Consider the following 122,113-nt stretch of genomic DNA (forward strand, 5'->3'; position numbering starts at 1 on the left):
TCAAGTATTTCAATAGGCTACTTTTCAATTTAATGATGACTGTATTTTTAAACCATTTTTCTGGAGAAAATAGTATAAACATTTTTTCAGAAATCCAACGTAAATACAAAGATTACATTAAAAAACATGGTGCCTGTGTTTTAAGGTAGATTGTTATGAGCTCGAACATTTTTATTTGTCATTGACCCAGTAAAGCAAACGCGAAACCAATATCGACGCGAGTCTGAAGCGAGACAGGTGTTCGCGGCGCATTTCTCTATTGCGTTACACACTCGCGTTGTGACTGCAGATGTCGCCCTACAGCAGCCTCAGGACAGGACGGCAATGGCACATTCGTTCTCTCGCGACGCATTTACGCATGATGTAACCCTAATGTTCAAGTTAAAAAGCCAGTACAAAACCGTGCACAAAACAATCCTCTAGACTGTGGCGAATCATTCCGCTCATTTAGTGTGACTTGTCATGACGGCGCAATGACCGGTCCCCTCCTCTCATTATAGAGCCCTGGGTAGATGGCAAATACCCGCAGGACCTGTTGCCGGGGTAAATATGGCTGATAGGATGGTCGGTGGTTCGCTGTGTATCTGTCTTCTTGGCGTGTGGCGGATCGCTTTTTGGGGCAAAATGGTGAATGTGACCTGAATGCGGATTGTTCTCGAGTAGAAAATCACGGCAAACGCACTTTTCACCAGGCATCGATTGCATTTCCAGCTGCTTTTCGCAGCGTTAGTCATCGCGTCAGCGGTCTGCCGCGGTGGCCCGACTGCCGTTTCTCTATTAGTTGATGTGGCGCGGCGTATTAACACAATTTACGCACATTAACGCCGACAGGCTGCCTGCTTTCGAGGGATTTCTTTCAACGGCTGGTTGGTCGCTCGGACGCTTCCGTGTCATTAGTGCATTTGCGCCAGAACTTCCAGCAGACGGCTGAGATCTGCTCACGTAAAAGCCGCTGAGCGGAGGGTGCGCGCTTGTTGCATCGCCCAGCCGAACGGCACAGCGCGTCGTTTGCACGGCGGAGCGCGTTTTTGGACCTTTTTCGCATCTCCGCCGCTTTTGCGTGCACCAGCGAGGCGTCTTTCTGCCCGTCCGCGCGATGTCGATGATGGTGATGATGATGACATTGGCTGGATAGATAGATAGCTAGCTAGAGAAAGAGAGAGAGAGACCGAGAGAAAGAGAGAGAGAGAGGGAGTGTGTGCGAGAGGAGCGTCTTGCAGCAAAGGAGCGTCATTTATGCATGCATGCTTATTGAGTTTGGGGATTGTGCTTTGAAGGAGAATGCAGCAGCCCAGCAGTGACCGGGGCTGATTCCGGTTCCTCAGCGGCTGGTGTTTCCCCGTCACCAAGTGCATGGGGAAAGCGGCACACGCAGATGGCATGGACACTTGCGCAAGCCCATTCGCACTCAGTCCCCCAGCACCTTCTGCCCCGAGAGCACTGCAGCAGCGCCGCCGGCCGCCCCTGAGCCACAGCAGACGGCATGAGGAGGCTTGATCCGGTGCATTTCTCCATGCTCGTCATCGGGGTCTCCTTCGCCTGCTACGCCCCGAGTTTGGATTCGCTGCAGGACCAGGCTTACCGATCGGCCGTGGTGATCGAAGGCGAGGTGAGCTCGCTTCCCGAGAACGTCTCCGTGGAGCCCTACAGTGTGAATGTCAAAGTGCTGGACGTGTGGCCGGTGAACAGCGGCGGGCTGGAGCGCGAGCAGCTCGTCACCGTCGGGGAATTCGGCTCCGAGGCTCCGTGCGTGGCGGTCGAGAAGCACCACAGATATATCTTTTTCATGGACCCTACCGAGGAGCCTTTAGTATTCAAAGCGTCGTTTGCTCCTCTGGACAGCACCGAGAAGACCCTCAAGAAAGATGTGGAGAGCGTATTGTGTGAAGACTGCGGTAAGTTTATTCACTGTGACTGACTGTGACTGTGGCTGTGGCTCTTCATTGTTAACGGGTAACGGCTCGTTCTCGGAGAGCATCACTACGTTGCGTTTTGCTCGAGAGGAGAACGGGAAGATGGGTCGCTTGTGTTTGGGCGTCTCTGCAGTTATTGTTCTAATCACCGTTATAAACATTTAGGTGTACACCAGTACACACACACACAAGCATACAAGCAGAGAGAGAGAGAGAGGCATTGACCACATCTGTGGCAAGCCGCTTAAACATTTATTCCGACAAACCAGCGAGAACTAATTACTAATAGTGACTAATGCCTTCTTCACTTGCACCAGTTTAGCAGATGTCAGAAATAGAAATGTGTACTGATACACTGTAAATACTATTTTTGGGGGGGGGTCAGTCTTTCTACTTCAAAATTCCATGTTTAATTTAATGTTTTACTTGCCGTTTATTTGTAATTATTTGTTTTAAAGTAAATCCTACACCATTTCTTTCAGTGTAGTGACCAGTATGTATTCAATTCCAGCTTTGGCTGTGTTTTGCACTGTCCCATTGGTCACAAATATTGTACAATTGTTACTGGTAATAATTTTACTAGTATTTTATATGAGGATCTGTGGTTTAGATATCAAATGTTTGCTTCCAGTTAGTATGTGTTCCAATTGTCGCTATACAGCTTTGCTAGTAACTATTAGTCTTTTATATCCAAATAGTAACTAATAAATGTTTTCATCTCATTAGTTGGAATTGCATGTTTTACTTCAATTAGTCACTTATTAATAAGATTAAAAATGTTTCCTTAAAAAATTCTAATATAGGGCCTAACAAATCAGACTACACTATAAAAAATTGTAAATAAAGCTAATTATAGTCTTTCTGTTTAAAAATGTCACATTTTTACATGTGTTCCTTGCTTTCTGAGAGAAAATTGGTTTTACAGTAAATCTTACACCAGCACTTTTCCCCAATGTGGTGTCTACACTACTAAGACTAATTACTGGAATAGTTAACTAGACCAAATGAATAGTTACTGGTAACACTGGACCAGGTACCAGCAACAAATGAATACATATTAGATTAAAGTTGATATCTGAACCTTAGATCGCCACAGAAAACATTTGTTGCCAATAGTAATGTGTCACTATTGCGATTAGTGGAATAGGAATAAATTGTAAGTGAATTGTTTCTAATCACTATTGATATAAGTAGGATGCTACAAACGTTAGACATAACACTAGTAACAATAAAAATACTAGTCAGAAATAAATGTTAAAATAGTTTGCCACAACCATCAGCTTGACATGCATTAAATTACCAATTATTCTGTACTCTCAGGCAATGGAGTTTAATCAATATGAAGCAATGTACATGAATCTTCAGGCTAAGAATCGCCCGTGTTCATCTGAAACATGTGATTTCACATAATGCAGCATGATGTGCCATGATTCATGCAGGTTTCTAACCTTCTCATGATGTTGTAAGCATATATATGGTGAGAAGCATCAGCTATCTCTTGGCTATTGGGGTATGTGTTAGTGCCTCGGAAATGTGTGTAAAAGAATGCGGACGGCAGCATATCACTTAGCTTTGGGCTGGCATCAGGAAACCACGTGATGGGAAACTGAAAATCTGCTGCCTGTGGTTGGTTCAGGATCAGGTGGCAGCGGCAAGGCCCCTACAGAAAGGGATTCCCATTCAAATGCAGATAAGCCGTGGCTTTACAGTCCTTCTCTATTATAATCTGACACATTGCTGAATGTTTTATAGTCTGCGATGACATGCACGTGATGTAATTTAACATGACTTTTAATTAAATGATGTTTTCACTGTATCATATTTACATTTTATGAATTAGAAATGAGCTCAGTGTGCTCAGAACAGTGTGACTGTTTGAAACAATAGCTACGCTTTTAGTGGAGAGGTATGTTTTATTTCTTCAGACTGCTTGCAACTTGTCTTGTAAATCAGGTAGTGGTTTTCAAGTGACCTTCAGAGGAAGTGTGGTTAAAATGAAGGGTTTTGCATGGCACCCAACTGGTCGATTAGACTCAGCATTTTTACTTTTTCATGTGATTTCCACTCCAGTTGAAATATATGCAAAATGATGAGTTTTTGCTGGAATAACTCCATCGTCCAGAGACAGAGCCTTAAGTGTTCTCTCTCTTTAATTCCTGTGTGTCATTTCTTTTAGTCTAATGGCATATTATTGAATTAGTAATAATGTTACCCTAAAATTATATTACAAGGACTTTCTGTTTCTTCGTGTCCTGTTCTTTCCAGACAGTCATGGTTGACTTTTAGGAAACACTGAATATCTAAGACACAGGCAAAAATGTGTAGTGCAGTTTATAATGCATTAAGTGTGTATATCCTCACTTCTCCACAAGAGTCATAAGTAGCACAGGTATATTTTTAGCAAAAGCCAATAATACATTGTATGGGTCAAAATGTTCAATTTTTCTTTTATGCCAAAAATCATTACAAACCATACATCAGTGGAAAGCAAACCATACATCAATTAAAAACAATTAAGCCTTATGACTGGGGTCCAGGGTCACATAATATAATATAATATAATATAATATAATATAATATAATATAATATAATATAATATAATATAATAAAATATAATATAGACTTTACAGCTTAATCTTTAGTCCCTTCTATATATAAAATATCATTTAATGTAATATAATGCATATGCAAGTATAAAAATATTTTTTAAAAGTTGCATATGCAAATATAAACAGGTTTTGGGATTATTAGCCTATAATATAATATAATATAATATAATATAATATAATGTATCTGCAAAGATACAAACGTAAATATAATTGGGTTTATCATCAGAAAATGTAGCTTATAATAATACATTATAATATAATATAATATAATATAATATAATATAATATAATATATACATAGCCTTTACTGCTTTCTCTGCAGTCCTTTCTACATATAAAATAATATTTAATGTAATATAATGCATATGCAAGTTAAAAAATATAAACAGGGTGCATATGTTAACATAAACAGGTTTTTGGGATTATCAGCCAAAAATGTATCTTGTAACAATATAATATAATATAATATAATATAATATAATATAATATATACATAGCCTTTACTGCTTTCTCTGCAGTCCTTTATATATATATAAAATAACATTTAATGTAATATGATGCATATGCAAGTTTAAAAATATAAACAGGTCGCATATGCAAGTATAAACAGGTTTTAGGATTATCAACAAAAACATACAGGCATAATTCAGCATGTAAGTCTATTTAAAATAACATCTAAATATAAAATATTTTATGGTTCGGGTTAAAATAATAACTGAGGTCCTCATTTCAATCAAGCTACCAAATATGATTTTATATTTATGTTTACTTATTTACTTTTAGGATGATAAATAGCATATATAAATATCAATTCTGTGCTGAGAAAATGATATCCAAGCTGGTGAAATTGGCTCACTGTATGTGTCGCTGAGCCGATATGAATGAGTTGACTTGTGAATGAATGGAAAATGGCTTTTGTTTACTCTGAAAAGTTTGGGGAAAGTGAGAGAGAAAGAAAGAAGTGTCATACAGAAATAGTGTGAAGGAGGTCAGGTGATTTCAAGAGGAATTACCTAGTAAAAGCTAAAAGCTTAATGCATATACCTTTAGGAAAATGATCAGTGCAAAAGCCTGTCACATTGTGAGCGTTGCTGTTTGTTAGAAAGAAAATGAGAGCAGTCTTGATCCACAGAGACCGGTGCGCTCAGAAACACAATCCAGCGACAGACTACAGAGACAAACAGACAGGGTATGAGTGAACATCTAGTTCAGTGTGACTGAACTAAACGTGACTGATCAGAATGACCATACCTTGAACTCTGCAGCAGAAAGTGAGAGAGAGTCACAGTCAGTAAGTTCGAATGTGCTTGCAGGAGAGGAAGAGGATTGAGAAAAAAAAATGTGTATGTGTGTGTCAGTGCCGATGAGAGAGCGAGAGATCTGGAGCTCGTATGAATTATGCAGGCTGCAGTCTAGAGTGCAGAGTTTTAGCTGACCGTGTTCCTTTTTCTCTCATTTGCCTCTGATTTATATTTCACAGTAACTTCTCCATGTGCTCTTTCAAACACACAGAGAACAGAAAGCCGAGGGCAGTCGAGTCGGCGTGTTCACGCCAGATAAAAAGCAGCCCGTATCAAAGGCAGTCAGATATGAAATAGGAAAAATTAATGAATGTATTGATTCCGCATTGTTTTAGTATTACATCGCAAACAGCGTCGCAACATTACTGCTTTTGCCTCACTGCAGTGTGTTAAGCATTCCCGCACAACCCCTGAAGCCATGAAGACATGCAGAACATCAGAGGCGGCGTCACAGAAACAGCCCCACCTCCTGGTCAGATTATGGTAATACAGGCAAATCTCCCACTGGGGGAGAGCAGAGCAGCCCATATAGATGAAGCTGGTGCTTTTTAATCTGACGTTGAAGTTGTGTTAGAGCAGCAATGGAGCTTCATAAGGAGCTTATAGAGACAGTGAATGTCCTTTAAGCTGCAGAAGGACAGTTGAAGTTTACCCAGTCACTGAATTATTGAACAGCACTTAGTTTATCTTCAGTCCCTTGACACATGCACGCAAACCGAGGTAGTCTAGCGGCTTCGGTTTGGTACATAGACGCTAACTACGCAATCCGTGACGGCGGTTCTTTTTTTGCTAATCGTACTGCATGGAGGAATGAAATTATACCTGTGATGTGAAAGACTTCCTGTTTGGGTCATGTGGTACAGTGAGGTACAAATATACCTGGAAATAGTTTTATCTAGCACGTTTATCCTTTACAATAACATTTGTCATGGCATTATTATATTACTATTAGATCTTGAGTGAAAATGAAAATTAAAAACGGAATGCAAAAGTCTGAAAAATGCAGTCTTTTGCATTCAGTTAAACTGATTTTTTTTCATTGCAAAATATATTTTTTCACGAGTTAAATGTTGTGTATCCTTCTTTTGCTTGAATGACAAAAGTTGCAAAAATGCATGTTTAATGTTGATCATTTGCAATAGAAAATTATAATTTTGTCTAATTTAAACTGTATTTCATTTCAAACATATTGCCAATATATGAAAAAAAAACAAGAAAAAGGAAAAAGAAGGAGAATTTGGTGAAAATAAAAAATCTACTTAAAAAAATACTTTTTTATTATTTACTGCGTTACCATTTTCTCTAATTGCAATGCAGAAATGTGCAAAAATTAAGATTTTGCTAATTAAAATGAACATTTTCTTAGCAAATTATATTATCATTGCAAGAATTTGAAAAATAAATATATAAATAAAAAACAGATTTTTTTAATGCAATTTTTGTTTTAATGCCAGAATTCCAAAGTCTGCAGAAATGCTTCTTATCACTGATATTAATTTAAGTGAAAATGAATCCTTTTTTAAAAAAGTCAGAATTTTCTTTTTGATGCAATTTTTTTGCTTTAATGACAGAATTCCAAAGTCTGCAAAAATTATTCATCATTGATATTATGATTTGTCATGAAAAATATTTTAGAAGCAAACATTTGTTTTTAATTTAGACTGTATTTCATTTCAAAACATATTGCCAATATACGAATTTGAGTAAAAGAAAAGAAGAAATAAGAAAAAGGAAAAAGAAGAAGAATTGGGTGAAAAAAAAAAAAAAAATCTAATAAAAAATTACTTTTTAAATATTTTCTGCATTACCATTTTCTTTAATTGCAATGCAGAAATGTGCAAAAATGAAGATTTTTCTCATTAGAATAAACATTTTCTTAGCAAATTATATTATCATTGCAAGAATTTGAGTGAAAATGAATCTTTCTTTTATATAACGAATTTCTTTTTAATGCAATTTTTGTTTTAATGACAGAATTCAAAAGTCTGTAAAAATGCTTTTTTTTAATCACTGATATTAAATAAAAAATATTTTGAATGCAATGTAAACATTTGTTTTTAATTTAAACCATATTTCATTTCAAATTATATTACCAAAATGAGAATTTTTGTGAAAATTAATCAGTTTAAAAACAAAAAAATGAAATGAATTTCCTAATATTTTGTACAGTACGTCACCATTTTTCTTTAATTACAGAATGCAAAAGTCTGCAAAAATACAGATTTTTCTAATTAAATTGAGCATTAAATAAAATAATTAGCATAAGAATTTGAGTGACAATAAAAATAAATTAGTTTTATAAAAAAAAATTGCCTCAATTTCTTGGTATTTTGTATGTCTCAAAACATTTAACATTGCAAATGAAATATGACAATTTTAGCAAAAATTTAAAACACATTTTTTTTTACTATAGTCAATCAGACAGTCCACTAACTTAAAAACATATAGTTTTACATACCATTAATATTAACAGATTGCAGCATTTACATGCAAATACCCTGTTGCAAAAATATTGCAAAAATGACAGAATCCAAAAGTCTGCAAAAATGCAGATTTTTCTAATTAAAATGAGTATTAAATAAAATAAAAGCATAAGAATTTGAGTGACAATAGAAATAAATTCGTTTTTATAAAAAATTACCTGAATTTCTTGGTGTTTTCTGGCAAAACATTTCAAACTGCAAACAATTTGTGGAAATTAAAAACATACATTGCATATTTGCTTTAATGACACCACTCAAGAAGCTGTCAGACTTTTAGACCCCACTGTATCTGCACAAGACACCAGAATCTGTCCGTCTCTCCATCCACCCAGTGCTGTCCTAATGTCATCCAGAGAGACAGAAATCAGATGAATCTGTCACGAATTTAGCCAGAGCACACATGAAATGAAAATGAAAGTAATATACATTTGTTCTATAGCCAGCAATCTCCTGATATCACAAATTTGTGGGAAAGTAGGAAGGGAGATATTACTGAAACAGAGGAAGGGAGCGCGAGAGAGATGCTATTGCGGAAAAACGAGTGGAACAGGGGAGAAGGTAAGCAAATGAGAGTGGTAGAAAGAGAAAACCAGATGCACTGAAGGGGGAGGGGGGCTGCACACCAGAAAAAAAAAGAGAGAAAGAGAGGGAGGAGGGAGAGTAAAAGAGAATAGCTTTCCCCTTTCTGCTCTGCCTGCGAGCATCTCATCAACTATTCATCACTTACTGTGCCCATCTCTCTCTCTCTCTCTCTCTCTTTCACTTTGCTCTCTCTCGCTCAGCTCTCATTCACGCTATCCTCAGCTCTGAGAGATGTGTCAGGAATGTCTAATTGAAATGAACTGATAGAAACACATTGACTCAGGTAAGCAGGTCGACTCAGCCGAGCTCATTTCTGAGACAATCACACTAGGGCCCGTTTCACACATGCTGCGTCTGTGTATTATTTTTTTTTTTTACGGCAGCCATATTAACTAGGGATGGGTCACGATGCTCAGCAAGTCAATTAGCGAGGTCTAGATTTTTTGATATTTTTAGTGCTTGTGTTTTAATAAGCATGTTGCGCTTTTACACTTGTTTCATTTTTTTGTTTTGTTGGTCCCACTTAAGGTGGCCTTAAGTGTTATGTACTTAGTAAGTACAATGTACTTATTGTGTTCATATAGTATTGCAAAACTCTTTTGCTGCTATTGAGGTGGGATACAGGTATGGTTAGGGACAGGTTTGGTGGTATGTGTAGGTTAATGATGGGTTAAGGTGCAGAGATAGGTCAATAGTGTGCAGTCATGGCCAAAAATATCGGCACCCTTGCAATTCTGTCAGAAAATGCAACCCTTCTCTCAGAAAATTGTTGCAGTTGCAAATGTTTTGGTACTCACATGTTTATTTATTTTGTATTTGCATTGAAACAACACAAAAAAAACAGAGAAGAAAAGTCGAATCTGATACAATTCCACACAGAACCCAAAAAATACACTGGACAAAATTATTGGCACCCTTAACTTAATATTTGGTAGAACCCCATTTGGAAAAAATAACTGAAATCAGTCACTTCCTGTAACCATGAATGAGTCTCTTACACCTCTCTACTGGAATTTCGGACCACTCTTCTTTTACAAACTGCTCCAGGTCATTCAGATTTGAAGGATGTCTTCTCCCAACTGCTGTTTTGAGATCCACAGGTGTTCTATGGGATTCAGATGTGGACTCTTTGCTTGCCATTTCAGGACTCTCCAGTGCTTTGTTTGTAACCATTTCTGAGTGCTTTTTGAAGTGTGTTTTGGGTCATTGTCCTGCTGGAAGACCCATGACCTCTAGTGGAGACGCAGCTTTCTGACACTGGCCACTACGCTGCGTCCCAAAATTCTTTGGTAATCATCAGATTTCATGATACCGTTTACACAGTCAAGGGATCCAGTGCCAGAAGCAGCAAAGCAGCCCCAAAACATCTTTGAACCTCCACCATGTTTGACTGTAGGGACTGTGCTCTTTTCTTTGAAGGCCTCATTTCTTTTTCTGTAAACAGTGCCATGATGTCCTTTACCAAAAAGCTCTACTTTTGTCTCATCTGTCCACAGTATGTTCTCCCAGAAGGATTGTGGTTTTGTCATATAAGTTTTGGCAAACTCCAGTCTTGCTTTTTTATGCCTTTGTGTCCTCCTGGGTCTCCTACCATAGCGTCCCTTTTCATTCAGATGGCGACGGATAGTGTGAGCTGACACTGTTGTACTCTGTGTCTGCAGATCAGCTTGAATTTGTTTGGAAGTTAATCAGGGTTCTTTATCCACCATTTGAACAATCCTTCATTGTAATTTTTCATTAATTTTACTCTTCTGTCCATGTCCAGGGTGGTTAGCTACAGTGTCATGGGCTGTAAACCTCTTGATGATATTGTGCACAGTGGACACAGGAACAGTAAGATCTCTGGACTTGTAGCCTTGAGACTGTCCATGTTTTTCCACAAATTGTTCTCTCAAATCCACAGACAACTCTTTACACTTCGTTCTTTTCTCCAGTGTGACACACAACACAAAGGCTGAGTCAGCTTTTCTCCATTTTAACTGGTTGCAAGTGTGATTACTATATTGCCAACACCTGTTACTTGCCACAGGTGTGTCTAAATACAAATTACAGGAACATCACATGCTTGAAAAGCAATTATTTCCTACAATTTTGACAAGGTGACAATAATTTTGTCAGTGTGAAATCTGTTTCTTCTCTGTTATTTTGTGGTGTTGCAGTGCAAACAAAAACAATAGGTACGTGAATACCAAAACATTTGCAACTGTAACAATTTTCTGAGAGAAGTGTTGAATTTTCTGACAGAGCTGCAAGGGTGCCAATATTTTTGGCCATGACTGTAATTCTAAATGTAATTACAGAAATTACTTACAGATGTAATTACATGCAGGTATTTTTTTTTTAATTATAGGACAATGTAAATGTCTCTGAATATTAAAGTGCCCCTATTATGGGTTATAAAAGTTTATATTTTAGTTTTGGGAGTCCCCAAAAACAGGTTGACATGAATGCAAGGTCAAAAAACACTTGCTTTGTCTTATAATATGCATTTATTTTTACCTTATTTGCTATTTGCTCGATTAAATTTTCCAAACCCCTCCTTTGCGTGATGCTAATCTGCAGTGATTGGTCCGATGATCCAGTCTGTTGTGATTGGTCTACTGCATGCAGCGCATGTCGGAAACGGAACGCCCATCACCATTACATTAAACCTCCAAACAGCCATGGTATATGTGTTAGCCCAACACAGAAACATACACTCTTAAAAATAAAGGTGCTTCACGATGCCATAGAAGAACCTTTTTTGTCAAAATGGTTCCATAAAGAAACTTTAATATCTGAAGAAGCTTTCTGTTTCACAAAAAGAAGGTTCCTCAGATTATAAAAATGTAAGAAAAAGATGGTTCTTTAAAGAACCTTTGACTGAATGTGTTTCTTTGTGAAACCAAAAATGGTTCTTCTATGGCATCGCTGTGAAGAACCTTTTAAAGCACCTTTAGTTTTAAGAGTGTATTGATAAACCACTGCAGTTTGTACACCGAAGTATTGCTCTAATCTTTATCATAACTCTACTCTACAAACATTAACTATTTATTTGACACATTTCAAGACAATTGTGAGCGAAGAGATATTGCTGTTAACAGGTTAGCCAGAGACCTGTGGTGCGAACACAACACACACAACTAAATAAGTATTTTGCCTGTCACAGAGTACATGAAAGCAACCATTTTTAAAGGATTACTCCATTTTCAGAATAAAAAAAATTCTGATAATTTACTCACCCCAATGTCATCCAAGATATTTATGTATTTCTTCTTCAGTTGCAAAGAAATTAAGGTTTTTGAGGACAGCATCCAGGATTTTTCAAGTTTTCCTGGGTCTCTGCGCCCAACAAGTGGACAGGCAATATGATAATATTTCACGTTGACGTCAACATGAAACAGCTTGGGATTCGTTTTAAAAACAACTCGTTTAAATGACTTGGAGTTGACTCTTTCTTTTGAGAGACAATAACTTTATACACGGTGCACTTTCAGATTTAAAACTTTGCAGGATGTTTTCATTTACTTAGAGCTCTGTTACACACTGCATGAAAGGTATTTTTTTTTTAAAAAATCCATAAAAGGGGCACTTTAAAGCACAAAACAATGTTTAAATATGAAGCATGCATGTCTCCATGTGAATGAACAGTGCAGTTACATCTACAGTGCATATTCAAGCATTTTCAGCATTTGCCATCTCATGACACGTACATGTAAACTTCATCTCCAGAGCTGCTCTGAGAGTCACTTGACCAGCATTTCATCATTTCATTTGAGAAAACTATTGTCAGATAAACACAGAAACTCTAAGCTCTTCACAACAACCCATCAAGATAAAAGTTAGGTTTAACTTGAAGATATTATGACAGAAACGCACAGTGTTACTTCACAAAGTCTTAATAATTAAAACAAAATCTAACTTTATTTTTAAGGAATATTCCACAAATTTTCTTCCATGTTTTAATTTTAACAATAAACGTTTTGTTCAGCGCTTTGTTTAAAAGGAATTTTTATTTAATTTTAAAAGATTGAATTGTTTCTTAAGTAAATGTTTAATGCTTTTATTTTATTACCACCATTTTTGATAATAAATTTGTATTAAATCAGAACTGAACTCCAGAACAATTAAAACAGATAACACGAAGTTTCTAAAAAAAAAAAAAAAAAAATTTCTTAGGGCACTATTATTGAATTAAAATTTAATTAAATTATTAAATAGTTTTATCAAATCATTTAAATTCAATTATACATTCAATTAACCAATTAAAACAGAATCCAGAGAAATTAAAGCAGAGAAGAAAATTTTTTTTGTAAATGCCCCTTAAGAAACACATTTGAACACGCTCAGGTAATAAACCAGGTCTTCCACTTTTCACGTCTAATTATTCGACTAGTCAATCAGACAATCCATTAACTTCAAAATATATCATTTTGCATATCATTAATGTTAACAGATTGCAGTGTTCACATGCAAATGTGAGTGTTTTGTCATTATAGAAGTATATTTTCAGTTTTGAGTCTGTTGGTATCCACATGTGATACAAACATGGTGAAAATGCACTGGAAAGCTCTTTATCAACATGATACTTTGAAGTACAGTTTTTTAAAACCCAAATATAGAAACAAAATGAAGTGGTGAGTGGCATTGCATGTTGGTCTCCTTTTGTGGGCGTTTATTGCCTGGAATATAATGTTATGTTCACTAAATCTTTTGGCATTTGTTAGAGGTCTGATTACTGTAACAGATCTCCAAACCCGATCTCATGGCAATTTGTACATATTGTACGATGTGGCTAATTCGTATTAATTCGTATGAATGACCTACCCCTAACCCCGCTCCTAAACCCAATTCCTCATTAGGGTCTAGACAATCATACAAAATCTTACAAGTGAGGTTGTACGAATTTGTACAAATTAGTCACCTCGTAAAATACGTACGAAATGGTGGTGAGATAGCATTGGACCTCCGTATTCAAGGGGGCGACAGAGTTTCCTTTAAATGTCTGTGCCAATAATCCGTATATGTTTTTATTCAGATACCTAACTATATGTCAACTTAATGTTTATTTGGCGCAACAGTATTTGAACTGAAAGCAGTTTCTGCAATGCATGGAATTGCAGTCACATTTTGAAATGCATTTGAGCTTGCATAGTTTATGTTTGTGTTTATGTGCTTGAGTAGAGTATTTTTCAGGCCTTAGTAATTCAGAAGATGTTAAACATAGTTTGCGTGAGTGTCTTTGCCAATCTTAAACTTACAGTAGGTAGTGTTAATATGCTGTGATGAGGTGCTCATGTAGTGGAGGTGATGCTAATGTAAGCTCTTCTCGTTTGGCTCTGATAGACCTGCTGTGTCAACTTTTTTTTTTTTTTTTTTTTTTTAATTAGCAGCTGGTTTTTCTCTGCGGGCTCCATTGGGACTCAGTGTGTTATGGAGTATAGATCCCATGTGTGAAGCACACTCTGCACCTCATCTTACAGTACATTACAAAAATAGATCCTATAGTTTCCACCAAAACACCACAGTTACTACAGGCATCTGTACTACTGTAAAATAATAGTGAATTCATCACTAGTGGTTCTTTCTGTATTCAGTAAGATTTTTTTTTTTTAAATAAATGAATAGTTTTATTCAGCAAGGATGCATTAATTTAATCAAAAGTGACAGTAATGACATATTATGTTACAAAAGATTTATATTTCAAATAAATGCTGTTGTTTCTGCTCTATTTTTAACTATGTCATTTTAACTATCCTAGAAAAAACGTATTACGGTTTTCACAGAAATATTAAAGGGATCATTAATTACTCACCCTCATGTCGTCCAAACCTGTAAGACCTACATTCATCTTCAGAACACAAATTAAGACATTTCTGAGAAATCCGAGAATAGACAGCAACACAACTGACACATTCAAGGCCCAGAAATGTACACTACTGGTCAAAAGTTTTTGAACAGTAAGATTTTTAATGTTTTTTAAAGAATTCTCTTCTGCTCACCAAGCCTACATTTATTTGATCCAAAATACTATGAAATATTTTTACTATTTAAGATAACTGCTTTCTATTTGAATATATTCTAAAATGTAATTTATTTCTGTGATCAAAGCTAAATTTTCACCATCATTACTCCAGTCTTCAGTGTCACATGACCTTTCAGAAATCAATCTAACATGCTGGTTTGCTGTTCATGAAATATTGTTTTATTATTATTATCAATATTTAAAACAGTTGAGTATTTTTTTTCCCGGATTCTTTGATGAATAGAAAGATCCAAAGAGCTTTTGTAAAATTTTACATTATGCTATTCAAAATCAAATGAAATTATAGAAATTAATACTTTTATTCAGCAAGGATGCTTTAAACTGATCAAAAGTGATGATGAAGACATTTATAATGTTACAAAAGATTTCTATTTTAGATAAATGCTGTTCTTCTGACTTTCTATTCTTTAAAGAAACCTGAACAAAATTCTACTCAGCTGTTTCCAAAATAATAATAGTAATAAAACATGTTTTTTGAGCAGCAAAGCAGAATATTAGAATGATTTCTGAAGGATCATGTGACTAGAGTAATGATGATAAAAATTCAGATTTGAAATCACAGGAATAAATTACATTTTAGAAATATATTAAAATAGAAAAGAGTTCTTTTAAATAGTAAAATATTTCATATTTTTACTGTTTTCACTGTACTTTGAATCAAATTAATGCAGGCCTGGTGAGCAGAGTAGACCTTAAAAAAAAAAAACATTAAAAATATTACTGTTCAAAAACTTTTGACCGGTAATGCCATTAGGACATTAAAATAGTTCATGTGACATCAGTGGTTTGACCATTTCTATTATTATGTCTGAATTTTGTTTTGTTTTTGTTAAAAGAAAATTAATGTAATACAGACTTCGACACATATTCGCACATGCATACATATTGGTGAGTTTTTTCCAGTAAGATACAGGCCGCTCTGTCATTTTCAACATAGTAAAACTGGAAATAGAAAGCAGTAGTGTGAATATATAGATGGATTTTGTAACACTAATGAATAAGGTGCGTGTGTATTTGTGCGTGTGCGTTCGAACTCACAGTCACAAGGGCTCTTGAGCGAAATTGTGTGCTGCCGGTGATACTGAGTAGCGAACTCTTATTTCCTCCACCCTGGAGAGGTGGCAGGAGACATGGAGAGACCAGAAAGCTGTTCACAGAGCGATGTTCATGTCAAAGGTCACCTTTACACTCATTGTTCCTTTTAACTGCGGGACGGATGGAGCTGCAGTACCAGCGTCGACTGGAGAACGTTTTAGCTGCTTATTTAATTGTTTAATTGTATAATTATTCTGTCTATGTCTCTCTCTCTCTCCCTCTCTCTCGCAAGAGTGGTTACCATGGTGACAGCTGTGTGCTGCAGATATCACACTGATCTCACGCACAGATAGAGGTGTTTCTGTCTTTAAAATGAAATTGCAGTCTGAGAATAATAATAAACAGGTTGTGCGGATGCACTACTATGACAATTATGTATTTTCTGCTTGACTGTTGATTAATTGCATTTATATATGTGTGTGTGTAGTCAGGTAAGATCCGCGTTACGCCGTTTGATTTGAGTGCTTAGCTACAAGTAGCACGAGCTGAATAACGGCACTTGTTAAAGCAGACATGAGCGATCCGTTCGTTTCTGGAGGGCAAAAAACCAAGTCGAGGGGGGAGGGGACAGAAGTGTGTGAAAGATGGGATGGGAGAGTGAGTGTGTGTATGAGAATGAAAGACTAAGTGTGTGTGAGTGAGAAAGAGCAAGTCAGCTGACCTTCAGAGCACAACCCTTGATGGAAGGCTGGAGGAGATCGGAAGATCTGATTGGTTGACGGTGTGTGTTCAGGTCCAGCAGGGCTCAGGGTTCAAGCAGCATCCTACACTATACACAACATGCAGCATCTCTCTGTCATCTTCCTTTAAGGTTTAATTTAGTCTGGTAATTTAGAATTTGTATGGTCAAAGCATTTGCAGTTGCATCCAATTTGTGTAAAATAACAATAGTGCATATAGAGTAAACAAGTAATGGTTCACACAAAATTACAAATTTTTCAATAAATCCTCACCTTCATGTCGTTCCAAACCTGTAAGACCTTCATTCATCTTCGGAACACAAATTAAGATCTTTTTGATTAAATCGGAGACTTTCTGACCCTGCATAGACAGCAACACAACTAGGCCCAAAAAGGTAGTAAGGACATTGTTAAAATAGTCCATCTGACATCAATGGTTTAATTGTAATGTTATGAAGCTACAAAAATACTTTTTGTTCGCGAAGAAAACAAAAATAATGACTTTATTCAGCGTCTTCTCTTTAATGTCAGTCTTCGCTACAATAATCACATGGACTATTTTATCAGTGTCCTTTTCTGCTCCTTAAATGTGTCAGTTGCATAGCTGTCTGTCTGTGCAGGGTGAAATGAAATTAATCTAAAGCTGCTGAAGTGATTCTCAGAGCAGCTCTGGAGATGAAGTTTCTCCTCATACTGTGAGACGGCAGGTGTTGAAAACACGAGTTTGACACGTGCTTCAGAATGTGTCGTAGACAAAACCACACCACTCGTTCACACAGACTGACAGAACATGAAGGCTTTTTGCCATGCACCTGATTTTCATTTTGTATGCTAAATATCAAAAAATACTCAAAAGTTTCATTCATTCATATCAATATTGTTGGTTTATGTTTTTCTGATAAATAGTGATGTTGCACAGTTCTAGTATCAGCAATTTCAGACAAACCAGCCCCAAGAGTGGCTTGTAAAAACAAAACAAGCTGTTACTTCTAGTCCTGGCTAGCTGAGGAATAAGGGTCTTATCTAGCAACAATTTTCCAAATAAAATAAAAACGTATAGTTTATTTATTTTATTTATTTTATTTTTCTAGGCAGGGTAGAAAAATGCCATCTTATTTTCTCTTTCAATTTTAAAATTATCCAACATAATTGTTTTATATTTTTTTGTAAAGGCCGTTTGACTTTCTTTGCAGGTTCGCTTTGTAAACACTGAGTCGGTACTTCCGCCTTCCTCCTATGCACCTGTGATTACGTAATGAGTGAGGTCAAGCTAGTGTAAGACAAACTTTTGTGGTTAAAAAGTATATAACTTTTTTTTTAAGAAAATGACCGATAGATAGGACCCTAAAGGCCCGTTCACATTAAGAGCGATAACGACAACAATGTTGTCGAAACTAATGCTGAATTCCTGAGGTAATTTTATGTTTTATGTTACTCTGTTTGCTATGCAATGTCCGTTTGCTTCGATGTCGCCTGCTATTTCAAATGCGCAAGCTTTTTACATTTGAATAAAGTCTGGAAGTGAACTAATCCTTTAAAGGGGTGATAATATGCTTTTTCACTTTTTGAATTTTAGTCAGTGTGTGGTGTGTATCTTTGGGCATAAAAAAAAGATCTACAAAGTTACAAATCTCAAAGTCCACTCCAAAAGGAGATATTTCATTTTTAAAAATATTTCATTTTTTCAAGAATTACAACGAACGGCTCCTTTGGACTACAGCGTTTGTTTTCCGCACACAATGATGTCACAACGCGGTCCATTAGAATATCATTAAAATAAATCCCACCCACGAAGATTCGAATTGTTGGAGGGAGGGTAGGGACAAGGTGGGGGATTAGTCTAACTTTAGCGATGCAGCACAGCGGGTATAAACACAAGTTTTGACTAAAGCGGCTGCTTCAGAGCTGTAACGTGCCACAGATGTGTGCAGTGTGTGGTAAGAGATTTATTCATCATACAGTGTAGATACCTTCACTTATAACGCGAGTGTTTTTTTAAAATGCATAAACTTGCACTAGAATAGGCTAGGCTAATCAGTGATGATGTTCTTTGATAACGATAGGCTGCTTTTAGCCTTATGCTGGAGCTGGTTTCGGGCAATGAAACTAAGTATGTAAATAATTAAATTCATTAGCATGATAATATCATGTATTGGTGATCTTGCAGGGTAATGATAGGACCCAACACTACTGTAGCGTATTATTTACTATAATTTGCATCCTAGGTGTATATGACTTCCTTCTTTCAGACGAATGCAATCTGAGTTATATTAAAATTTATCCTGGCACTCCCAAGCAAGGCCTCCTGTAGCAAATCGATACGTTTTTGTAAGAAAAATTTCCATATTTAAAACATAAGAATCACTTTAACCTAGCTTGCGCTAACAGTTGTACACAGAAATTGCTTCTTCAACAAGGGGCGTGGCAGTACTGAGACACCGTCCAAGCTGTTCGCCAACCGCAACGCAGTGGGAGAGCTAACCAATCACAACGCATTTTGTGTTTCGGAAGGCGGGCCTTCATTAAACCCGGAACTAATCGAGCCTTATGTGCCAGGCTGGGAGAGATGTATTGTAATAATGTAAATTATGTTAAAAATAATGCGTGAAAGCATGTTCTAGTACACCCCCAAAACAAAATCAAGACTTTGTAAAAGAGCATAATAGGACTCCTTTAAATAACGTTCTTATAAACCTATAATTTCTCTCTGATTGCATTGGTTGTTAATGATAAAGGTACTGGTTGGGGATGGTGTTTCCAAAGGAGTTTGACAAGATAATTATTCCATACACACTTCACTTTGCAAATTCATGACCGTCTCAGTGCATGACCATCTCACTCATATGTATGATGCACCATGCCCCGATTTGGTATTTAAAATATTATATTCCCACTTTCCAACATTCCCCAAGTGAGGAATGAACTGTGACAGGCAGCACAGCTCTGGGAAAATAAAACCTGTCATGGCGCTGCGGCTCTCACATGGAGTGGTTTATTTTCATATGTGCCTGCATGTCCCAGAGGTCGCCAAAAATAATCATTTTTCCAGCTATCTTACTTTAGTGTAGGACCTCTTAAATGGCAAAATATCAGTGTTCCAGTAAAGTCATTCCAAAGCGATTTGCAGCTGGTTGCTCTGTTCAGTAGTTCACAAGTAAATCTTGTTTCTCAACACATGATACTTATATGGAACAGGGCTTTTGTTGTTGTAATCTGCATTAGATAAGACAAACGTGCCGGAATCTGACCTGCAAAGAGTATAATGTTAGTAAGCTAGTCACCAGAAAAATATATGATAGCAAGTTTTACATGGATAAGCACAACTCTTTTCTTACAATCTAGCTGTATAGTGTGCTTTTACCTCTGCTGTCATGAATGTGATTTTCCAAATCGCCGTAAATGTAAAGGCTTGATATGCTTTCAGTTCCCACCTGACAGCGCGAGGGCACATGTGTAGTGCTCTCTCAAACACTGTAGGCGGAAGGACCTGCGCTGAAGAGTCATTTCAAGACTCTACAGTCAATGGGCATGTTCTGAATGGCGCACTGCCATACTACTTATTCTGTTTTGCAGTTTGCAACATGTACAAGGTGCACAGTGTGACATAATAAATCTGCCAAAACATGCAGTATACAGTACTGTGTGCAATACTGTGGAATACTATGGTATAATGTGTGGAATAGCGTTTCAGTGCTCATATGCTCATCGTGTTTGACTTTCCACATAAGAGTGATGACTAAAGTGATATATATATATATGAGCAGAAGAGGTGAGCAGAAGAGAAATCTTTAAAAAACATTAAAAATCTTACTGTTCAAAATCTTTTGACTGGTATACTACCAGTCAAAAGATTTTGAACAGTAAGATTTTTAATGTTTTTTAAAGATTTCTCTTCTGCTCACAAAGCGTGCATTTATTTGATCTAAAGTACAGCAAAACAGTAATATTTTGAAGTATGTTTGCTATTTAAAATAACTGTTTTCTATTTGAATATATTTTAAAATGTAATGTATTCCTGTAATTTCAAAACTGAGTTTTTAGCATCATTACTCTAGTCACATGATCCTTCAGAAATCATTCTAATTTGTAGTTCTGATTTGCTGCTCAAAGAACATTTATTATTATTATTATTACTGTTGTTGTTGTTATGTTGAAAACAGCTGAGGTGAATTTTTTATGTTTCTTTGATGAATAGACAGTTCAGAAGAACAGCATTTATCTAAAATAGAAATCTTTCGTAACATTATAAATGCCTTTATCATCACTTTGATCAATTTAAAGCATCCTTTCTAAATAAAAGTATTAATTTCTATCATTTACCCCCCCCTCCAAAAGACACAATACAAGCTTTTGATGATAATAAAATATAAATAAAATAAAATAAATAATAAATAAATAAACAAATTTTGTATTCATTCTTATTTTTATTGTAATTAATTGATTTTATTTTAATTATTACTTATTTGCGTATTTAATTTTGTGTGTGTGTGTGCGTGTATATATATATAGTTTCATATTACATAAGTCTATTTTTAGTTACTTTATACATGCATATTATTTATTATTATTATATGAAACCATTTTTAGTGTTTTGTGTATGTGATTTGAATTCTAGATTAATATTAGATTAGAAAAATATTAGATGAAATTAATATTACATATATTTTATATATAAATGTAATATTATAAAATCAATGTGTGTGTATATGAATGATGTTTAACATTATGTATGATAATAAAATAATATCATTAATAGAATAATAAAATATATATTTTGTATAGAACATAAATAATAGATGTATGTGATAATCAACGATTGGCCATGGATTAAAGGATTTTAAAGAACCACCCGAAGCGAAGTGCATTTAAAATCCTTTAATGCACAGCAAGCCGTTGATTATCCCGCTTATTCCATGGTCATTTGCCAATAGACAAGTCAAAACTAGCGTTTCTTTTTGCAGCGCAATATTTGACCGAATGGGTAAAACGGACAGTTATTTTCGTGCATTCTGCCCGCTTCAAATCAGACACAGAGATGAAATAGTTGGTAAGATCACGTTTATTTGAATGAATCATAGCATATATTTCAATTAATTATCGATCGAGAGAGAGAGAGATGACAGTTGTGTGTGTGTTACATGCTTGCTTTGTCTGTACGTCTCTCTTTACAGTTAATTACTTAAAAAACAGCAATTTTACCACCTTGTTGCTGAGGAATATAATGTAGTGATCTAGTATCTAGGCTATTTTATTAATAAAAATTGCAGGGAAGCGTTGACAAGAAGTTTATGCGTGTGCACAGTGCAATCTGTGATCTCTGACCTCTCTCTCTCTCTCTCTCTCTCTCTCTGTGTGTGTGTGTGTGTGTTTGTGTGCGAGTGATGTGTGTTGGTTAGTGTGCATCAGTTAAAGCAGCACATTAATATAAAACAATGAATAAACTGATTTGGAACTACCTGTGCATTAAACGTTTTTACTGCATACCTGCCAGCCAATCAGAATCCAGTATTCAGACAGACCATGGAATAATGTAATATATTTCATAATTGTTATTATTATTTTAATTGTGTGTACATATTTGCATATAATTTAATATTATATTTTTGTGTGTGTGTGTTTGAATATTGTCTAACATTACGTATGTGATGCTAAAATATCAATGATAGAATAATAAATTATATACGTGGTAGATTCAAGTAAATTGACATTTTTCTTTTTATTTAAAAAATTTTGGGTTAACATTTATATACATCTGTATGGGATGGTATATGGTTGTTAGGTTTTCCACTATTTTAATTACCGTTTAGATATTTTGGCATGTACTGTAATTCTTATTTCTTATGGTTATGTGTGATATTATTTGGGAGCATGGGCTATGATTTTCTTTTTCCAGTATGTTCTCTCTGTTCATTGGAATTTTATTAAGCCAACTTATTAGGCCAGCCTCTCTCTCCCTCTGACACATGAAAGCGGTCTGTGGTTTCTCATGTCTTAATGCTGTCTGTTTCTATTTCGCTGTGGGCTTCCTTTGCTGTCATAACCAATCTGTCAAAGGACGTGTATTGTATATGCATTTAACAGTACCTTTGGTTTTAAAGTGATCTCGCTGCTAGTGTGAATCAGAGTCTGAGATTTGTGGTCATCTCTGTATCACAAACTCATGCCAAACAATGATCAGTGGTTTACGAAACCGCTTTTAATTGTGCGCGCTCAGCTATAGAAATTCAACCTCCACTAAGCTTTAACCCTTTCTTGCAGGATATAACATCTAGTGCTTTTGTGTTTGGAGGAATGGATAGCTACACATTCGCTCTGACACAAACAGACGGAAAGAGTGAGGGAGAGAGAGACATGCCCTCTTTTGGCTGTCAGTATCATTGTGCACATTCATTCTGCTCTGTTCTCTATGTGACAGTCTGTCTCTCTCTCACACACACACACAAGTGTCACAGAAAACTGGCACACACTGCAACCAAGTCACGTATGCCCATATGTCTACCTTATGTGTGTGTGAGGGACTGGAACTGAACCGCTAAGATCATGTGCCAATCATCGTATAGTATAGTCACAGGAGGAATTTTGTCCCAAGAAATAAACTAAATCTTTAAAAACATCCTCAGTTTGAAAATCAGCATATTAGAATTCTGAAGGATGATGTGACACTGGAGTTATGATACTGGAAATTCAGCTTTGCATCACAGGAATAAATGACATTTTATTCAAAAAGAAAACAATCATTTTAAATTGTAATACTGTTTGACAATAGAGGTCATAATGAATTGGAGGTTGGGTCTTGACTAGTAGGAGACCATCTAACAAGCACCTGTTTTCTCCAGAAATGTACAAATCTAATTCTACGTTCTTGTTCTCTCTTTATTTTCTTTCTGTAGCTGCTGTCATTCTCTTTCATAAATGCAGTTCACAGAAAGGCTGTGTTGTAGATTTGACCCTAAACTTCTCGCACACACACACACACACACACACACACACACACACACACACGCTTTCCTCAGATATTAGCTCTTTACTGCTGTTCTTTCAGGCGTGTCTCAGACAAGCTTTCATGTTACTCTTATCAAGCTCACTGTTCACCCGCTCTTTCTGTTTCCTCTGAGAGAACGTGTACGAGTGTGTACGTCAGTTGTGTGTGTGTGTAAGCATGTGAGTGTGTGTGTGTGTGTGTGCCCACACTTGCGTGCACACTTGGGTGAGTTTCACTTCATCCAAAGTATTAGTGTCAGTATGGCCCAGGTCTTTTCTTCCTAGACTGAAGGAGGGAGAGAGAAAGAGGATCTCAGGATCTCAGCAAACAGAAACTATTTTGGTGAAAGAGTGGAAATCTAAACAATTTTAACTGTATCAAATATGTAAACAGATCACACTTGGCTGCTACATCACTGTGTGTTATTAAGATGAAAAACAGTCTGAATAATCACAAATGCGAATGTGATACTCGTTTTGTTCAGTGATGTTGAGTTGTGGGCCATTTTGATGTGTGCTAAGTTGCATTGGTGATGTGCAAAACGTCTATGAATTGGTGGCTCATATGGCTCATATGTCTCATTTGATGTCCCACCCTAGAAATTTTGATATCCTCGACCTTGTAGCTTGATTCATGCAAAATTTGCAAGCTTGTTAGTTACTCCACTGTTACCTGTCACATGTCTTGAGACAAGTTTTTAAAAATTATTTTAAACAATTTTTTTAATTTGAGCCATTATCTTAAACTAGCAATACTTATTATGTGAGGGGTGATGCATGATGTGAAAGACATTCGATCTTTTGTAAATTTATTAGGGGTTTAAGCAGCGATCTCTACGTAATACTGATCGTGCAGACCAAACTGTATGTTGTAGAGAACTGGAAACTTGGAGGGATGGTAACACTCACACCGCCAACAACGTGATGAAGGCTCACCGCAATTGGCCTAAATTTATCCTTTTGGAAGCTATACCGGGGTCGTTTAGAAAAGGGGCCTGTCCAAATGTACCCAAAATCCTATAAAGCTTCAAGGAAAACTCAAAACTTCACAAAACCTGCTGAACACATGCAACAGGTGATTCTAAAAAAGCACGTAAATTTTAAGGGGATCGGACCACAGCTGGCGCTATAACAGTCTTAAATGTTAAAAAAAACATAATATATCTATGGTAAATGACCCGGATTTGCCAAAAATGCTTTTTTAAATAATTGATTTAGGTGGTTACAAGCTTGCTAAATAATGTCTTTTTTCATATGTGCTTAAATGCCTTAAAGCTCTTGAACCCCAGAAATCGTTGCTTGTAGCTATATTTATTATTGTGATCATGGTTTTTATTTATTTACTTGATTCTTTTTACTTTGATTTTTTTTTTTTTTTTTTTGTCATTTTAGACTTGTTTTTCAGTTAAAATATCTAAAAATCTGTCAAACAAGATAAATAGATTTAAGCAGTGACATTAAGATTGAGATAGTAAGACTTGTTATCACAGAATCTATCTTTAATATGAATGTTGTTTGTTTTACTAGACTGGCGGATTTTTGTTTTAAATAACAAGTAGAAACAAGATTAAAAACAAATGAAAAAAAAATGTGCAGTCTTTTTATTTTTTACATTTTTTTTTAGTGTTAATATGAAGAGTTCAGATGCAAAAGCCTCTAAATCCATCTGATGTATTTCGTTAAAATTAGCATTTATTTCTGGCTTCTTTGTATAGGTTTCTGTGTAAGTACTGGTACTTCTGATTGGGCTGAGGCTGGAATTTAGCGAGTTGAAGTAAAAGTATTTGATGGATGTGTCAGGAGCCTTCACTCAGTATCATTATCTCATTTTTGTCCGAGATGGCTTTTAGCTGGTTTTGCATCTGAACTCTTCATGTAGACTCACATGATTAATCTTATGTGCAGTTCTTGGATTGGTGTACAAAACATTGTTACAGCTTTTAGGGATAAATTTAGAGATCAGTCCAAAAGTTGATGTTACTTTAAAGGGGTCATCGGATGCCCATTTTCCACAAGTTGATATGATTCTTTAGGGTCTTAATGAAAAGTCTATAATATACTTTGGTTAAAAATTCTCAAAGGTTTTGTAAAACAACACCCTTTTTACCTTGCCAAAATCAGCTCTGCAAAAATCATCCCATTCTGGTCGAGGCTGCTTTAAATGCAAATGAGCTCTGCTCGCCCCACCCCTCTCTTCTCTCTGTGAAGAGACGATCCTGTTTACTTTAGCCGCATTTAGCCGCGTTTAGCCACTAAACTTGCTAACTAGCACATTATTAGGAAAGACGATCGCAAAGATTCAATAAAAACCCCTTATACTCACTTCTGCTGTAAGTGAAGCTGGATCACGAATGATTTGCGTGAACATAGACGGATATATGTAGATCGGGAGGTGCATTCCCTTCACAAACAAACATAATCCACTGCATCTTCAGCAGCTCAGATGTCAGGAGTAAATGACGACCACTATGTTCATTATTACATCCAGCAACACAACACCTCAATCGCTCAATTCTTGTCTAACTTACATCCCTGCTTCGGCATCAAAACATGGAGTTTGGACTGTTACAAATGATCTTAGTTAAGATGCTGATTTCAACTATCGTGGGAGCGGCCTCTGTCAGTGTGATGCCACAACGACAGGCATCTGAGAATGGCTCGATTTGAAAAAGGGGACATTATTTTTACAGATTAATTAAAAACCACTGCATGAATTTTTATCATTATAGGGTAGATTTGTACATACACTTCCAACACACATTAATGTAAAAGTGAACTTAGCATCCGATGACCCCTTTAAAGTAACGCACACGGTCAGTATACTAAACCCTACGGAAGCCTGTATCCACCGCTGAATAAAAAAATACAAGGTAATTGTGATTTTATCTCACATTTCTGACTTTTTTTCTCATAACTGTGAGACATAAACTCGCAGTTGCGAGTTATAAAGTCAGAATTGTGAGATATAGACTCGCAACTCTGGAGAAATGGAGTCATAATTGCAAATTGTGACTTTTTGTCTCAGAATTGTGAGTTTATATCATAATTGTGACTTTGTAAAACGCAGTTGCAAGTTATAAAGTCAGAGTTGTGAGATATAAACTTACAATTCTGAGAACATATCAATCTTTTTCCCCCTCAAAATCGGACTTTAGAACTCACAATTGCAAATTTATGTCTCACAAGTGAGGAAAAAAAAGAGTTTTTCTGACTTTCTCTGTTCTGACTTTACAACTCGCAGTTGTGCAGAGTAATTTCGCATTCATTCCTCTTTATTTCCCAGAATTTCAAGGTTTTATCATACATTTCTGAGAAAAAAAAGTCAGAGTTGTGAGATAAAAAGTTGTAATTACCTTTTTTTTTCAGTGGCAGAAACAGGCTTTTATGCTAAACTCCTCTTTGAAAAGTTGTTTTTTAAAATTCATCCCATTGTAAGCAACATCACTAAATGTTAAACTTAAAGAAAGTATGAAAATATCTAGATGAACTCACTAGTTGACCTTTTAGGACAGCTAGTTTACTACTTCCCACCCGTAGTTTGCATCTTTTGTGTAAGAGAGCGAGAGAGATAGGCAATGAGACACTAATGGAAATTGATAGCTAAATTGCAGAACGTAATGAGGACTGCAGTGGAGATGAGATCACAGATGTGTCTCTGCAAGGTCGTTTAAGGGTTACAGAGGATAGGATGCTTTTTTAACAGATGTATGAGGGTGACCTCCGCACACTCTCTAGGTTAACGCAGCACTGCTCACTCGCCTGTCCTGCTGCTCTGCCTTACCTGCCCGCGTGCCTTAGGATCAGATGTACTGCCAGATACACCAACATCCATACTGGAAACCACGTGAGAATTTACGGGGCTCTTTTAATGGTTTTGTGTTGGTCCATGCTTGTAAATAAAGTTGCATTGGTAGCTGGTTTTATGTGGTTTTTAACTAGTCGAATTTGGTTATTTATTGTAGCTGGTCTAAATGAAACCCAATTATGGTTTTGAGGAAAATATGCAAGGATTTTTCTCCATATAGTGGACTTCAATGGGAATCAGCAGGTTGAAGGTCCAAACTGAAGTTTCAATGCAGCTTCAGAGGGCTCTACACGATTCTAGCTGAGGAATAAAGGTCTTATCTACTGAAACAATCAGTCATTTTCTAAAAAAAAAAATGCAAATGCTCATCTTGCACTAGACTGACTTCACACATTAAATAATCACGTTGGAAAGGTCAAGCGCGATGTAGATGGAAGTACCAACCCAGCATTTACAAAGCAAACATGCAAAGAAAGTCAAACCCCCTTTACAACAAAGGGAAAACAACAATGTTGGACGATTTTGAAGTTGGAGGAGAAAATGAGAGTTTTTCACCTTAACCTACCTTTTTGAAATGAAGTACACAGGCAAAGAACTAAGTACGCATGACCTTTCCAACGTGATTACAGTATGTAATGTGTGGAGTCTCAGACGTGCACCACAGAGCTGGTGCAAGATGAGCATTTATGTTTTTTTTTTTTTTAGAAAATGACTGATTGTTTCAGTAGATAAGACCTTTATTCCTCAGCTAGGATCGTGTAGAGCCATTTGAAGCTGCAATGAAACTCCAGTTTGGACCTTCAGCCTGCTGATCCCCATTAAAGTCTAAGTATGTCCTCAAATGTTTTCCCCAAAAACCATAATTGGGTTTTATTTAGACCAGCTACAATAAATAACCAAATTCAACTAGTTAAAAACCACATAAAACCAACTACAAAGTATAAAAAGTATAGAAATTTGTATTTTTTTTTTTTTTTAAAAGAAAATTAGCAATTGTTTCTAGATAAGATTGTGTAGAGCCCTTTGAAGCTGCCTATAGAAGTTTGGACCTTAAACCTATTGAAGTCTCATTGAAGTCCACTATATGGAAAAAAATCCTGGAAATGTTTTCCTCAAAAACCTTAATATTTTTTTTCAACTGAAGAAAGAAAGACATAAACATCTCGGATGACATAGGGGATGAGTAAATGATCAGAAAAGTTTTATTCTGGAAGTGAACTAATCCTGACACAGCATAGGTTTTAAATGTAGAAATGTGAAAATGTTTATTATTTAATCTTTAAGGTTTAAATGATCTGTTTGAGGTGAGATGACTGTTCTATTACCAAACCCGCAACCTATTTACCATCTTAGATTATTGAACCACTGAGCTTTACCAGCCCAATTTTGTGTGTTGTTTAGTTTCGACTCTGATCCAGATTCATTTGGAGGGCGTTTCGGCTGCTCCTTTCCCTTGAGGCACAAATACATCTAATGGACCCTCTAATTATCTCTTCTCATCCATGTTCCCTCGTCTACCGATCATGCTTTCTCTCTGCAGCTTGGCTCTTTTGTTTTCTCGCTCTTTCTCTGTTTGTCTCTCAGTACTCTGTCCTCTTGTGTGAGCTCGTAACTTGTTTCTCTTCCTTCCAACAATCTCCCCAACACTCCCCACCCATCAGTAGGTGTATCCCTGCTGAGTGTGATGAGGGGTGGGACTGTCCTACACAGTTATAGTGTGGAAACACACACATACACACACACGCTCACGTCCCGTCTTCATAGCTTACTCTTCATAATCCTGTCTCAGCATGAGGGAGATCAGCTACCGCAACTGCAGGAGGATGAGAGAGAGAGAGCAGCAAAGGAGAAAGAGTGACAGGAGAAGGAAAGATGGACCACGGGAGGGAAAGAAGAGGGGTGAGATGTCGTGCACTGCAAGAAAATCAATTTATTAATCAGTAGTTCTGTTTTAAATTACGGTAAACATATCTAAACTTGAGACGCAATGTAGTGTTTTTTTTATTTTAAGCACAAATTTTGTTACATTTATGCTTGAAATAAGACAAAGATGGCACTTTTTTGCTCCAGTTTTGCTTCTCAAGTCAATTTATCTTGTTTTAAGAGTATTTAGATATTTTTAATGGAAAACACAATAGAAGTACAGATCTTGCAGACTGTCATCAAGCTGTGGCGAATGAGCAGTGTGTGTTTGTGTGTTTGAAGGAAAGAGTAAAGACGTGTGATATCTGAGCTCTGGCGTGAAGCTGAAGTGAAAACTGCAAGCCGTTGAAAGCATGTTAAATTTGACCTTGTTTCCAGAGAATTATGGAAACTTTCTATCACAAGCTCTGCATTCGTGTCACGTTCTGGCGTTTTGCACTATAAGATTTGTTCCTAGGGAAAAGTTATATCTTTAGAGATTTTTCTTGCAACTTGGATTAATTAAGTTCTGTTTTATGTGTAGTAATGTTTAAAAGTTTGGGGTTGGTAAGAATTTTTAAAGCTTTTGAAAGACTATTGTGCTCACCAAGGCTGCATTTATTTGATTAAAATATAGTAAAAGCAGAAATATTGTGAAATATTAGTACAATTTAAAATAACCATTTTCTATTCTATTCTATGTTAAAATGTAATTTATTTCTGTGATGCAAAGGTGAATTTTCATTACTCCAGTCTTCAGTGTCACATGATCCTTCAGAAATCATTCTAATGCTGATTTAGTGATTTTTAATGAATATAAGTTTCAAAGAACAGCATTTATTTGAAACAGAATTCAGTTGCATCATTATAGCAGCATTAGTCATTTTGAATCAATTCAATGCCGGAATAAAAGTAAAAAAAAAAAAATGTTTTTTGAATGGTTGTGAAATGTTTTAGCTTTGGTATTTACGAACTACCTAAGAAGAAAAAGGTGCAAATTAAATAATTGTTGATATACTTAATGAATAATGTACAGTCAGACTGTCATTATGCCAAAATACAAAGACCAAAAACATATTTGAACAAATAATTATTGTATTAGCTTACTTGTAGAGGCCATAAAGAGACAGAACAGGATGAGCAGTTAATGATGCAGTGTTATTTTGGATAGCAGTCAATATTTAGAAGTATTTGACCTCTGACTACTAAATGCTACAAATTTATAGTGTTCTTTGTCTGTTTGATTACGTCATTAATTGATCTTTACCATACATCTTTGCCATACGTACATCAACTTGACATAGTCACCACTAGTAAGCTACTACTAAATATATTGTAAAAACTTTAATTTGCTGTGAAGTTGCTTTGCAATGATATGTATCGTGAAAAGCGCTATACAAATAAATTTAAATTGAATTGAATCGAATTGACTGTGTTTGACCAATCAGAATCATTTTTCTAGAGAGCGATGTCGTGAAGCAAGAGCATTTGTTTTATAGCTGACATCTGTTGTCCAGAGAAAAATCTAAGAAGCAAAATTCCCATTATCATCTCAGAGAAACAATAGAGCTATATAAGAGAACTTATTTATTCTTTTTTAATGGATGTGTTTTGTTTTCAGACTTTTCTCCTTATATGGACAGGTCAGATGTTGAAAATGTTTCTTTCTCCAGAGCTGTTTGTCTTATCGCATCGCGTTTCATATTGCAACATCAGAACTGGCTCATCCAATCAAATTTCGGAGTGTTTTATTTTTATCTTTTTTTGCCACATTTGGCAGTTGTGGGAAATTTCGTCCATCAATATTTCTCCAACCAGAAGTGTATTTTACTTTATTTCTTTAAAAGTTTATTTATTTTTGTCCCTTTGACAAAGGATTTATTTATCTGTAACTGCTGGCTTTCTATTGAGCGTCCCAGCGGATAGTACTGTGTTTCATATCACATTTTGTTTCATATTGCAACATCAGGTTTGTTTTCAGATTCAGATTTCCTCTCCACCGCTGGACAAGTTTAACAGTCGCTGCTTCGCCTCCATGGGTTTGTTTTTAATAAAAATCTGAAGTGCCTTTTCTGGTTTCATTCCAGCTGAGGGCCGTCTGGCAGAGAGATGCGGTTATGTGACGGTTACGATAGCTTACAATAAGTCAGTTGTCCGTTCTTGTATGTGAGAAGCTCATGACAAATGCTTTTGCGTGCAAAAGTGTTAATGTTTTTGTGTGCTGTGTCATATGAGCGTCTAGGTTTTATTCAGCTTATTTTCACAGTTTTTGCTTTATAATGTATGTGCGTTATGGTGTGAGTGTGCTCCGCTGGACAGATGTACATTTGAACCTTGAAGGAGAAAGAGAGAGGGGTGGTCGGTGATAAAACTCCATCAGAAAATGCTGATTTGAGCAAAAGCATTCATGCACAACTGCAACCTTGTGCGGCTTTACATACACACACACATACACACGCACACTTCTGTCTTGGGTGATGTCAGAAACTCTTACATTAACCTTGTGCCGGCCATTTTTCAACCAATGTTACCAATGTTTGTTCAACTAAAGTAAACACTGAGATGCATGACAACAAGGATGTTATCAAATATTCCAGACCTTCTAAGTCTAAGAAACTGTTGTTGAAAATATTGATATATTGGTTGATTGCTACTGACTTTTCTTTAGTAGGGTGTTGGGATCGCTCTGATTTAATTGGTTATAGATCAGATAAAACAATTGCAATCGCAATTTTAATGTACTACTGTTTTCAAAAGTTTTAGGTTAGTAATATTTTTAAAGACACATAGTTTAATTCAGGAAGGACAGTCTTTTCTGCTTCTCAAATCTGATTGGCTGAGAGGAGTGCAATATTCTAGTGATATCGTAACTCCAACCATTTCACCGTTTGTATTACTCGGCTTGTCATGGTGGATGCCAGAATCCACTATAATTTGATAAATAATACTGTTTTTGTGTCACGGAATGTAATTTTAAGAGTTTTTAGGCAGGAATGTACTTATTTAGACTTCAAATATGTGGTTTGTTGATAAAGATAACATTTATTTGAAAAATTGCTTTGATGTTTTTGGAGATGTGAGCTCCAGGGCGTCAGCACCAGTTCAACGCTTATGAACCCACGGAGGGCAGCCTCAGCTTGGCCAGATCTTCTGGAATTTGTTTCTGGCTTTGATGTCTCTATAGTGGTTAAACATGAGATATAATTAGTTTCAGGTAAATCTAAAGGTCTCATTAATCTATTATTTGTTCCAGAGCAAATAGTTTTGGCTGAAGGCCAAATCTCATCACGTTATCTTAATTAACATTAACTTTAATGCTGTATATCAGAGTGCTGCCTTTGTACCTTTGACTGAATTGCCTAGCAACTTTTATGTTTATTAAATATTATTATTCAATAAATAATATTTTGTATGAATAATAGTAGCATTTAATAATAGTATTTAGTTTTGTGTGTTTGTTTCACATTGTTCTGCGATTAGATGGTGAAAAGAGACTGTTTTAATACGTAAGTCAGCAGTAAAGACTTTTATATTTAAAGAGACTGAAACACGGTTGTAAACATGGAAGTTATTTTTTACTTTCAACAATACCTTGTAAGACGCAGCCATCAAATGCACTGAGCAGCACTGTCATCGGAAATCATCTTTAACTGATGAAAGGATAGTACGACAAAGATATCACTTTCCTCAGCGGACATTCAAACTAATGTTTTATGCTTGATAAAAGATTGAGCTGAAGAATGAATGCTGTATCGATGCAGGTAATCACACTCAAGCTGAACCAGGATTTCCAGGGCAAGAATCTTGACAACATTTGTGTTTGTTCTTATCATTTTCGGGCAGGTAGGTGAAATGTGTATCCTTACCACCTGTTAACTTTAGTTTGTCAAAATATTGCATCCTTTCCTACTTAGTAAGTCCTGGTTTCCTACTTAGTAAGCTGGTTGGCTGGTTTTAGCTGGTCATTCAGCATGGTCTTGGCTAGTTATAGCTGGTAAGCAGGCTGGTTAAGAGGGCTTTTGGCCACTTCCTTAGCTGGTCAGGCTGGGAGACCAGCTGGAACAACCAGCCAAAATCAGCTTGACCAGCCTGGCCAGGCTGGGAGACCAGCTAAAACCAGCTACTTCCAGCTTAAACCAGCTAAGACCAGCCTGTTTTTTCAGCTGGGTTAGCAGCTTCCACACATTTTTCCCGTGGTTTAGACAGCATAAATTACAAGAACAACGTATTCAGTAGTACATTAACTATGCAGTCCATGCTGTTGTTTACATCCGAATATAGCCAATATGGCGAGCATCCGGGTCATTGACCAAATTGTGACATAAGTGCAAACCCTCTATAGCCTACATAATACAGTAATGCAATAAGCTTTCAATAAAGCGACTCAACGTTCCTTCGTTACTAGTTCTAAAGTGACATTTTTGAATTAGTAACAGAGGCTTGGGCTCAGCTGTTAAACTGTCAAACTAAGATCTGAATTTGTGGCGGAAGGAAGTAGTTCCTCAAAAGAGGGTTTTTAAAGACACTCCGTTGTTGTTTCTTCTGTATTTACACACTCGTGCCATTGAACGATTTTTACAATATTGCTGTTTTTACTTTATTTTTGGTCTAATGAATGCAACTTGGTAGGAATACGATTTTTTTTTTACCAACCATATCATTTTTAACAGTAGTGTACTTGTTGCAGTTTTAAAAATGTCTATTCTTATTTATTATATTATATATGTTATATCTTATTATTATAAAAATGTTTATAGCTTATTTATTCATTTTCAAATAATTGACCATTATATCTGGTTTTGTTGTCCAGGGTCACATATATAGTATTTATTGTATATTATAATTTGAATAATAAATCTATATTATTCAAGCTGAATGTATTTATACATAATAGTATTTTTATAGAATATGCATTGCCGTTAAAGAATTCTCTTATGCTTCTCAAGGCTGTATACTTGATCAAAAATACAGAAAAAACAGTAATACTGTGAAATATAATAATATATTTTTTACATTTTAATATATTTTAAAATATAATTAATTCCTGTGATGCAAAGCTGAATTTTCAGCTGCTACTCCAGTTTTTAGTGTCACATGATCCTTCAGAAATCATTCTAATATGCTGTTTTATTACTTTCATTATCAATGTTTAAAACTGTTGTGCTGCTTAATATTTTTTTGGAACCTGTGATGCTTTTTTCAGAATTCTTTGATGAATAAGAAGTTAAAAAGAACAGCATTTATTTAAAATGGAAATCTTTTCTAACAATATCTTTTTTATTTTTGGTCTAATGAATGCAACTTGGTAGGAATACGATTTTTGTTACCAACCATATCATTTTTAACAGTAGTGTACTTGTTGCAGTTTTAAAAATGTTAACTGATCTTGATCGATGTGTTTTCAAATTGTTAAACTTTAACATCTGAATCCCCCAATCTTGATTATGTGTTCACATGCTTGATAGGAAGTTAAACTAGTTTTGAAAGGGAGAGGAGGAAGGGAGCTCTTTTCCCTTAATATTTGTTGAAACCGGTCAGATCTTGTATTATAGACCGACAGTCAGTTTCATCTCACAGGCCTTGTTTCTGTGGAAGAAGGAAGAGAGAGAGGAAACGGGAACGGAAATACTATTTCTAATAAAAGACTTCCAGGACTATCAAAGCGACTGGAAGGAGCGTTGGGCCGAGAGAAGAAAAGACATCTTTCATGTGAGCTGTCACTATTATCAGTGTGAGTGTGCGATTGTGTCTGCGTGTTTATACTTGGATTCAGTGATCAAGCAGAAATCAACTCGATGATGAACATGAAACGCCTCTTATTCTTTTGTCCTCTGGACATCTGTCCTCAATACTTCAACTTTGTGTTGCTGATAGTTTAGTGATTTATACAAAAGAAGCAACTGTAATTGTAGTAGATGGGGTTTAATGGGTTTAATGCACATGCTCTGATAAGTTTGAGTCTGGTTGGGTGTTTCTGTCCTTTCAATAAAAAGTGGCAAAAGCCCAAATAAAAATAGAGAGAATAACCAGATCCTTTCTGCAGATTTTCATAACATAAAATCAAGCATTTTTTCTATGTAACGTGATATGTTTCTTATGGAAACAGGGTATTTAGTGAGTAGAAATGTAGGGACTTGATTTTATCCATCTGGAATCAATCATGAAAAGTGTCTTCGTATAACAGGAGGTTGAAAAATAAGACTTGATGATGTCATCCAAAAGCAAACATTGCTGCGGAGCAAGTTTTAATTTTGATAAATCATCTGATTTTTGTAGAAGTAGTATTCTCGTAGCTTCATAACATTACGGTTGAACCACTGATGTCACATGGACTATTTTACAGATTCCCTTGCTACCTTTATGGTTCTGGGAACATTTCAGTTGCGTTGCTGTCTATGCAGGGTTAAAAAGCTCTTGGATTTTATCAAAAATAATTTGTGTTCTGAAGACAAATGAAAGTCTTACAGGTTTGAAACAACATGAGGGTGTGTAATTAATGAAAGAATTTTCATTTTTTGGGTGAACTATCTTTTTAAGGTGCTTTAATATTGGACAAAAATAATAAAATGTCCCACATCCTTTAGAATGCATGCATGTCTTTCTTTATTATCACATTCCCCACAGTGGTTTCACTCTCTGGTCAAATTAAGTGATCTGAAGTGGTGGTAGAGTCAAATACATAGCTGTGTCCGAAATCGCATACTTCCCTACTATATAGTACGTGAAAAACAGTATGCGAGGCGAGTAGTATGTCCGAATTCATAGTATTCGAAATTTAGTAGGCGAGAAGTACCCGGATGACCTACTGCTTCCGCCCGAATTCTGTAGTACGCATATCATGGACACTTTCATATCCCATGAGGCTCCGGGAGAGGAGGCGTCATATTCGAAAAATGGCGGAACGTGAGAGACGTGGCTCATTTCAGGTGTAAAAAACGTTGTTTATTGTGATTAAATTACACTTGTTTAACACAATCTAAATAAACGGATGATATTGTAAATCGAAACGTTATTTGATAAATAATCTAGAAGCTGTGTACGAAGGCGTGATCTGCGAGCAGCTGACCGACGCCTTCTCTGAGCTGTCTGTCCAATCAACGTTAAAACGCCGAACACTGCCGGTGCCGGTGTTCGTGCAGTGGAGTCTCTTTAAATTTTCGCACTGTTGTGACGACGCATGACACGTGACAACATCAATATGGCGGATGTAGTACGTCCGAATTCCATTCATACTACCCACATTCATACTATATAGAACGTACTTTTTAACGGTCGGGTAGTACGTTCATATTTAAATGTAGTGCCTACTTAAGCAGTATGCGATTTCGGACGCAGCACATGTGTGGCCTGAGTTGCCGAGGCAGCAGATTGGCTAGTATTGATGAGTGAAGCTGATTGGATGGACTCAGAATGAGGTTTTTCACTGTGCTGTTTGTGAGCAGAGTTCTGGGGTTTCTGTTAACAGAGCAATCAGCCACAAGTCTCTGTTGGACATGTAAAGGTTTCCTCTTGTGCTCCTGAGTCCACGTGAGCAGAATTACAACATGCAAGCATGTGATAAGAAGTGAAAGCATATGTGTGTGTGTGTGTGTGTGTGTGTGTGTGTGTGTGTTTGCGTGTGCGCTTCTGTACATGTGCATTAATTGTATGAGGACTGTATGTGTGTTTTAGTCAAGAGGTGTAAGTGTGTATTAAACATTTGGAGAGTATGTGTCTATGAGAAAGTGAGTGTCAGTGTGTGTGTCAGAAGCATCTGGAGACGAGAAGGTGTGATTTCACTGGATGTGACAGAATGAAGTATTGCACTGAAGAGAGAGAGGGAAGGAGAAAACCACAGATGGAGCCACATTCAGTTAAACAGCGAAGAATTGGCTATAGCATGTTGTGTTCAGTCCAAATCTACCTGAAGTCCTTTGTTTCAAGATGATTCCATTTATAGGAATATTATTATTTTATTTAACCTCAGAATCAAAGGAAAGAAATATTAAAACATATTTTGACTAAAGGAATGATCAATTTTAGGACAAATAAGATTAAAATAAAAACATATGTTATTTATTGTCTTACTTTATTAACTTTAAAAAATATATGTGACCCTGGACCACAAAACCAGCCGTAAGTAGCATGTGTATATTTGTAGCAATAGCCAAAAATACATTGTATGGGGTCAACTGATTTTTCTTTTATGCCAAAAATTATTAGGATATTAAGATCATGTTCCATGAAGTTATTTTGTAAACTTCCTACCGTATATATATATCAAAACTTAATTTTTGATTAGTAATATGCATGGCTAATGCAGACTTAATTTGGACAATTTTTAAAGGCGATTTTCACAATATTTTTTTGCACCCTCAGATTAAATATGGTCCCATCTTAACAAACCATACATCAATGGAAAGCTTATTTATTCATTTTCAAATAATTGACCATTATATCTGGTTTTGTTGTCCAGGGTCACATATATAGTATTTATTGTATATTATAATTTGAATAATAAATCTATATTATTCAAGTTGAATGTATTTATACATAATAGTATTTTTATAGAATATGCATTGCCGTTAAAGAATTCTCTTATGGTTCTCAAGGCTGTATTTACTTGATCAAAAATACAGAAAAAACAGTAATACTGTGAAATATAATAATATATTTTTTACATTTTAATATATTTTAAAATATAATTAATTCCTGTGATGCAAAGCTGAATTTTCAGCTGCTACTCCAGTTTTTAGTGTCACATGATCCTTCAGAAATCATTCTAATATGCTGTTTTATTACTTTCATTATCAATGTTTAAAACTGCTTAATATTTTTTTGGAACCTGTGATGCTTTTTTCAGAATTCTTTGATGAATAAGAAGTTTAAAAGAACAGCATTTATTTAAAATGGAAATCCTTTCTAACAATATCAGTCTTTGCTATCACTTTTTATCAATTTAACAGCTCCTTGCTGAATAAAAGTATTGATTTTTTTCAAAAAAGAAAGAATAAAAATGTACTGACCACAGACTTTTTAGTGGTAGTTTATATTGTTACAAAAGATTTCTATTTTAAATAAATGCTGTTCTGTTTTAACTTTTTATTCATTAAAGACTCCAGAAAAAAAGTGTTCCTAAAAATATTAAGCATCACAACTGTTTTCAATATTGATTATAAATCAGCATATTAGAATGATTTCTGAAGGATCATGTGACACTGAAGATTGGAGTAATGATGCTGAAAATTTAGGTTTGCAACACAGGAATAAATTACATTTTAACATATGTGAAAATATGCCAAAAATACATTGTATGGGTCAAAATTATTGATTTTTCTTTTATGCCAGAAATCATTAGGATATTAAGTAAAGATCATGTTCCATGAAGATATTTTGTAAAATACCTACTGTAAACATATCAAAACTTAATTTTTGATTAGTAATATGCATTGCTAAGAACTTCATTTGGACAACTTTAAAGGTGATTTTCTCAATATTTAGATTTTTTTGCACCCTCAGATTCCAGATTTTCAAATAGTTGTATCTCGGCCAAATAAACCATACATCAGTAAACCATACATCAATGGAAAGCTTATATATTCAGCTTTCGGATGATGTATAAATCTCAATTTCGCAAAATTGACCCTTATGACTGGTTTTGTGGTCCAGGGTCACATATATTCACATAGAAAACAGTTATTTTACATTGCAATAATATTTCACAATATTACAGTTTTTTCTGAATTTAGTATCAAATAAATGCAGCCTTGATGAGCATAATAAACTACTTAAAAAAAATCTTACTGATCCCAAAATTTTGAAATTTTAATAGTTTTTCATTTAAGACGGATTTAATTTAAGATGATTTAAATATTACTAATGGAAATTTAAGACCAAACCAAACATTGCTTTAGAAGCACAACAAATTTTAATTTTGCTAAAACACTAAGGACAGCTTTTATTTTATTAAATATAAAAAAATTCATGCAATGTAAAGTACTATTTTAGTATATACTGTTGTATTTTTAAATAGTTTGAATATTAAATGTCTCACTTAATTTAAACGTTTAGTAACTTTGTATATTCTTTTGTGATTTGTATTCATTTTTTGGTGTTCTTTTTGTTTCTCAGGTTCTACACATGAACCTTAAGGTGTAAAATAAAACAAACTCTCTGTAGCACTGTTATTGTTGTGTGTGTGTGTGTGTGTGTGTGTGTGTAAACTGTGATCATTATTTGCTGCACTAAATGTACTGTATTTTTATTACTGCTCATAGTTCACAATATTGGGCTTGTTTCTCGTTGCTAGATGGATTACTTTACCGAGGTAAACTGCAGGAAGATGAGCCCCATTAATCTCTCACACGCTTTTTCGTTTCTCACTTCTTTCCTCTTTCCCACTCTTCTGTTTGCTGCTTTTCATCCTCTCGTCTGCGTCTGTCTCTCAACGTGTTTCCTGGCTTTTTTAACCGTCGTGCCTTCTTCTTTCTCTCCTTTCCTCTTCTGACAAAATCCATCCCTCCCTCCATCCATCCCTCTTCTTTTCTTTCACCAGTCTTTTTTTCTCCCTCTGTCACCTCAGTCAATCTCCACCGCAAGGAATCTCATAGTTTACGCCTACTATTACTGATGTTTCCTCTTAAAATTCTTTAAAAGAAAAGCAAATGGGATGAATGTTGACATGCAGAGTGTACAAAATTCAAAATGAACATAGATGGAACAAACACCCCAAAATAGCAAGCAAGTAATGTTTTGCGACATTATATATTCTGTTGTTTTTATTTAAATCAATGCAAATCAGCTGCAGGTATTAAAGAGAATAAATGTGTGCTTTTTCTGCAAACCTGTTTTTCTTTTCTGCTCACTCTCTTGTTTGTTTTCTCTGTCTGCAGCATCAGCTCCGAAGGTGAAGCCCATGGATTCTCAGTGGCTCCTGGAAGGTAAAAAGTTGACACTCAAGTGTGAAGCCCTGGGCAATCCGAGCCCCTCCTTCAACTGGTACAAAGATGGCAGCCAGCTCCGCAAGAGGAAAGACGTCAAAATCAAATCCAACAAGTAAGACTCATCAAATACACACACACATACACAGATGCACAAGCAAACACACTACTCGTACGTTGGCAGAACTATTCTTGGCATCAGAGGTATTAAAAATACATCTCCCATCAACTCAAGCAGAAGATTGTCCCAGTTTGTAAATAGACTCTGAGATTTTCAGAGGGGAGAGAGATGCAGACGTCTTGTTAAAGGAGTAGTTCACACAAAATGAAAACTCTTTCATCATTTACTCGCTCTCATGTTGTTCCAAACCCATATGATTTTGTTTCTTTATCAAATTATGAAGAAGGTTCACACTGCTCTTTCTCATATAATGAAAGTAGGGATGGGTGATATGGCCAAAAAGTCACATCTCAGTATTTCTGGTGGAATTGCTACATGTATATATATCTCAGTATTTTCTATGTTTGTTTATTTGGATAAAAAAATATATATATATATATATATATATTGTTTTTAAAAATTTCACATCCTGTCCAGTGTTGTCCAGTGAAACTATGTTCATAAAAGAGGCTATGAAAAAAAAAAATGAACGTAACTATGTAGGCTGTGCTATATATTATGTGCAAAAAGCACTTTAAATCTAAAAACAATCTAAAAACAAAAATAATGCTTTTAAAGCAGAAGTTAAATTCACTAACATAAAAATTAAAATAGATAAAAAGAAAAGCTCAGACTAATTCACTTTACAGTTACTGCTGTCATAAAAATACACTTACTTTTAGGTTTAAAATGCTAAACATGGCACATTTAGTGGCCAACTACAAATATTTTACAGTATTTTACAAAAAATATATTTTATGCTGCCTTTCTGTCAGAGCATCTGACAGAGCAGGTTGCTTTAAACTACACGTGTTCACTATATCTTACGAGTTATTTTAAAGCCCTTAAAAGGGGTCATCGGATGCAAAATTCACATTTACATTTTGTTTGAACATAAATGTGTGGTGGCAGTGTGAGTACACAACCACCCTATAATGATAAAAATACACCCACTGATTTTTTAAAATCCCTATAAATAATAACCGCTTTCTCAAATCAAGCCATTCTCTTGGCTGTTGTGATATCACACAGACCAAGGCCGCTCCCATGGTTGTTGATTGATACAGCTGTTTCAGCACAGACCCGCTCTGAGTGAGCTGCAAATAGTCCACCATTATTTCGATGCCAGAGCAGGAGTATACAAGAATGGCTCCTAAGTCATTGAGATGTTCTGTTGCTGGATGTAATAATGAACATAGCAGTCATCATTTAGATGCATAAATCGTTGCTTTAAGTTGAACACATGCAATGCCGTCTGCTAGACTAAGCGAGATCATTGTTACGTATATATAATTTTATTTTCACCACGTGCAAACTCACAAAGAGCTAATAAAATCATGTCGCATAGCGTTGCATCTTGTCATTGCTTCTTGTTATTGGTTAGTTTAAAAGTATTTGGTCTGTGTTGCGTTCATATATCATTCGAACCACATCAGAGTTTGTTTGGAAGCGAACCGAGATGCATTTCTTTAATGCTCTCGGTCCGCTTGTTTGGTGCACACCAGGATTCGGATGGCAGCGTTCACACTTACTCAAACGAACCGCACCAGGGTTCATTTTAATCGAACCACACATGACAAGTGTGAACACACCTTAAATGCAGCTAAAGTTTACAGTCTCTCAGAGAATGGCTCGTCGCCCCACGGAAGAGAGGGGAGGGGTGAGCATAACTCATTAGCATTTAAAGGCACATACACTAAAATGGCTTTCTCTGAACGGAGCTGTTTTTGACAAGGTAAAATAAGCGTAATTTCACACTACCATTAAGAAATTTTAAATTCATTAAGACTTTTCATTAAGACCTTAAAGAATCATATCAACTTGTGGAAAATGGGCATCCGATGTCCCCTTAAATATAAAGCATGTCTCATGTTTAGGACAAATTGGATTATGCGCTTTCCCTGCAGCAACTGAAAAAACATGCCTATATGTACAAAAACACTAAAAGCAGTAAAACTATTATTCCTTTTCACGCAAAGTATGATTTACACACAGATTTTTGATTAATAAAGCCTAATTTTCACGCAATAACTTGCAGAATATTATATTATGACTTCAAAACAATCCTGCATGATTTGTAAACGAACATTGTCGTCACATATACAGCTTCTCAGTTTTCTAATTCAGTAGGTTCGGTCGGTACCTCACGCGATACGTACGAACCCCGTAAAACTACGGTCTGACAAAACAGCTCAAATCTGTACAAGAAAGTTAAAATAGTAAAGGCATTTTAACTTGCAATACAAAATGCATTTTTATATCGCTTTTGCATTTGTTAACACTATCGGGTATGGTTGAGGGTTAGGTTTAGTGATGGTGATATTTCCAACATGATAGAGCATTAACCTTTAGCGACACTCCCTGGATATCTGAATTCTGAACAGCAGCAATGTGTACCTCAAGCAGCGTAATAAAAACGCAGCAATAAATCCGTGCCACGGTCACGTATTGAACATGTGTTTTAGCATGACTCTCTGAACATTTCACTTTGAAACTGTTGCGAAACATGCAGTAAGGAACGAAATTACAGTGTTGCAGAAATGTCTATAGAGGCACGTATTTCTGATGAGCCTGGGTTGCTTTAAATGTAGTCAATATTTCATCATGTCATATTCATTAATGTTCAATTAAATTAAAATTTTATTTTAGTTAATGAGAATGTACTGAATTATTCAATACATAAATTCACATAATTTGGTGAAAAGTATTTACAAGTTTGTCAATAAGATTTAGAAGGCTGTATTTATTTGATCAAAAAAGTAAAAACTCTTTTAATACAATACTACAATCAAAAAGAAGTGTTTTCTATTTTAATATATTTTAAAATGTAATTTATTCCTGTGATGCAAAGCTGAATTTTCAGCATAATTACTTGAGTCTTCAGAGTCACATGATCCTTCAGAAATCATTCTAACATGCTGATTTGGTGTTTAAGAAATATTTTGTATTGTTATTAATGTTGAAAACAGTTGTGCTGCTAAATATTTTTGTGGAAACCATGACACGTTTTTTTTTTTCAGGAGTTTTTGATGAATAAAAACTTAAAAAGAACAGCATTTATTTGAAATAGAAGTCTTAGCAGGCACTTAGCAAAACCCAGCAGGCACTGGACGTCAGTGTTAAACTTCAGGCTGACGTTGGACCAGACGTCAGACAGTCATTGCATTTTGGTTGAGAATGAAAATCGAGTTGACTTTCGTATTTGACGTCAATCTGACGTTAACTTAAGGTTGGATTTTGGTTACACAACCTAAAAACAACGAAATATTAACGTCAGCTGACGTCGGTATTGGACATCAAATTAATGTTGACATTAAAGGGTTGAACTGACATTGAATTTTGGTCACCCGATGTCACAACCGAAATTTAACTAAATATCAATTTTATGTCATTGTGTGCCTGCTGGGGAGTAACATAGTAAATGTCTTTACTGTCACTTGTGATCAATGTAACATATCCTTGCTGAATAGAAGTAATAATTTCTTTTTTTTTAAATCTTACTGAGTCTAAACTTTTAAAGGGTAGTGTTCTTGCATTGAAGTTTACTTGTGCATTTGTGTCATTTTGTGCAGTTGTAGGCAGTAAAATTGCGTTTATGTTAAAAAAAGAAAGTCATACAGGTTTGGAACGACATGATTTTGAATAAATGATGTAAGAATTAATTTTTTTTGCTGAACTATTCTTCCTTAGTCAAAATGAGCGATTCTCCTCTTTGGGCTCCAGGCTCTGGTCAACCATCTCAAGGAAGCTCCATGAGTGAATTGTGGGTAACTTCCCCTTCACTGCTTTTCTCTGGCAATGGGGCCGTGGGTTGCCGGTGTATCTGAGGGGAGAGTGCGTGGGCCCGAACACGCAATACTTTCTCCCTCAGTGGCGTCTGTAGGTGGAGAATGGAATAAAAAAACACATATGACTAAGTTTATATACGCTTGGGGTCTAGATAAGCTAGTCTTCAGTGAGAATTGCATAATCATGCAAATGTCTTAATATATGGGAAAGCGGCATTTCGTAAAATGGGATAAAGAATCAAATAAAAAGTTGCTGAGCTGTGCATGTTGCAGTAACATTGCATCAATGTCATTTAGCCGTTTGTAACACAAATCAATAGTGCACATGTAGCTGTATATTCAGTGCGTGTGTCACCGTCAGTCTGTGTGTAGCAATACGCCGCTGGGAATGCAGGGAAGGAATCATACAGGAGAATTCAGGGCATTCCGTAACGCGACGGTCCTCTTCTGTTCTCCGAGAAAAAGTGCTGAGGTGCACATTTCCACAGAAAGCAGATCACTCTAACAGGATTGCCTGTTCACTGGCCCCTTGTGTAATTTTGCAAATGTGTGTGTGCTGAAACTGCAGATCCACAGTCGCGGAGACACACGCTCGCATCCGTACGCACACTTACGCCGATGAACTGTGAGTGAAAGAGCTGACAGCGTGGACAGGGATGGTTTAATAATGATGGAGGTAAAGTAAGGACAGAGGATGATACGCGCAGCTGCCATTTTCTCTGCGTTCTGCTCCAGAGCGAGATCCTTCAAGAGCTTTGCTCCTCTAATGAGCTGTCCACATGCTGACCTGACGAGAAGGGCAGAGAGACAACGCGAGTATCACATTGACACCACAAGAGACTCCACGCATGATGTGATGAAGCCAAGTAGGACATATTCCTGGACCAACATCCTTTGTTGGTCCTGAAACAACATTCCTATCTAAAATCAGCCCTAACCCTAATCCTAGCCTGAAGTCAGATGTGTGATATTTCTACTAGTATCTCTGATTACAACCATATAGACTTAAAGCGATAGCTAATCCAAAAATGAAAATTCTGCCATTAATTACTCACCCTTGCGTCGTTTATCTTCAGAATGCAAAATAAGATATTTTTGATGAAATCTGAGAGTTTTGTGGTACTCTCGTGAATGTGCAGCGAATGGAAGAGAAGAAATTGTTGAATAAAGTCGTTATTTTAGTTTTCTTTTGCACACGAACTATTCTTGTAGCTTTATAACATTAAGGGTTAATCCACTTATGTCACATGGACTATTTTAATAATGTTCTTACTACTTTTCTGGGTCTTGAACATGTCAGTTGCATTGCTGTGTATGCAGAGTCAGAAAGCTCTCGGATTTCATCAAAAATATCTTAATTTGCATTCTGATGAGGTTTAGAATGACATGAGGGTGATTAATAATGACAGAATTTTCATTTTTGGGTGAACTATTCCTTTAATTGCTTATGATGTTTCTCTTTTGTAAGTCGATTCTGATAAAAATGGAAAAAAATTGCTAAATTAATAAATACAAGTAATAAGTACACTGCTATTCAGAAGTTTGAGGTTTGTAAGATTTTTTCATGTTTTTGAAAAAGTCTTTTATGCTCACCAAGGCTGCATTTATTTAATCAAAATACAGTGGAAAAACAAGAATATTACAATTTAAAAAATAACTGTTTTCTATTAGAATATATTTTAAATTGTAGTTTATTCCTGTGATGCCAATTTTCAGCATCATTACTCCAGCTTTCAGTGTCACATGTTCCTTCAGAAATCATTTTTATATGCTAAAGAAATTATTATTATTATTATATTATTATTATCAATGTTGAAAATAGTTGTGCTGCTTAATATTTATGCATTTGCGTATCCATTTATTAACTGATTGATTGATATAATAGAAAGTTCAAAATAACAGCATTTATTTGAAAATTATAACATTATAAATTAGGGCTGGGTGAAAAATATTGATTTCTGGATTTTATCAATTCTCATTTTTGCTAAACGATATTGGTTCTGAAATCCCAAGAATCGATTAGTCTAGTCTGTTTTCAGTTAATAAACGGAACATCACAATAAACCTTTTGCTTTGTTACTTTTGATATGAAACAGTCTCAGATTTCAAATTCTGATGATTTTATTACAGTATTCAAACAATAAATGTCGTTTGGCGCTGTTTAATGTTGTGTGATAGATCGCTGTAGCATCTCAGTTCAAGAGAAGCTGAACTGATCATTTCCTCCGCTTTAACCAGTTTCAGCACAAAATAAACATGAATGAACATCAGAAGGTATGTTAAAAGAAAGAGTACAACTTACCGAAATCCGTATCCTGACTTATGTAATCACTTAATCAGTGTTTCAACCACGGAAAGACGTCACTATAACAGCTTGTAAACAATATGTCACATAACGTCACATTTACCTCAGAAAAACATATTTGGTAACAATAAAAACGTTAATCAGCTAGAAAAAAGAACTCGATATGGGCATTTTGCTTAATATATGCACAATGTAACATATTCTATTATAGATTTTATTGTTCTTAAATATTTGGTTTATCTTTGAATAAATTCGTTTAAAAAAAAAAGTTTTTATGACAGCCACCATTTAAATATTCATATTTTAAAAATGTACAAATATAATTATGTAACTGCAAAGTTAGTATAATTATTATTAAAACTTTGTAAATTAAGTGTTTGTATACAAATCAGTTAATTTTAACCCTCAATATTATAGTAATGTAGTACCAACTGACTCTCATGTGTATTTTACAGCATTAGTTGTACCTGATCCAGAATAATCAATATTGAATTGAATTGAATCGAAATTTTACGAGGCGAATCGTAAAATTTGTCAAAACACAGCCCTGTTACAAATGTCTTTACTGTCATGTATTAATTTATGCATCCTTGCCAAATAAAAGTATGATTTTTTTTTAATTAAAAACCTGGTTTCATTGACAAAAAAATTTAATGCTAGCATTTGACAGGTGTAGAATTATCAGTAGCGACAACAATTTACCATATTTTATACACCTGTCTCTGCAAACCCTTTGCTTGTTAAACATGTTTTATATCATGTTATGTTGCAACTTCGCTTGCTATTAAAAATCATTTTCTGTGCTGGCATGTTTATGTGACCTCATCTTGGCAAGATGGTTGGGATTTCTGCATCAGTTTCCAAAGTGCAAGTGCCATTTCATTGCACTTTTTCAAACAGAGTGTTGGAAATTCTGACTTTCGAGTTGGAACACAGCATATGATCCTACAATCTGATTGGTTGATAGCAATTTTGTTCTAGGCCCAACAACATGGTGATCCAGGATCATGTTCTTCTGGGATCAATAGCAAATACACATTCACAAACTAGTTCAAGTAAAGAACTCTGTCTCTACCAGTGCTTTCTTTTTCTCTCTCTCCTCATCTGACATTTTTTTGTGTCTTTTTAACGGCCAGATTTACTAAAAACAGGCCAAATTAGCATTGCAGCGCAATTCCATAAAAGCGCAGATGAAAGGGGAAAATTCTGCTTGTGATTTACTGACAACGCACACATTAAAAAACACAGACACAGCCAGATCATTTCCATAATGACTAGCGCAGTCTACCAAGAACAGCACAAATTACCGGCTGCTTTAATACATGCTTTTTTTGGGCGTTAAATAATGACGTAAATACCAGTAATTTGACGTGTGCAAATGTTAGTAAATCACATTGCGTGATTCATTTTAATACTCTCATCCTATAAATTTTGTGTCTGAAAGGTGAAACTCCTACAAATGCATATTCAATAAGGTCAGGTGTAAAAATAACTGTGTCCATGCCTTTCCAGCACTAATTCTTCACTGCGTGCCTTTAGTAAATCCTGACAGTACAAAAGATGGTTTGCGCTGGCGCAAGCTGTTAGTAAATCTGGCTCTAAATTTCTACCCTCATATAACCTGATGTTTTTCTCCATTTCTCTCTTTCTTTGTGTCCCGGCTGCTTTTGTGCAGGAAAAACTCAAAGCTTCACATCAGCAGAGTGAGACTGGAGGATTCTGGGAACTACACCTGTGTGGCGGAGAACTCGCTGGGCAGAGAGAACGCCACCAGCTACGTCAGCGTCCAAAGCAGTAAGAGCTCCATTATTTCCCTCATTGCAAACGGCTGAGAGTCACAGGAGACCAGCGCACCTGCTCATCATGGGGCAGATTTTTCTGTGTGCACTTTATGTGCTTTGTGAGATGTCTGTATGGACCTAATGTTGCGTTTATAGCTAATTTGTCATCTCTTTAGCTCTGGACAGATAAACTAAACTGCATGTGAGTGGTCTTCCTATTCAGAATCTTTTCCTCTAAAAATGGAACCAAATGATTTTTATTTAATTTATTATTTGGACCAAGTTTCATATTGCATATTTATGACTGTCTGTATATTTATGACTGTCTGTGCAGACACACGTTTTATAGGCATTGTGTTACAACTATTTCAGATTTGTTTTATCTGCTCTGTTGAAACCTAAAATGCTCTCTTCATTTAAAGTCAAACGTCTGATGGCAGTAAATGCAGTAAGCACAGAATTATCAGAATTTATTAAACGAGAAATCAACTTCCAGAACAAAAATTTACAGATAATGTACTCACCCCCTTGTCATCCAAGATGTTCATGTCTTTCTTTCTTCAGTCATAAAGAAATTATGTTTTTTTAAGAAAACATTTAAGCATTTTTCTCCATATAGTGGACTTCTATGGTGCCCTGAGTTTGAACTTCCAAAATGCAGTTTAAATGTGGCTGCAAACGATCCCAAATGTGAATGATTCCAGCCGAGGAAGAAGGGTCTTAACTAGCGAAACAATTGGTTATTTTCATAAAAATAATGAAATTTATATACTTTTCAATGCCAAATGCTCGTCTTGTCTTACTCTGCCTGAACTCTGTTTTTGTTCCGGTTCGTGACAGTTAGGGTATGTTGAAAAACTCCCATCTCATGTTTTCCCTCAACTTTAAAATCATCCTATATCACTGTTTTACCTTTTTTGTTAAGGGTGTTTGATCTTTGCATGTTCACTTTGCAAAGACTGGGTCGGTGCTTTTGCAGCGATGTAGGATGATTTTGAAATGATTTTTGAAGTTGAGGGAGAAAATACGATTGGAGTTTTTTGACATACCCTAACTGTCTTGAGCCAGAATACACAGAGTTCAGGCAGAGCAAGACAAGACGAGCGTTAGAGATTAAAAAGTATTTAAATTGTATTTTTTTAATGAAAATAACCAATGGTTACGCTAGATAAGACCTTTCTTCTTTGGCTGGAGTTGTTTACAACCACATTTTGGATCATTTGAAGCTGCATTTAAACTGCATTTTGGAAGTTTGAACTTGGGGCACCAATGAAGTCCATTATATGGAGAAAAATCCTGAAATGTTTTCCTCAAAAAACATAATATCTTTACGACTGAAGAAAGAAAGACACAAACATCTTGGATGACAAGGGGGTGAGTACATTACCTGTAATTTTTTGTTCTAGAAGTGGACTTCTACACTTCTCTTAAATGGATTCAGAATTGGACCAAGAATCATGAAATTCCTCACAGTTCCTATCCATAATGATGCTTGTGTGTGAAACACTCACTGTCAGGTAGATGGAGTGTTGCGAATGCCTGAATTCCTGTTAGGAATCCTGTGATTGGTTGCTAGGGTGTTGCTAGGTGGTTTCTAGGGTGTTTTGGCTAGTTGCTAGTTGGTTCACCCCTCTATGATATGGCTTGGATCCATCCAGTAAGTCTATTGGATTGTTTTGCTTGTTTTATCGACCATTAGAAACGCAATAGAAGTGTAACAGCACACAGCCATAAGATTTGAGGATTTGAGGATTTGAGGCAGCATTCATGTCTGTTTTGTGAGTTTGGGTGTTATTGTGGAGAACACACCTCTCTCATCTGCTGTTTTACTCACAGATCTCCCCACCTGCTTCAGTCTCTGGAGTATATCACATCAGCCGGAGGCGTTTGATGTGCCGTTCGTGTGTGTGTGTGTGTGTGTGTCTGTGTGTGTGTGTAACTAATGTGAGCTCCATCCAGCCCATCTTAAGGGCAGTAATGGTTGAGTGGTTTGAGATATAGGGTCTTTCTCTCCCTCTCTCAACTTTGTCCTCTAGCTCTCCACCAAACCCCTCCATTATCTGATGTGTCAGCAGAGTCTCATGGACACAAAGAATAGACGAATGACTGAGAGAATGAATATGATAAAAGAATAAATGAACGAAAGAATGACTAAAGGAATTGACAGAATAAATTAGGGATTATGTGTGTGTGTATATATTATACACATATACATTAAAAAAAAAAAAAAATATATATATATATATATATATATATATAAAAGATACAAATATATAGCAAACCTGGAGCTTACAAAAAGTACACTTTTTAAACCTTTTTGAAATCTTAATTTTTTGTGCAAAAAAAAAAAAAAAAAAAAAATATATATATATATATATATATATATATTTTTTTTTTTTTTTTTCCCCAAATTGTGAATCCAGTGAATTCTGAATGAATATGTATGTAAACTATGATTTAGTGGACAGGATAATGAAAGAACAAATCAATTAAAGGTCCTTTCTGTGATTGTACCCCTAATGAAAAGTAAATACACTAATTATTTCAGGCTATACTATTTATTTCAGTGTACTACAAATATATTTACATATTATGTACTTAATAAAAATAGCCTGCAATTGTACTTTCACTATACTTAACTGGTATATTTCAAGTCTGCTAAATTGGAATGACTAATTTTGTACTTAATTGTGCGGAAGTAGTGCTGAAGTCCAACTAAAGATATACTTAAGTATATTTAATAAACCAGTATTATTTAAAGATCATACAGTCCTCACCAATAGTGACATTAAAACATATTTTAGGTTTAATATTAAGAAATGTGCATTGTGCATAAGTAGATCTCCAAATAAAGTTTAATTACAACTTATTTATCATTTTTATATAAGTAAGTCTCAAGTGATATGCCAGTAAATATGTTAATAGATTTTAACTATATTTAGTATAAAATAAATGCATTTTAAATCTATTACTTTTTTACTAGGGACAACAAGGTAAAACAACATTATATGAGTGAGTGAGTGAATAAATGTATAAATTAATTAAACGAGTGACCAAAATTCAGGCTTTTTATTGTTACAGTGAGATGAATTGAATAAATGAATAAAACAGACCAATGAATAAATGAGTGAGCAGGCGGGTGAATTAATGGACCGATTCAGGGCTTTGAATTAATGAGAAGCTCAAAATGAATAAAATCATAAAAATGTTAAATCAAAATGAATATTTTGTTAAAATCAAATCAAAAGAAAACACTTGCTAAAACAAGATGAAATATTTTTTTGATTTACCTTTATGTCATGAAAAACATTAGGTCTAAGAGGTTCAGTTGACAAAAAAAGTTATAGATTAATTTTAATCAGTGCAAATTCTTAATTGTATTTTTTTCAATTATGGATCAAGTGAATGAATGAATGAATGAATTGTGGAAGCCAATTTCCGCAATGCAGCAAAAAAGTAACTAAATAAATAAAAACGTGAGACTTTCTGTCTCACAATTTGGACTTTTTTTCTCACAATTCTGAGATTTAAGTTCTTTATTGTGATTATACAACAAGGTAAAACAACATTATTTGAATAAATGTGTGAATGAATGAGGGAATAAATGCATAAATTAAATAAGTGATCAAAGATTCAGGCTTTTTATTGTTACAGTGAGATGAGTTAAATAAATGAGTAAATCAAAACAATAAATAAATGAGTGAACAGGCAAGTGAATGTTTGTTAAATAAGAAAATACAAAAATAAAAATAATAAAAAAGAAGAGGGGAAAAACATCATAAATCAGTGAAGATATGTGGTCTGTTCTTGACAAAATTAATTATAGGATCCCAGTTTTTATAAAATTTGTCAGTGGAACCTCTCAATGTAAACTTAATTTTTTCATTGTATAGAAAAGACATCAAATCTTCTAACCATGAGACAGTAGGAGGAGGTTTAGAAGACGTCCAGTGTAATAAAATCCATCTCTGAGCTGTCAGTGAGGCAAAGGCTAAAACATCAGCATACTTTTTTAAAAGTTCACCCAACACCCTCAGTACACCAAAAATAGCAGTCAAAGGGCAAGGTTCAAGGGAAATAAATAAATAAATACAAACAGTATTTGTGACTTTTTATCTCACAGTTTGCACTTTTTAGAAAAAAAGTCAGAATTGCAAGATATAAACAAGTAAATAGATTTAAGCTTTGATTTTAAGTTTGTACAACAAGGTAAAACAACATTATTTGAATGAATGTGTAAATAAATGAGTGAATAAATGTATAAATTAAATGAGCGATCAAAGATTCAGGCTCTTTATTGTTACAGTAAGATGAGTTGAATAAATCAATAAAACTAAACAATGAATAAATGAGTGAACAGGCGAGTGAATAAATGGACCAGTTCAGTTAGTTAGAGTTAGTTCAAAGCTAAAAAAGAATGAAATCATAAAAATTATTATTATTATTATTATTTTAAATAAAAACAATCAGGGGAAAAAAGCCAGAAAATCATTTGCTTAAACAAGATGAAATATTTTATTCATTTACCCTTTTTCTCATGAAAAAAAAAAAAAAAAAGTTTGGGAATCCATAGATTAATTTAAATCATTCTTAATTGTATTTTTTAATTATCAATCAAGTGAATGAATGAATGAATTGTGGAAGCCAATTTCTGACATGAAACAAAAAAAGAAATGACTAAATAAATAAAAACAGTATTTGTGACTTTTGAATGAATTGTGGAAGCCAATTTCTGACATGAAACAAAAAAATAAATAAATAAATAAATAAAAACAGTATTTGTGACTTTTTATCTCACAGTTTGCACTTTTTTTCTCACAGTTCTGAGAAAAAAAAAATCAGAATTGCAAGATATAAACAAATAAAAAAAGTTATGAATGTAATGAATAAAATAAAAACAATTGGAAAAAAAGCCATAAAATCACTTGCTTAAACAAGATGAAATATTTTATTCATTTACCCTTTTTCTCATGAAAAAAAAAAAAGTTTGGGAATCCATAGATTAATTTAAATCATTCTTAATTGTATTTTTTAATTATCAATCAAGTGAATGAATGAATGAATTGTGGAAGCCAATTTCTGACATGAAACAAAAAAAGAAATAACTAAATAAATAAAAACAGTATTTGTGACTTTTTATCTCACAGTTTGCACTTTTTTTCTCACAGTTCTGAGAAAAAAAAATTGCAAAGAAATGCAAGATATAAACAAATAAAAAAAGTTATGAATGTAATGAATAAAATAAAAACAATTGGGAAAAAAAGCCAGAAAATTTATGTCATGAAAAAAATAGAAAAAAAAGAATCAGTGCAAACTCTTAATTGTATTTTTTAAATTATTGATCAAGTGAAGAATGAGAGTTATGGAAGCCAATTTCTGCCACAGAACAAATAATTATATAATATAATAATTAATGAATAAATAAAAATGGTATTTGCGACTTTCTGTGTCACAATTTAAGAAAAAAGTCAGAATTGAAAGATATAAAAAGAATTCAAAGGAATAAGTGAGAACTGCAATATACAAAGTCACAATTCTACATTTTTTCTTGAAATTCTGACATCCTTACATCTCACAAAATTTACATTTCTTGCAATTCTGAGGTTGTATCCTGCAAAACCTGCAAATGAAAAGAAAGTCAAAATTCTGAGAAATAAGAATTCAGAAAAACAGATACAAAGTTGCAATTACCTTAATTTTTTTGTCCCATGCCTAAAACAAGCTTCCCGATTGAATGAATGAAAGACTGAATGAATGAATGAATGAAGGAAGGAAGGAAGGAAGGAAGGAAGGTTATCGGTATGTTCCTGTCTAGATATTCAGACTTGGACGTGTATGTGTGTGTTTGTTCCTATGTTCTGAGGGGTAATTGGCTTATTTAATAATCTGAGCTCTATTATGTAGTCCTTTCAGGATGTTTGTGTGAGAGATCAAGAGAAAAGCTGTGTTTACATGTGCTATATGCATGTCTAGAGTTTGGGAGTCAGTGAGGAAATGTTTTGTGACACTGTCAGTGTGTGTGTGTGTTCAGTTGATATCTGCAGATAACTCTGTGCTTAATGAAGATAAACTGTGTCATTTTGGCAGATTCTGCACTCCAGGAACAGCAAGCATTTCAGTCCATAAGTGCACAGATATCTGCTATATATAACAGCACAGACACCCGAGAGACAAAGAGAAAGAGAGAGAGAGACGCTCTAGTGGCCATATGGGGGGTCACCAGGGTAAAGCTCTGCAGTATTTGAGAGCATAGAGTAAAGGTGTGTGCCTGTGTGAGTCTTAAAACAGGACAACAACTGCGCTGGCTAAAACAGAACGTCCTTGAAGACGGGTCATTTAGGAGGAGTGTGTGTTTACATCTTTGTGTATATGTTTGTGTGTGACGTGAGACCCAGCTGGACTCTGGCTGCTGAGTTCTTCAGCCGCAATGCCAAGAGCCTGTCAGATACAAGCGCCAAGTATACTTAACGCAAAATACACACACACATAGCCGCAACCACAATTGACCCTATTTGTGGTCTTAAAAGAACAGTGCACCAAAAAATCAAAGTTTTGTCATTATATACTCACCCTCATGTCGTTTCAAAGCCTTTCGTTCTTCTGAGGAACACATTTGGAGATGTGAAGCAGAATGTTCACACTGGTAGAAATGGTCCATATGGGTCATATGCTATATTCCAAATCTTCTGGTAGTTTTGTGTGCACAAATTTAAAGTGATAGATCACCCAAAAATGAAAATTCTATCATTAATTACTCACCCTCATGTCATTCCAATCTCATAAGACCTTTGTTCATCTTCAGAACACAAATTAAGATATTTTTGATGAAATCCGAGAGCTTTCAGACCCTGCATAGACAGCAACGCAACTACCACGTTCAAGATCTAGAAAGGCAGTTAGGACATCTATAAAAAAGTCCATGTGACATCAGTGGTTCAACTGTAATGCTATGAATAGGCATAGTCTCGATATTATCGTGGTCACATGACAATATAAAACGGTAGGTCTTCCAGGCAAAAAGTGTAGTTTTTAAACTATATTTAAACTTATTATTCTTACACGAAAGGTTTTTAAAGTTGTGTTTTGGGCCATTATGCTTTGTCACAGTATCTGTCAAACGAACTAAAACCGAAAGCACGATATGTCTTAATCAAGTCCGTTTTCGCTGCGCGTTTCAAAGCAAAGTGCGCACTTCGTTCAGGCGATCAGCTTGTGATCCGGTGTTTTCCGAGCTTTAGAACGGCTCCGTTTAAAGTGAATGTAGTGAACTCGTTTATTGCGTGTGCTGTGAGTTTAGCACGCGTTTGGGAATGCAATGGCCACCTGTTATGCTTTATTTTCATGGCAGATGATTACAGCATTTCTCTACATTTGTAGTGAGACACGTTTTTATAAGCCTGTTTTCACTGAAGCTGGAATTTTCCTTTAAAATAAAAGGTCTACTGCCCATTTCCGTCAAAATAAAAGCTTAAAAGTGCAGAATTGCTGACAGCGAACAGGTTACTGCAGTCCAAGTTCAAAATATCTCTTTCATGTGTAGAAATGAGAAAAGAAGTATTGTAATTTCCCTACCGTAGTTTAAAGCAAAAATAATATGCCTACGAAATATTCATTTTCATTTATTTTGCAGCGCAATTGTTTTACAATATATGGCTATTATTAGAGGTTGCGTTAGACTTTAACATTGTCTGTCATTTTGACGGACAGGATCATAAAAATTTTCAACTCATTTTTATGAATCAGTATCTATTCGTAAATCCCAATCAGTCTTTTGGTCTATGCTGTTTTCAGTTGATGATTGAACAGTATAGTGTGCCTTCCATCCAATACATCGCAATAGGCTAAGCTTTGTGTTACTTTTGATATGAAACAAAGTCTCCGATTTAAATTCTGTCTATTTCATTAGAAAATTCAAGCAATAAATACCGTTTTGGCGCTCTTGAATGTGGTGTGATAGATTGTTGTAACTTCTGGGTACTCGGAAGTTCAAAATCGGGGCACCATAGCAGTCCATTATATGGAGAAAAATGCTGAAATGTTTTCCTCAAAAAACATAATTTCTTTACGACTGAAGAAAGAAAGACATGAACATCTTGGATGACAAGGGGGTGACTACATTATATGTGAATCTTTGTTTTGGAAGTGGACTTCTCCTTTAAGTTTTCTTAGTTAAGAACATGGGTTGGAGTTCTTAATTTTGAACTTGCAAAGTGCAGTAGATAAGATAATCAGATAATTTAACATTTAACATTTTTCCAAGTATTTATTTGACTTTTATTTTAAATATCGCAATAAATATTGTATCATGGCCTGCTTATCGAGATATTATCGTATATTGTGAGATTTTGATATCGTTACATCCCTAGTTATGAAGCTACGAGAATACTTTAGAGAATAAACACGTCGACTGACACAAAAGAGAAGAAATTGTTGAATAAAACAGTTGTTTTTGTTTTGTTTGCACACAAAAAGTATTCTCATAGCTTCATAAAATTACAGTTGAACCACTGATGTCACATGGACTATTTTAACAATGTCCTTACTACATTTCTGGGCCTTAAACATGTCAGTTGTGTTGCTGCCTATGCAGGGTCAGAAAGCCTTCGAATTTCATCAAAAATATCTTAATTTGTGTTTAATAATTCAATCAAATCTCAAAATGCCAAACTAAATTATTCTGCAGTACTCATTTTATTTAACTCAGAAAAACCTATAATGGAAATAAAAAATGCATTGCAGATTCTGTATGGCGCTGCTACACATATTTGTATGAATGAGCGCATCTCACAAAGGCACATGGACACAGGTCATGTTAAATTGATGATTCTGGATCCAGTGTTACTGTTGAGATAAATGAGGAATGAGTCCACCGTCCAGAGCTCAGCACTGCTGCCTTCAGCTTAATGAGTCTGACGCAAACGCAGACATAAAACACACTCCTGCGCATGCTGCTCTGCCTCCACCCCTGCCCAGCGTCTGTCAACTTCTGCCTGTGTTCAAATTGTACTAGTGTGCTGCTTACTCCAACTGCACAGTATGTACTGTTTATTGTCTACTGCTTACAAATAGCATGCTAGTTAACCCAAATTTAAATTCTGTCATTAATTACTCACCCTGATGTCATTACAAACCCGTAAGAACTTCTTTCATCTTTGGAACACAAATTAAGATATTTTGGATGTAATTCGAGAGCTTTCTGACCCTACATAGGCAGCTACGCAACTGACACGTTCAAGGCCCAGAGAAGCAGTAAGGACATTGGTAAAATACACCTTGTGACATTAGTGGTTCAACTGTAATTTTATGCAAATGTGTATTTTAATGCATATGCAAATGTACAGTATACAGTACACACTGCACTTTCTTTCAGAGACACTTAGTAGTACAAACACACCGTATTTTTTTTACCCCCCTTTTTCTCTCTTTTTCCTGTCAGTGGCTCTCCTTCCTGACAATGTGTCTCCTTCAAATCCCCCATTCCTCTATCCTGCCTCTATTCACTCCTCTCTTCATTAGCCTGTCTTTCCATCCGTCCTGCTTCCCTCCACCTCCTCCCCCCACATGCATTTTTGCAGCATGTGCATGTGCGTGTTTCTGCGCGCGTGTGATCACTCTCGTGGTGGACACGTCTGTGAAAGGCGTCTGAATAGGGGAGTGCCTGTAAGTGGTTCGATGTCATTGATCGGCACCTGGTTGAGTAGAGTGGATCGGATGCCCCGTACAGGCCCCCCGTGTGACTTACGGCCTTCCCCGCGACCCCCCTCGCTGGGGCGTGAATCATGTTCTCCTGCCTGTCCGCATCCATCCGTCGGCTCAAAGCCAAGGCTAATGGAGCTAATATCCTGCCACACCAGGATGGACTACGAGACGGAGGGAAATATGTGCAGTCTTTAAAAGCCTCTCTCTGGATCTATTTAAAGCGGAGAACAGATGCACTGCCAGTGCAGCACCTGATCAACATTATTGTCTTTCAGTCATGATTGGATAAACTCACCATCTCCCCCCTGTGGAGGAAGACATATGCTGTTATGGTCCACAAACACACACACAGTCGCACACTGCAGAAAACATTGGACTGTCCAAGAAATTGATTAGAAAACAAACTATCTATCCATCTATCTTCAAACTTCCAAACTTAAGACTTTAAAACTGTACCATAAATTTCAAATAATTCTAATTCTTTATCGATTTAAATTCAAAATCGATTCAAATCTGGTTAGAGATTCTAAATACAGATTTAAATGTAAACATTATATTGCGTATTCCCCAATACTTAGAATTAATAGATTCGAACTAAATGTATTTCTAGATTACAAATATCTCCTTAGAATTGACTGAGGTGCAAAGGCCGATTGGCCACTTTGTGTGTCTCACAGGAAACAGTTATAGGCTAGCGGCTCGATAGCACACACGCTGTCACTGCAGAGAAGAGGACATATGCTTGAGACAGATGTAAGGTTGAATGTTCTATCGTTTTGCTCTCCTCCATTTCCTGCTGGAGTGATGTGTGACCTTTAGAGACACAGGCTATTGTGCTCTGAGACATCTCTCGTTCTCGCTTTATGCCCTCTCTCTGTTCTCTCTCTTTGCTGTGCTGTGTGTTTGTGTGCGCATGTTAATTAGTTAATTAGCTCGTTATGAAATGGCAGGGCTCAGGTGGTGGGCTGTCCAGTACGAGATCACTCCTTGCGGTCTCACCAAAGTTGTGTCTTCTGCTTTATTGAGCAACGCACGTTCAAGACCTAGAAAGGTAATAAAGACATTGTTAAAATAGTCCATGTGACATTTTCATTTTGAACTGTCCTTTTAATAATTGTATATAACACCATCATATCATAACTGATTATAATACGTTTTCATTGTGATGAATATTAAATTTCAGAGTTCAGATTGTGCATATCGTATGCTGTTTATAACGAATAGTGAAAAGCTTGCTGGTTTATAAAGAGACAGGCTTATGCAACAAAACTATATTTCCCATGATTCTCTAGGGCAAGCACCTAATGTGCTTCCTTTGCTTTTAAATTTGTTACAGTAGTGCTCAAATACAGATGTGCTGAAGAAGTTTTTTCTTAGTTTGTAGTTTTCTATTCTGATATTCTATTTCTAAGTAGGAACTTCCAAGGAAGGGAAATTATCATAATTAATATAATTTTGGGTTATGTGCACATGAATGACCAAGCGAACTTGTATTTGAGAAACTATGATACCCGGGTTGTTGAGTTGTGAAATTAAGATGGTGGAAGTCTTTAAAGTGAATGTTTTTGTGAAGTTATTTTTATTTTCACTGCTGCATATTAGTAATATTAAAGCGATAGTTCACCCAAAAATGAAAATTCTGTCATTTACTCACCCTCATGTCCTTCCAAACCTGTAAGATCTTTGTTCATCTTCGGAAACAAATTAGGATATTTTTAATGAAATCCGAGAGTTTTCTGGCCTGGTATAGAGAGCAGCACAACTACCACGTTCAAGGCCAAGGACACTGTTTTTTATCATTTTTAAACAAAATTGTTGAATAAAGTTGTTATTTTTGTCTTCTTTGCACACAAAGAGGCTATTCTCGTAGCTTCATAAAATTACGGTTGAACTACTGATGTCACATGGACTATTTTATGATGTCCTTACTAACTTTTCTGGACAGTTGTGTTGCTGTCTATGCAGGGTCAGAAAGCTCTCGGATTTCATAAAAAAAATAAATAAATCTTGATTTGTGTTCCAAAGATGAACACAGGTCTCACGGGTTTGGAAAGACATGAGGGTAAGCAATTAATGACAGATTTTTCATTTTGGGAGAACTGTCCCTTTAATATTTTGTATGCTACTAATGCAAAGCCAATGACTCATGCTTGACCAGTATGCGTCATGCAAATTAATTAATTATTTGTAAGATACTATACAAACTCTTTGAAAAAAAAAAATGGTACAAAAGCTGTCACAAAAAGGCTAAAGTACCTTTAAAGTATTGGAATGGACCATTTAGGGGTAAATAAAGTACAAACGTGTACCATTTAAAAGGATACTGCCACATGACATGAATGCATGACATGTTGTAATAATAACTGTCAAGTAGGACCCTTTCAGGTGCATTTGCGTAACTCTCTGCATGAGCTGCGAGGAGCCAGAATTTTCTGTGATGTGAAGTTAAAACTGCACACATCAGATGAGATGTGTAGCTGTAGTAACTTTATGGCACTAGAACATTTTGTTGGCTCACTTTGACGTCACTAATTAGTACACAGGAGGAAAGAAACACTACACAATCACACACACACACACACACACACACTCTTTCTCAGGCATTGTGCCCAGCACCACCGGTGTCTGGGAGGAGGAAGTGCAATAAAAGCAGGAGATTCAGTCAATGTCATATTAATCTAGAAACACTCAACATATCCCAGCGCTGTCTGCACACCATATGTGTTACTATCTATATCTATCTATCTATCTATCTGTATGTGTAACTGCAAAAAGCTACTGAATGTGTAAAGCCATTATTTTTGTTTTTAAATGGTTTAATCAGCATTATTTCTTTAATACAGGTTGTTTTTGTTTTTTAAATTGCAAGAAATTGTAACAAGACAATTCTGATGTTTCCAATTACCCCTGAAAGTTCACATATAACTGGTTATAAATCACAGACCTACAACATTTGCCACAATGTGCAGTATTCATCAGAGCACACTGTGTTCAATGCTGCATCCCACAATGCTGAGGTTCTCAAACTAAGGGAAGCGGAGACATTGGAAGAGGGGCGTGGATTTTTTATGGGTTTAAAATTATTTATTGTCATCTGGGAACAGCTACCGTAAATACTTACACAGCATATCAGCATATGTGTTCGGAATGTATAATTTCCTTACTTCCGTAATTATTCAAAGACTTTCCTGTAACAATAACATTGTTTTGGTCGGTTGCCATGGATTTCATCAGAGTTGGTCCATTCTCCACAGACACGAGCGTTGCAGGCTGCTCTCTTGATCTGCGACTCGTGAGGGAAAGGGTTGTGATCGTGACAGCCGTCACCATCCGCTCATAAATGTGCACGAAGCACATGACGTCAGTTCAAGTTCGAGAACCTCTGCCACAATGCAGTGTGCTTGACTTTGCGACTATGTTTAACATCTCATCCTTGACTCAAATTCAGACCATTTTACTCAAAATTGGATTAAAATGCTAAATAGCCATGCTTATTTTCATAACAGGATACCTTTCAATTTCACACAAAAATGAATGCTGAAAATGTATTCACTTTCAGCAATTTAGCATGACATTACTTGCTCACCAATGGATCCTTTGCAGTGAATGGGTACCGTCAGAATGAGAGTCCAAACAGTTGATAAAAACATCACAATAATACACTTGACTTCAGTCCATCAGTTAACATCTTGTGAAGTATTTGTTAGTTTGTAAGAAACAAATTCATCAATAAGATGAAAATGTTTCAGACTAAAATATGAGTCCTCTATTCATAATTTTGCTTTCTCCTGTTAATAAGTCATCTTGTCTGAATCAGGAGAGAAATATGCACATATCACGCACTGGTTACAAGTGATGAATGATGAATTTTCAGCATAGTTTCATTTTTGAGAAAACTATTCCATTTATAAAACATTCTTGATTTATTATTTGATTGTAATTTTACACATTCTTACACTGAATTGGATCAAAAGCAGAAAACAGCCTTGAATTAACCTAAATTAAAAGATTAGTTCACTTCCAGAATTCAAATTTCCTGATAATTTACTCATGTTCATGTCTTTCTTTCTTCAGTCAAAAAAAAAAAAAGTTTTTGAGGTAAAAACATTCCAGGATTTTTCTCTATATAGTGGACTTCAATGGGAGACAACAGGTTGAAGGTCCAAATTGCAGTTTCAGTGCAGCTTCAATAAGGAATAAGGGTCTTATCTAGCGAAACAATCGCTCATTTTCTAAAAAAAAAAATAAAAAATTATATACTTTTTAACCACAAATACTAGTCTTGCACTAGCTCTGCGATGCGCATCTGCGACTTCATGCATTACGTAATCACATTGGAAAGGTCACGCATGCTTAGTTCTTCATCTGTGTACTTCGGTTTAAAAATGTATGGTAGGGTGAAAACTCCATCTAATTTTCTCCTCAAACTTCTAAATCGTCTGAAATCGTTGTTTTACCTTTTTTGTAAAGGGTGACTTTCTTTGCACGTTCGCCTTGTAAGCACTGGGTCGGTACTTCCACCTACGTCACCTTTCCAATGTGATTATGTAATGCGTGAAGTCAAGCTAGGTCAAGACGATCATTTGTGGTTAGAAAGTTACATTTTTTTTTAGAAAATGACCAATCATTTTACTAGACAAGACCTTTACTCCTTGGCTGGGATTGTGTAGAGCCCTTTGAAGCTGCATTAAATCTGCATGTTGGATCTTCAACCTATTGATCCCCATTTAAGTCCACTATATGGAGAAAATTCCTGAAATGTTTTCCTTTTTGACTGAAGAAAGACAAAGAAATGATCAGAAGTGAACTAATCCTTTAACCATGTAAGTGATGTAATGTGACAACACTGTACCTTAGTGTTAAAAATATTTATTGCATACTGCATGCAGCTTCACATACTGTTTTTAAAGATAGTGTTGCTGTGCAGCATTCTAGTGTTCTCCCTCTCCCTCTTTATATCTGTCACTCTTGACTGTTTCTCTCTGACTATCTCCGTCTGGCTCTTTGTCCGGGCAGACGGTTGGATCACGGATTCCCCGTGTCTCTGGCTGCAGAGATCCAGATGTGATGTGCTGGTGTTTGCAGTACGCAGCTTGATTCTGCGTGACTCTGACACACTGCAGAAAATCTGAACCCTCGGTGTGGCTGTGAGCCAGCGATGCCTGCGAGAACATCCTCCCATCTGCCATGTGTATTTGGCAGTGTGTGTCTCACTCTGGTTTATATACAGAATGATACAGTGTTTTGTGGAAGTGTGTGTGTGTGTCTGCAGTTTCAGTTCTGTTGCCATATTGGAGAAATATTTAGCAGTGCTGTGTACAGATAGAGACAGGAATAATTCTGTTACTGTTATGTTAAATGAGGAGTTCATCCAAATTTCTGTTAAGAATCTTTAGTCCTTTAGTAATGACCATAATCAGGGTTTGAAAATGAGTGAGGTCTGGGGTGGGGTTAAGAATTGTGCTATAATCACTCCTACAAATACAACTCAGTATATTCACTGAACACTAAAAGAGACAGACGTTTAGATGTTTGTGGAAGATGTTTTCTCTGTTTTGAAGGGATGAGCAATGTTAAATTACACCATATTTATTGCATCAAAATTTGTTAATACTTTATAGGTTTGGGGTGGATAACTTTATCAGTTGTGTTCATGCAACAATACATATTAGTTATATTTTTCATTAATAGCCTTCGCTATATAGATGATAACTTTGTAAAATTAAGTGGAAAAGATAAGTCCAAAGACACTTATAATAGCTGGATCTGGCAACACAGCGAAAGCTGCGCCCATGCCCTCACTCACAACTCTCTCAAACCTCGTTCACTCCACCAGCGTCTAGCAGCGATCATTTTCATACCACAGATGCTAAACATTCTTGCAAATTGTCTAAACTCAACTATGCATGCAGACACTTTTTACAGCTCTTTTGCTCTTTTACAAAGTCTTGATTTTGTTTTGGGGGTGTACTAGAACATGCTCTCATGCTTGGTGGTTCGAAAAATGCATTATTTTTCCACATAATGTACATTATTACAATACCTTTCGCCCCAGTCTGGCACAAATGGCTAGGTTAGTTCCGCGTTTGATGAAGGCCCGCCTACTGAAAAATGAAATGTGTTGTGATTGGTTAGCTCTCCCAGTGCTTTGCGATTGGCGAACAGCTTAGACAGCGTTTCAGTTAGTGATGGGAAGTTGATCCTGGGAAGTTTGGATCATTTTACTGACTCGGCCCCTTGAGTCTCGTTCAGCAAAATGAACGAATCTTTTTTCTCATCATTTCGTTCATTTTAGCAAAATGTAATTAAAATGTTACGTGTTACCTCCCTAACACATCTACTGCTTACACAAACGTTGATCACACTACAAACAAAACAAAACTATAATGCTATAAGAAACAGAAAAGATTAATTCATTGTTTACCTGGGTCTTTAGTCTATTATTAGCTCACCTCGCATCTTATCTGACAAGTTTTCGAGTTTGAGTCGTTCGTTCATCATGTGACAGCCCTATAAGCTTAACCTATGCAGTCTGAGCCGGAAAATGAATTGATTAGTTCATCTCTCGAGTCTTCGGGTTCGAGACATTTGTTCATCACGTGACAGCTCTATAAGATGAACAAACGACTCCAAAAACCCGAAGACTCGAAACAGGTGAACTAATTCCAGTACAGAACCTAATAGGATGTTGCACATGCGCCACTGAACGAATCACTCCCCAAGACGACTCGTTCGTCCCGAGTCACATTAAAGATTTGTTCAAAATGAAAGAATCGTTCAAGAATGACCCATCACTAGTTTCAGTACTGCCACGCCCCTTGCCAAAGCAGCAAGTTCCATCTGCTCCATTATAGTTGGAGGATATATTAAAGTATAGTTGACGCTACAGTAGTGTTGGGTCCTATTGTCAGCCTGCGACATTGCAGATACATGATGTTATCATGTTAATTTATTTAATTATTTACATGCTTAGTTTCATTGCTCGAAACCAGCTCCAGCATAAGGCTAAAAGCAGCCTAATGTTTTTAATATGATTTAATTCGTATTTAACGTGACAACATTGCATAAAAACATTGTAAGTTATTATATATACTAATTATAAAGCTTACATTTCCTTAGTTATTCAAAAAGCAGCTACAGAAAATGAGCAAAGAACATTAACATTATCAAAGAACATCATCACTGATTAGCCTAGTCTAGTGCAAGTTTATGCATTTTAAAGAACACTCACAATATAAGTGAAGCTATCTACACTGTATGATGAATAAATCTCTTACCACACGCTGCACACGTCTGCGGCACATTACGGCACTGACACGGCCACCAGAGATGATCGCGGCCACTCTAGTCAATGCTTGTGTTTACATCAGCTGTGCCTCGACATGTGTTTCAACCCTCTATACTGCACATGTCTGTGGCGTGTTACGGCTCTGACACAGCCACTCTAGTCAATGCTTGTATTTATACCAGCCGCACACTGAAAAGTCCCAGAAAAGTCTCTCCGCACTGCATTGCTAAAGTTAGGCTAATCCCCCACCTCTTTCCTACCCACCCCCTAACCATTCGAATTTCTGTAGGCGGGATTTTATTTAATGATATTCTAATGGGCCATGTTGTGACATCACAGCACCCGGAAAACAACGCTGTAGTCCAAAGGAGCCGTTTGTTGTAATTCTTCAAAAATTATTTTTTTAAAAAACAAAATATCTCCCTTTGGAGTGGACTGAGTTTTGTAACTATGTATACACCACACACTGACTAAAATTCAAAAAGTGAAAAAGCATAATAGGACCCATTTAAACAGCAAGTTAGCCATTCAGAGAACAAATTTTATTTTTGAACATGAAAAGTTTGGACCTTGGTGACCTCATAGCTGGCTATGGCCATGCCTTTTTTATTGAAGCTTGAAAACGTAATTTTCCATGGAGGAAAGAAAGTCATACGTGTTTGGAACAACATGAGGATGAATAATTGATGACAGAATTGTTGCTCTGAAGTTTGATATATTTATATAATTTTTGAATATATATTTATTATCTTTTGAATGTTTAACAAAATTCTGTTGTAAAGGTTGGTAAAATGAATGTTTGATTTTCCTCTGCTCCACTTTTCAAATCCAGTTTATTCATCTGTTTTTATAATGTTGGATGTCTTCAGAATGGTATACTGTCTACTATTTTTTGAAGAATCTGCAATGCATTTTGTATGCATACTGTGTTTGCAAATTGCATACAATTTTTGTATTATTAGTTGTTAGGTTTCTTGTATTTTAGTTTAGCTTTAGCTTTAATTTTAGTTATAATTATAATATATTATTTCGTTTTAGTACTTCAGCTTTAAGTTTTTACTTTTTAGTTTTCTTCTAATATTTATATTAGATGTTATTTTATTTATTCTTATTTAAATTTAAAAGTTTTAGTTTTTGTTAACAATGCTGCACACTATGTGTAATATTGTATCCCACAATGCAATGCACTTAACCTTCCATGTGTACTATGAACTGAGAGCAATATCAGCTGAGAAATTTAAAGGGACTATATGTAAGAATTTTCTTGTATTTATTACCTTTTATTCCCAGTGTAATGAAACTTAAAAAACAAGACCTTCCCCGACTTCCAAGGTTGTCTCTGAATGCCTGTTGACCGATTTTTATGTGTTATGTGAGTGAAAGGGTTAGTCCACCCAAAAATGAATATTATCCCATTATTTACATCCTAGGTGTATATGACTTGCAATCAGAGTTTTAAAAATAAATTTGGAATATTAAAAATTATCCTGTCTCTCCCAAGCTCTATCATGGCAATAGGCGGGTGTTTCTCTTTAACAGTCCAAAACAGTCCAATAAAGTGCATCCATCCATAATAAAAAGTGCCTCACACAGCTCCGGGGGCCTCCTGTAATGAATCGATTTCTAATCATTTTTTGTAAGAAAATATCCGTATTTAAAACATAATAATCACTTTAATCTAGCTTGTGCCAACTGGTCGTACACGGAAGCAGCTCCGGGCAGATGGCGTATGACGTCGTTGTAAAGTAAGGAAACTTTGCTTCCTTTGCTTCTGTAAACAAACGTTGGTTTTTTTTACGAGACTCACAAGTGCATGCGCAACACCGATGTATTACGCTAGCCGCCTGGAGCTGCTTCCGTGTATGGCCAGTTGGCACAAGCTAGATTAAAGTGATTATTACTTTTTAGATATGGATGTTTTGAAAAAAAAGCCGTGTGGAGCACTTTTTTTTATTATGGATAGATGGACTTTATTGGACTTGTTTTGGACGGTTGAAGAGAAACACCCACCCTTTGCCATAACAGAACTTGGGAGAGCCAAGATAATTTTAAATATAATTCCAATTGCATTTGTCTGAAAGAAGGAAGTTATATACATCTAGGATGTCTGTAGGGTGAGTAAACAATGGGCTAATTTTTATTTTTGGGGAACTATTCCTTTAAGAACTCGGGACATTTTAATGAACTGGCTGCCGCTCATTGAATTAAAAGTACTGAAACCATGTGACAAAAATGTAGCATACTACAGTTGAAGTGTTTATCATTGTTGCATTCTGCTTCTCATGGTATTTTTTGAAAAACAGTAGGCCATGTATACACTCAGAAAAAGGTTAGAACTGTCACTGGTGTGGTACTCTTTCGTAAGTTAGTATAATGTGTTCTTTTAAACTATTTTTATATGCTTTTAAGGTACTAATGTGTATCATTAGAGGTAAATAAGGTAAAAAAAGATGTACCTTTAAGCTTTTGTACCTTTTTTCCTTCACATGTACTGTGCAGTATACCAGTTTGCTAGCATTCTAAATACAGCCACTGAGACATTTCTCACAATGTCACTAATGTATGATGCGCATATCTGACTTTCTGTGTGTTTGTGTGTGTCCGTATGTTTCTATAGTAACCACTACATTGTCTCCGGGCTCAAGTCATGCCAGGAAGTGCAATGAAACTGAGAAGACATACTGCGTTAACGGTGGAGACTGTTATTTCATACATGGTATAAATCAGCTGTCCTGCAAGTAAGTTACACACATTCAGAACATATTCATTGTGTCGTACTTAAATTTGACAATCTCTTTAATTCATATTAACGTCATTGATTATGGGTTTATTTTTACTACACTTTGGTTTGACATCACCAGACACCAAATAGGACTGTCAAATGAACATGTTAATTATAAAAATTCAAATAAATACTATTTACAATAATGAAACAAAAATTGAATTTTGGATTAATTTCCTGCCATCGAAGCAGTGACATTTTAGTATTATTTATATACTGTTATAGTACTTTTTAATATTTTGAATTTGCTTAATTTTTTATATTTTCAGTTTTCATTTTAATTGTAGTTAAAGTTGTAGTACTACTAGTAGTTTATGTGCTTTTGTAATTTTTTGTGCTTTTTTTTTTAGCTCATTTTTATTTCAGTTTTGGTCATTATAATAGTTCATTTTAAACTTTTTAAAAATTATTTGCCAAGGCTACATTTCTAATTTACATTTAAGTTTTACAAGTTTAAGTTTTTTATTTATTAATATTTATATTTTGTTTTATTTTAGCAAAAAACTGCATCAAAGCAAATCAGTTACCAACTCAAGTTTAAAATTTTAAAAATAGGTTTAAATTCAATTTCAGAATACAGTTCTGCATTCTATTTGCTGCTTCAATTTAAATTTTAAAGGAATTCCGTTAATTTTTAAATGGCACCCAGTGCTACAGTATATTGGCTCATGAAACAGTGTAAGTTTATGATTGTTGGGCCTTTGCTGGGAAAGAAATTTAGCTACTCTTGGAGCTTGGACTCTTGAGCTTTAATTGCCAGAGAGATGACAGTGTGTCTGAGGGTCTGGAGGAAGGGGACAGGGTTTGCCGTGTCATCTGTCAGCTCTGTCGATGTATACAGCCGCGTTATCAATAGCATGCTGAGTTACTGCTCCCCTGTGATACCGCCGACACAATGCTCTGTTCTTATCAGCCATTTCGGACAGGGCAGTGCAGATTTACGGTGTATGCGCCAATTTTTTAAAGGAAGAGAAACAAACCCATTAAAGCTGTTTAAAGCTCAAACCCTTTGGGGAGATGTCATCCTTTAACTGTGACTCGTCGAGTCAATCTCTTTAATTTACAGAACAGAGCGTCTGGAGCGGCTATAAGGGTTAATAGCCCTCAGGGAAGCACGGACTGATTTGAAAATAGTGTGTGTTGCTCTTGGCTTTCTTGACACAGTGATTCACTTACATGCCTGAGAGTTTATCTTCAACAGCACTGAAGCTTTACTTCACAGTTCAGGTGGGCGGTATGACCAAAATCACAGTATAAGATGTTTTATATCATGGTAACAGTATATCATGGTGGAAATTCAGTAAATGATATACTTTTCTAATGAATCATACTTCACCTCATTTGATTGTACATATACACTACCAGTCAAAAGTTTTTGAACAGTAAGATTTTTAATGTTTTTTAAAGAAGTCTCTTCTGCTCACCAAGCCTGCATTTATTTGATCCAAAATACAGCAAAAACAGTAACAATTTTGAAATTTTTTTTTACTCTTTTCTATTTGAATAAATTTCAGCATCATTACTCAAGTCTTCAGTGTCACATGATCCTTCAGAAATCAGTCTAATATGCTGATTTGCTGTTCAAGAAAAAGAAAAAATGTATTATTATTATTATCAATATTTAAAACAGTTGAGTACATTTTTTTTTCAGAAAGCTTTGATGAATAGAAAGATCCAAAGATCAGTATTTATCTGAAAAATTATCTAAAAAGCTTTTGTAACATTATACACTATACCATTCAAAAGTCAGTATTTTTATTTGTATTTTTTATTTATTTATTATTATTTTATTTTTATTTGTTTTGCTTTATTTAGCAACGATGCTTTAAATTGGCTGAAAGTAATGATAAAGACATTTATAATGTTACAGAAGATTTCCATTGAATAAATGCTGTAGTTCTGAACTTTCTATTCAGCTGTTTTCAACAAAATAATAATAATAATAATAATAATAAATGTTTTTGAGCAGCAAATCAGAATATTAGAAAGATTTCTGAAGGATCAGGTGACTGGAGTAATGATGCTAAAAATTTAACTTTGAAATCACAGGAATAAATTACATTTTAAAATATATTCAAATAGGAAGTTGGTATTTGAAAAGTAAAACTATTTTAACATTGTACTGTTTTTGCTGTACTTTTGATCAAATAAATACTAATTTAAACTAAACTAATTTAAAAACGCAAAAAAATTTACTGTTCAAAAACTTTTGACGGGTAGTGCATATATATAATCTAAAAACAAAATAACCAGAAAAAAAACATCTGGGTGACATTAATGATATAGAAAACAAAATAAAGTACAAAATTACTTAGTCTATGTTTAATTTAAATGATTTGTAAATCTATTAAATATTTAAAGTCTTTTTTTAGAGAGTGTCCAATAATGTTAATATACAGTTTGGTTTTAATATAACCTGGTATTCATATTTTATAAAATTAGATTTTGTATAAATAAATTGCCATTTATGAATATGAAATTTGGGTAGAATTATATTAAAATAGTTTAAATACTTTTACCTTCTTTTGGATAATCAGTAAAGCCAACAACATTTTCCCACATCAAAAAAATTAAACCAGGAATGTTTCATTAACAAATAGCACAAATATATCGTTCACCATATAAAATGTTTAGCAAAATCTTACCGATTGGCACATTTTTACAATTGTACAGAATATATATCATACCTTCTAGCTCTGTTTCAGAGACATCACTTTAACATGTCATCTCAATGTGTGTGTGTATGTGTGTGTGTGTGTGTGTGTGTTACTGTAGCTCCTGAGGCAAATGAAATGCAGCCTGTCCCAATGACCTCTGCAGTAAATTCTGCAGACAGACTGAACGGTGAATTCCCCAGTAGAACTGAACTCTAAAATACCCTCAGTATATAAATAATGAAAACCTGTGACTAGACGAAGCTTTTGGCACCATTATGAAGCTTTTAGGGACTTGATTTTGCTCCTGTTTGTCCTAGGACAGTCTCCTCATTAACGTGAGGTCTTACAGACGATCACAGAAGTGGAACTGATTGGCATTTTATGAGGAAGTAAAGATGTAAAGCATCAGATTAGCTTTGATTATGTTTGATCTACAGTGGCCCCATAGAGTATTTGGACACCTACGGCATGCAAAAAATGCAATTTTATTGCGTTAGATCAAAGTAGCCAAACAAATCAAGTGGCGTCTGCAAACAAATGATTCTAGACACTTCCCTAGAACTAATTTCTTTTTTGCAGTGACTTATAACCAAAAAATAATAATAATAAAATATATATATTTTTTTAAATTAAATATAAATATAACAAATAATTTAAAAAATACATTTAAAATACTAAATAAATAAAAATTATTTTTTTACTTAGATTTAAAAAGCATATTTTTGTCCAGTAAGAAAAAAAAGTCATAATATTTGATTGTGGCCCAAAGGAAGACTCAGCTTTTGAGGCGGCTAAGCGCCCCCTTGAGGAATTTGCATCCAATTGAACCGAACATCTGAATCAGTTTCTATATCATTAAAATGAGTCAGGCTTCCCACAACGCTCTTATATATATTAGTCCCATCCAAAAAATGACACGAAATGACATGAACCCTCTTTCCTCAGGTTGAAACTCGTCCAGCTTGGCCGCGGGCTGTGACATCACAGCGATGACATCATCAGGTGGAACAGCTCGCTGGGGTTGTTCTCTGTTGTTCTAACTGCATGTTTCTCTGCTCTCGTCTCTCTTTCTCTCTTCTTCCTCCTCATGTCTCTCTCTCCTCTACCCCTTCCCTCTCGTTCCTTCCTTCTCCCTCTGTGGGTTTGTTTCCCTCCATCAGGTGTCCAAATGACTATACCGGTGAACGCTGTCAAACCTCCGTTATGGCCGGTTTCTACAGTATGTCCATTTCTTCTTCCTGTCTGTTTGTCTGTCTGTCTGCTCTGAAGCTGCATGTTTGGCTATGATGTGTGTGCGCATGTACGTTTCTGCGTCTGTTTGTCCATTCAGAGTTTTTATATTGGTTTAGTAAGAAGACATTCATGGATGTGAACAGATTTAGTGTGCATTGATATATTATTAAAAAAAGATAAAGAAGAAAAGAATTAAAAGATGATACAATAAAGCATGTTAACATAGATTATATTCTATTAGAGCAGACTTAGATTTAACAAATTAGTCTATTAGACAATTCATGACATGTTTGACAGGCAATCATTTATATAATTTAAAGGATTGTTTTGGGTTCAACACAAGTTAAGCTCAACGATAGCAACTGTGTCCACAGAAAAGTATATCAGCTCAAAAATCCCATGGACATTACTGCACTTAAAGAGATTGTTCACTCAAAAATGAAAATGAGAAAGTATGTGACTTTCTTCTTTCGGACGAATACAGTCTGAGTTATATTTAAAAAGCTTTATGGCAGTGAATGGGTGTCGAGATTTTATAGTCCAATAAAGTGCGTCCATCCATTATAAAAACTGCTCCACACCAGTATTAATTTTGACAGCAAATTTTGATAGAGTCTTAGTCATAGTCTTTTGACTAAAATGCATTTAGATTTAGTCATATTTTAGTTACCTGAATTGTTTTGGTTTTAGTTTAGTTTTAGTCAACTAAATATGATACGATTTTTCTTGACTAAATCTACAGTAGATTTAGTCAGCTAAAATCTAATGGGTTTAGTTTTAGTGTAATGCATTTATTAACCATTTCTCTAAAATGACCAAACTCATTGTATAGGTTTGATATTAAGATATTATCATGATAGACACAAATTTAACTGCTTTGACATGCAACATGCTTTTATATTCAAATTAAATAAAACCACTTCTTATAAAGAAACAAGAGCATGGTCTTCTTTTCAGTGAAATACCAATGGTTATATATGGCTAAATATGCATTCTTTATAACAACTTGTTTACCACATTCTTCGTTCTTTCAAGCAGACATATTTATTTATATAAATAAATTTACATGAATCTTTATTAGGGCTAATAAAGTGAGTCAAGAGTGATTTTCTGTCTTTCTTTTGTTGCTTAACATCAACACCACAGACAATAGCAACTAAATTAGGCTGCTGTCCCTTTAAAACAGAATGCACCGATGCAATGTACTGATACATGTCCGATATTCTCCCAACTGTTTACATTCACTTAAGACATAATCGACTGTGTTAACGTGAATACTCATCAAAACGGACAATTCGACATTATTTTGTATGTATTTCTCCATTCATGAAACATGTAAGAGTACTTGTGTGCTTTGTGAGAGGCGCTGCTTCGGTGTCTGCGCTCAGAAAACCGGACCGAATTGACTTGTCTTTTGCATCGTCAAATTTATCCATATGTCTGGTCTTTTCTTACTCCAAGATATTGACATTTTTTAATGGTTTATGAGACGTGCAGCAAATGTATGCCAGTTTATGTCCTGCCGGATAGATCAATAGGCTATGATACATTTCAAATGTATACATCTAACCTCCTAACCACGCAGCAGATTCGTTTTGAATGAATCTCTTCCCAATTCGTCCCTCCCTAACATTTTCATCTTGTTTTTATTTGTTGATGAAAATGTTAGTAGATCATTCGTCATAGTTTTTATCATACAAAACAAAATTAACACTGCTTCATGTGGCTTTGAGGGATTAATACAGGCCTTCTTAAGTAAACTGATGTGTTTGTGTAAGAATAATATCCATATTTAAAACTTTGTAAACCATAATCTCTAGTTTCTGCTAACTGTACGCGCATTCAGATGAGAGTGGCGTTGCAACGATGACGTGGGACGTGGGTGAGCAAAGTGAAGTACGCACAGTCGATGAACATGAAAGCACGTAGGAGAGAGTGAAGTAAAACACTGGTCAAGGAATAGAAGTGCAAAACGAGGATTTGTGAATATAAATGTTGGAAGATTTCGATACAAGTGAAGAGGAGACTGGTTTTCTTTTGCTGTAAACAAAACTCGGTTCTCGCGAGACTAGCATATTCTTAGCTTATGTTACATCTACATCCTACGTCATCCGCTGAAATGCCATTCTCTCGCAAACGCAACAGTAAACAGAAGCTAGAGATTATGGTTTATAAAGTTTTAAATATCGATCATTTTTTTACACAAACGCATCATTTAGCTTCAGAATGCCTTCATAAACCCCCAGAACCATGTGGAGGACTTTTTATGATGGATGGATGCACTTTATTGGACTTCAAAATCTCAACAGCCATTCACTGCCATTATAAAGTTTGGAAGAGCCAGGACATTTTGTTAATATAACTTTGACAGTATTCGTCTGAAAGAAGAAAATCATATACACCTAGGATGCCTTGAGGGTGAGTAAATCATGGGGTAATTTCCATTTTTGGGTGAACTGTACCTTTAACAATATACAGTACCGTTCAAAAGGTCGAGGTCGATTAGATGTTTTAATGTATTTGAAAATCTCTTATGCTCAGCAAGGCTACATTTATTTGAAAAAATACAGTAAAATCAGTAATATTGTGTTTTATAAGTGTTTTCTTTATTCTATATATTTTAAAATTTAATTTATTCTTGTGAATTTTCAGCATCATTACGCCAGTCTTCAGTGTCACATGATCCTTCAAAAAAATCATTCTAATATGCTGATTTGCTGCTCAAGAAACATTTCTATTTATTATCAATGAAAATAGTGGTTTAATGTTTTTGTGAAATCATGATTCATTTTCAGTCTTTGATGAATTTAAAGTTTAAAAGAGCAGCATTTATTTAAAATAGAATGTTTTGTAACATTAGAAATGTCTATACTTTTACTTCTGATCAATTTAACATGACCTTGCTGAAAAAAAAAGCATTAATTTAGTTTCGAAAAATTGTACTGACCCCAAACTTTTGAACATTAGGAAATGCCATCTGCCGTCATGACCATGTAAAGCCTGGTGAATAATACAGACATAATACAGAGCAATAACAGAAAGGGACTGTTTATGTAGAGAAATGAAACATTTTGTCTTTTTTTTCATGGATTTGTTTTAGTGATTGTTTCTTTTTTCTCTTTTTTTGTTGTGGTATATTTTTATTGTGTTTGTCTGCAGAACAATCAGCTTCAAGATACACAGCAGCAGGAAAATTAAATTTTACTTCATACTATATTTGTGTCATCTATACCATACTTTCTGTATGGAAGATGTGCAGTAAGGTGTACAATATAGTCTGTTCGGTGGATTTTTTTGCCTGTTGATTGTTCTGCAAACAAAACAAAAATGTATGTTATATACGTAATCTGTTCAGTGGTTCTGCAGACAAAAGAAATCGGCCTGAGTCACACATATTTCTGCTTTCTGATTCTCCGCAATAGCATTGTAAGTGCATTACCGCAAACTGAATTTCTGCTCATTTTAACTGTACGATGAGAACATTTCTACAGATGCTGTTGGCAAATCTTAACTTGCATTGAACCTAGAACATTTCAGTCAAGTTCTGGTTGTTAAGTAATATTGATGCTGTTGTTTTGTATGATCTCTAACAGCGTTCTGAGCCTGTGGCATGATGCATGACCCTTAACCTCTAACCTTTGACCTCTAGAACTGCTGCTTTCCCAACAGTGGTAGTTTGCTAGAGGAGCCCTCAGTATTGCCAGTATCATGCATGCCGTAACACAAGATGTGTTTATACATCTGCACATTAGTGGAAGTTTAAAAACATACATGAAAATGTAATAGTGTGACTAAACAAAAGCCAACTGATTGACATTTTGCATATGAGTCATTAGATGTTTGTCTACATTCATCTGTACTTGAGTCTTTTTGTGTTGTACATTGTGCTTTTCTGTTTAATGGTTTTGTTTCTTTGTTTGTTTTCTTAACCTTAAACCAGAAATGAGGTCTAGTAAATATGGCAGTAAGTGTGGCTGTCTATGTCTGCATGCATTTGTACGCTTGCTTCCATGCGATGAACAAGAAAGGCGTGTTGTTTGTTTGTTTACTGGTATTTCCGTTGGTTTCGTTTCTGTTGATGGGGAATATGGAGTTGGCCAGTGTGTGTCTGCATTGTCTGTCTGTTACTGGAACGTACAGTCACTCACCTCAATGTCTCAAACAAAACCAACCAAACAACACCACTGATCGCATTCTAGTGAACCGCCTCTATCTGAACAAGTGGACATTTTTACCTAAAACCTGTTTTCTTGTTTTTTTCTTTTTTTTTCACATTGTCAACTTTCTGTATTGGCAGAGCATCTTGGAATTGAAATCATGGGTATGAAGTTATTATTTGTTTGATTCTTTAGTTTGTAAGGTTCATGACATAATTTGATGACATAGTTTAGGCATATTCACATAAGGACTCGTCTCGTTCTATTTTCTCTGTCCTATATTTGAACAAGCAAATACATTCCCAGCTTTCTGGTTTACTTTTCAGCTCTGACAGAGCGACACTCATTTTTAGGAATGTAGGAATGAAACACATCAGTCAGGTAGATCAATATTTATAGTATATAACACATATTTGCCATTCTGTGAATGTATATCAGTTGAATTTTATAATCATATGCCAAGTTGTGATATAATCAGAAATGCAGCAGTTCATGTCTTTTATCAAAACACTAGTTTATGAAAGCTTAAAGCCACTCGAGGCCAGGCGTTACAGTGATTTTACCACAGCCTCCAGTGGCTTATTGCTGTAATAAATTATCAAATTTTAACACAGTATGCTAATGTGATTAAATTTGTTAGATTGTAATTAGACTTTAATAGATTGTAATTCTTCACACTGCAAAAAATAATCTCAACTTGTTTTTTACATGTTTTCCAGTAAAATATCCTAATATAGAACTAAATAGATTTAAAAGAAAATACTTGAGAAGAAAAATGTGCATAGAATAGTAAGACTTGAATGAATTAACAATTATTTTTCTCATTGGACAACTATTTTACAACTATTCTTACGGGGGGAAAATTAAGTTAAAGTTTTTTTATTTTATTTTTATAATTACTTATTCAATTATTTTTCAAAAAAATATTCAGAGAACATATTGTAGTTTACCCCATTGACAAAATAATAATGATTTGGTGGTATATATATATATATATATATATATATATATATATATATATATATATATATAGCTGATATAGCAGTTTAGCACACTGCCAAAAAAAATAAATAATAAAAATATATACACTGCCAAAAAAATAAATAATAATAAAAATATATATATATATATATATATAGATGGATAGATAGATAGATAGATAGATAGATGTATGTGTATATATATATATATATATATATTTTTTTTTTTTTTTCTGCCAGCGTGGGTAAACTGCTAACATTAAATATATAGCAGATTTAGCAGTTTACCCACACTGCCAATATATATATATATATATATATATATAACTTTTTTTATTATTATTTTTTTCTGTCAGCATGGGTAAACTGCTAATTATATATATAAAAAAATTGTCATTATGGTACACTATAAAATAAAATAAAATAAAAAAAATAAAGACAGCATTTATCTGTTCAAAATACCATAAAAACAGTAATATTAAATTAACTTTTATTTATTTGAATATATTTTAACATTTAATTTATTCCTGTGATTTTGTTGATCTTTCAAAAATCATTTAACAACCATATAAGAAAATTCTTTCTAAAACAAAAAAAATCGATAAATAATTACTCAAAACTTTTGATAGGTAGTGTATATCTAATGCAATTTTGTTTCTGAAGTACATTTATCTTGTTTTAAAGGCACAATATGTAAGATTTTTTTATTAAAATATCCAAAAACCACTAAAACAGTGTTATATGTGTATATTGTGTACTTACATTATCCTAAAAGTTTCGAAGAATGTTTAAATTAAGAGAAATAAGCAATTTTAACTAGTGTAACTAGTTAAATGCCAACTGCCAGTGACATCATACACCCTCAGGCATGAAGACTACAACTCCCATGATTCCACACTCAATCACAGCGTCATCAAACTGCACCTTTGTTTCTTTGTTTGTTTTGTATATGCCCCTTCTAGCAGCGAAAACTTTTTCAAAAACATATTGTGCCTTTAAGGATATTTTTAAAATGCATTAATCTTAAAAAACATAAAAACCTTTATAAAAAAAAGATCAATTATTAAAAATTTTGTAAGCTATTTTTTCCTGGAAAACTTTATTTTTTTGCAGTTCATTGAAAAAAAACAACACCCTTATTTGCATACAACTTATGTGTCAGGGAGCCGAGTGAGGGTTAAAATGAGTGTTGCCCATCTCTTCTCCTGTCTTCTTGTCTGCACCACTAGAGTACATTAGCCGTTGGTCTGGGTACATCTCGCTCTCCGTTTTCTCTCTCTCTCTTTGTGTACTCTGATCTGTTTCCTGTAACAAGCGTGCAATGCAATATCAGTGTCTGACTCAACCGCCCCCCCTCCCTCCCCCCCGCGTTTCTCTTTTATTACACACTCATCCCCCTACTGTTTGGCCCTCAATTCTCTTCTCTCCTTCCTCCCGTCCGTTTTTTCGTTCCCTCCCTTCATGTTCTGTATGCTTCCTCTGTTGCTGCCCACGTTCAGCACCCCAGAGGATGTTTAGAATATTCTCGTTCTCAAAAATCAGACCCAGATATAAAAATATGTGTTCAAGGCATCTGTATAGACGGTCTTCATAAAACCTGCTCATCAAAGCCTTGGTTTGCTGTTTGCCAAAATTAATCAATCAGTTTTAAAGTCAACATGAAATGGCTATAGAAAACTTTTTTTAATTTGTAGCGTAATATTTCTGAGTAAAACAAGAAATGTAATGTGGAACTTTTAATGAAGTAATTTAAAATAAATATATTTATTTTACAAAATATTTTAAAAAGATACATATATCTGTAGTAAAAAAAAAAATAATTATTTCATGTATGATTTTAATACACTTTTTGTAATAATGAATATTCCAAAACCGCTTGTGAAGTTTAATTGGGTTTTATGAACAACCCTCTCCAAAGATCTCCTATAATGCAGTTTGTGTCTTTTAACTCTATTTTACAGGAGGCATGCTTTACGCAAGACTTATAAGCTCAGACTGCTCTGTCGTCTTCAGACGTCATAGGATTTTATATATAGAATAATGCATGTAATGGGCTTTCAGAGGGGCGGAGATTTCATTTTATAAACACTTCTAGCCAAAAAATGTGAGTTTTCTGTGTTGCACAGGATGGTTTCAGTCCTGAAGGTAGCCAAAAGTTCTCCCACTGTTTCAGCATAATGTGCTTTATGTGAAACCCTGGCAGACAGAGAAAGCACCACAGCTGTGCCCTTCCCATGCTGCCGAGCACCTGATATCAGCCATCTGAAATGTGTTTTTAGAATGACATCTGATGCAACCTCAGTGCCCATTAACAATAAAGACTGTAGATTTAAAGGAAGAGTTCAACCAAGATATGACAATGCTGTCATTGTTTACTCACCCTCATGTCATTCTAAACCTAATTTTTTTTTCTGTGGAACTCAAAATGAGATATTTAGTAAGATGTCATGATATTGCCATATATGTTACCTGTAAGGCAATATATAATTTTCACATACGCACACTTTCTGGGTAGAAGGAGATATAAGTTTATAACATACATGTGACCCATGGACCACAAAACCTTAAGCATGGGTATATTTGATTTTTCTTTTATGCCAAAAATCATTAGGATATTAAGTAAAGATCATGTTCCATAAAGATATTTTGTAAATTTCCTACCGTAAATACATCAAAACTAAATTTTTGATTAGTAGTATGCATTGCTAAGAACTTCATTTGGACAACTTTAAAGACGATTTTCTCAGTATTTTGATTTTTTTCACCCTCAGATTCCAGATTTTCAAATAGCTGTATCTCAGTCAAATATTGTCCTAACAAACCATACATCAATGCTTAGTGGAAAAAAAGCTTATTTACTCAGCTTTCAGATGATGTATAAACCTCAATTTCCAAAAATTGACCTTTATGACTGGTTTTGTGGTCCTGGGTCACATATAAAATCTCCATAGTATATTAATACTATTTGATGATGTTTTATTTAGTACTATATGTAGCAAATACATATATATATATATATATATATATATATGTCAAAAGTATTTATTTATATTTTATTTATATACACATCTTTATTAAAACAACATGTATGCAAAGAATTGTTTTCAAAAAATTTAAATACACATCTATCTTTTAAATTTACTTGCACTGACAAGTTTTAGGATAGATATACATGTATATGACATATATGTCCAATTATGTATTAACAGACACATGAACATACTTATTTGTTTGAGCTATATATGAAGAGTTCAGATGCAAAACCAGCTAAAAGCCATCTTGGTCAAAAATGAGATAATGATACTGAGTGAATGCTCCTGACACATATTATATGTCCATCAAATACTTCTACTTCAAACTCGCTAAATTCCAGCCTCAGTCCAATCAGAAGTAACTTACATAGAAACCTATACAAAGTTGCCAGAAAGAAATGCTCATTTTAAAGAAATACATCAGATGGATTTAGGGGCTTTTGCATCTGAACTCTTCATATATATAAAATTGTTTCACATTACAATATATTTCACATATGAAAGTTTCACTTATGTGCATATATTATATTTGCATATTGGGGTCCAAGCTGCTTTCTTCGATAAAGTGGGAGTGAATGGGGACTGGAACTGTCAAGCCCTAAAAAGTACAAAAAAGCACCATGAAAGTATCATAAAAGTCATTCATATGTCTCGTGCACTATTTTCCACGTCGCCTAAAGCCGGACGATACCTTCAGATGTTATTTTGCACTGAAAACTTGCTTGACAGCCCCAGTCCCCATTCATTTTCATTATTTAGAACTTATAGCTCGGACTTTAAGCTTTAAAGAGATCACTTAAAAAATTTAAATTCTGTCATTAATAACTCACCTGTAAGACCTCGTTTATCTTTGAAACACAAATTAAGATATTTTTGATGAAATCCGAGAGCTTTCTGACCCTGCATAGACAGCAATGTAACCGACATGTTCAAGACCCAGAAAGGTAGTAAGGACATCGTTAAAATAGTCCATGTGACATCACTGGTTTAACCGTAATATTATGAAGCTACGAGAATACTTTCAGAACCACTGATGTCACATGGACTATTTTAAAGATGTCTTTACTATCTTTCTGGGCCTTGAATGTGTCAGTTGCATTGCTGTCTATACAGGTTCAGAAAGCTCTCAGATTTCATCAAAAATATCTTAGTTCATGTTCTGAAGATGAACAAAGTTCTTACGGGTTTGGAACGACATGAGGGTGATAATTAATGACAGAATATTAGTTTTTGAGTGAACTGTCTCTTTAAACATTTCCTTTTTCGTTCCACAGAAAAAATAAAATCATTCACTAACATGAGGGTTAGTATATAATGACAGAATATTCATTTTTGGCTGTACTGTCCCTTTAAATAAACTTGTTTAGACATGACAAATATGACTGTTTACAACTATTACATGAAATGTAGACGAAGTTAGAAATGTTTTAGGCTGAATGAGTTAGTTTGACATGGTTTTAAGGCTGCCACTGATGCAGCGATTGTGTGTTTTGTATGTATGTGTGTCTTTGTGTTCAATGGTCGTCTTGTACATGTGTGTTTGTCTCTGTGTGTACGTCTGTGCATATGTGTGTGCTTGTCCATGGCTCTCGTTCATTCAGAGGCTGAGGAGCTGTACCAAAAACGTGTGCTGACGATAACGGGCATCTGCGTGGCACTGCTGGTGGTTGGCATCGTGTGTGTGGTGGCATACTGCAAAACCAAGTAAGCCCCGGGAACTCTAGTCATCGCCAGAAAGAACTGTGCACATTCACACATTAAATTAAAAAGCATACAAAAAAAAAAAAGAACTACATCCATTGGGTGGTAAATGCAAAGCAAAATTCGCTTTGTGAGGAAATGTATATCACTGTATCATTTGTGACCCTGGACCACAAAACCAGTTATAGGTCACATGGGTATATTTGTAGCAGTAGCCAACAATACACTGTATGGGTGAAAATTGTTGGGGTTGTTTTTCGTTTATGCTAAAAATCAAGTAAAGATCTAAAAGATTTCCTACCGTAAATATAACAAAACTTAATTTTTAATTAGTAATATGCATTGCTAAGAACTTCATTTGGACAACTTTAAAGGTGATTTTCTCAAAAAAATTTTTTTTTTTTTTTTTTTTTTTTTTTCAGATTTTCAAATAGTTGTATCTCGGCCAAATATTGTCCTATCCTAACAAACCATACATCAATGGAAAGCTTATTTATTCAGTAAAATTGACCTTTATGACTGGTTTTGTGATCCAGGGTCACATTTTATACCACTTATGTTCAAATGTCTGGGGTCAGTATAATTTTTTTTTTTTTTTTTTAAAGGAAATTGCTAATTTTATTCTGAATGGATGCATTACATTGATCAAATGTGACATTAAAAACATTTATAATGTTAGAAAAGATTTATTTATTTATTTATTTTTAAAAAAGCTTTTTTGAACTTTTCTATTCATCAAAGAATCCTGAAAAAATTACCAGGGAACAAAAAAAGTTAAGCAGAACCGTCTTCAGCATTTACAATAAGAAATGTTTCTCTAAGCAGTAAATCAGCATATTAGAATGATTTCTGAAGGATCATGTGACACTGAAAACCAGAGTAATGATTCTGAAAATTCAGCTTTGCATCGTAGGAATAAATTACATTTTAGAATATATTTAAATAAAAAACATTATTTTAAATTGCAATAATGTTTCACAATGTTATTGTTTTTACTGTTTTTTGATTAGATAAATGTAGCCAAAAACATTTTTAAAAAATCTTATGACCCCAAACTTTTGAACAGTGGTGTACATACATTGCTGATATATAAATTATTAATTAATTCATTATTAATTTAGCTGGGAATTCAATAAAAATAAAACAATTCAAACCAAGTAAAATTTAATTATATGACTATATGACAATGCCTATTTTTAAAAAATTCAAATTAATGAATAAATTTTATATTTGCTACTGAATACAAACTATACAATAATATTATTCTTCTTATTAAAACAGCATGTGAATGTATGGTCGTGCCATCCAACCCTAATCTATACCAAATCAAAGTAACTTTTATATGTTTCCCTTAGTGATCAGCAGGTTAGTACATCTTATCGGTAGATGCTTGGTTATTTCCTGTTATGAATATTAGCGATTTGCTGTCATGGTATAAATCACAGATCAGTTTTCAGACTGGATCTTTCTTCAGGAAACAAAGGAAGAAGATGCATAACCACCTGCACCAGAACATGTGTGCGGAGCATCCCAACCGCATGCTGGCCAACGGACCCAACCATCCCGGCCCCGGGCCTGAGGAAATCCCCATGGTAGATGTGAGTTTGCCCGCCTCTCATTTCCTGTGTCTTTTGCATATTATAAAGATTTAGTAGTTGAAGTAAATTGAAATTGATTACGTATTTGCAATAAACCACTTCCTCTGGTGCCCACATTGATGACTAAGCATTCTTCAAACGCAAGTAATTCTACTCTCATGCTACTTTTTTTTATTGCAGTATATATCTAAGAATGTCCCAGCAACCGAGCGCGTAGTACGGCACGGAACAGAGACATCAGGCAATTTCTCGGGCAGCCGAATGTCGTCACGATCCCACCACACCTCCACAGCTTCTCACGCTTCCAGTCACCGGTACTGACTCTTCCCTGACTGATTCATCTGTCAATACACCCATATATAGATCCTTGACATATATGCTTTTGTATGTCTATTTAGCTTCATTAACTAACCCAGCTAGCCAAAACAATTTACATCTATTGATTTTTTCCAACCTTTTTTTGTATATATAAATTTTCCCACATATTTTCCGCTTCCCTTTGTGTTGTGTTGTTCCCGCCTCTCAGGCACGAGGAGCGCACATGGAGTATGGAGCGGACGGACAGCATACATTCTGACTGCCAGTCGGGGGCGCTCTCTTCCTCTGTTGGCACCAGTAAATGCAGCAGCCCGGCGTGTATGGAGGCTCGTGCCCGCCGTGCAGCATACTGTGGTTATCCTGACACTACACAGTGCCCCCTACAGTACGGAGACTCTTATGACTCCCTGCGGGACTCACCTCACAGTGACAGGTGAGTGAAAAAGGAAGGCCAGCAGATAAAAGCTGGTTGTCCTGTTGGTTTATAAGCTTTACTGTATCAGGAATGGGATTTTTGGTGTTGAACTGTAGCACAACATAAGTAGGGCTCAGATATTTTCAATAGCGTTGACAGTAGTTTAACTGTTTTTACCTTACCTTGTCATGATTCTCCATCTGCTAAATGATTAAATGTAAATCTTTTCAAAACACTTGTTCCTGTTTTTTTCCAACAGGTAGCAGTGTAGTGTAACAAAACACTACTACTCTGCTCTTTCTTTTCTCTCTAAAGCAGCTTTGGGAAGTCAGATTTATTTTCATGAATTGTTTTGTTTGGATTTTTCATGTATCTTCTACCATATTGACATACAAATACAAAGAGTAAGAAAATATATACCATTTGTTGTTGTTAAAGGTGAAGTCCACTTCCAAAACAAAGATTCACATATAATGTACTCACCCCTTGTCATCCAATTCCATCTGATCCTTGCCATCTGATTCTCTTTTACCTAATATATTTTCTTGAAGTACTTAGATTTTAAAATAAGTATTTTAATAATTAGGTATTACATTTGCATGGTCATTGGTCATTCCCTGACGTTGGTTATAGTCACATTTTTATTTTGATTGGTTTCAAAATTATTTATTTTCATTTAATATTTTTTATGATTTAATTAATTATTAGCTTTTCATTAAACTCATAACCCCCCTGCAGTTTCTTCACAAACACCAGTTTGGAAAACCTTGAAATAATATAATGTTTAATGTTGTTAATAACAACAAATAAAATGTATTATTTTCTTACTCTTTGTATTTTTATGTTAATATGGTACAAGATTATCCTATAAAAGGAGAAGTCCACTTCCAAAACAAAGATTCACACATAATATACTCACCTCCTTGTCATCCAAGATGTCTTTCTTTCTTCAGTCGTAAAGAAATTATGTTTTTTGAGGAAAACATTTCAGGATTTTTTTCCATATAATGGACTGATATGGTTGCCGCGATTTTGAACTTCCAAAATACAGTTTAAATGTGGCTTCAAACGATCCCAAATGCGGTTGTAAATGATCCCAGCCGAGAAAGAAGGGTCTTATTTAGCGAAACGATTAGTTATTTTCGTTAAAAAATACAATTTAAATACTTTTTAATCGCAAACGCTCGTCTTGTCTTGCTGCCATGAACCAGAACAAAAACAGTCCAGGCAGAGTAAGACAAGACGAGCGTTTGACATTAAAAAGTATATAAATTGTATTATTTTTATGAAAATAACCGATCATTTCGCTAGGTAAGACCCTTCTTCCTCAGCTGGGATCGTTTACAACCGCATTTAAACTGCATTTTGGAAGTTCAAAATCGGGGCACCATATCATTCCATTATATATAGAGAAAAATGCTGAAATGTATCCCTCAAAAAACATAATTTCTTTATGGCTGAAGAAAGAAAGACATCAACATCTCGGATGACAAGGGGTGAGTACATTATCTGTCAATTTTTGTTCTGGAAGTTTCTTTAAATCATTGTGCAAGTATGTAACATGGTTAAATTTGTGTTTTATGTGTTTGTTGAATGTGCACTATGTGTTACATGTGTATAAGGACAATAAAAGGCATTCATTCATTAAAAAGTAATCTAAAATTAGTCCGATTATATTACCTAGAATATGTAATGTAATGAATTACGTTAATAATTACAATTTTGTCATGTAATTTGGAATCAGTAACGGATTACAATTTTTAAGTAATCTACCCAGCTCTTTTGGTTGATTCATCTTAAATCACTGATTCAAAACCCCTTTTTTTGTTCCCAATAAATATTGCTCTGAACATACTAATATAAATTTATAATAATTGTACCATGCAGCAGACATACACTACCATTCAAAAGTTTGAGGTCAGTAAGATTTTTTTTTTTTTTTAGAAATTGATGACAGTATTGATGACAGTAAAGACACTTGTAATGTTATAAAAGGGTTCTATTTCAAATAAATGCTGTTCTTTGTAACATAATATTCATCAAAGAATTCTGATATGTATAAAAAATACAAAAAGATTTCTATTTCAAATAAATGCATTTTTTTACTTTGAAAAATGAGCAACATAGTTGTTTTTGACATTAATTATGAGAAATATTTCTTATGCGGCAAATCAGCATATTAGAATGAACACTGAAGACTGGAGTAATGATGCTGAAAATTCAGCTTTGGCATCTCAGGAATAAATTACATTCAGAAACTTACTTTAAATTGTAATAGATATTTCACAATTTTACTGGAATAATTTTAATAAGATAAATGCACTACCATTTTAATGGCAGTGTGTATTAAAAGCTTTTTCTGTCTCACCTCTGACCCCATGTTTTCGTGCATCTCTGCAGGTACGTGTCCGCTCTGACCACGCCGGCGCGTCTATCTCCGGTGGACTTTCACTCCTCACTGCCCCCGCAGGTGCCTACCTTTCAGATCACCACACCCAACGCCAGCCACGCCCTCTCCCTGCCGCCCGCCGCCTCGGCCATCGCCATGGCGGCCTACTCGCCGGACGACGACCAGCCCCTGCTGCACCGCTACCGGCGATCCCGTCGGCCGTACTACGCGGCGGAGAGCACGGGCTCCCTTCCGTCCAGCCCGTACCGCTTCGTGGACGACGAGGACTACGAGACCACGCAGGAGTACATGTCCTCCCGGGAGCAGCCGAAGAAAAGCAGCAGCGGCCGCCGTTGGCGCAGGAGGTCGCGGCTCAACGGGCACGTGTCGCAGCGCGCGCCGGACCCCAGGAACTACAGCTCTCAAAGCTGCCTGTCGGACAGCGAGTGGGAGGACGATGAGGTCGGCGACCTCGCCCACGGCGAGAGCACGCCGTTTCTCAGTATGCAGAACATGAACGCCACCGAACCGGCCACCATCTACCGACCCAACGACACGCGGACTTTCAGCAACACGGGACGCTCGGGCTCCCGCGGCAACGTGCAGGCCAACAAACTGTCGCAGTCACGGTCCAGACCGGACAATGCACCCCTTTAAAAAAGACCGACGAGAGCAAGGACGAACAAAGTCGCGTAGGCGCGAAAAACAAATGATATGCTATAGACCTGCACCTATGAGAAATATTTTTTATTTTATATAACAGACAGATATTCTAAACAAATGAAATATTTATTTTCATTTCAGCAAAAATTGTCTACTAGCTAGCAGCAAAGACTTTTTTTATAGGGGGAAAACTATTTATATGTAATTCCTTTTTTTGATTTACAGCATTACGAAGAAGAATTACGTGCCAATTTTTTCACGAGTTAGAACTAGAATAATATTGTGGTGCCTTTTGCTGTTTGCCGACGAGGGAGGTTCAGTTGAAGTTTTGTAGCCTTTCTTAAAAACAGACTCTTGGGTTTTATAGACATGTCTTTCCGTTTGGTTCGTCCGTTTCGTTCGTTCAGGATCTCCCCATTTGAACTGTGATATTATTCAGACACCATGCAATATCGAATCACTTCTGTGTAAGGTGTTTGTTTACATGACTAGGATTCACACGCGCGCACATAACCGACGTTAGTTCGCATCGGATGCCCGTCCGCGCGGACCGGCATCCGAGCGCCGTTTGCGTTCGTCTTCGGTTTCGACGTTCTACGTTTTCGTTTCTCTCAACCGGTCGTCGCATATTGTTTCCATGGAAACAGAGGTACGCAGGAGTTCACAGGGCATGACGCTGGGTCGCAGTCTCGGCCCTGGTGTTCAGGGTTTTCAAAACGGTGGTCTGTGCGTCCAATGAATGTGTTTACACTTCTGTCCGTGTGCGTGAGAGTATCGTTGAACCTCAGTGTATACGTACGTGTCTTTGTGTACGCAGTTTCGTGCGAGAACGCGTTCCGTTCGTCGTGTTCGTCTTCAGGTTAACGTTTCGAGCGCGTGTGCGTGTTGTGAGTTTCGACGTGCGCCTGTGTGTGTGTGTGTATACGTATGCTTGTACTCTTTTTAGGATGTTGGCTTCGTCGAAAGGGAGCTCCGTCACGTCGCCGTTGGTTAAACCCAACCCCCTAGTGGTGACGCGAGCTCGTTGCACTGTAACCTTCCTTCCTTGTGTAGTCACTGGCCTGCGGAGGAACCAATCCAGCCTGATTCTAGCCTACACGGACCTACATCTCTCTCCCACACGTTCCCATTCCTATGCCAGCAGCTTTAAGCCGCACTGTGTCTCAGGACTTTTCATCGAAAACTGCATTGCCCATCAAACAGATCCATTACTGCCCGTCGTTTCTGCGTCATGCTGGGAAGACGGCGAAAAAGAGCGATACGACCAGATGTGTCCATGTTTTGTTGGCTTTCCTTCGTTTCGTTTCAGCGGGGTCGTTCCCAGTCCGCCAAGCTCTTACTTTTTGACACATCTGTATGCAAGTTGGAGTCTTGCTCGAAGCAATGCGTGTTCGGCTACTAGACGTGCTACTTTAGGTGGATTATAAAGCGTAAACCCCTACTTCCAGAGCCCAGCAACCTACACCCACATTCGAAAAGACAAACCCGCCACCCGCACACTTACACTTAGACGCACACACTTACACAAACACGCACTCAGACACACATGCTCAAGATCCATTCTGTGCACACAGTCGTTTAAAGCACCGCTCGTCTCACCGATTGATTTTCTTCCTGTCTTTCTCTCTCTGTTTCTTCTGTTCTTCCTCTATGCCTGTGAAGGCGTCCCTCCCTCTGCATGTTCTAGTGGTTCAGATAGATGGGTGCATGGTAACCGCAGCAACTGAGTCGTATTCACACGGTGAAAGTGTAGTTTTCATTTGACATTCAGCAATAAATCCCCTTTTTTCATGTTCATTCTTGACTTGGAATATGCTAGAAATTTTTGCAAGTTTTCTCAAAAAATAGTACTTGTAAAAAAAATAAAATAAAATCAAACCACTTGTTCATATGGAAAAAAAAATAAATCTTAATTCCTACCATTTTAAAAAATTATTTTAAGGATGTATGTCTGTTTCTTGGATATGTCTTTTATAATAAGAAAATGTTTTCAGGAGAACAGCATTTCATTCTTTCTGTCACACCTGACTTTGAGTTGTATCAACCAAATGTTCCGTTTTAGTGGGGACCGGAGGTAAAAACTTGACAAGTGGCCATTGAAAAACGTATATAGATCAACAGCTAATTTTAATGTCAGACGGTATACATTCTCCTCTGTCTCTATGGTGGTTACAGGTCTGGATAATGTCATGAGGAACTAAATTTTCCTTGAGTTTTAGAGATAAAAGTGCTTGAAAAGTACTGTGAAGTCCTTCTGAAAGAAAATGAAAATGTTTGTCATCAGGTGAATGCAAAGAGTACACTTACATAAAGTTATGGGTAGTAAGTATGGGTAACACTTACAGTAAGGTCACATTAGATATCATTAGTTATTGCATTAACTAAAATTAACTATCAATGAGCAATAACTCTGTTACAGTATCTATTAACATTCATTATGGTCATTATATAATTAGGGGAACATTTAGAATTTGACAATGCGAAGAAAAAAGTTTTCCTGTTTCCCAAAAACCCAAACATGACCTTACATAGCTGCTTTGAAGCAATCTATATTGTATAAAGTGCTATATAAATAAAGGTGGTCTGTAGGAATATGTGCATAAAATACCATCTAAGCTCTACCTTTACTGGGTAACACAGCTGACAGGTAACTTAGATGACATTTTTAGTGTTTTGGGCCTACATTCAGCATTGAAGCTTAGAACTACTAAGCATATGGTATGTTTAGAAATGGATTTTCATAAATAAAACATAAGTTTTAGTTAAATTGTCTTGTTAAAAATTTGCAGCAGTAATACTTGTGTAACACTGTTGACAGTCAATTAATCCAGTCTTGACACAGGTTTGCTAGTTTAGCCAATATTTGGGAAAAGAGAGAGAACATAACTTCTAGTGTTTCATCCATGTGCCTCTAGAGGACATATCATCATGCAAATTATGCAAGAATGGGACAAACCATTCCTTTTTGAGGGGGGTTTCTAATGGGTAACTTAGTTGACAATGGTTTTTCAGACACAAATAAAACAAGTTATATCACAATAAACAGTTAGCTATTATTTTTAAAGCGCACACCCAAATGTCTTGATAACCTTATCTAACTGAAGGTAAAACTATTAAATTAATTTATATTTGAGGTCATTTTCATGCTTAAATGCAGAGTAGAATGAGCAACTTTACAAAATCGGACAGCTGAATACCAGGGTTGTAAGTGATATAAACACCATTTTTGAACAAAAGATATGGCTTTTTCAACATATAGTAGCGTGATTGGAAAAAAATATAATTGTGTACTAGAAAATTAAGCATCGGAGCTTTATACTGATGAAAATATATAAAAAATATACTTCACGGACATGAGATGTACCCGCAATTATAGAATGACCCATTAACTTTATTGTGTTGTATATTTGATTTTAATGATGTATTAGTAAATGTTCAAATTATCACAAATTAAAGATTAATAAATGCTTTAGAAGTACTTTTCATTGTTAGTTCGTGTTAACTAATGCAGTTAACTAATGGTAATTAATGTGACCAAAGTAAAGTGTTACGAAATATAAAGAACAAAGCATTCATGCTGCATTTGCAACACTTTTAATGCTTTCAAGATATTATTTCTTAACTAGATTTAATTAGCAGACACAAGCAGTGGCTTGTGTCTGATAATTTTCAACATATAAAGCATGAAATATTTTTCAAATATAGTAGGTATTATCTTTTTCTTAAAATAAAATTCATAGCACATAAATGTTTTTGGTAACACTATAATAAGGTTTGTTAGTTAGCTATATTAGTTACCATGAACTAGAAATGAACAATTCTTCTACAGCATTTATTAATCTTAGTTAATGTTCATTTCAGCATTTACTAATGCGTTATTAAAATCACAAGTTGTGTTTGTTAACATTAGTTAATGCATCTTAAACTAACGTGAACAAACAATGACTGTATTTTATTAACTAACATTTACAAAGATTAATAAATAGTGTAATAAATGCATGCATTGTTCGTTCATGTTAGTTACTTGAACTAATGTTAACAAATGACACCTCACTGCAAAGTGTTTCCATGTTTTTTAAGGAGTAAATAAAGACTAGCCCATGCTTAACCAGCTTGACTTGTCTGACCAAGACTCTGTCAAGGATTAGTTCTTCTAGTGGTGATAGAATCTTCAAAAATGCCTGGTATGGAACACATTTATCAACAAGCAACCTGAAGGCAATATGTTGGTGGGTGTGCTACCTGAAGAGTGTTTAACCTATGTTTGATTCCATTCAGATGGTAAGGTGCAGCCCATGCTAATGTCATAATCACAATGAAAATATTTGATTCTAAATTCTATATTCTAATCAACAGCAGTTAGTATTTTGTAATGCAGAAAGCATCTGATTTTACTCCCTAAAGGAAGTGACTTGTTATCTATGGTACTTTCATATGGCAATGTAATATATAGTGACAACTTACCATACTTGTCAAACAACAACTCTAAGCAAATGAAACCACATACAAAAACCAGTGTGTGTATATGTATATTGTTATGATAAATAGGGTACAACAGGGCTTGGTGTAGCAAGTAAGTCTCAAAAGGGTTCTAAGGTCAAAAGATAGATTTTTTTTTATTTTTTTAATTAATTAAATATCCACCTGTTCAACAGATTTTTGCTATTCAGTACGTCCAGAATTTGACTGTTTAATAAAATAAAACTACCCTGAGAAATATGCACTAGCGTAAAAAGGGTGAAAACTAGCCTCAGTCACTTCTCAACTGCGTCTTTCACCCCAAATGAGTATCGTGGGCGAGGCCTCACACACGCACACCTGAATTTCACAACTGACGTCACTTGACGCGCTCCACAGTGCACGAGCAACAGGCGAAACGTGAGTTCACTTGAGTGTACTTTTTAAAACAGATAGCTGCTGGTTTGTTTTTTTAACAAGACATTTCCATGTAATTTTCCATGTAATATCTTTTTTTTTTTTTTTAGCTTCCGCATACAGTATGGGAATTATGATGTGAATGACGGGAAATTTATGATAAAATACATCACTAGGAAAACGAGGTAAGTTTAAAGCGATTTTAGTAGTTTAGAAAAGAAAGTGAAAAAAAAAACTATATTTACTGCATTTCTTTAGTGCTTATCTCTTTAGGGTAGCAGAAGTGAGAAACTCAGCAAGGTAGTCTCACCTGTTTGGTTTGTATAGTTTTAAATTAAAGTGTTTTTTGTGTTATTTTAGTGTTATTTTAAAAGTTCAGTAAGTAGTATAAAGGTTAGGCCTGCTACATTTTATGCTAAATAATTTTATGTAAATATATAAATTTATGTAATATGCTCTTACAAAAACGTACCATTCCATTTTGGTGGAAACAAGCGACATTTTTGAAGATTTTTGTCGATGTCTAAATAATTTGTGATTACGCCAGTGACTTTTGTGTTCACAGTTTTTTCAATCACTTAGATGATCACATTTGATGATCTGTTTAATCTTCTTGATCTTTCTTTCCTCAGCTGATGGCTTCTTATCTGAGTCGATACCGCCGGCGGATCCTGTGCTTCTGTTCGCCGTGCATATTGCTGCTCCCAGTCTATATCTATGTCTCAGTCGTGTTGTGCTATGTCATGAAACATGGGGCATCTGGTGTACCTGGTGCACGTGTTGTTCATTCTGTGCTGCCGAGACACTTTATCGCCAGCGGACTCAAACGCTCCAGAGATCTGGCTCCTCATCCTGAGAAATCCTTTTGGAGAAGTGAGCTAGAGAGTGGCGCTCTGTGGAACATCATCCAGTACACGACGGATTCCCAGTATAACCCCATCCTAAGACCTCATCTGGCTGCAAACTCATCCAGTGTTCCTTACACAGCAGAAACGTCCAGAAGGACTGGGGGTGGATGTTTTCCAAATTATGAGATTAACCAAACAATGCCGGATTTCGCCGATCTACCAGTGCAGATGAAGAATTTTGTAACCACCATGCACTGTCGAGACTATCCACTGATTATAGATCCTTTAGAAGTTTGTCATCCACAGTCAAAGCAATGGGCGCCAACATTGCTCATTGCCATTAAAACTCAGACTGCAAACTTTGAGAACAGGCAAGCCATACGAGAAACTTGGGGGCGCTCGGGAAAAATAAAAACACTAAGTGGACGCCAAAGGCTCGTCCGCACGGTCTTCCTTCTGGGGAAGTCCGAAGACTTGGATATTGAAGAGAAATTGCTTTTAGAAGGTGAAAAATATGGTGATATCATCCAGTGGGACTTCATGGACACCTTCTTTAACCTCACCCTGAAGGATGTGCTGTTCTGGGATTGGTTCTCAAGGAGATGTCCGCATGCCTTGTTCATTTTTAAGGGCGATGATGATGTATTTGTGAGGACACCTGCTGTCCTAGACTATCTGCTGGAGGTAAAGGCAAACGGAAGCTTCTCAAATGGATCCAGGCAGGAAAATATAATGGAGAGGTTTGTTATGGGCGACGTGATACACAATGCTGTACCTATACGTGCTAAGTTGGCTAATTTGGCTGGTTTTGCTAAGTACTACATCCCGGAGAGTTTCTATAAAGGGCTGTACCCATCATACCCTGGTGGAGGAGGGGTGGTCTACTCTGGTTCTCTGGCACATAGGCTTTTGGAGGTGTCACAGAGGGTTCATCTGTTCCCCATTGATGACGTCTACCTGGGTATGTGTCTTCAGAGACTGGGAGTTTACCCTATCCACCAGCCTGCCTTCCTCACCTTTGGCTTCCCCAAAGACGAGCCCAAGGAACCCTGTGCGTATCACACCATTCTCCTGGTGCACAAGCGAAGCCCAGAGGAAATGTTCCAGCTTTGGTTCGAAACGTTGACACCCAGTCCTGAATGCAGAAATGCACCACTGAGAGTCAAACCTAGACCTGACTGAGATCAGAAGACTTTTTTTCACTGAACACTTGAAAAGTGATGTTATTCATAGTGATAAATGTTTAAAAATACAACTTCCATCAGATATATACTTCTGCTCCCAACAACAAGAATATTTTTTAGTTTTTACAGTATACTTTACAGTATATTTATAGTTCACAGTCATTTTTACCTGCCAAAAAGTGATGATCTTCCTCAGTATTTTTGTCTTATCAAGAACAAATGTCCAAAGATTTTTAAATCAAGATACATTTACTTGAGAAGCAAAATAACATAGGACATACATACATTGTTGTTTTTTTCTTTGGTGAATTGCTCAATGGGCTCTGAAAAATAACACGTTAGTACCCTATTCACAGATATTTGTTTTTGTTTTAATCATAATCACACTTAATTTTGTCGATTTATCAGAAAACAAAACTTCATATATTTACTTTGCATCTCAAGTAGAAGTATCTTGATTTAAGTATGTTTAGATATAAAGAAAGCGCATTTAGGCCACGCCCACAGTGGGGGGGGTTACAATCCAACCCTCTCCATTGACTTTGTATTGTGGAAAGCTTCCTCCTCGTCATTTCTGACTTATAACAAAAAACAGAACAATATCTACAAGCTATGTGACAAGGTGTACAGTAAACAAGCTACAAAATCCAGAACTATATGTTTAAAAGCTGTCGACCCAAAAAAATTAGTGTTCAAGGACACAAATAGTTGTCTGGAGTAAGAAAATTAGGCACTGACACAGACCAGTAAAATCCTTTGACATGGTTAAAAATAATAAATAATAAATAATTATAAAATAATAAATAATTTCCTGTCGCCGATTACGTTTAACTCCAGTGGGTGTAGTTCACAGAGTAAAATGACATGTTGCGCCCTACTTTTGTGTCGTTAAATAAGTCCACTTCCAGTACAACAATTTACAAATAATGTACTCACCCCCTTGTCATCCAAGATGTTTGTGTCTTTCTTTCTTCATTCGTAAAGAAATTGTTTTTGAGGAAAACATTTAAGCATTTTTCTCCATATAATGGACTGCTATGGTGCCCCAAGTTTGAACTTCAAATAAATGCGGCTTCAAACGATCCCAAATGCAGTTGTAAATGCAATATAATACAAAAATACTACAATTTATATACTTTTTAATGCCAAAGGCTCATCTCGTCTTACTCTGCCTGGACTGCTTTTGTTCCGGTTCATGACAGTCGAAAAACTCCTATCTCATGTTCTCCCTCAACTTCAAAATCGTCCTATATCGCTGTTTTACCTTTTTTGTTAAGGGTGTTTGATTTTGTTTGCATGTTCACTTTGCAAAGACTGAGTCGGTACTTCTGCAGCGATGTAGGATGATTTTGAAATGATTTTTAAAGTTGAGGGAGAAAATACATTATTGTCTTGAGCCAGAATTCACAGAGTTCAGGGAATCATATTTTTTTAATGAAAATAACCAATCGTTTCACTAGGTAAGACCCTTCTTCCTCGACTGGTATTGTTTACAGCCGCATTTAAACTGCATTTTGGAAGTTCAAAATCGGGGCACCATATCAGTCCATTATATGGAAAAAATTCTGAAATGTTTTCCTCAAAAAACATAATTTCTTTACAACTAAAACATCTTAGATGACAAGGGTGTGAGTACATTATATGTGAATCTTTGTTTTGGAAGTGGACTTCTCCTTTAAACACTTGTTTTGTTTTCAGGTCGACAGCTTATTAAAACATACTTCTGGGTTTTTTAGCTTGTTTACTGTACACCTTGTCACATAGCAGCTTTTTAGACATTGTTCTGTTTTTTGTTATGAGTCAGAAATGACAAAAAGGGAGCTTCCTAAATTTAAAGTCAATGGTGAGGGTTGGATTGTTGCATTTTTGGGGGTTGCCCCAGACTTTCTATTTCAGTTTAAGACGTTTTTAACGCCTTAATTTGTGGAAGGGTTAATTAAGACTTTTTAAGACCCATAGAAACCCTGATAAAGAAAACTAAAAATGAAAAAAAAAAAAATTATGCTGACTTCAATGTGTTACTGTAAATATACTACTCTGAGTGTTAAACTAGCTAAAACTTGGAAGCAAAAGGCAAGTGTACAAAACAACGTTTATTACAATATCATATTTACAAGAATTATGATACACAATGTTTCTTTTAAGGAAACAAAAATTTGAGACCTGAAACAAATTCAACTAAAGCAGAAACTTCTGAATGCAGTAATAGCTCAGTCTCAGGCATCAGTGTAGTTTTCCAGTAAACTGTTCTTGGTCATGCTGTGGTGGAAGCATCATCCAGTATTATTTGCAGTTTTATGCTCTTCCTTCATCTTCTTCTTCCTCCTCCTCTTCATCCTCATCAGTCTCTTCCTCACTCTCACTGTAGAGAACAGTGGCACGATTGGTGTTTACAAAAAGATCACTGTCGTCATCCTCTGAGTCGCTGTCACCCTCCTCCTCCTCTGTTTTTCTCTCGCTTCCTTCTTTCGGTGTTCCCTTGTTCCTCTCACCGGATGTGCGATCCTCCTGGAATCCTTCCGGCCTGTGTGAAGTGTGAAAATGCTGTTTGCTAAACATGTTTCCGCTTACATAAGAGCAGATATTTTGAAGAATGTTGGTAACCCAGTGTGAAAGTCCATGGTGACCAGCAACTGTTTTGAAACATTCTTCAAAATACTGTTTTCAAAGGAAGAAAGAAACTCATAAAGGTTCAGACTTTGGCCTTACCAGACACCAAGTTTTCTCAGGTACTTAATATGGTCCCTGTAAAGTATGAAGCTTATTTCTCCTTTCACCTTCTCTCCTTCTTTAATGGGATCAACAATGACAAAGTCTCCTAAAAAAACAGAAAGACCATGAAAACTTTGTAATGTCATTATATGTCTATGAAAGATAAAACAAGCTTACCTCGTTTGATCCAAATGTTCTTACGGAATTTAGTAGGCATACTGACGAGGAAGCGCTCGCCACTGCCAGTCACAGCTTCGTGGAGGTTATTGCCATTACTTCCCAAGACCTGTGATGCGAAGGTGTATAATTATTATAAACATGAGAGTATGAGAATGCTGAGTCTTCCAAGCCTCACATATTCCAAAACCTGTAAATGTACCCTCATGATATGCTGGTCTTCAGTGGGTGTGACACAGTCCTCCAGAACTTCCTTGACTACGTGCTTGCGTTTGGTTGCCTTTGACATGGTGGATATAAACCTTTGACAAATCTGTCAACTGAATAAAGACAAGAATAAACAATGTGAAAACACATGTGGACTGTAAAGAATAATCAAAGCGGCTCTCAGGTCAATAAAGTTATGCTTTGAAATACATCAACCAACATATGAACCACATCTTGGCACCTTGTTACAACTGGAATCCATATAAAATAATAAGATTCAAAAAAAAGCAAGTCATTTAACGTGATTACGTAACTGTACTATTTACAATATTAACGCATGGCATAGAAACATGTGGCCTTCATGCTGTGTTGGTCTGGACAAATAAAAACCGCCGATGTCTAGATTTATTTGTACTTGTAAAAGCGCAAATATTTCATAGTCACCTACCTAGAAACTGTATATGAAACTGTGGATGTACTCTGAGTTTATTTACTAATGGCATCGAGATGAATTGCTTGCGTTTACTCGATTCTTCTTCACAGAAGTGTGAAGCGAAACACTACAGATGGAAAAGGATGTGACGATTACAAAATAAAAGTCAAGCGAACACAGTTGTGGGTGAAAGATTTAATAACAGGAATAAAATCATATTGCGTCCTGTAAAATATTTATAAATGACTTCTTAAAACAATTTATTTAATATATAAAATTAATAATGTTAATAATAATAATAGGAGATCTTTCGCGGGTTCTAGGTTACTTTTATTTTGAAACGTCATTTTCACATCCACAGGATGCCTGATAAAACAGTTTAATGTAAATGCTGAGAGAGCAGATACGATATTCATGTCATCTTAAAGTCATCTTAAAGATGTGGAGATTGAAAACCCTCCGTCACAAAGCAAGTGGATCTGCCAGTAATTTGGAGGAGTTCAAATACAAGAGAAGAGAGTTTGAGAAAGGTGTGTTTTACTATTCATCAGCCTCTGCGTTCTCTCAATCTTTTTTTTTTTTTTTGTTGATTTTATATACGTTTGTATTAATTTAGACAAAATAATATATATTATCCACGTATTCATGTACACATAGTTCTTAGACAAGCACGGAGAGACAGACAGCTCATCAGTAAGAGACTCCTGCAGAATGTGGATGAGGAAGATGAGGAGGAGGAGGGAGACTCCATGGAGACTGGCTCCACCCCTTTGTCACCTGAACAGGTCAGACCCTAAAGAGAAATGCTCTGGGTTATTTCTGTTCTGTGTACTGCATGAATGGGGAAAGAAAGGAAGTGTGTTTACTGTGTGTTGTATGTGTAACATTAGGTCAGAGAGGTGATACGTGGAGTCCAGTCTGGGGGCGAGGAGAAAGCAGCCCGTCTTGCATCTCTACGAAAAGCACTGAGAAACCCAGAGAGCCAACTCACTTTCATTAAGTAGGAGCTCAAAACCAACACACAGAATTTTTATTATTTACTTTTTATTGGTAATTTTAGTTCTTAATAATCTTTCATGAGTATTTTATGATTTTTAAAATCCTTTTTATGTAAAGCACTTTGAATTACAATTGAAAAGTAAATAAATAATAATGTCAATACAAAACGATAATACAAATTATAAATAAAAAAATGAAGGAAAATATTATTTCTTAATATTTCTTTCTTTTTAATTTAATTACCATAACACATACAGACATATTCCTTTTGTGGATTTTTTATTTTTTTATTTTCAGTGATTCTCATTACTGTAAGAGTAATATTGTCCTTTATTTAAAATTTTCGTATGACTGTAATGAGAATTTGACATTTTGTGCATTTTCGAATTTTTATTGTGTGCATATTACAGAATGCACAAAATACTAATGTAATAAATAAATAATAATGTCACAATACAAAAAAAAATGTTTAAGGAAAATATTATTTCTTAATATTTCTTTCTTTTTAATTTAATTACCGTAACACATCCAGACATATTCCCTTTTGTGGATTTTTTTTTTTTGTTATTTTATTTTCAGTGATTCTCATTACTGTAAGAGTAATATTGTAATTTATTTAAATTTCCATATGACAGTAATGAGAATTTTACATTTTGTGCATTTTAGAATTTTTATTTTGTGCATATTACAAAATGCTTAAAGTAATAATGCAGAAAAAAACCTTTAAGGAATTTTTTTTTTTTTTTTAATTTTTCTTTCTTTTTAATTTAAATGCAATAAGACATATTACTTTTATGGACTTTTTGTTGTTGTTGTCATTGTTCTTATTCTCAGTATTGATTCTCGTTACTGTAAGAGTAATATTGTCCTTTATTTAAAATTGTCATATGACAGTAATGAGAATTTGACATTTTGTGCATTTTAGATTTTTTATTTTGTGCATATTACAGAATGTGCAAAATAGTAATGAAATAAATAAATAATAATGTCACAATGCAGAAAAGAAAATATTTAAGAAAAACATTATCACTTAATTTTCTTTTTTTTAAATACCATAAGACATCCAGACATAATAATTTAGTTTTTTTGTTTTTCTTATTACTTTCAGTATTGATTCTCATTACTGTAAGAGTAATATTGTAATTTATTTAAATTTCCATATGACAGTAATGAGAATTGTACATTTTGTGCATTTTAGAATTTTTATTTTGTGCATATTACAGAATGCATAAAGTAATAATGCAGAAAAAACCTTTAAGGAAATTATTATTTTTAAAATTTTTCTTTCTTTTTAATTTAAATACAATAAAACATGGACTTTTTGTTGTTGTTGTCATTGTTCTTATTCTCAGTATTGATTCTCATTACTGTAAGAGTAATTTTGTCCTTTATTTAAAATTGTCATATGACAGTAATGAGAATTTGACATTTTGTGCATTTTAGAATTTTTATTTTGTGCATATTACAGAATGTGCAAAATAGTAATGAAATAAATAAATAATAATGTCACAATGCAGAAAAGAAAATCTTTAAGAAAAACATTATTTCTTAATTTTCTTTTTTTTTTAAAAATTAAATACCATAAGACATCCAGACATAATAATTTAGTTTTTTTGTTTTTCTTATTATTTTCAGCATTGATTCTCATTACTGTATTTTAGAATTTTTATTTTGTGCATATTACAGAATGCACAAAATACTGATGAAATAAATAATAATGCCACAATGCAGAAAAAAAAACTTTAAGGAAAACATTATTTCTTAATTTTTTTCTTTTTTATTTAAATACCATAACAGACGTATTACTTTTGTAGATTATTTTGTTGTTTTTATTATTTGCACTGGTGATTCTCATTACTATAAAAGTAATATTTTTATAGTTTTCTAAAATGGAATATTCTATATAAATAAACTTGCCTTATCTTATTTTAGGGGGTCAAATTATATTTTAATGCATGGGGGTAAATTTCAGAAAACAAGTAATTTTGGTCGCAAATTAAATAGGACAATTGTACATGTTGCAAACTTTGGTTGTTTTTTGCATTGTGCTTAATTGTCATGAAAGTAATGTCACATTTGCACATTTTTAATTGACACTGAATATAAGAATTTGTAATCCTTATTAATTATCTTATATGGTAAAGATAGTGTAATATAGTTATTTGAAATATGCCTTTTAATTGTAAATTTTAGTATTATTTATTCTTATTTCATATGCATATATTTTTCATTTTTTACTATTTTTATCATATATACATAGTTACTTATTTTAAACTGTAATATTATTTGTAATTATGTATTTTAAAATAAATGCTGAGTATAAGACATATAGATAAGATGTTGTATTTACATAATGTGCTTGTGTTTTTCTTCAGATCAGAGAACAGCATGCACATGTTGATTGGACAGCTCAGTTCTCATAATGCTCAGTGTCAGCTGGAAGCGGCACGCTGTCTGCATGAGCTGTCTCACTCCACTCAGTCCAGCGTAGGTCAGGCCTGTCTGCCTGCCGGCCCGTACCTCCTCACTTACCTTTCCAGTCAGAGCACCAAGCTAGTGGTCAGTGGGTTACCACTTTGAAGGCAGTGTTAAAGGCATGTAATCGATCATTCCTCATGAATTTGTCTCTTTTGTCTTTTCCTTTAGGAACTTTGTTTATACACTCTTGGAAATCTGTGTCCTGACAGTGCTGTGGTTAGAGAGAAGCTTCTAGCTCAAGGAATAGTTTCTGCACTGGCAAACTGCATTCACGTAAGCTCGTTTAGATTATTAAACCATTCATTTTGTTAACTCTTAAGACTTTGACCTTGAATCACAAGTCTAAGCATATATACTGATAATGTTATAGCGTCTCGGAATGCAGTCTCAATAAAAAATTCTGGCTTATATTTCATCTTAATTAAAAAAGAGAGACAAAAAATACATTTTGCGAAGAAGAAAATGTAGCTTTTTTAAAATAATTATATGTTCTGATTATTAATATATATATATATATATATATATATATGCATGTGTGTGTATATATATATATATATATATATATATTTTTTTTTTTTTTTTTTTTTTAAATATATATTTTGGCAGGGGGTCAACTGTCATATTATGTAAAATAATAAGAAACAATAATAAATAAAGTAAATAAATAATAATGTCACAATGCAAATAAACAAATAAATAATAATAATAAAATAAGTCTTTAAGGAACATATTATTTATTTTCAATTTAATTACCATAACACATCCAGACATATTACTTTTGTGGATTTGTTGTTGTTATTATTATTCTTAGTAGTGATTCTCGTTACTTTAAGAGTAATATTTAGCTTTTTGTTTTTATTTTCATATTACATTAATGAGAATTTGGGGAGAAATTTGCCTAATTGTCATGTAATGCACAATATAATAATAAAATAAATAAATAATAATGTCACAATATAGATTTTGTTTTGTTTTTTTAAAGCAAAATATTATTTCTTTTCTTTCATTCAAATTTAAATACCATAACACATTCAGACATATTACTGTGGACTTTTTTCTTATTATTTTCTGTGGTGATTCTCATTATTATATAAGTAATATTTTCCTTTTTTATTCTTATCTTTTATATTGTAAAAAGTAAGAAGTAATGTAAATGTACAATGCATTTTTTTTTCTTTAAGCAAAATATTATTTCTTAATTTTTCTTTTTTTTTTTTAAATGTCATAACACATTCAGACATATTACTTTTGTGGATTTTTAAAATGATTATTTTCAGTGGTGATTCTCATGATTGTAAGAGTAATATTTTCCTTTTTTATTTTAATGCAGAAAACATCTTTAAGCAAAACATTGTTTCTTAATTTTTCTTTCTTTTTAATTTAAGTATTGTAGCACATTCAGACATATATTACATTTGTGGATTTTTTTTCTTATTATTTTCAGTGGTGATTCTCATTATTGTAAAAGTAATATATTCCATTTTATTATTATGCAGAAAAAACCTTTAAGCAAAACATTTCTTAATTTTTGTTTCTTTTTAATTTAAGTATTGTAGCACATTCAGGCATGTTTTGTGTGTTTTTGTCTTATTATTTTCAGTGGTGATTCTCATTATTGAAATAGTAACATGTTCCTTTTTATTTTTTTGCAAAAAAAACAAAAAATCTTTAAGCAAAATGTTATTTCTTAATTTTTCTTTCTTTTTAATTTGAATACCAAAACACATTCAGACATATTATTTTTGTGGATTTTTTATTCTTATTATTTTCAGTGGTGATTCTCATTATTGTAAGAGTAATATTTTCAATTGTTATTATTATGCAGAAAAAAATCTTTAAGCAAAACATTTCTTAATTTTTGTTTCTTTTTAATTTAAGTATTGTAGCACATTCAGACATATTTTTTATGTGTTTTTTTTCTTATTATTTTCAGTGGTGATTCTCATTATTGTAAAATTAAAATTTTCCATTTTTATTATTATGCAGAAAAAAACCTTTAAGCAAAACATTTCTTAAGTTTTTTTTTTTTTAATTTAAGTATTGCAGCACATTTAGGCATTTTTTGTGTTTTTTTTTATTATTATTATTTTCAGTGGTGATTCTCATTATTGTAAGAGTAACATGTTCCTTTTTATTTTTTTGAAAAACAAAAAATCTTTAAGCAAAATGTTATTTCTTAATTTTTCTTTTTTTTATTTTAATTTGAATACCAAAACACATTCAGACATATTATTTTTGTGGATTTTTTATTTTTATTATTTTCAGTGGTGAATCTCATTATTGTAAGAGTAATATTTTCCATTTTTATTATTATGTAGAAAAAACCTTCAAGCAAAACATTTCTTAATTTTTCTTTCTTTTTTTAATTTAAGTATTGTGGCACATTCAGACATATTACTTTTGTGTGTTTTTTTATTATTATTATTTTCAGTGGTGATTCTCATTATTGTAAGAGTAATATTTTCCTTTTTATTTTTTTGCAAAAAACAAAACATCTTTAAGCAAAATGTTATTTCTTATTTTTTCTTTCTTTTTAATTTAAATACTGTAACACATTCAGACATTCAGGATGTTTTTCTTATTATGTTCAGTGGTGATTCTCATTATTCTAAGAGTAATATTTTCCCTATTTATTTTTATCTTTAGTATGATCTCTTTACCTTTAATATGTAATGAAAACGTACAATGCAGTATTATTTCCTAATTTTTCTTTTATTTTAATTTGGGGTGAAATGTGACTTGTACATGTTCTTGAGATCACGAAATAGGATTTTTCTGTTTTTCCATTCTAGATTCAAAGGTATAATCTGGCGGTGGTGGAGGCAGCTGGCTTCACTTTGTCTCAGCTACTTCAGGCAAAAGATGCGACTGAAAAAATCATCCCGTAAGTGACCTCAGCTTGTTTCATTAATATTCATGTTAATTTGTAGCACATGCAACAAATTGCTTTAGTTTACTATAGTTAATGCTAATGACAAATATTAGGATATTTACCACAACTTTTTCTGTGCTTCTTATATATTTTAAACCCCAGAGCAGTTATGGCTTCAGGAATAGTCCCTCATGTGATCTCAGCATTGACTCCGGATCTTGAGTTTGGTTACGGGCCAGCGATTGAGTGCACGTGGTGTTTGCACTATTTAGTCAGCAGGTGTGGACTTTTTTCCTTTCTAAAAAAATTGCTTAACAACGTCAGTGTAAAAAAGAGTTGTGTTAAAACCTGTTTAGAGCCAGTTCTTCCAGATGGCATTAATTATATTTTAATTAGACTAAAAGAGGCTAGTGAGAAAGAAATCTGTAATATGATCTTGTGGTTTGCAGTAATTTGGATAACTCAAAACTGATCGCTCAAGGCGCACTGTCACAGTGCAGTGCTGTTCTGATAACACTAGGAGGCGCTGTTGCTCAAGGAAACCTTGAGGGTGGAATAGAGTTGGTAAGCCATTACAGCAAAACATTTTATACCCACATCACGTACATACTGCACATCTGGGTTGGAATGAGAGTAATTTTTAAATTAGTGTTATTAAATTTAATTTTAAATTAGTGCGTTCACTAAATAGAAACACTGCCTGTATATAATTCAGTTATCAATGCTTTTATAATCAATGCTTAACTATTACTTTCTTTAATGAATTTTTACAAAAACAATCATATTTGACCATAAAATTGAGCACTTTTTTGCATTGTGATGTTATTTTAATGACAATTAGATGTCGATGCAAGGTCACGGTCACTGGTAATTATTGACCTTCAGCTCTCAAACTGATCAAATTGGTATGATCATGTGATTCAATATGCCTCTCATCCTCTCCAAAACTGCTTTCACCTGCTTTCCTCTGGACTGTGACTTTTGTTTTTGCTGTGTAGCTCATTTGGCCTCTTCTGCGTTGCCTTGGTAACCTGCTGGTCAGTGGAGGTGATGTAATGCCAGAGGACACTCGTCTCCTTGCCGCGCTGTGTGTTTTTAGTCAGGCTTACCTTCACCCTCATCCTGCTCTGTCCAGAGAGAGCCTGTGGGCACTTAATAACCTCACCGGTGAGCAGGACGTTAGCATGCACATGCTCAAATTGATTTGCACCCTAATTATTCATCCCAGTTCAAGCTCAAACTAAAATTAACTTGTGTTTATTGGAGAGAACAGCATTCTCACAACGTCATTTCTCAGCATTCTCGCAATTATGACTGTGATGCACTGTCTTGTGTTTTTTTTTTAGCTGGCTCCAGTGGGTTCTGCTCTGGCCTGCTGCTCCTTAATATGGTTCCCATTTTAATCCAGTTTCTGTCTTTCTCTAAAGGAATTAACTCAATGGTGAGGAACCAGCATGCATATGTACATACATCAGGCTAACATACCTACCATGATGAGTTTCTTGAACAGCACATCAGCATATTAGAATGATTTCTGATAGATCATGTGACACTGAACATTTTCTTGCATCATAGGAATAAATTACATTTTAAAATATATTCAAAATAGAAAACTATTATTCATTTATATATATATACACTACCGTTCAAAAGTTTGGGGTCAGTAAGACTTGTAATAGTCTTTAAAGAAGTGTCTTATGCTCATCAAGGCTGCATTTATTTGATTAAAAATATAGAAAAAAAAACAGTAATATTGCAAAATGTTTTTACAATATAAAATAATGTTTTTTATTTTAACATACTTTAAAATAGAATTTATTCCTGTGATGAAAAGCTGAATTTTTATCAGCTGTTACTCCAGTCTTAAGTGTCACATGATCCTTCAGAAATCATTCTAATATGCGGATTTATTATTAGAATGATCAATGTTGGATAATATCAACAGTTGTGCTGCCAAATATTTTTTGGAACCTGTGATTTCATGAATAACAAGTTTAAAAAGTACAGTGTTTATTCAAAATATAAATATTTTATAACAATGTAAATTATTTATTATTAACTTTTAATAAACTTTTAATTATTAACTTAATACATCCTTGGTGAATAAAAGTATTAATTTCTTAAAAAAAAAAAAAAAGAAACAATAAAAATGTACTGACCCCAAATTTTTGAACGGTAGTGTATATATATATAAAATTAAGAAGTCTCTTATGCTAATCAAAGTTTCATTTATTTGATCAAAATACAGAAAAAGTAATATTATGAAATATTAGTGCAATTTAAAATAAGAGTTTATCATGATGAGTTTCTATTTTAATTTACTTTAAAATATGCTAATTTATCAATGTTGGAAACAGATGTGCTGCTTAATATTTTGTTAGAACCTGTGATACTTTTAGCAAGATTCTTTAATGAATACAATTTTAAAAAGAACAGCATTTATTTAAAATATAACTCTTTTCTAACAATATAAGTTTTTACTATCACTTTTTACCACTTTCAAAGTAAGAAAAAAATTGACTGACTCCAAACTTTAAATGGTAATGTTTATTTTTACAACAGATTTGTATTTTTAATAAATGCTGTTCTTTTTAACCTTTTTATTAATCAAAGAGTCCTGAAAGAATGTATCACAAGTTTCAGAAAAAAAAAAAAAAAAAAATTAAGCAGCAAACAGTTTCCAACACTGATAATAAATCAGAATTAGAATGATTTCAGAAGAATCAGCTGATACTTAAGACTGGAGTAATGATGCGGAAAATTCAGCATTGCATCACAGGAATAAATTACATTTTAAAGTATATTAAAATAGAAACCCACTATTTTAAATTTCAATACTATTTTACAATATTACTGTTTTTTCTGTATTTTTAAACACAGCCTTGATGAGCAGAAAAGGCTTCTTTAAAAAACATTAAAAATCTTACTGATCCCAAACTTATATATATATATATATTATTTCCATTTTTTGTAATACTTGTTTGACTGTATTTACTTAATATTTATGTTTCTGTCATGGTAAATCACTGTTGATAGATGAATTGTATTTACTGCATTGTTTTTAAAAAGTTTTATATTCCTATATTATTGTTACTCATATTCACTCACATTACATTAGCTTGTACATTTTGATAACATACATAGCTAAATTTCAGTTCTCACACAATTATTATTGTTTGTACAAGGCATTGAGAGTTCTGGGTAATATCGCCCATCATGGCCCAGAATACTGTGTTCGTTTGACCCAAGCAGGGCTGCTGACCGCCCTCTGTGCCACACTCAAGATGGCCGAGCCAGAGGTGGTCACCCTGAGCCTGGAAGTGCTGTACATGCTGGTATCCAGCACCCCACAGGTAAATGAGACCTTTTAGGAATTCATTCTTGCTTAAAATAGTATTGCAACACTGTTATGTATTTTATCAATTTCATTTTAATTTTTATTAATATTTTTGTTTTCCAAATTAATTTTAATTTAAATCTTTTAGTAATTTTGTTGCATTTGCAATATTTATTAAAATAATAATAATAATAATAATTTTAATTAACATTTTAGATAATAACTCTGAATGGTTTTACATTGATCTTTGTAAGAAGCTTAATGACAGGCTTACTTAGAATCACTCAACAAGCAAATTTAATGCAGGTCCTCCTGCTTGTAACAGGTGGTGGAGGAGTTTACGAGGTTAAACGGTGTTCCTCTGCTGGAAGCCATCCTGTATAACAGTGAAGGAGAGCAACGCGTCAGAGCCGCCTACATTCTCGATCATCACTTTCCTACTTTCTCTGAGGTCAATACTGCATATACCTGCTTATATTTTGGACCATAATCAATAACCATGATCAATATTCTCATTCTATTTTTTGTTTAAAGGTGGAGAGTCTTTCATCATAACACATCCAATGCCAGGCAAAGATTTTCTGATTTTCTTCAAACCAAACTGAATGGACCTTTCAGCTCTTTCATTCTTGCTTTCTGGATTGTACAAAAAATAAATGCTTTTTTTACTTGCAACCTGCTGATCTGACTGACCCATGGATACACAGAACACCACTGTAATGGTTTTATAAGTATAGTGAATAAATGTGAATGTTTACATGTCTTTAAAATTCACTAAAGGAGTTACAACAGCACTGACATAAATACCATTTAGACTTTAAGTATGTTGAATGATAAACAAATGAATGTTTATTCTGGATTATGTTTATTCTGTACCTCACTATTTCTCTTAAATATATAAAAGTAAAAAAGAAGTCAAATTTCTATTTTTTTTTTTAATTTATATTCATATCTAGTCCTCTCTAATACGTACTGTTTTATTGTAGCAATAACATTATGTTATATAATTAATGTAAATAAAGCGTAACCCATTGAATACAGTTAAACAGCTGCTGTATCTGATATACTTTGTCCTTTTATGTAACAGCGCCGGTAAAGTGTTATGAAAGCAGCAGAACATGACAGCAGACCTGCGCGTGTCCGTGAATAAAGGTGACGCCATTATTTGTGTTTAATCCAGTGATTTATGTCCCACTAATGAGATTTACAGCGCGTTTGATCAATGTTTGTGTGTGTGTGCTAAGCTACACGCTTCCTTTAACTTTATTGTTGTTGTTTTTAGCATCGCAGCTAAGCTAGTAGCATAAGTCGAATGTAAAGTGCATTAGAGTGTCACATAACTGATAAAACACTACAAGACATTAATCAGCTGGTTTAATAAACTATGTGTGAACGTTTTAAGATCCAAAGGTCTCTCATTTGGTATGGAAATATTCTTTATTATTAATGAACAACATTAGCTACCGTCTAATTTGAGTTTCACTGGCTGTGTCTCAAACCTAGTGAGCTGACTAACGTACAGACAGCATTTTTGGGCTCAATGTTTTGAGACAGCCGTGTTTTGAGCCTAAAAGTACTGTTTAGTTAGCAGCTCACTAGATTTTAACAGCTGACAGATGGTTTATTATTTATTGGTCATAGATTCCTGTTGGACTTGTTGTCCAGGTTTATTTAATGTAGACGTTTGTATAGGAAACATATGTCTTAGATTGAATTGGTGTGTATGTGATCTTTGTTGTTCACACAATGACAGTCAAATCTTGATTGATCTACATTGGGGGACCAAACTTAATTAATAATGTGTACACATAATTACACTAGAGTTCAGATGATTAGATCAGTAATTAGATCAAGAACTTCAGATGTCAAGGAGTGGACTAAACTATTATATAAAACACTGTGTGTGTGTGGGTAATCTCTTGTGTCCATTCAGGATCTCCTGCCGAGCTGCTGACCGGCTGCATTTCAGTGGGATCCTGCTGAGCGGTATGTAGTCGCACCAAAAGACAACATGCATTCAACATGTAAAGCTTCAGTCAAACAAAACGTGCATTCATCATGATAAAACCTTACTCAAACAAAATGTGCATTCAGCATGATAAAGCTTTAAGCTAAAGCAACATGCATTGAACACGATCAAGCTTCGCCCAATCCCAGCATGCATTTAACATGATAAAGTTTCATTCAAACACAACATGCATTCAGCGTGCTAAAACTTAAACACAACATCGTGAAGCCTCACCCGGGCAGTACATGCTAAAACTGCAACAAAACACAGGATGCATTGAACATGCTGAAACTGCAGCAAAATTTAATGTTCATCCACATAATAATCCCCATTACTAACATGTCTCAACTGTTTTTTAGATTCTCATCTAAATTACAGTTAATTTCTACGGGGGAGTCATGCAGTTGGAGGCTCATCTTCGTCTCTGTCAGAGTTGTTTGTGGTTCTGTAAAAGTTCTCAGCGGCTGTTCTCACTCTGTACTGTCCACAGGTACTGCACAACCAAACTTTATATTTGTATTTCATTTCAACAATAATAAGACATGAAGCTTCCAAAACCAAAGTGGTTTATCTCGAATGTTTAAAACAAATTAGAGTCCCTGTGTTTTCTATTATAACAATAAGATACGTTATGAAAGCCCATTTTTGACACAGAATAAAATATAAAAAAGGCATTTGTGACAAGGTCAGAATTGTATAACGTAAACTCAAAATTATGCTTGGTTATTGCTTTTTTATTTCTTAAGTTTATTTTTCTTAAAACATATCTGTCTTTGGGATAAGAAAGATAAACGTAATTCCAAAACATTTCTTAATTTAAGCAGTTACCTTACATAATTTTATCTTTGGTGATTTTGCAATTTTACATAGTTTAGCACAAATCCTAAGTAAGAATTTCACTTTTTTGCAGTGAGATAGAATTGCTGAACAACAGAACTCAGAATATCCTAGCTACTACTTAACAACCACCGAGAATTTCCATTCAAATTTCTGTTTTTGACTTAGCTGTTATATTAGGTAACATTAAAGTTATTCTGTAAATGATCATCTAGGGCATGAGATTATGAGGTTTGGCTGTGGTTATTTTTTTGTAGAGTGACTATTAGAGTTTTATAGTTCTTGTCATGAAGACAGTGTTGAGAAATGATTGTTTTTATTGTCTCTTATTCTGTTTTTAGGTCGTCAGCCAATTACTATGAACTTCTTGGGGTGAAACCAGATGCTTCGCTGGAGCAAATTAAGAATGCATTTTTTGACAAATCCAAAAAGGTTAATTTCTAAGGATTATTCTGTCATGCTAGAGTCATTCTGATTATAGAGTCTAGTGTTCCGATCACTTACATTAACCATAACTTTATCATCTGCCAGTGTGGACACTAGTCAGAATTAGAGAACAGTAACCACAGTACCACGAAAGAAGATTACAAATAACATTTTGGAGGGTTACAGCTGTCAAAAATTAGTTGAAAGTGTAGAAGCCCTTGCTTGAATGACTAGTTTCTCAGACTGCACTCTGATCTGGACTCTGGGCAGGCCATTTTATCATTTTAATGTTCTTATGACGACCAAACATAATGTTTTCCACCTGACCCAAATCAATTTAACTTGCTCTCATCACTAAAGTAAACTTTTGGACTCCACATAATATGCTTCTCAGCAAATGTGAGCTTAGCCTTTTGATTCTTTCTGCTGCTGATGAAAGGCTTGGTCACTGCAGATTGCATTTTCAGTCCGACTTCTCTTAAACGTCCCAAGACAGATCTTTACCTTGTTCAACAGTGAACTGGCAAGCAATTCCAGCTGCAGTGTTGAACCGATTTCCCATTGAGAGTCTCTGCATAATCCTGTCTTCTCGTGCATTTGTCTTGCGTGGACGACCAGCCTTTTTGGGGGACTTAAATTAGTTAGTGACATTGTAAAGCTGAAATATTTGAGAAATCACCGATTTGGAATGAAGGTTGTTCTCTACTTTTGATCTCCACTGTATATGCTTTGTCATCCAAGATGTTCATGTCTTTCTGACTTCAGTCGTAAAGAAATTATGGTTTTTGAGGAAAACATTTCAGGATTTTTCTCCATATAATGGACTTCATTGGTGCCCCGATTTTGAACTTCCAAAATGTAGTTTAAATGCAGCTTCAAAGGGCTCTAAACAATCCCAGCCGAGGAAGAAGTGTCTTATCTAGCGAGACAATCGGTCATTTTTTTTTTTTTATGAAAATAAAAATTTGTATACTTTTTAAGCACAAAAGCTTGTGTAGCACAGGCTCTGGGATGCACATTCACGATGCTACGAATTAGTGATGGGTCATTCTTGAATGATTCATTCATTTTGAACGAATCTTTAATGTGGCTTGGGAAAAAGAAGTCGTCTCGGGGAGTGATTCGTTCAGTCGTGCATGCGCAACATCCTATTAGGTTCTGTACTGGAATGTACTGGTCTTGCTTGTAGTATGATCAACGATTGTGTATATGGAAGTAACATGTAACATTTTAATTATTTTGCTAAACTCGAAAACAGATTAGTTCATTCTGCTGAACGAGACTCAAAGGTTTGAGATGGTAAAATGATCCGAACTTCCCATCACTACTACGAATCACGTTTAAGTTCATCGTCTGTGTACTCCAGCTCAAAAAGGTAGAGAATGGTGAAAAACTCCATCTTATTTTCTCCTACAACTTCAGAATCGTCTGACGTCGTTGTACCTTTTTGTATGTAAACAGCGTTTGACTTACTTGCACTTTCTTAGTCTTTGCGCATTTGGGGCACCAATCAGGGCACCAATGAAGTCCATTATATGGAGAAAAATCCTGAAATGCTTTCATCAAAAACCATAATTTCGTCACGACTGAAGACAGAAAGACATGAACATCTTGGATGACAAGGGGGTGACTAAATTATTTGTGAATTGTTGTTCTGGAAGTGGAGTTCTCCTTTAATGTATTCTGACAATGTTGTATGGATGTACAAAAGTTATGCCTAGTTATTCACCTCCTGACCCCTGGAGGGAGCTGTTCGATTGTGGCAGAGAGACTGTTGTCTGTTCCCGTAGTCTTAAATTCTTAGGCACTTATTCTTGAATTTTTTTCCTTGATTTGTTTAGTTGTCTGACATTTATTTTGTCGGATAATTTGTCACCATGTCACAAATTGAAGCAATTAAAGATGTTGGTAAGACAGTATCAAGGGAAACAAATGAAAGACGTGAGGCAATTATGCATGTGCCTGTGAGAAAGAGAGTGAGAAACATCTGTTTATGGATGAAGGAGGCAGAGTGACGGCAAGATAGAACCACTGCATGCTTGTGTGTGTGTGTGTGTGTGTGTGTGTGACAGGAGATGAGGGTACAAACCAAGGATATGGGTGCTTTGTTTCGGAGTCAGAAGCAGATAAAAGGTATATGAGTGATGTGACTCTCAGTACAAGTGAGAGTAGAAAGGTGAAAAGGTCATAAAGGCTTGTGCCATTTTCTGAGAGACATGTGTTAATCTGTTTTTATTAATTTAATGCATTAATGATACTAAAAAAATAGTGCAGTTCATGTTAAATAGCTTAAATTGATAAATCTATATGAAAGTGTAATGTCATTGTTTTGATATGAGCAAAAATGTCTGTCTTCTCATATTTAGTTGCATCCTGACAGTGACCCATCCAATCCTGGCCTGCACAGTCAGTTTGTGCAGCTGAACGAGGCATACAGGGTGCTGAGCAGAGAAGGGTCCAGACGAGATTATGACCTCAGACTGAGGTACCAGTACGCCGCAGGTCCGGCCTTCAGAGCCTCCAGCTCAACCAGCGGCCCCAGGTGACTGTCAGCGTCATAATCAACCAACCTGAAGTTATTAAATGGGATTTTATTGAATTAGTAATAGTGGGAATTTTATACCAACATAATTCCGAGTTTATATCTCACAGTTCTGACTTTTTTATTTGAATTGTGAGGTATACCGTAAACTCAACTGAGTTATAAAGTCCAATTCTAAGGGGAAAAAAAGACTGATATGATCTGATATGATGAGTTTATATCTCACAATTCTGACTCAATAACTCACAATTACGTTATGAAGTCAGAATTGTGAGATATAATCTCGCAATTGCGAGTTGTAAAGTCAGAATTGCGAGATAAAAACTTGCGATTCTGACATTTTTCTCACAAATGCGAGTTTATATCTCACAATTCTGACTTTTTTTTCTTGCAATTCTGATTTTATCCTTAGAATTGTGAGATATAAACTCAACTGTGAGTTATAAAGTCCATTTCTGAGGGAAAAAAAGACTGATATGTTCTCAGAATTGCACGTTTTTATCTCACAATTCTAACTTAACTTGCAATTATGTGTTATAAAGTCAGAATTGCAAGATATAAACTCGCAATTGCAAGTTATGTAGTCAGAATAGCAGAATATTAATTCGCAATTGTGAGAAGTAAAGAATTGCGAGATAAAAACTTGCAATTCTGATTTGTTTTTTCTCACAAATGCAAGTTTGTATCTTGCAATTCTGACTTTTTCTGGCAATTTTGAGTTTATATCTCACAATTCTATCTTTTTTTTTCTTTTTTTTTCAATTGCACATTATAAAGTCCAGTTCTGAAAGATTGTAATGTTTTCAGGATTGCAAGTTTATATCTCACAATTCTGACTTCATAGCTCGCGATTACGTGTTATAAAGTCAGAATTGTAAGATATAAACTCACAATTCAGAGAAAAACACAATTGTGAGTTTATATCTTACCATTCTGACTATTTCTCAGAATTGTGACTTTCTCAAAAATGCGAGTTTAAATCTCAGAATTCTGAGATTATATCTCAAAATTTGGACTTATTTTCCCGAAATTCTGATTTTTTTTTTTAGAATAAGAGATATAAATTCAATTGTGAGGAAAAAAAGACTATGCTCACAGAATTGCAAGTTTATATTTCACAATTCTAACTTAATAACTTGCAAGATAAAAACTTGCAATTCTGATTTTTTTTCTCACAAATGTGAGTTGATATCTCACAATTCTGACTTTTTGTCTCGCAATTTGGAGTTTATATCTCGCAAGTCTTACTTTTTTCTCACAATTCTTTTTTTCTTCAAATTGTGAGATATAAACTCAGTTGCAAGTTATAAAGTCCAATTCTGACAGACTGTTATGTTCTCAGGATTGCGAGTTTATATCTCACAATTCTGACTTCATAACTTGCGAGTACTTGTTAGTCAGAATTGCAAGATATAAATTCACAGTTCTAAGAAAAACGTCAGAATTTTGAGTTTATATCTTAAAATTCTGACTATTTCTCAGAACTGCGACTTTCTTTCTCAAAAGTGCGAGTTTAAATCTATGAATTCTGAGTTTATATCTCACAATTCTGAGTTATTTTCTTGCAGTTTGGAGTTTATATCTCACAAGTCTGACTTTTTTTCTCACAGTTCTGACTTTTTTCTTAGAATTGTGAGATATAAACTCAATTTCAAATAATAAAGTCCAGTTCTGAGGGAGAAAAAAGATTGTTGCTATATTTGACAATTCTGACTTAGTAACTCACGATTATGTTATCGTAAGATAATTGTCAGATATAAACTCACAATTCTGAGAAAAAAGTCTAAATTGCGAGATATAAATTTGCAATTCTGAGGAACAAAAAGTCAGAATTTTGTGTTTATATCTCACAATTCTGACTATTTCTCACAAAAATGCGACTGTGACTTTATATCACGCAACTCTGAGGAAAAAAGGTGCAAACTGTGACTTTCTATCTCCATAAAGAACCTTAAACATCCATAGAACCTTTAAAGTGTACAAAAGCTTCCTAAAAGTAAAAGGGTTTTCAAATTATTTTAATTGTCTCCACGCTAAGTTCTATTAAGAACTGTTAACTGAAAGGCTCTTTGAACCTAAATGGTTCTTCTATGGCATCACTTTTAACCCCCCTGCCCTTTTGGAAATTTAATTTTAAAAGATTAAAAATATATATTTTTAAGAATCACATTACAAAAGATTATGGTTGAGTGGCTAAAATACCAGTGTTGTTTCTCTGTTTGTCAGTGCGAAGGGTGCAGAGAGCATACGTTACTGGGAGCAGTTCAGACAGGCCCAGCCTCAGGAGAGCACGGCTGAGGAGCAGGGAAAGAGAAAGAAACGCAACATGCGTTTGGTGGGCTACTGCATTCTCACCATGGTAGTCAGTCTCTCCGTGCATTACTTTGGGTTCAGGTGAGACCAAAAACATATCAGGCGCACATTTTATTGACATGAACATGCACAGTGTTCCATCCTAATATTTTTCAACACATTCTGAATGATGCTGCGCTGATAAGTGAGTGTTTTGCAACTGTTTGTATGAAACGCAGTGCAAAATGTTTTCTTTTGTTCATGCGTCGTTTTTCTGATGAGTACGTGATAATGATGTTTTGTTTCTGAAACGCATTTTGTCTGTCCCAGAGCCAGACAAACCCCAGTAGAATGTGTTCACTGGTTTCCCATAATCCCTGATGTTTAGTTATGCTTTCCAGTATCAGCTAAATGTTTTTACACCTTGAATTCAGGCGACTGAGATTAAGTATCTTCTATAAACAGACGCTGCTCGGTTGACGCGTAGCAGAAGCACACTTAAAATGTTTTGGAAAATTATCAAATGTTTTATTGCCCTGTCAGTGCCCGTGTGCCCTTTTAAATGCGACCCTAAAGTTATGTGGGCACCTCGTGGATGTCTGTTCACCCCTCCAAATATATATGTTGGCAGTAAATCTGTTCACCTTTGACCTCTGGGCTGGTCTGTCATGCAGGAAACTGGAAGAGGTCCATAATAACTTCATGGATGAGAAGGATAGAGTCATCACTGAGATCTACAACACATCCAAAGAAAGAGCCAGGTGGGGAGCGCTTTGAAATTACACGTGTCGCCTCAAGAGGCACATCAGAGGTTTTGAATACAAAAGATGTAGCGTTTGAAAGCATTAGGGGATACATTGGTAACATGTAAAGGAGAGATAAAGTAAGATGATTATAGATTCATCTTGTTATTTTGCCAGCCATTATGGATTTGCTCTTTATTAGCAACTCATTCGGCCCCCTAATAAGGTTGAAGTGCAAGTTAATGCAATTTGAAAGTCACTTTGTATAAAAAGCATCTGCCTTTTTATGCACTCTGCTTCATTTAATTTTAGGGTGAACTATTCTATTAAAACTTTTTCCATTTTTAAGTGCTATAATCAGGTCCCCAGTGCATCTACCAACCCAGAAATTGTGAGAAAGAACAGTTTTTTTTGTAAGCCTTTCTCTGCAAGCTTGTGCTAAAACGAGTCGCTCCTGTGAACGTACTTCGTACTTCGAACGTACAAACTGTAAAGGCACAGCCCTATTCTGGAAAAGGGAGCGGGGAGCAGCAGCTTATTTGCATTTAAAGAGACATGCACAAAAACACCATGTTTCTGCTTTCTAAATAGGCATTTTCAAATTATATAATTAATAACCTGTGCGATATTTTGTGCTGAGACTACAGACACATTCTGGGGACACCTGAGACTTACAGTGCCTATAACAAAATCATCATACGCTGTTAAAACCTTTACCTTTTGTCACATTACACCCTGGAAAATAAAATAAATTAAGTCTTAACTTCTTTTTAGCTGCATGTGCACATTATAACCCTTATTATTAAAGTAAAAATATCATTTAAAAAAATGATTATTAAAAATGTATCAGTGAAATGCCTAATTTGGTAAAGCGATCAGCCCCTTAGAGTACACCATTATAAACTTGCTCAGATGCAAGCAGTCAACTTTTAGATTAAACACCAGGTTAGTTGCCCCACCTGACATTAATAGTAGTGGTGTTGATTACTTCAGAATAAAACGAGCTGTTTCTTGAGGATTCCACTGTTAGTATTGCATGGTACGGCTAAGAATTCACCATGGTTGGGAAAGTGCTTTGAAAAAACCTCCGGGATAAAGTTGTAGAAAGGCACGAGTTAGGCGCAGGCTACAAAAACATTTCAAAGGCTTTAGTTATCCCTCAGAGTACTGTTCAGAGCATCATTAAGAAGTGGAAACCGTATGCCAACACCGGAACAGTGCCTAAATCAGGCCATCCATCCAAAGTGGATGACAGAGCCAGGAGGACATTGACAAGAGAAGCTACCAGGAGGCCAAAGGCAACCTTGAAGAAATTACAAAACTCTCAGTCTGTGCGTGTGACAACTATCTTCCAAGCTTTACACAAAGCTGGCCTGTATAGCAGGGTGGCACGAAAAAAGGCTTTTTCCGTTTACGCTATGCAAAAACAAATTTGGAAGAGTCTGATACCTTCTGGCAAAAGGTGCTGTGGTCTGATGAGACCAAAATTTACCTTTTCAGACTCCAACTCCAACCACTATGTTTGGTGAAATGCAAACACAGCACACCACCCTAAACACACCATACCTACTGTGAAGAACGGTGGTGGCAGCATTATGTTGTTGGGGGTGTTTCTCTTCAGCTGGGACCGGGCGATCGGTCAGGATTGAAGGGAAAATGGATGCTGCCGAGCACGTCCAAGTTCTTGAGGAAAACCTCTGCTAGACAGCTGAAGATGGGCAGGTCATTCACCTTCCAACATGACAATGACCCTAAACATACTGCCAGAAAAACAATTAAATGGCTTATGGATAAGAAGGTGAATGTCCTTGAGCTCTGACTTAAATCCAGTCAAAAATCTGTGGATGGATTTGAAGAGAGCATTCCGTTGCTGTTCACCACAGAATTTGACTGAACTTGAGCAATTCTTCAAGGAAGAATGGGCAAATATTCCCCAATTAAGGTGTGCAAAACTAGTACAGACATATCCAAAAAGTCTGATGGCTGTAATTGAAGCAAAAGTTAAAGTTAAATCAAGGGGCTGATGACTTTCCCAACCCTGTTATTCTAGTTTTTTTGTTTGTTTTTTTGTTAATTTGCAGAACTGTTGTGTTTTTCTTGCTTTGGTTTGATGTTGTAAGACCAAAATTAATAAATAAAGCTGGAACAGTTATTTGGCATGAGGTTTGATTTCAGGCTGTAAGATAAATAAAGTAACTATTTCAAAGGGGTATGATGATTTTCTATAGGCATTGTATATTACATCTTGTAAAAAGGGGCATAATAGGTCACCTTTAACATTTCGTAAACCATGCCCTTGCATAATTACAATGAGTTTTGCATGGGATAGCACACATTTTCTTTTTAAAAATGTATTTGATCATGCTGCTTTCTGGTTTTCCTCAGAGTGAACGGCTTTAAGAAGCAGCAGGAGATCTTGAGACAGAAGCACGCAGAGTTCCTGGAGAGATACAAGATCCGCAATAATGGAGAAGAGAAATAAAGCAAGGAAAGGGCAGATCTAAAAGAAGCTCAACACACAGGGTTATGGAGAGAGTGCAGGTTGTGGATGAATGTGGAAGAGTGAATTATATTTTGTGTTCATAGCTTTTATCAAATTTTCTAGGGTCACAGTGTGTCAAATCCACAAATGCAGTAATATTTCAGTCCTGTTCTTTCACCCAACTCTATCAGATGAAGGTCACAAGGGTTGGAAGGCAAATCGGGCTGATTATAGGCCAACATGGCTCCTTATGAGGTGTTTTAAACACCTGTAAACTTACTGTATTGCCTGCATTTACAGGCGACGTTGTAACTGCACCTGGAAAGGGTGTTATGGAAACATTGCATTCCTGATAAAGTAGTTCATGAAAACACTGAAAACACTGTACATTGTGCACTTTGTTAAGCTCAGTGTGTGTGTGGGAGAGAGTTTCTCATGGAAGAATGTTATACAGATGGGCAGATTTGTGCTGTCCAGCGTGAGTTTTATTCTAGGTGCTGACTATTTTCCAGTTTTATTGAATGCAACATGAAATAATCTTATCTTGAACAGGAAGTGAATGGGTTTTTGGCAAGTAATGAGAAGTTTCTTTCACCCGTATAATAGGCTGCATATCAAATACATTTCCTACAAATGCTTGCCTTGTGACCCCTGCTGTCACAAGGCATAGATCCTGAAATGAAGTCTTTTGAGATATCCAACTTACTGCCTTATTTGAAGAATGGAAAAATATTTTAGAGTTTGACATTTAATGTAAATTCCACATTAGATATTTACCAGTGCGCCTTCATCTTTATAAAGCAAATATTGATTTTGTGTGAAATTGCTCTAATGCAAGCCTTAATGTCACTGGGTTTTGAAGTGATTAATAATTAAAGATGATATGGATCTCAGTTATGTAAAACTTGTCATCTGCGTGCATGTGTGGTTCTGTAGATTTTTCGCAAACTCCTTCAATGTTCTTATACACAACCATTCAAATGTTTGGGGTCGATAAGTTTTTGAAATGATTTTGAAAGTCTTATTCTCACCAAGGCTACATTTATTTGATCGAAAATACAGTAAATCATGTTAAAATAATATTACAATTTAAAGTAACTGTTTTCTATTTGCAAGCATTTTAAAATGTAATTTAATCAGTGATGTCAAAGCTGAATTTTCAGCATTATTACTAGTTTTCAGTGTTCAGAAATCATTCTAATATGCAGATTTGCTGCATACGAAACATTTATTATTATCAGTGTTGAAAAGTTTTTTTTTTGTTGTTTTTTTTGGTAGCACTATGAATATCTGTCACATTTGGTCAGTTTATTGCATTCTTGCTGAATAGAAGTATTCATTTCTTTAAAAAGAATTTTTTTGAATAATAGCATATACTTCCAGAAGGCATTATTACTGATATTTGCTAAGGTAAGCATTAAGCAACACTTTTGCTATTGCTTATACTTGGTCTGACTGTTTTTTTACCTTGTGGATGGTAAAACAGCCTAAATCTTTCCATATATTTGCTTTGCTTCTTATTATTTATTGTCCCACACCTCTTAGCAAAGAAAAACTATGTCATTCCCAATTAGCAACGTTCTTTCCTGACATTGTAGAATCAACTTCAGTAGACGAATGTCACAGAAGCTTCACGTTCTCCAAGCCTGTGCAGATGTTGACAATCTGGGCTGTTCTATGACTCCACGGCCTGGGACTCAGTCTGATGTGGTTTTCTGATATGGCATGGGCCCATATGCAGGTGCTCCTCTCTGCTTAGGTCTGATCTTGGAGATACCAGCTTTGAGGAATGAGTCAGGGACAGTTTCGATGGTGTTTTTTCTGCTTGACTGTCTCTACGAGAGCACCTATCATTTTGATGTTTTAAAACTAAACTCCTAGGGAACCATCTGGAGAGACTTCACAGAAGTACTAACAACATCACCCCACAGTTCAGCAGTATCGATGGTGAAATCTTGTGACCTTGGCCCGGTTTGTTTATTTGGATATGTGATGACTGGACCTTCTCTCCTGACCACTCTGGGTTTTCCAGAAGGCATTTATATAGTTATGCTCTGAAAGGGGCTCTTTGCGGTTGTCAGCTTTAATGCTGTAAGCAGTCCAGGAGAGATAGAACAGCCTGCATTCCTGCAGCCCACATGAATTTTTTTTTTTGCTCCGTATAACCCAAACATACCTGTGGGTGATGGTGAGGGTCCTCACATGCAAGCAAAGTCTAATGGGTTCACGTTTGTTAGTTTGTTTAATCAAGCAGTTTAGATGTTGTTTAAACTATTTTGAATTTATACCTGATAATAGTCATGGTAGTGACTTCTAAGGATGTGTTATGTTCATAATATGTGACCCTGGAACACAAAACCAGTCATAAGTAGCATGGGTATATTTGCAGCAATAGCCAACAATACATTATATGGGTTAAAATTACCGATTTTTATTTTTTTTTTTTTATGCCAGAAATCATTAGGATATTAAGTAAAGATCATGTTCCCTGAAGATATTTTGTAAATTTCCTTCCGTAAACATGTCAATACTTATTTTTGATTAGTAATATGCATTGCTAAGAAATTCATTTGGACAACTTTAAAGGCGATTTTCTCAGTATTTAGATTATTTTGCACCCTCAGATTCCAGATTTTCAAATAGTTGTATCTTGGCCAAATGTTGTTCTATCCTAACAAACCATACATTAATAGAAAGCTTACACTGTAAAAATGATCATGAATTTAGTGGTAAAAAACTAAAAATGCTACAGTAAAAACTGGTTAAATGGTTAACGGTAAGTTCCCCTACTATAAACAGTGAAAAAAACGTATTGGACATTGCATGTAATTTTACGGTAGTATGTCGTTTTCAGTTTTAAAAAAGAACATAAAATTTACAGGGAATAACCATAAATTGACTTGTATTAATTACATGCATTCAATTTTCTTTCTTTTTTTTTTTTTTTTTTTTTTTTTAAATCAGTTTTGTACATTAGGGTTGTAAGTTACACCTAATGTTGTTAAATGAATGTTTATTGCATTATTTCAGTTTCATGTGTGTTACCATGATGGTGTTTAGTGTTTGTGTGAATGACACTGTCCACCATTTATATGTGTTAATATTAAGTAATATCTGCTTTTGTTGGGCTTCATCATGTGACTTTCTCATCAAAGGTACAAAACAGATTTCAGTATTTCAATAGGTTGGTATGTATGATATTTTGAAATGCCAAATGTAAATTTAGGTTAAAACTGTAGAATTTAAAATGTTGCTACCGTATTTTTCACAGTAAAATTTTGGCAACTACAGCTGTCGTTTTTACCGTATTATTTTATAGTGTGTATGTAAAAAAATAATATAAACAAAAATTTACCTTTACGACTGTGGTCCAAGCTTACATATAGTCATGGCTGTTGATGTACAGAAAAGTCTTATTT

The 122,113-nt window shown here is 35.0% G+C and overlaps 5 protein-coding genes across 7 annotated transcripts; 4 read left to right on the forward strand and 1 right to left on the reverse strand.

Annotated features, from left to right (window-relative positions):
• Positions 1–341: 341 nt before the first annotated feature.
• Positions 342–87,923, forward strand: nrg2b (neuregulin 2b). 3 transcript variants are annotated; one of them, XM_051127220.1, is made up of 11 exons: positions 343–1,895; positions 40,249–40,411; positions 48,225–48,343; positions 67,935–68,055; positions 71,917–71,975; positions 76,287–76,310; positions 81,760–81,862; positions 83,334–83,457; positions 83,638–83,771; positions 83,984–84,208; positions 86,591–87,923. In XM_051127220.1, exons 1-11 carry the CDS (start codon positions 1,484–1,486, stop codon positions 87,234–87,236), a joined length of 2,130 nt encoding a protein of 709 aa, XP_050983177.1. In that variant the 5' UTR covers positions 343–1,483; the 3' UTR covers positions 87,237–87,923. The 3 variants fall into 3 exon arrangements, with proteins under 3 accessions (XP_050983178.1, XP_050983177.1, XP_050983179.1); XM_051127222.1 differs by lacking the exon at positions 343–1,895 and adding an exon at positions 29,233–29,374; XM_051127221.1 differs by lacking the exon at positions 76,287–76,310 and having other exon boundaries at positions 342–1,895.
• A 4,236-nt stretch (positions 87,924–92,159) lies between these two features.
• si:dkey-160o24.3 (N-acetyllactosaminide beta-1,3-N-acetylglucosaminyltransferase 2) lies at positions 92,160–94,638 on the forward strand. Its single transcript, XM_051127928.1, has 2 exons — positions 92,160–92,302; positions 92,750–94,638. Exon 2 carries the CDS (start codon positions 92,753–92,755, stop codon positions 94,145–94,147), a length of 1,395 nt encoding a protein of 464 aa, XP_050983885.1. The 5' UTR covers positions 92,160–92,302; positions 92,750–92,752; the 3' UTR covers positions 94,148–94,638.
• A 1,589-nt stretch (positions 94,639–96,227) lies between these two features.
• eif1ad (eukaryotic translation initiation factor 1A domain containing) lies at positions 96,228–97,842 on the reverse strand. Its single transcript, XM_051127657.1, has 5 exons — positions 97,694–97,842; positions 97,241–97,358; positions 97,039–97,147; positions 96,859–96,967; positions 96,228–96,673 (listed from the first exon to the last, which is right to left on the reverse strand). The coding sequence occupies exons 2-5, from the start codon at positions 97,325–97,327 to the stop codon at positions 96,445–96,447; spliced, it is 534 nt and encodes a 177-aa protein (XP_050983614.1). The 5' UTR covers positions 97,328–97,358; positions 97,694–97,842; the 3' UTR covers positions 96,228–96,444.
• A 190-nt stretch (positions 97,843–98,032) lies between these two features.
• Positions 98,033–108,039, forward strand: tmco6 (transmembrane and coiled-coil domains 6). The gene is made up of 13 exons (XM_051127654.1): positions 98,033–98,208; positions 98,336–98,463; positions 98,569–98,678; positions 101,053–101,236; positions 101,324–101,428; positions 103,948–104,039; positions 104,190–104,306; positions 104,477–104,591; positions 105,026–105,194; positions 105,374–105,468; positions 107,213–107,380; positions 107,690–107,815; positions 107,899–108,039. Exons 1-13 carry the CDS (start codon positions 98,067–98,069, stop codon positions 107,917–107,919), a joined length of 1,572 nt encoding a protein of 523 aa, XP_050983611.1. The 5' UTR covers positions 98,033–98,066; the 3' UTR covers positions 107,920–108,039.
• Positions 108,040–108,179: 140 nt separating this feature from the next.
• dnajc4 (DnaJ (Hsp40) homolog, subfamily C, member 4) lies at positions 108,180–119,070 on the forward strand. Its single transcript, XM_051127655.1, has 8 exons — positions 108,180–108,516; positions 109,298–109,350; positions 109,732–109,862; positions 110,551–110,641; positions 113,002–113,177; positions 115,404–115,571; positions 116,144–116,230; positions 118,598–119,070. Exons 3-8 carry the CDS (start codon positions 109,771–109,773, stop codon positions 118,692–118,694), a joined length of 711 nt encoding a protein of 236 aa, XP_050983612.1. The 5' UTR covers positions 108,180–108,516; positions 109,298–109,350; positions 109,732–109,770; the 3' UTR covers positions 118,695–119,070.
• Positions 119,071–122,113: the final 3,043 nt, after the last annotated feature.

The sequence above is a fragment of the Labeo rohita genome, chromosome 14 (genome assembly GCF_022985175.1).
Source record: "Labeo rohita strain BAU-BD-2019 chromosome 14, IGBB_LRoh.1.0, whole genome shotgun sequence".
NCBI lineage: Eukaryota > Metazoa > Chordata > Actinopteri > Cypriniformes > Cyprinidae > Labeo > Labeo rohita.

Coding starts and splice junctions, on each gene's coding strand:
- nrg2b (XM_051127220.1), top strand. CDS start 1,484: ATGAGGAGGCTTGATCCGGTGCATTTCTCCATGCTCGTCATCGGGGTC. Junction 71,976..76,286: donor CGTTATGGCCGGTTTCTACA/GTATGTCCATTT, acceptor CTGTATTGGCAG/AGCATCTTGGAATTGAAATC. Junction 81,863..83,333: donor GTGGCATACTGCAAAACCAA/GTAAGCCCCGGG, acceptor ATCTTTCTTCAG/GAAACAAAGGAAGAAGATGC.
- tmco6 (XM_051127654.1), top strand. CDS start 98,067: ATGCTGAGAGAGCAGATACGATATTCATGTCATCTTAAAGTCATCTTA. Junction 104,307..104,476: donor TTGCACTATTTAGTCAGCAG/GTGTGGACTTTT, acceptor TGTGGTTTGCAG/TAATTTGGATAACTCAAAAC. Junction 105,195..105,373: donor GGCACTTAATAACCTCACCG/GTGAGCAGGACG, acceptor TTTTTTTTTTAG/CTGGCTCCAGTGGGTTCTGC.
- eif1ad (XM_051127657.1), bottom strand. CDS start 97,327: ATGTCAAAGGCAACCAAACGCAAGCACGTAGTCAAGGAAGTTCTGGAG. Junction 97,148..97,240: donor AAGACCAGCATATCATGAGG/GTACATTTACAG, acceptor TTCGCATCACAG/GTCTTGGGAAGTAATGGCAA. Junction 96,674..96,858: donor CTGAGAAAACTTGGTGTCTG/GTAAGGCCAAAG, acceptor CACTTCACACAG/GCCGGAAGGATTCCAGGAGG.
- dnajc4 (XM_051127655.1), top strand. CDS start 109,771: ATGCAGTTGGAGGCTCATCTTCGTCTCTGTCAGAGTTGTTTGTGGTTC. Junction 110,642..113,001: donor TTTTTGACAAATCCAAAAAG/GTTAATTTCTAA, acceptor TCTCATATTTAG/TTGCATCCTGACAGTGACCC. Junction 116,231..118,597: donor ACATCCAAAGAAAGAGCCAG/GTGGGGAGCGCT, acceptor GGTTTTCCTCAG/AGTGAACGGCTTTAAGAAGC.
- si:dkey-160o24.3 (XM_051127928.1), top strand. CDS start 92,753: ATGGCTTCTTATCTGAGTCGATACCGCCGGCGGATCCTGTGCTTCTGT.